General features: G+C 43.6%; 2 protein-coding genes across 2 annotated transcripts; both read right to left on the minus strand.

The window, feature by feature from the left end:
• Positions 1-17,035: 17,035 nt before the first annotated feature.
• C11H3orf20 (chromosome 11 C3orf20 homolog) lies at positions 17,036-95,069 on the minus strand. The gene is made up of 14 exons (XM_059940613.1): positions 94,595-95,069; positions 93,693-93,833; positions 89,803-89,922; positions 83,045-83,180; positions 81,763-82,047; positions 71,472-71,624; positions 70,579-70,699; positions 64,508-64,639; positions 59,318-59,441; positions 58,474-58,726; positions 29,877-30,180; positions 27,652-27,759; positions 26,419-26,561; positions 17,036-17,174 (listed from the first exon to the last, which is right to left on the minus strand). The coding sequence occupies exons 1-14, from the start codon at positions 95,067-95,069 to the stop codon at positions 17,036-17,038; spliced, it is 2,634 nt and encodes an 877-aa protein (XP_059796596.1).
• Positions 95,070-100,932: 5,863 nt separating this feature from the next.
• On the minus strand, positions 100,933-130,262 carry CCDC174 (coiled-coil domain containing 174). The gene is made up of 11 exons (XM_059940450.1): positions 130,167-130,262; positions 126,949-127,053; positions 126,143-126,243; positions 118,628-118,686; positions 116,487-116,661; positions 113,003-113,098; positions 111,874-112,016; positions 110,979-111,073; positions 110,307-110,439; positions 107,096-107,248; positions 100,933-105,679 (listed from the first exon to the last, which is right to left on the minus strand). Exons 1-11 carry the CDS (start codon positions 130,206-130,208, stop codon positions 105,381-105,383), a joined length of 1,401 nt encoding a protein of 466 aa, XP_059796433.1. The 5' UTR covers positions 130,209-130,262; the 3' UTR covers positions 100,933-105,380.
• Between the last annotated feature and the right edge of the window lie 13,917 nt (positions 130,263-144,179).

A 144,179-nucleotide genomic window follows, 5' to 3' on the forward strand; every position in this document is an offset into this window, starting at 1 on the left:
ATTCTGGATATTAATCCCTTATCGGATATATGATTTTCAAATATTTTCTCCCATTCTGTGTACTGACTTTTTACTCTATGAATAGTGTCTTTTGATGCACAAAGTTTTTAAAATTTTCATGAAGTCCAATTTGTCTATTTTTTCTTTTGTTACATGTGCCTTTGGTGCCATATCTATGAAATCAGTGCCAAGTCCAATATCATGACGCTTTTGTCCTGTGTTTTCTTCTAAGAGTTTTATTTTTTTAGGCCTTACATTTAGGTCCTTGATCCATTTTGAGTTAATTTTTTAATATGATGTTATGGAATGGTCCAACTTCATTCTTTTGCATGTGGATACCCAGTTCTTCCAGCACCATTTGCTGAAAAGACTGTTCTTTCCCCATTGAATGGTCTTGGCACCCTCATTAAAAATCATTTGACCATATATGTGAGGGTTTACTTCTGGGATTTCTACTCTATTCCACTGGTCTATATGTCTATCATTATGCCAATACCACACTGTTCTGATGACTGTAGTTTTATAGTAAGTTTTGAAATCATGAAGTGTGAGTCCTCCAGTTTTGTTCTTTTTCAAGATTGTTTTGGCTATTCAGGGGTCCTTTGAGATTCCATATGAATTTTAGGATGGGTTGTTCTATTTCTGGAAAAATGTCATTGGGATAATAGGAAATTGCACTAAATCTTAGATCACTTTGGGTAGCACTGACATATTAAGTCTTCCAATCCATGAACGTGGAATGTGTTTTCATGCATTTATGTCTTTAGTTTCTTTCAGCAAGGCTTTATAGTTTTCATTGTATAGGTCTTCCGCCTCTTTGGTTAAGTTAATTCCTAAGTGCTGCATGTTATTCTTTTTAATGCTATTGTAAATGGAATTGTTTTTATAATTTCCTTTTCAGATTGTTCATTGTTAGTGTATAGAAATGCAACACTTTTGCATTTTGACTGTATCCTGCTCCTTTGATAAATTCATTAATTAATTCTGCAAGTTTTTTTTTTTTTGGTAGAAGCTTTAGGATTTTCTACATACAAGATCATATCATTTGTGAACAGAGATCATTTTACCTCTTCTTTTCCAATTTAGATGCTCTTTATTTATTTTTCTTGCCAAACTGCTCTGGTTAGAACTTCTAGTACTATGTTGAATACAAGTGGTGAGAGCAGACATCCTTGCCTTGTTTCTGATCTTAGAGGAAAAGCTATCAATCTTTCACTATTGAATATGTTTTCTGTACATATGACTTTTATTATGTGGAGGTAGTCTCCTTCTATTCCTAGTTTGCTGAGTGTTTTTATCATGAAAGGGTGTTGAATTTTGACAAATGTTTTCTCTGCATCAATTGAGATGATCATGTGGGTTCCCCTCTCCTTCATTCTGTTAATGTGGTGTATTACATTGATTGAGTTTTATATGTCAAACCATCCTTGCATTCCAGAAATAAATTCCATTTGGTGTCATGGTGTATAATCCTTTTGCTATGCTGCTAAACTTTGTGTTGCTAGTGTTTTGTTGAGGATTTGCATTGATGTTCATAAGGATTTTTTTTCTTGTTGTGTCTTTGTCTGGCTTTGGTATTAAGGTAATGCTGGCCTTATAGAATGAGTCAGAAAGTGTTCCCTTTTCAGATTTTGGGGAAAGTTTGAGAACTATTGATTCTTTAAATGTGTGACAGAATTCACCACTGAAGCCATCAGGTCCAGGGCAATTGTGGTCCAGGTGGGGAGACAGATTCATGGTTCTTCCTACTCTGCCTCCTTCCATTTGTGTCTCCTATTAATTCTTACCTTATCAATATCTACTCTACCTCCTAAGCAGCTAAATATTTTGTCACATGAGCATGTCCCTTTAGTTCATCTACTCTTACCCTTAAGTACTTTACCTTCAAGTCTTTAAAAAATATCACTTCATTCTTCTTGCATCTTGTGTTGCTGTGAAAAATCTGATGTCAGTCTGATCCTTACTCCTTTGTAGGTGGTCTTCCTTCTCTATCTGGTTTCTTTTAGAATTTTATTTTCTCAAATTTCACTCTGATATGTTTCTGTCTGGGATTTTCCTCATCTCTTCCATTTGGTACTCTTATTCCTTTCATTCTAAAGTCTTTCATTTTTCTTAAAGATGGTATATTAATCTTCATTATTTCTTCAAATAGTTCCTCCTCTCAACTTTTATTTTCTGTTATTTTCTCTTATTTTTTTAAACTTCTTTATTGGAGTATAATTGCTTTACAATGGTGTGCTAGTTTCTGCCTTATAACAAAGTGAATCAGTTATTCATATACATATGTCCCCATATCTCTTCCCTCTTGCATCTCCCTCCCTCCCACCCTCCCTATCCCACCCCTCTAGGTGGTCACAAAGCACCGAGCTGATCTCCCTGTGCTATGCAGCTGCTTCCCACTAGCTATTTTACGTTTGGTAGTGTATATATGTCCATGCCACTCTCTCACTTTGTCCCAGCTTACCCTTCCCCCTCCCCGTATCCTCAAGTCCATTCTCTAGTAGGTCTGCATCTTTATTCCCATCTTGCCCCTAGGTTCTTCAGGACCTTTTTTTTTTTTTTTAGATACCATATATATGTGTTAGCATACGGTATTTGTTTTTCTCTTTCTGACTTACTTCACTCTGTATGACAGTCTCTAGGTCCATCCACCTCACTGCAAATAACTCAGTTTTGTTCCTTTTTATGGCTGAGTAATATCCCATTGTATATATGCGCCACATCTTCTTTATCCATTCATCTGTTGATGGACACTTAGGTTGCTTCCATGTCCTGGCTATTGTAAATAGAGCTGCAATGAACATTTTGGTACATGGCTCTTTTTGAATTATGGTTTTCTCATGTTATTTTCTCTTATAATCTGGGTTTTCGCACTTTTATCTGCCACATCTTTTCTATGGGGTCTTTTTTTTTTTAAAATTTTATATATTGTCAGCCTTTCCTGATGCTTTCTTGGAGAGTTCCTCAGTCTGATCTTCCAACCTATTAATTGGTTCTTCACCATTTATCTTACATATGTAATGTTCTTTATTTTAACTATCATACTTTTTAAACTTAGAATTTACACTTTGTTTTTTGTGATTTCTTTTACTTATTTCATATTGCTAATACATTTCCCTATGTACTTAGGTATACTGACTGTGCTTACTTTTTTCTGGTCTTACCAACAGTCCTGCTTCAAATGGTATTTCTTGTCCAGTTTCTTATCTTCTTTTGCAGTAAATGATTCTTCTTATATATTTAGTTATCTTGGCCTTTGAGCTCAAATTTCCTCAATCATGTCAGCTACTCTGATTATGTATTTTGGGAAGTATAAAAGGACAGGTCCCATTATGTCAGAGTTGTAAAGGGATGAGCCACACATGCCACAGAACTTCATCACTCAGATTTGCTGTCGCCCCACCAGGCAAATCCTCTGGATAAGTTTTGACCTTAAAAACCCCTGGGGGAAGCAGCACCATCTAAGGGGGCTTCTCCTTGCCTTGTAACCAGAAGCCCCTGAGGTCTAGAGGGGAACAGGAGAAGGCATGAATGACCAAAGTTACCTGGTCAGTCAGAATCTGGCACCTGGCCAGTTAGCACCAGCTTTCATCAACATCCTAATGGATAAGGCCTTTACAGTCCTTCAATATCACCACCTGCACCTGTACTAGTGGCCTGGCCTATTGCTGTTGTTGCTACAGTGAAGAAGCAGGTGAAGACTGTCCCAAAGCTATGTTGAGGAGACGCAGGACAGAGCTGAAAAGATTCCATACTATCCTCCATTGCCACCTCCACCTCCTGTCCTCCTCAGGCTGCAGCCACCCACATTACCCACATAAACCACTGCGAAACATATTTAGTGTTCTGGGGTTTTCTCAAAGGATTTAGGTCTTGGTATCCATGCTTTTCTCTTGCTTCCACAGTTTCTCTGGGGTTGATTTGCAGGGAAGTAGCCAGCAGTCCATGCCAGTTTGCCATGTTGACAAGAACCAGAATTGCTCTCAGTGGATGTTTATATCCTGAGGAGTGGATACCTTGCTGGCTCCACCTCTGCCCCCATTGGTCTTTGGACAAAGAGGCAGATTTCTCACTATGTTTTTGGGTTTCAGCCTAAGAAACACCATCTTATTTCAATGGAAAGGTGCTGAAAACTGTCTGACTTCTCTTTTACAGTCTCAGGCCCTGGGACAGCCCTGCAGAGATGGAGACAGTGATGAGCTTCCTTGAGGCTTTGGGCTCAGGATGAACCATCCCAGGCCCTCCAGCCACTCCTCACAGATTGGGGTCTGCAGCCCACTCCTCAACCTGGCTCCTTCCTCTGGTCATATAAAAAGTGTGACTTTATGAGAAATCTTTTCAATAAAGGGACTCCCAAAGTGCTTGTACCATTTGACAATCCCACGAGCAATGTATTGAGTGGGCCAAAAAGTGCCTTTGGTTTTTTAAGTAAAAATAAAAGACATTTTTCATTTTCACCAAGAACTTTACTGAACAACACATTCACACTTTTGTTCCACTACTTTCTGCCATTTTTCAGGCAACTTCATAATTTCATCTTCCCAAAACTTTTTATCTTTTTCAGCAAAGAACTGTTCCAAGTGCCTTTTACAGTCTTCCAGGGAATTGAAACTTTTTCCATTAAGAGAATTTTGTAAAGACTGAAATAAATAGAAATCCGAAGGTGCAATGTCTGGTGAATACGGCGGATGAATCAGAACGTCCCAGCCAAGCTGTAACAGATTTCACTTGGTCATCAAAGAAACATGCAGTCTTGCGTTATCCTGATGGAAGATTATGAATTTTCTGTTGACTAATTCTGGACACTTTTCATCGAGTGCTGCTTTCAGTTGGTCTAATTGGGAGCAGTACTTGTTGGAATTAATCATTTGGTTTTCCGGAAGGAGCTCATAATAGAGGACTCCCTTCCAATCCCACCATATACACAACATCACCTTCTTTGGATGAAGACCAGCCTTTGGTGTGGTTGGTGGTGGTTCGTTTTGCTTGCCCCACGATCTCTTCCATTCCACATTGTTGTACAGTATCCACTTTTCATCGTCTGTCACAATTTGTTTTAAAAATGGAACGTTTTCATTATGTTTCAGTAGAGAATCGCATGTGGAAATACCATCAAGAAGGTTTTTTTGCTTAACTTATGTGGAACACAAACATCAAAGCGATTCACATAACCAAGCTGGTGCAAATGATTTTCATTGCTTGATTTGGATATTTTGAGTATGTCAGCTATCTCCTGTATGGTATAACGTTGGTTGTTCTCAGTTATTGTTTTGATTTGATCGCTATCAACTTCAACTGGTCTACCCGACCGTGGAGCAAAGTCCAGCGAGAAATCTCCAGCAGTCAACTTCGCAAACCACTTTTGACACGTTCGATCAGTCACAGCACCTTCTCCACACACTGCACAAATCTTTTTGTGTGTTTCAGTTGCGTTTTTACCTTTCTTGAAATAACAAAGCATAATATGCTGAAAATGTTGCTTTTTTCCCCATCTTCAATATTAAAATGGCTACACAAAAATTCACCAATTTTTTTTTTTGAGGGGCCTGTAGTAAGTCTCTAAATGCCAATAATGACTACAGCTTTTCCTCTCTTTCCTTTTCCTTTTTATCATTCACTCTTTTCACTGTATGCAGCCCTCCCTCTCTGTCCACTTCCTACCTAAGCTTCATATGGTACTTCCGGATTGGTGCTTAACCAAAAGAAAGATTCTCAGTACCAAATGAGGCATAAGTTACATTATGTGCATAAAATAAAAAATTCACCAATTTTGATGTCTTTTTTTAAATGCTGTCACATACAATCATGGCTGTCACATACAATCTAACAAAATTGTTTTGAATGAAGTTAAGGACAACTAAGTGCTACTAGAGCCATCTTTCAGAAAAAAAAAAGAACAAACATTTTGGCCCACCCAATATGACAGCTCTGGTTGCTCCATATACTTGTCAGTACCTGGTATTTTCAGTTAAAAATTTTTTTGGTCATTCTAGTAGGTGTCTAGTAGTACCTCATTTGTGGTTTTTATTTGCATTTCCTTAAAGACTAATGATATTAGGCATCTTTTCATGCGCTTTTTTACCATTTATATATCTTATTTTGCAAAATATCTACTTATTTTTTCCATTAAAAAAAAATAGGGTTGTTTTTCTTCTTCTTCTTGAGTTGTAAGGGTTCTTTAGTTATTCTAGAAATTTATATATTTTTCTACAAGTTTGTGGTGTACTACTTTTTTCTTAGTTTTTTTCCCCCCAAAGAACAGAAGTTTTTAAATTAGGTGAAGTACAGTCCATTATTTTTTCTTCTATTTTTATTTTCATTATTTCTTATAGGAAATCTGTGTCTGCCTCAAAAATCACAAATATTTCCTCTGCTATGTTTTCTTCTAGAAGTGTTATAGTTTTAGCTCCTAAGTTAACATCTATGATCCATTTTGAATTAATTATTGTTAATTAATTATTGTTGCTGCAAAGATCAATTCTATGTTTTCCCCATATGGATATTCAGTTGTTCCAACACCATTTGTTGAAATGACTACCCCTCCAAATTGAATTACCCTGTCATTTGTTGAACATCAACTGACTATATGCACATGATTCTGATCCTGGACTCTATTCCGTTCCATTTATCTATATGTCTATCTTTCTGCCGATAATAAACTAGTCTTAATTACTGTAGATTTATAGAAAATCTTGAAATCAAGTAAAGTTCTCCAATTTTGCTCCTCTTTTTCAAAAAGTTTGGCTATTCTAGGTCTTTTGCATTTCCATATAAATTTTATAATCAGCTAGTCAATTTCTACTAAAAGAGCCTACTGAAATTTAGATTGGGATTGCACTGAAGCCATACATCAATCTGAAAATAACTGACATGTAACAATATTGAATCTTCGAAGTGGGAAAATTTCTAGAAAGATACAACCTGCCAAGACAGAATCAAGAAGAAACACACTTTGAACAGACTGATCACTAGTAGTAAAATTGAATTTGTAATAAAAAAAATTCCCAGCAAACAAAAGTCCAGGGCTGGACAGCTTCACAGGTGAATTCTATTAAACACATAAAGAACTAATACCTATCCTTCTCAAACTATTCCAAAAAAAATGGAAGCAGATGGAAAACTCCCAAATTCATTATATGAGGTCACCATTACCCTGATACCAAAACCAGACAAAGATGCTACAAAAAAGAGAAAATTACAGGCCAATATCTTTGATCAATATAGATGCAAAAATCCTCAACAAAATATTAGCAAACCAAATCCAACAATATGTAAAAAGGATCATACACCATGATCATGTTGGATTTATTCTAAGGATGTAAGGATGGTTCAACATTCACAAATCAAACAATGTGATACACCACATTAACAAAAGTAAGGACAAAAATCACATGATCACCTCAATAGAGTCAGAAAAAACATTTTGACAAAATACAATATCCATTCATGATAAAAACTCTCATCAAAGTGGGTATAGAGGGAACATATCTCAATATAATAAAGACCATTTATGGCAACCCGCAGCTATCATCATACTCAACAGTGAAAAGCTGAAAGTCTTTCCTCTAAATTCAGGAAAAAGAGAAGATGCCCACTCTCACCACTTCTATTTAACATAACATTGGAAGTCCTAGCCACAGCGATCTGACAAGAAAAAGAAATAAAAGGCATCCAAATTGGAACAGATGACATGATACTACATAAAGAAAATCCTAAAGTCCCCATCAAAAAACTATTAGAACTAATAAATGAATTCAGTAAAGTTGCACGATACAAGATCAATATACAGAAATCTGTTGATTTTTTATACACTAATAATGAGATAACAGAAAGTAAAAAAGCAATCCCATTTAAAATCACATCAAAAAGAATAAAATACCTAGGAATAAACTTAACCAAAGAGGTGAAAGACCTATACTCTGAAAACAATAAAATACTGATGAAGAAAACTGAAGATGATACAAAGAAATGAAAAGATATCCTGTGCTCTTGGACTGGAAGAACTGATATTAAAATGGACATACTACCCAAAGCAATCTACAAATTTAATGCAATCCCTATCAAAATACTCATGACATTTTTCACAGCACTAGAATAATCCTAAAATTCATATGGAACCACAAAAGACCCTGAATTGCCAAAGCACTCTTGATGAAAAAGAACAAAGCTGGAGGTATCACAGGCCCAGACTTCAGACTATATACTACAAAGCTACAGTAAAAAACAGCATGGTACTGGCACAAAAACAGACACATAGATCAATGGAACAGAATAGAGAGCCCAGAAATAAAGCAATGCACCTATGGTCAATTATTCTAAGACAAAGGAGGCAAGAATATACAATAGGGATAAGACAGTCTCTTCAACAAGTGGTGCTGGGAAAACTGGACAGCTACATGTAAAACAATGAGATTAGAACATTTTCTTGAACTGTATACAAAAATAAATTCAAAATGGATTAAAGGCCTAAGTGTAAGACCTGAAACCGTAAAACTCCTAGAAGAGAACATAAGCAAATTACTCTTTGACATAAATTATAGCAATATTTTTTGGTTCTGTCTCCTAAGGCAGAGATAAAAGCAAAGATAAAAGCAAAGATAAACAAATGAACCTAATTAAACTTAAAAGCTTTTGCACAGCTTTTTGTCAACTATTGATAAAATGAAAAGACAACCTATGGAATGGGAGAAAATATTTGCAAATGATGAGACCAACAAGGGGTTAATATCCAAAATATACAAACAGTTCATACAACTCAATATCAAAAAACCAAACAAAGTAATCAAAAAAATGGGCAGAAGATCTGAACGGACATTTTTCCAAAAAAGATATACAGATGGTTACCAGGCACATAAAAAGATGCTCAACATTGCTAATTATTAGAGAAATGTAAATCAAAGCCACAGTGAGATATCACCTCACACCTGTCAGAATGGCTATTATCAAAAAGTCTACAATTAACAAATGTTAGAGAGGATATGGAGAAAAGGGAACCTTAGTACACTGTTGGTGGGATTGTAAATTTGTGCAGCCACTATGGAAAACAGTATGGCGGTTCCTTAAAAAACTAAAAATAGAAATATCATATGATTCAGCAATTCCACTCTTGGGTATATATATGGAAAAAATGAAAACACTAATTCAAAAAGATACATGCACCCCAATGTTCACAGCAGCACTATTTACAGCAGTCAAGATATGGAAGCAACCCAAGTGCCCATGAATGGAGAAAGATGTGATACACGCACACACACACACACACACATACATACACACTGGAATATTACTCAGCCATAAAAAAGAATGGAATTCTGTCATTTGCAACAATGTGGATGGACCTGGAGAATATTATGCTTAATGAAATAAGACAGAGAAAGACAAATACTGTATGATATCACTTATATGTAGAATCTAGAAAATAATACAAAGGAATGTATATGTGAAACAGAAACAGACTCACAGATACAGGAAACAAACTAGCAGTTAGTTTGTTTCCTAACTAACCATTGGGGAGAGGGAAGGGGAGGGGCAAATTAGAGGTATGAGATTAAGAGATATAAACTACTATGTATAAAAAAGGTACACAACAAGGATACATTATATAGCACAGGGAATTATAGCCATTACCTTGTAATAACTTTTAATGGAGTATAATCTGTAAAAATACTGAATTGCTATGCCGTACACTTGAAATTAATATTGTAAATCAACTATACTTCAATAAAATAAATAAATTTTAAAAACAATACTGGGACTTCCCTGGTGGCACAGTGGTTAAGAATCCACCTGCCAATGCAGGGGACATGGGTTTGATCCCTGGTCCGGGAAGATCCCACATGCCGCAGAGCAACTAAGCCCGTGTGCCACAAGTACTGAGCCTGTGCTCTAGAGCCTGCGATCCACAACTACTGAGCCCACACGCCTACAGCCTGTGCTCTGCAACAAGAGAAGCCACTGCAATGAGAAGCCCATGCACCGCAACAAAGAGTAGCCCCTGCTAGCTGCAACTAGAGAAAGCCCACGCACAGCAACGAAGACCCAATGCAGCCAAAAATAAACAAATAAAATAAATTAAAAAAACAATACTGAGTCTTCTAATACACAAATCATATATTTCTATTTATTTGTCTTTAATTTTTCTCAGCAATGGTTTTTTAAAAATTGAGATAAAATTCACAGTTTTAACCCCTTTAAAGTGTACAGTCCAGTGGCATTCAGGTATATTCACGATGTTATGCAACCATACCACTAATTCCAGAATATTTCCATCACCCCCCCAAAAGAAGCCCAGATTTTTTAAGTAATCACTCTCCGGTCTAAAATCCCCTCCTCTTCTCCATTCCCTGGCAACCACTAATCTGCTTTCTGTCTCTAGAGATTTCTCTATTGTGTACATTTAATGTATGTGGATTCATACAACATGTGGCTTTTTGTGTCTGGCATAATGATTTCAAGGTTCATCCATATGGTAGGATATATTAGTATTTTATTTTTTTAATGGCCAGATAATATTCCACTGTATGGCTATATCACATTTTGTTTACACATTCATCTGTTCATGGACATATGGGTCATTTCCACTTTTTGGATAATGCTGCTATGAGCATTCATATACAAGTTTGTGTATGTAAGAGTCCCTATTTTTTGATTGGTGAGAGTAACCCATTCACATTTACTGTACTTTTTTTTTTTTTTTTTAACTTTATTTTTGAAGGATATTTTTGCTGGATATAAAAGTTGTAAGTTGCCTTTTTTCTTTTAGTACTCACACTGTTTTAGATGAAAAATCATATTTTTCATATATTTTTTCAGTATATAATGAGTCTTTGTGATTCTTTTTAAGCTTTTCTCTTATTAATTTTCACCAATTTGAGTATGATACCTTGGTGGTGTTTCCTTTGTGTTTATCCTGCTTGGGATTCATTGAGATTCTTGTATCAAGTATAGAAAATTTTTGGTCAGGGTTATCTCAAATTTTTTTTTAACCATCTTTCCCCCTCTTCCTTTTGTGTCCCCAAAATTATACATATATTAGACTACTTAATGTTGTCTCACTGGTTATTAAGGTTCTGTTCATTTTTTTCAGACTTTTTCACCATCTGAACTTTATTTTGGCTATTTTATATTGTCCTGTCTTCAAATTCACTGATTTTTTTCTTCTACAGCATCTAATCTAACATTATTTTTACCCAACATATTTTTCAAATTTTTCATCCATGTGTTTTTGTAGTTTCCATTTCTCTCATTGTGTTCTATTAAATCATTTAAAATATTTATAATAGTTCTTCTAAAGACCTTGTCAGCAACTTGCATTACTTCTATCTTTTCTAGGTTTGTTTCTATTGACTGATTTCTTTTTTTTTCGGGTCTTAGCTCATATTTTCTTGCTTCTTCACATATTTTTTTTAATTGCATGCCAGATGTTATGTTATGTTGTTCTGTTATGTTGTGTCTGTATTGTATTGTTTTCCTTCAAAGAGAGTTGGCTTTTTTCAGGCAGTTCAAGTTACTTGAAGATCAGCTTGATCCTTCAAGGCTTGTTTTCTTATAATTTAAAAACTAAGATGCAACTTATATACAGTAAAAAAAATTCACCCTTTTAGGTATACACTTCTGTGAGTTTTGACAGATGTATACAGATAATCACTGCCATAATCAAGATATAAAGTAATTCCATCACCGCCCCCCCTTCCCAAATTCCCTCATGCCCTTTGTAGTCATCCCCTCCCCTACCCACAGGCAACCACTTATCTATTTTTTCTGTCCCTATCGTTTTGTCAAGGATTGTTTCTAAGACTAGTTTATCCCTACTCCTCTGGGGTCTCCAGGTCTTCTGATTGGATAGAACTTGAACATCTCCCAACCCTCAGTTCACAGCTCCCTGTAGTTCTTTACCTGGCTTCATGAAGCCACACCCTCAGCACGTGCAGTTTAGCATTCAGCTGAGACTCAAAAAGACCCCTATGCAGACTCCTAGAACCCTCTCTGCATAGCTCCCTCTTCTGAATTTGCACCCAAATTCCATTCACTGCTATCTGCCCAAACTCTGATTTCTCTCCTCAGTTCGGCAATACTGTCACCATGTGCCTCAATTCTCCTTTCTTGCACCATGATCCAGAAAGCATCTCTGGTGGAAAGCTTGGGGGGTGGGGGCGGTGTAGAACTCACTTTGTTTCTCCTGTCCTGGTTGGCTGTGTCAGGAGGATATCTCCAGTACCAGTTATTCCAACATGTCTGGAAGCAAAACTCATTCCATCTCTTTTTTTGTTTCATGATATTTATCTTCTTCCTTGCATACATTTTCAGATCCTTCTGTTTATTTAAACACTGAAACATATTCATTTTTTTATTGTCTGACACTGCCAATATCTAAAGTCCTGGATGTCTAATTTAGTGTTTGATATTTGTTTTCATTCACTTTGGCTTGTACTTTTAAATTTTGGATTGTGAGCTCACGTTCAACTGGATTCTCTCTGTGGGAATCCTATGAGGTCTAGGTTGAGAGTGAACATCATCAGAGAGGATTTGTGTTTGCTTCTGCCAGGCATGCTGCATGGGGTGCTATTAACTGGGTTTCTCAGACCTCAGAGACATACTATATATACATGAAAGCCTGAAATCTCTGGGAAGGCAGACGTGGGTTGTACATTCTTGGAAGGATCCTCAACTAAACCAATTTTTCCTGACTGAGACATTCAAGTTCTCTTGTCATTTTGTGTGTATCAAAGGTCCCAGATCTATATTTGGGAGCATTATTTAAAGCTTGGCATCTTGTTCAGGTCAAGTCTTTGTTTCATGTCTCCCTACAACCATTAAAGCCCAGGTTCTGGGTCACTGGGATCAAAACAGCCTCAGGACAGCTGTAGTTTTAGCGCTTGTGTACCACTTGGTTTCCCAGGTCCTCTTTTCAGCCCCTGATGCCTTTCCTTACTACTTTGTGAGCTCCAATATGCAATTAAAGGGGTATTTGATTTATGTTATTCAATATTTCTATGTGTTTTTTAACAGGATAGTTTTTTCAGGCCATTTAATCCGTACCATTGCTGGAAATGGGGGCCTGACCTTTGTCTTGCTGCCCTCCTGGTTTCTCCTCCCTCTGGCCCTGGGTCCAACTCCACACAGAGGAATGGAGTGGGGAAAGAGTAGATTTGGCACGGGATCTTGCCTACCACATGCTGACTGTATGGCTCTGGCAGTCCCTTCCTTTTTCAGGGCCTCAGTCCCTTTTATAAAGTGAGACATTAGATATGCTGATCCCTGGGTTTCCTTCTGGTTTTTTCTTTGACTCAATCTATTTGTGGATAGTCTTCCTCTCTCCTAGGACTTCTACTGGGTCACCTTGAACAAGAATTGGGAAAACATGCTCAGTAATAAGGGGAGATCTTGCTCCTCTTTCCCAGAGGTCTTGGAGCTACTGATCATTACATGTCCCCCTGACAGGCTGAGAGGATTTGTGTCTGCTTCTGCCAGGCAAGGGAGGTGAGTAATCAGATCACCCCTTACTTCTCTGCTGGCATAGACAGCACACAGCAAGGCTTAACAAAACCTACCTTCTAGGCTCTGGCTCTAACTCCACCCTCATTTCCTCTAAGAAGTCTTCCTGGGCTTCACTGGTGGCGCAGTGGTTGAGAATTGCCTGCCAGTGCAGGGGACATGGGTTCGATCCCTGGTCCGGGAAGATGTCACATGCCACAGAGCAGCTAAGCCCGTGTGCCACAACTACTGAGCCTGCGCTCTAGAGCCCGTGAGCCACAACTGCTGAAGCCAGAGCACCTAGAGCCCAAGCTCCGCAACAAGAGAAGCCACTGCAGTGAGAAGCCTGCGCACCACAACAAAGAGTAGCCCCACTCACCGCAACTAGAGAAAGCCCACGCGCACAGCAACAAAGACCCAACTCAGCCAGAAACAATAAATAAAATAAAATAAAATAAATTTTTAAAAAAGTCTTCCTAAAAACTGAGGCCTAGGTAGAGGAGAGGGCTACTCCAAGGATGGCAAAGTATGGTGGTTAATTGGTAGTGGCTGCCTGCCCCTTTGAGCTGAAGATGGAATCTTAGGCATCACCAGGGTTGAGAGTGCTGTGATTGATTAATGATGCCTGCAAGGGCCTGCGGTGAATGGCAGCAGCATGTGTGCCATCTGTTTGCCATCTCTGGAGTGTCCACTTCAGTTATGCCACAACTTTTGCTTTAGGAAGCCATGGACCTCCCTATATCCAAGGAAGATGACGGGAGGGAGCTTGAAGAAAATACCCGTTATTCTAGTCAAGACAAGAGTTATGACTTCCTCAGATAATCTCACACCTTCCCACCATGTCTGGTTTGTTGAGGGCATTGCTGGGGGAGTGAAGCCTTATCCCCCTCTCCTGGTGTTTCCGTGGAAAAGGGGGCTTCCCCTTTTTCTCCCTCCTCCCCAGGAGACAGTTTGATTAGGTAGGACTGGACATTCGCAGCGCCCCATTCCACCAGTGGGAGGCACCCCTGTTCACACCACCTCACTTTTGGCCCCATTTCAGTGTGGCAAGCACCTGGGCTGGGTCCAGGCCCATCCTTTAGAGACAGGTCTGTGCTCTCTGTGCACGCAGCTCTGAAGTGCACAGCTGAGCGTGCAGGCCCCAAGGTTGGATTTGGGGTGGAAGGTAAGAGGTGAGCTGACGTCTCCATTCCAACCTTCACCAGACTCCTGCCTGAGAGGCTGGAGGGTGCCTGTGTGCCAGGACAGAGGTGGACCGTGCTTCCCCTTGCCTTCCGGTCCTCCTGTGTCCCTGTGCTCAGAAGGGGAGGAGGGGAGAGTGGTTAGACGCCCAGGACCCCTAACAACTATCAGGCCCTTAAGTTCAGAGGATGCGGGCTTATGAACATAGCACATCATTTCAAATCCATTTCTAGGGGGACAAATGTATAATTCAAAAAAAGCCTTTGAATGATACAAAGGATAAAAATTAAACATCAAAGAACTGAATTTAAGAAGCATCTACTTACAGGGGGAGCACAAGTAGTCACGTGTAGAGCTCATCACCCGATGCTGCCCACGGACCAGGGCCTGAAATCTCTCTCTTCCAGGCTTGCAGAACAAGGCAGTCGCTCTGGGGTCCTCACCCGGCTGGGAAGTGGTTCTCGGGAGCCTGGGACACGCAGGCCCAGAGCTGCTGTGACGTCTGCCCCACTCAGGTGCCGCCAGGGAGTCATCAGCACACCAGAGGGGGCTGCCATCTCTGGGTCAGTGATGCTGGTAAGGATCCTTCAGGCTGTCAACTCAGGGAGGGGCGTCTAATCCACCAAAGGGCACTGAGACTGGGCTAAAAGGGGACGTCAGTGCATGGAAGCCACATGGGCTCTGGCTTTCCCAGTGCCACCAGAGGGCCTGTGGGTGTGGCCTGTCACTACCCTTCCATCCCACTCCATGCCCCTCTCCCTCCCGACCCCCTGCCCCTTAGTCTCCCTCCTCCCTTGTTTCTCCACTTCCCCCACCCCCAATGCCTCTCCTCCCATACTCTCCCTTCTCATGGCTCTCCGTCTCTCCTTTTGTTTCTTCTCCCACCCACCTGGCTTTCTCTCTGTCTCTCTGCTCCCTCTTCTCCCTCTCACCCTGTTTTCCACATGGGCCAGAATCTGAGCCCTTCCCCACCCAGCAAAGGGCAGAAGGGCACAGTTTAGTCCCATCCACGACCTCCCCAGGGTTAATGTGTCATTGGCTTGGTCCCTTGAAGACCTTCGTTTCCTTGGGAGATTCTTGGGCTGACTTCACTGGCCACAGAGGAAGCACTGCGTTTCTAAGGCCTTGGCCTGGAACAGGGCTGTCAGGGCCTTTGGCCTTGCAGGAGCCAGCCCATCCCACGGCCTCACCCGGATGCTGGAGGCACGCTTGTTTATTAGGCAGAGTTCAGAGAAGGGGTGGGAGGCTGGAGAGGCAGGGCTGGGGGGCCCAGGATGGGCTTGGGAGGGGCCATGGCCAGGCCGCACTCCGGGTGGCCATGGGGTGGCATCACTTCTTGGAGGCCTGTTTCTTCCAGGTGGTTATCTTCTTACTGCTCCTCCTGGCTCTGCTAAGAGGATGCAGATCCACTTCAGGCTGTACCAGTCTAAAAACCAAAACAGAGAGAAGCAGATGCGGGGCAATGGGTAGAGAGGGCTAGTCTGGTGGTACCTGGAGCCTCCTGGGCCTGGGCGAGGAGGGTGAGCCTTGTGGGCCTCGCTGCCTGCGCAGCTGAGGCCTCTGGGTGTTGCTCCAACCTGGGGGTCCCGGCGGAACCTGTGACCTTTCTGGGTATTCACAGTTTTGCTTTTCTATCTTCATGAAAAACGTGTGGGGCTTCCCTGGTGGCGCAGTGGTTGAGAATCCGCCTGCCAATGCAGGGGACATGGGTTCGAGCCCTGGTCTGGGAAGATCCCACATGCCGCGGAGCAACTAGGGCCGTGAGCCACAACTACTGAGCCTGTGCGTCTGGAGCCTATGCTCCGCAACAAGAGAGGCCGCGATAGTGAGAGGCCCATGCACCGTGATGAAGAGTGGCCCCCGCTTGCCGCAACTAGAGAAAGCCCTTGCACAGAAACAAAGACCCAACACAGCCATAAATAAATAAATAAATAAATTTTAAAAAAGAAATGTGTGACTTTCACACCCTTGCAGAACATGATTTGCTTCGCAGTTACTGCGGCCAGCGCACTGGACTTTTGACGGGTCTAGGAAGTTTCTTGCTGGGAGGCAGCGGGCAGTCTCCACCCTTCTCAGACCAATGGGTCTGGGCCGTGGGGCTTTGCCAAGAAGTCTACAAAAGGCCTCCATCTCCACCACCCAGAACACTGCCAGCAACTCCAGGGAGCAGCCTTGACGGCCAGCTGGACGTTGTGTTGATAAAACGGGCCAGACGTCAGGGATTGCTGGAGGACCCGCACCCGGGGGGAAGTGACTTGCCCAAGGCCACTTAGCCCCTCGTGGCCTCTGTGGCCTGTGGTGGAGCCAGGGGTCCTGCTGTGAGCCACACCCATTCTGCCAACCAAGGGGAGGCCCCTGATCCCAGGGCGGGGGTGGCCACCTACTTCTTCTCAGCTTCAGCGGAGGGCTCCTCCATCTTGTTCCTCAAGGCCAATGAGGAAAGGCTTCCTTGGATGTCTCCCGACACCGCTGTCTTGGCCGAGTCAGGGTCCTCCAGGCCTGGGGTGGAGGCTGAAACGCTGCAGGAGAGGCTGGGAGGGGAGGGAGTGCTCAGCGGAGGCCCAGCCAGAGGGGGCCCAGAGCTGGGGGGCCTGGGCAAGCCACCCTCGCTTGGCTCTGTCCTTTCAACGCTCCAGTTCCGAGAGGAAAGGGCACAGGTGCCTCTCCTCCCGAGGCGGGTGAAGGGAGGATCCCCGGGGACCCGGAGACTCACTGAGCTCAGCTTCCCTGGCTTCTGTTTAAGGCTGGACTTGCCCTAATCCTGTGTCAGCAACACCCGTACACCCAGTGCTGACCACCGGATAGGCCTGCCATGGGGGCCCCGTAGAGCGAGCAGAGAGAGGCCAGGAGGCCAGCATGTAAGTCCTCGTGTACCGTGTTACGGGTTGACTGCGTCCCCTCAAATTCTCAGTTGGAGTCCTAACGCCCGGGACCCCAGAACGTGACCTCATTTGGAAATAATGAGTGAAGATGAAGTCATGGGGACTTCTCTGGTGGCGCAGTGGTTGAGAATCTGCCTGCAAATGCAGGCGACACGGGTTCGAGCCCTGGTCCAGGAAGATCCCACATGCCACAGAGCAACTAAGCCCGTGCGCCATAACTACTGAAGCCTGTGGGCCTACAGCCTGAGTTCTGAAACAAGAGAAGCCACTGCAATGAGAAGCCCACGCACCACAACGAAGAGTAGCCCCCACTCACCGCAACTAGAGAAAGCCCGCACGCAGCAACGAAGACCCAATGCAGCCATAAATAAATAAATAAATAAATAAATTTATATATATAAAAAAAAGATGAAGTCATGAAGTCACACCAGAGTGGCGTGACCTATCATCTCATCTACCCGGCGTCCTTATAAAAGGGAGAAGTGTGGACACAGACAGGCATGGGGGATGTCACGAGACGACAGTAGTGCTGCCACAGCCAAGGAGCTCCCAGCAGCAGGGAGAGAGGCCTGGAACAGATCCTCCCCTGGCACCTTTGGAGGGAGCATGGCAGCCACACCTCAATCTGAACTCTGGCCTCTAGAGTCATGAGACAACACCTTTCTGTCCAAGCCTCTCCCGTGCTCACTCCTCACCTTTGCACCACACCTCAAGGCTCTGCAGCCATTCACTGACAACAAGCACTTTCCAGTGACAAGGTGGCTTTGGGCATCAAGCAGCCCCAGGGGACAGGCAGCTCAGGGGCTTCTGTCCCTGTCCCACCGACAAGGGCAGAAAGGAGAGTGGATTTGTGGAAGGGACAGCCCTGGCCTTTTCGTTCACTCTCATGTTTACAGAGCTCATGTCCCCCCACCCCTGCCTCTGCCTCACCCAACCCTGCATGCCACTTACTCAAGGCAGGGCATTTCAGAGATAAGAGACAAGGGGGCGGAGGGGTCCTCTTCCATTATTCCAAGGGCCTAGAAAAATTAAAAGTGGAGCAATACCAAAACAGGGTCACAAAGGCTGGGTGTATTCACAGCGTTTGCAAACTGACGCCTTCCTCTACCCGCCCTCTGCTGCCTGCCCCTGCCCCACACAACTCAGTCCAAGCCACCCTGCGCAGCACCGCACTGGACACCAGGCTGGAGGCCTAGGGGGCCTGGGAAGTCAGGTCCTGCACGGATGGTGCAGGTGTCTGGGCTGAGCCCAGGGGCGCTGGCCTCCATCCCTGCTGGTCCCAGAGGGCAGAGGGGGATGACCAGGGACAGAGCCAGGCCAATGGCTCCTCTGGGAACCCCTGCAGGGCCCCAGCCCAGGCTGGATGGGGAGGAGGCCCCTGGGTTCTCTGGGTGGCAGAGGGTGCTTGGGGAGCAGAAGGGAAAAGCCCAGGAAGAAGCATGGTCCCCCTAAATTTCTTCCCTGTTCAGTCACTCATTCATTCATACCACAAGCAATTTTGAGCACCTACTCCCTAAGCTAGGCTCACAGCCGGCCCCTCAGTCCCGCCCATCCTGAAGCACCCCTCCAGGGCACAAGTCTCCTCCCTGGCCTCCCTGCTTCCAGCGTTACATGGCCAATGTCCACGCTGCTGCCCAGCGGCTTGTCCTCCTGGATCGGGCCTTGTCTCTCCTGCTTAAAACCAGTCTATGGCTCCGCAGCTTCTGCAGGGGTGAGCCCCAGCTCTCTGGAGTGACGCCCAGCTCGAGGCCCATCAGAATCTGGCGCAAACCACTGGCACGTTTTTCTAACAGCCCCTCTTGGTAGCCTCACTAAATCCACAGCTATCCTGCTCCCAGGTCCCAAAGTGTGCCGCGCCATCCAATCCCCTGCCAGGAGTGCCTTTTCCCTCTCCTTTTCTCCTGGACCTTGTACTCATCTTTTAAGGCCAGGCTCCTGTGTCACCTCCTCTGGGAAGCCTTCCCTGAACTCTTGGAGAAGGAGTGATTCCCTCCTCTATTTATTTTGGTGCAGGGTTCACAGCTCTGTGAGTCAGCCTCCAATCACCTGAGGAGAGGACTTGATCTTAGCAACCTGGCACAGTAGGTATGAGTGAATGAACGAATGAACCAAATGACGGGGCATCAAGGAACGCAAATGGCTAGGCCAGTGAAACCACATGGCCATCCTCTTGGGGTGACGGGAACACTCCTGTTCCTGCTGACAGTAGGCCAGGTGCTTTCCTGGAAGAACAGTCTGGAGATGCATGCCAAGACCATCCTTGCTCAGGGATAAGCAGGGAAGGCCATCTGGGGGTCTATAACAGGCCAGCCCCTCCAGCAATTTAAAAAACCTTTGTACTCACATCAGTGAAAAGGATAGTGTCACCAAGGGCTGGTCCTCATCAGACTGAAGCCCCCCTCCTCCCTGTGGCATCGAGGCCAGCCCCCTACATCTAGCCCCTGGTCTACTGTAGGAAGGTGGCCTTTTTCCAATCAGCTCTTTCAGGTCCCCCTGTCTGGGAGAGAAGTGGCTTTATTTATTTATTTATTTAGGCCATGCAGGCACGGGCATGCGGGATCCTAGTTCCCCGAACAGGGATTGAACCCGCACCCCCTGCAGTGAAAGCGTGGAGTCTTAACCACTAGACTGCTGGGGAAGTCCCAGAAGTGGCTTTAAAACCACCTTCATCCATACCATCTGCTCCTCTGACAAGCCTATTAACACCCTGGTAGCCCCAACCCAGTCTCTACCAGGTTCATGAGTCTAAAGCCCAACGCTGATCAAGCCTCTCCCCCAGCTCAGGAACCTTCAATGGCTCCCCACTGCTTGCATGATCGGGTCACGGAAGCCTTCCTTGACATGCCCTTCCCCTGCCTATCCAGTGCCTGCTTCTCCTTCCGCTGGGCCCCCGCTCCAGCTGGTCTTGCCAGGACTCCTCATGAACTGGTCCACAGTGACCTGCTAACACACAGAGAGCCTGGGCACCGCCTCATGCTGGCAGGCTTCTACTGTCTCCTCTCCACGAGCTCACAAGTCTCATCTCACCAACCAGGCCTGGTCCACACCTCACGTGTCTCCAGTTCCCCTAAGAGTGGCTTGACCCAGGGCAGGCCGGCAGCAGGCTCACAGTGCCACAAACCAGAGCCCTGCTGAGTACCTCCATGGCTGGTTAGGGGAGCTGCCTGGGTGTGGAGGTGGGGAGGCCCCTTAGGACAGGGGTGGAGGTTGGAGGGCCAGCTCAGCCACGCCCTGTCCCTGCACACACAGAGCTTGCACCCTCTTCCCAGGCCTGGCTTGACTCCTCTCTGTGAGAGCTGTCAAGGTGCCTGAGGACAGGGTGAACAAGGCCCCTGGTAGGTTTCCTTGGGCAGAGGGTGGATGCTGGCGTGAACAGCTGGCGAGGGCGAGTGGCCCTCCCTCACAGCAGCATCACTGTGGGAGGGCCTGGTGGCAGCTGGCTCCTCCCTGGCACTGGGCCCACCCTTCACAGTATCCTCCTTGGAGGGGGCCTGGTGGGCATAGCTGATGCGAGGAGAGACCCAGGTCTCCTGACACTGTGCCCTGGCCCTCCGCTGCCTGCCCCTCCTGCCACTGAAAGGCCACCTCCTGCCTCTTCTAAGGTAGGCATGCTATCAAGTGGCACAACTGTGAAGAGCGTCCCCTCACATGCGGTGGCACTTTACAGTTTACAGAGACTTTGCTCTAGTTTATAGGGAACACTACAATTTACAAAGCTTACCGAGGATTACATGTGCAATTACAGCACTGCGCTCCCTGTCTGAAATGTACTTTTCACTTCAGAGAACTTGACAGTTTATAAGGGGCCTTGTCATTTATGGAGTGTCTTGTAGTTTACAGAGTGTTTCACAGGGTACAGTGTACCATACAGTTTGTGAAGCACTTTGCAGGCTCCCAGCTCACGGGGCCCTTTGGAGCAGGCCCGTCTTCAGGTTTGGGTAGAGGGCACACAGAGTTACAAGACACTCCGCAGTCGATGGGGCACCTCACAGCGTCCAGAGCCCCTGTGGTTGGCTGGGCAGGCAGCACCTAACAAAGGACTCGGTCTTTCACAGACTTCACCACAGCTTGCAAAGTGCTCTAGGGCTTACCGGGCATATTACAGTTTACACAGGCTTTGCAGTTTACCGGGCATACGACAGTTTACAAAGCACTTTGTCATCACAGAGCACATCACCTCTTACAGTTTTTGATTCTCTCGACTCCCTGCTCTGAGAGGGTCCTGAAAGAATGGTGTCCCCGTCCTACTGGGAGAGGGCAGGTGACCGTCAAAGCCATGTGTGTGGCGTAGCCTGACCCCGCCTCTCCAGGCACTTCCCTGCCCCCTCTGCTCCCTGCGCCAACGGGAGGGGGCTGCACAAGGGGCTCCTGGCCTGGGCCAGCCCCTCTGTAGGGGCCCCACCTCCCGGACTCCCACATCATCCAGCAGCTGGGCTTGGAGCCCACGGCTTCACTCTCCTCTCCCCACCGCCCCTGCCGGGCGCTGTAGGCAGCACGCACGGCAAAGGCAGGCCCAAGTGGCAGCGACTGCACCAACGGCAGGGGCAATCCGTGGTCTGCGGCGGTGAAGTGTAGACCAGGCTGCCTCCCCGCCGTCCCCTTGGAATCCTGGTGGACAGAGGTGGCAGGAAAGCAGACCCCAGGAATGGGTCTCTTGAGACTTCCTGCGCTGGGCACATGGCAGTGAACAGGGCGGAGGGGAAGCAGACAGCACTGTGGGCTCCCCTCGCCGCACCCCCCGACCCAACCTGCCCCAGTTCCCCAGGATGGGCCGTGGCTCAGCACGTCTTAGAAACTCAAAGCACCACCAAATGGAAAAATGGAGTCAAGCCAAGCGGGATGCAGGTGAAGGGTGTGTCCCTGGGTGAAGGGTGACCAACAGCAGGATACCCAACAAGAGTGGGGGTAACCCTGATGGAGAGGCACCCCCATCAGAGGCCCTCCATAGTCTTGTTGTCTGTGAATTAACACTGGCCCCCGGCCATGGAGACAGTCTTTAGGAGGCCTCAGCGCCAGAGGCCTGTCAAGGGTTCCAGCCCCCTCTGGCCTTGCCCCTCAAAGCTGCCTGGGCTACCCTTCTCAAAGCACCACCCCCAGCTGCCGGCTGCACTTGGGGTCTGGGAATCCGGTAGCAGCTGTCTTACCTGTAGCTAAGGTGGCCCCATCTCCATCATCCCCCCACCCCGGGGCAGGGGTGAGCCCCTGGCATGTGGAGCCTCTTGGTGTTCCCAGGAGTATCTCACTGCTCTCTCCAGGGGCGGGGGAGGAGCCCTTCCCTCGTCCCCACTGCAGCCCAGCGTGCCACTGCTCACAGGCACCCATCGCAGGGCCTGCCAATAGCGCAACCTCTCCTGGCCACAAGGAGGCCTCCCTGAGCCCAATGAGGGAGGCCGGGAAGAGCAGCCGCCAAGCGTCCAGGTGGCTGCAGCTCAGACTCATGAGGCGGCCACCTCCTCAAGATGCCACCTTGTGTGCGTTCCAGCTGTCCTTTCGACCCAGCTTCTGCCCACTCTGCCCAGGAGCTCTCCTGACTGTTCCAGCCTGCTGAGCTCTCCCTCGGTCGGGGGGTCCCTCTGTGCCTTCCACCTGGGGGTCCCTCGCGTGGCCGTCCCTTTGTGCCGCTGCCTGAACCCCACCCCAGAGCTGCAGAATGTCCGAGAGAAGCCAAGAGGGCAAGGAGAGGGCTGGGCCAGCATGGACTCAGTGCCGAGCACAGGGCTGTGGGGATAGGGGGGGTCACTATCTGCTGAACAAAGGAAGGAAGGAAAGAAGACACGGGGTGGGTGAGGGGCAGGGGGCCTCCAAGCTCTGGTCTCCAGGCCGTTCCTGACTCCCAGCTGTGGCTCTGTTTGCTGGGCCAGGAGCCTTCATTGGGCCTTGCGTTGGTGCCCCGTCCTGGGCATCAAAGATGACGGCCATAGCAGCTCCCACTGAGGCCACACTGCCCACAGGGTCTCTCTCCTCACCCGCCCCCACTCAGCCTGGCTGGCTGCGCACTGAGGGCTCAGAGAGGCTCCCTCCTGGGTGGGCCTACGTGGGAGAAAGGAGCTGCAGCGTGCAGTGCCCAGGAAGCCTTCTGTGGTGAGGACAGGCTCACGCTGGAAGTGCAGGCCGTGGGACAGACGTGGACAGGTCGGTGTAGCAGGTAGGGGACGATCTGATGGCCAGAGGGAGAATGGGACCCGGTGCTACCAGAGCAGAAAGGGTGGGCTTCGGAGACCAAACCAGCCCTTGCCCTGGGAGCGCGCTAGCCGAGGAAAACAGTCCCTTTCTTCCCTGTCAGCTGCAAGCACCCACAGAGCATCTCCGACCCCCTTTTTATAACTGTTGTTAAAAGCGTGTAACATAGGGCTTCCCTGGTGGCGCAGTGGTTGAGAATCTGCCTGCCAATGCAGGGGACACGGGTTCGAGCCCTGGTCTGGGAAAATCCCACGTGCCGCGGAGCAGCTGGGCCCGTGAGCCACAATTACTGAGCCTGCGCGTCTGGAGCCTGTGCTCCGCAACAAGAGAGGCCGCGATAGTGAGAGGCCCGCTCACCGCGATGAAGAGTGGCCCCCGCTTGCCACAACTAGAGAAATCCCTTGCACAGAAACGAAGACCCAACACAGCCATAAATAAATAAATAAACAAATAACTTTAAAAAAATAAAGTGCAAGAAGAGAAAACGCAAGTGGCCCAAGCGGTTAGTTATTAAAAAAAAAAAAAAAAAGCGTGTAACATAAAATTTACCATCTTAACAATTTTTAAGTGTACAGCTCAGTAGTGTTAAGTATGTTCACATTGTTGGACAACAGATCTCTGGAACTTTTTCATCCTGTAAAACTGAATCTGTCCCCATTAAACAAACCTCCCCATGTCCCTCCCCCTGGCACCACTCTACTTTGTCTCTATGAATCTGACTGCTGGAGGGGCCTCATATAAGTGGAATCATACAGTATTTGTCCTGTGTCTGGCTTATTTCACATAGAATAATGTCCTCCGGTTTCACCCATGTTGCAGCAGGTGTCAGAATTTCCTTCCTTTTTAAGGCTGAATAATATTCCATTGCGTGGATAGACCACGCTTTCTTTATCCATTCATCCATCCGTGGACACTTGGGTTGCTTCCACTTCTTGGATATTGGGAACAGTGCTGCTATGAACATGGGTGTGCAAATATCTCTTTGAGACACTTTTAATTGTTTTAGGTATGTACCCAGAAGGATACTTGCTGGATCATATGGTGATTCTACGTTTAATTTTTGGGGAACCTCCATCCTGTTTTCCACATGGCTGCACCCTACATCAGAGTTCTAATTTCTCTACATCCTCACTAACACTTGTTATTTTCTGTTTTTGTGTTTGATTTTTAATAGTAGGCATCCTGATGGGTATGAGGTGGTTTCTCATTGTGATTCTGACTTGTGTTTCTCTAATGCTTAGTGCCCTTCACTCCTTCTCACATCAGTTTCCGGCCCTTTGGATCAGTGAGGGTAGAGCAGGTCCAGGTCTTGTCCACCTCCAAATCCCCAGGGCTGACCAAGCACTAGGCTGGGCGTGCTGCAGCTGATCAGAAACTGACCAAGCGGCATGACTTTTAGGCTGCAAAGGGGCGGCCTCTGGAGAGAGGGGTCTCCCATCACTGGAGGTGGGCAAGGGGTGGCCAGTTATCAGCAGACACACTGTCTGCCAGCCCTTCCTCATTCTGACCCGACCTCTGACTCCCTGGGATAAAATCAGCCCTTGGCCATCATTCAGCAGATGTTTCCCAAGGGCCTCCTTCGTGCTGGGCCCTGAGCATGAGCGGAGGATGCGAAGAGAAGGGAGTGGGGGGTCCAGGGCATGTGGGGCAGGACACCCAGCCCCCTGATGGCTTAATACCTGCAGGGACCTGCAGCCACTTCCCCACCCACTGCCTGCGCCTCAGGGCAGGGCTGTCCCCAGGTGGCTGCACCCCTCAGGACTGTAGGAGCCTGGGGCCTTGCCCCAGTTGTCCCTGGCCTGGCACACCCTCACCCTTGTGCTCTGTTTGTCACAACCAGTCCACTCTCTAGTCACGACCCCAACCCAGTCTCGACTGGGGCTTGGAAGCTCCTGGGCAGCCAAGTTCCTCCTCTGGCTGAGGAAACCCCAGCTCTTCTGCATGCTCACAGCTCTTGCTGTGATGGCCTCACGGATCCCGAGCCCAGACTGATGGTGGTCTCTGTGGCAGCTCCTCGGAGGACAGAGAAGGCCCAAGTGCCCGCAGCCCACGATCTGGCTCCCAGGCCTACCACCACTTGCGTTTCCCGACACCAGTCTCTTCTCCCCCGCACCTGCCCACCTCAGAGGAACGGTTTCCTTGAATCCTCCCACTACATCGGGACAAAGCAAAGCAGATGAAAACTCTGGTAAGGAAGACACGGTCCCTACCAAGGGACAGCGAGGCCCTCTCAGGGCTCTGATGCAAGGCTGTCTGCCAACAACCCTCTTGAAACAGGACCCAGAAACAGAGGCACTGCAGGGCCATGCCCGGCTACTGCTGGGCGAGACACTGGTGTCAGGACTCCTAGAAAACTGAGGGCCTGGTGGGAGTGGCGCGCTGCCAGACTCAGCGTCATGGGGACGCAATCAGAGGCAGGCCCACGTCTGCAGGCAGATAATTCTTCCTAGGCAGGTACTGCCCAGGCGTTCTAGAATCCGCTGCTGTCTCCCAATACAGCTGTGAGCAACGTCATAAACGCCAGGCTCCTTCCCTGGACCAGGCTCCTTCCCTGGACCAGGCTGTGTGCTTCTGGAGCCTAGAGACCTACCTTTGCTCATCTCAAGCAAGCTGGGCCCAGGCACCTCCCACAGCGCCAGCCCTTCCCTCCCGGTCACCCTGCCCTGTGCGCGCCCCTCATCCCACGTTTTTCCTGCTTTACCTAAATTTGTAGTTCTCAGGCAGGAAGTAGCCCATCTTGCAGTTCTGTCGAGCCTGGAAGATCTGTTTCAGCAGATTCTGCCTGCTGAAGCCATATCCATTCAAAACGCAGCCCCCAAAAAGGAGCTTTCCCCCAGCGAACATCTGTTGACACACAATAAGGAAACAGTGGGAGAGACCCTCAGCACATCAGCACTGAATCTCAGGACAGTGCAGCGGGCTCTCAGAGCTTGTCCCGGAACCCAGGCCTTTCTTTGGTGGTTCTGGGGCAGGGGTGCTGCCGTCCCCGAGTCCCTCAGTGAGGTGTGGCTGAGCCTGTCCCCTTTGCAGGCCTGCAAGTCAGAGGGCAGCCTCACCATCCCAGCCTTTGCCCCCTGCAGGCCTGACCAGCTGAAATGCCCCTTCACAGAGCCCTGGGGCCAGAAGGGTGTCTTCCTGCTCAGAGGCCCCCAACCCCCTCTGCCTCTAACCCACTTATCTGTTACACTGATGAGCAGGTCCCAGGGGACAGGGGCCCCTTGAGGGCAGGGATCTTGTCCTACTGCTCTCTGCACCCCCACCCTCCACGTGTCAGTCTCAACAAGAGAGGCCTGTCCAAGATTTCTGTGCAAGGATATCCATTACGGTGCTATTTATTATGGCCAAAACCAAAAAGGAAATAACATAAACATCCAACAAAAGGAACACAGGTAGAGTAATAAAGTGATTCTTATGCTGCAGTTAAAAATCATAATTAAAAGGCAGGGTCTCAAAGTCAGAAAATTACTGAAGAGCCCAGACACCAAAATGTGAGCAGGGGTACGCCCCAGGGCTCCCGAAAGCACTGGTCCTAGCACGCGCTCAGTGCATGAACAATTAGGCCATCCGGCTGATATGATGAAGTGATTATTTTCTAAACTGCATTTTCCAAAGTTTCTACAATGAATATATGTGGTTTTTTTACAATACACTGTTTTTAGCAAAAAGTTATTTAAAAACAAACAGATGAAGAGAATTTGTTTCTTCAGGTTAAGCATCACCTGTCCCTTCAGCCTCCTGGGATGGGAGACACATGGGGTCAGCCTGGGGACAGGAGCCAGGCTCCAGCCCCAGCAACATGCGCTGGGTGACTTTCGGTCAGTACTGCTCTCTGGGCCTCAGCCTGGCCCCTAAATCTGTGATTCCACAAGGGTAGGGGCTGCAAAGACCAGGGTGGCAGGCAGCGGGCAGTGGGTCCCCCTGGGCCCCGGCTCACCAGAACCATCCCCTGCATCACAGCGTACTTCTTCACCAGCAGGGGCGGGTCCCTCTGCAGGGGGCTGTCCAGGTTGTACTGCAGCAGGCGGTAGGGGTCGTGCCAGCACTGCCGAGAGAGAAAGGAGTGCCCGTCACCCCCATGCCAAGAAGACACACTTGGATTCCCACGTTCTCAGCCAGGCTGGTTCCCCTGAGTCCTGAGCCCCATACAACATCCCCTCCCAACTCCTGCTCAGTGGCCCTTCAGCCCCTGCGCGCACACCTCCCCTGACCATCCCCAGAGGATGTCCTGGATCCGCTTAGGGCCCTCTGCTGGTGAAGGCCATCACGGAGATGACTGACCCCCACCACGTGACATCCACGAGCCCAGCCTTCTGGGGTCTGCAGGACTTGTTTATCCCTTTGCCTGGGAGAAGCCCTGCAGAGATCTGAAGGTGTGCCCTGCTCCTGGGGGTACTCCTTTCCAGGACTCCTCCACCGTCTACCCCCCTCTGCCCCCACTGGCTGCCCCTCTGAACACCTCCCAGTCACCCAATCCAGTGCCAGGACCTGAACTGAATGTTCACCTCAAGGTAGGACCTGGTCAATCCAGAGTAAAGCTTGTCTCTTTCCCCTCCTTTCTGGGTGCTACAGGTCCATTAATATGACTAATGTGTAATGTGATGTTTTCTGGTTCTATCTGTCTTTTATTCCAGGTGCCCCCAGCTGTTCTGCCTGACCGTTCAGTTTAAAGTGTGGAACGCAGAACTGCACCTGGGGTTCTAGTTATCAGAGCAAAAGAATGTCAGGGAACGTTTCTGCCTTAACTAAAGACACCAGAATGGTGGCACCAGAGTCACCGTGAGATCTGACACCACCCCCGGTCTGTCCTCTGCCCTCCTCAAATCCCGCTGCCCATTCCTGCGTCGCTTCAACCACCTCAGCCCAGGCCCTGTGCCCATTCATGCTGCCCATGGCTGGGCTGGGCCACTGCACCTTCCTATACTTTCAGACAATTATTAGTGAACAATTAATAGCCCCGAAATAAACTAAAGTCAACTCTAACTTCCCACAAGGGCAGGGATGATATCTATATACAGATGGGTACAGAGCTGGTACTCAATAGTGCTCATGGAATCTAACTAAATTGGAATTCTCTCCAGAAAATATATGTGGCTTTGATGTATGAGACCCGTAAAAAGCCTTCTGGCGTCTGATCAGAAGGGTTCCGATGCCAAGCTCCAGGCACTGGCTGGAGTGCATGCCTGAGGGTGGACACCTGGGGGTCAGGGAGGCAGCACCCCTGGGAAGAAGGAAGGAGGGGGCATTCCCAGGGCATACATGGAAATTTAGAACTCAGGTTTGCAGCCAGAGAGAGACAGGGCAAAGCAACGAATTCGAGAGGTCACAGGGCAAAGAGGACCTGAAGGAGGTCAGCGGTGAACATGAAGCTCTTATGCGCACGCTTGGTCACACTTGGCATCCTCTGCTCCACTTGGTCTGGGGACGGGGCCACCCCATGAACTGTGCTAACCCGGCTGGGAACTGCTGCTGATTCAGGGTGATGATGAGACTTAGGAACGACTCTGCAGCAAGGAGATGGGGTGGGTTCCACGCGCCCCTGACTGACCAACCCCTAGAACTTCAACCACAGTGAGCTGGGGCCTGGAGCGGCCATTTTCCCCCAAGCTTTGCAGAGCCTCCTGCCTCTGCTGGGAACACACACCCATCTGCCAAAACCCTCTCTTCCTGGAAGACCCTGGCTGACCCTCAGAGGCCGCTGGCCCTGTTCCTGGGCTCCTACTTGCCTAGACCTGTCCTCTCATGGCCCTTGCCCGGGCTGCCATCAGTGCCACCCCTGGGGCCTGGCACGGGACCTACACGCGGGTATTCGGCCATGAACATTCCTGAGCCCTGAGGGTCCCATGGTGAGCACGTCTCCTCTAAATGCTCACTCCAGTACATGACCATAATCTGCAGCTTGTGGTCTGGAAGAAAATGGCCAGCACCCTGACCTGTCTCAAGGTCAGAAAAGGCCTCCACCTTGAGTGGTGACATTCACCTGGGACAGGAGGATGAGTGGCAGAGAGAGAAGAGGGCTGCAGATGGTAGGAAGAGCGTGTGCAAAAGCCCAGGAGAAAAGGAAGTGAAAGACGGCCCACGTGCTCTCAGCAAGAGGCTTAGCCAATCCCAGCCCCACGGGGGTCTCCCCCACCCGTGTCCTGGGCTGGGCCCGGGACCAACCTGGATGCAGGGGGAGGCACGGCCCTGCTGCCGGTGACTGTAGAGTGTGTCCAGCAGCCACTGGAGCTGCCCCGACCTGGTGGAGTTCTGGCCTGACACGATCCCGAACACCAGCACCTGGCTGGGGTCTCGGGGTGCTGACAGGAAGCGCTCCAGCTCCACGTCGGACACCAAGGGTGCCCTCACCATGCACTTGCAGCCGGCCCGGACGTCTTCTTTGCGAATGAGCTTTCGCAGAACCAGTGGGCAGTCGGAGGGTGAGATTGCCCACCTGGTGGGGCTGTGAACCTCTCCGGCCTTCCCTCTGCCAGGAAGAACAAGTGGGTGGCGCTTAGTGGGCGGGGTGCAGGTCCCTGGCCCCCAGGCCTAGCTCCAGATGAACAAAGCCCCCACTGCTGCAGAGTCAGAGTTGGGCTGCAGGCAGTTCTAGTCTGGCCTCTGCCACCAATGTGCAATGCCGCCTTGGATGGGTCCCCTAACCTCTCTGTGCCTCAGTTTCCTCAGTTGCAAAACAGGATTTGCAAGGGACTCTTTCATCCATCCAACAAAAACTCTGGAATCATCCTGAACGCCTTTCTTTCTCTCACACCCCACATCCCATCCAATCTATCAGCAAGCTTGTCTACTCTACATTCAAGACAAATCCAGGATCTGACCACTTTCCCTACCCCCACTCCTAGTAACATGGTCTAAGCCTCCATCCTCTCTTGCCTGACTGCCTACCAGTGCCTCCTAATGCGTCTTTCAAGGGATCCTGTTAGAACTAAGTCACACCCACACATAGAAAACAAACTTATGATTACCAAAGGGGAAAGGGAGCGAGGGATAAATTAGGAGCTTGGGATTAACAGATACCCACTACTGTATATAAAACAGGTAAACAACAAGGACCTACTGTATAGCACAGGGAACTATATTCAATATCTTATAATAAACTATACTGGAAAAGAATCTGAAAAAGTATGTGTGTACTTTGTTGTACACCTGAAACATTATAAATCAACCATATGTTAATAAAAATTTTTTAGAAAAAGAGCCAAGTCATACCACATCACTACTCTCTTCAATACCCTTCAGTGGCTTCCCACCTTCACAGGATAAAAGCCAAAGTCCCTACAATGCCCTCCAAGGCTATACTTGATCTGGCCTCTTCCTCACCCCCTCTACCTCTTATTCTCCTCCAACATTCTCACCTTTGCTCACTGCACTCAGCCCCGGTGGCCTCTTCTCACCCTCCAACCTCAGGCCCTTTGCTCTTGCTGTTCCTTCTGCCTGTCTGGCTTTTCCCCCAGATGTGTGCTTTCTCACCCGACTGTTCTGTTGGGAATTGCATCCCTCCATCCCCAACAAACTTCCCCCTTCCCTGCCTATTTTCTTTACCACTGCTGACTATCTAAAATACTATATAGGACTTCCCTAGCGGCGCAGTGGTTAAGAATCTCTCTGCCAATGCAGGGGACATGGGTTCGATCCCTGGTCCAGGAAGATGCCACATGCCGTGGAGCAACAAAGCCCATGTGCCACAACTACTGAGCCTGCACTCTAGAGCCCGCAAGCCACAACTACTGAGCCTGTGTGCCACAACTATTGAAGCCCACATGCCTACAGCCTGTGCTCTGCAACAAAAGAAGCCACTGCAATGAGAAGCAAGTGCGCCGCCACAAAGAGTAGCCCCCACTCACTGAAACTAGAGAAAGCCCGTGTGCAGCAACGAAGACCCAATGCAGCCAAAAATAAATAAATAAAATAAATTTAAAAGCTCCTGTCCGAAACAGTTTAAGGTAAAAGCTTGCAACTGTGTGGACCACTTCTGTCTGAAACTAAGATGTTTCCTCCTAACAAGCTGAAAACGGTTTCAATAAAAAGCTTTTTAAAAAAATACTATACATTTTGCTTATTTATTTTGGTTGTTTTACTTCTCCATCCCAATGGAACATAAGATCCATGAGTTCATGAGTTTGGAGCGTTCTCCTCAGTGGAATAAGAGTAAAGATTCAATGCGTACTCAAAAAATAATCAAACAAGTATTTATCAGGGAACTACTATGTGTCAGACACTGCACAGGGTTGTTGCACGGTTGTGAAGGTTGTTGTATTTAGACGGGAATAAGTACCATCCAGATAGAAAGAACTGCTATGACTTTTACTCTTATCATTACTACTGCCTTACACCCTGGTTAGCATTTTACAGCATCCATAGTCCTTGGCATAGACATTGTCTTGGTTTATTTTGTAATAACCCTAAATAATAGGCTGAGCAGACACTATTATCACTGTTTACAAATGGGAAAACAGAAGGCTCCCACCAGGTGAAGGGGTTGCCCAAGTTCATACAGTCATTAAATGGTAAGGGCTAGGATTAGAAGCCAGATCATTCTGAAAAAGAGCAATGCAAGTAATTTACTGCTCATAATTATTCAGAGGCTACCTGATACTAATAAATACTTGCTAAACAAACTGAAGGATAGCTCTTCTTCAAGAACGTGAACATCTGCAGGGCAAAAGGTTGGATCTGTTAATCACAACTTATATCAAGATAAATCCAAAATGGATTAAGCATTTAAATGTAGGAAATTAAGCCATAAAAGTTCTAGTAGAAAATATGTTAAAATCCTTTTATAACTTTGGAGCAGGTAAGACTTTTCATAATTATGACTCAAAAGTCCAGAAGTCATGATAGAAAAAGATTGATAAATTCAACTACACAATAGAAAAAAACCAAGAAACCCTGAGTGGAGAAACTATCACAAGCCAAGACAAAAAAGAAATGACAAACTGGAAAACATATATGATACTCCTATCACAAACAAGTGGCTAGTTTCCCTACAACATAAATAACGGAAGTGAATTTGAAAAATTTAATAACCCAATAAAATATAGACAAAGGAAGTGAACACACAATTTATGAAAATTATATAGAAATGAATTAATCATAAGAAAATAGGAGTGATGTTGCCTAAAATGGCAGAGTAGGGAACTCCATAACTATGTCCCTCCACAGAAGGTCACAAACAAACAACTACAAACTACAAGCAGCAATAATAAACCCTGGAGAAAGGGGAGTATTTGATTTCCAGAGTTACTGCATTGTAACATTCTAAATGAGTTTTCAACAAAAAATTATGAGGCATGAAGAGAAACAAGAAAGTATGGCTTTGATACCAAAGCCAGACAAAGATACTGTAAGAAAAGAAAAATACAGATGAATATCCACTATGCATACAGATGCAAAAAACCTCAAAGAAATACTAGGAAGGCAGAGGCATATGTTCCAGATGAAGAACAAGATAAAACCCCAGAAGAACAACTAAATGAAGTGGAGATAGGCAATCTACCAGAGAAAGACTTCAGAGTAATGATCGATCATAAAGATGATCCAAGATCTTGGAAAAAGAATGGATGCGCACTGCAAGAAGTTACAAGAAACTTTTAACAAAGAATTAGAAAATATAAACAACAACCAAACAGAGTTGAAGAATAACTGAAATGAAAAATACACTAGAAGGAATCAATAGCAGATTAAATGAGGCAGAAGAATGGATAAGTGAGCTGGAAGACAGAATGGGGGAAATCACTGCTGCGTAAGAGAAGAAAGAAAAAAGAATGAAAAGAAATTAGGACAGTTTAAGACACCTCTGGGACAACATTAAATGCACCAACATTCGTATTATGTGGGTCCCAAAAGGAGGAGAGAAAGAGAAAGGGCCTGAGAAAATATTTGAAGAGATAATAGCTGAAAACTTCCCTAACATGAGAAAGGAAACAATCACCCAAGTCCAGGAAGCGCAGAGAGTCCCAGGCAGGATTAACCCAGGGAGGAACATGCCAAGACACATAGTAATCAAACTGACAAAAATTAAAGACAAGGAGAAAATATTAAAAGCAGTAAGGGAAAAGCAACAAATAACATACAAGGGAATCTCCATAAGGTTATCAGCTGATTTTTCAGCAGAAACTCTGCAGGCCAGAAGGGAGTGGCACGATATATTTAAAGTGATGAAAGGAAAAAACCCACAGCCAAGAATACTCTACTCGGGCTTCCCTGGTGGCGCAGTGGTTGAGAATCTGCCTGCCAATGCAGGGGACACGGGTTCGAGCCTTGGTCTGGGAAGATCCCACATGCCGCAGAGCATCTGGGCCCGTGAGCCACGGCTACTGAGCCTGCGCGTCTGGAGCCTGTGCTCTGCAACAAGAGAGGCCACAATAGTGAGAGGCCTGCGCACCGCGAAGAAGAGTGGCCCCCGCTTGCCGCAACTGGACAAAGCCCTCGCACAGAAACGAAGACCCAACACAGCCAAAAATAAATAAATAAATAAATAAATAAATATTAAAAAAAAAAAAAAGAATACTCTACTCTGGGACTTCCCTGGTGGTCCAGTGACTAAGACTCTGTGCTCCCAATGCAGGGGGCCCAGGTTTGATCCCTGGTCAGGGAACTAGATCCCATATGCCGCAACTAAGAGTTTGCATGCCACAACTAAAGAGCCCTCATGCCTCAACGAAGATCCCACATGCTGCAACTAAGACGCAGTGCAGCCAAACAAATAAATAAATAAATATTAAAAAAAAAAAAAGAATACTCTACCCAGGAGTAAGAAGACAAACTATCCAGCAAGGCTCCCATTCAGATTTGACAGAGAAATCAAAAGGTTTACAGACAAGCAAGAGCTAAAAGAATTTAGCACCACCAAACCAGCTTCACAACAAATGCTAAAGGAACTTCTGTAGGCAGAAAATAAAGGAAACAAGAATTTTTTTCTATTTTCTATCAATAGAAACAAGAAAATTCTGAAGTAGGAAAGCTCATCAGTAAAGGCAAACATACAGTAAAGACAGGAAGTCATTCACACACAAATATAATATCACAACCAGTAATTGTGAGGGGACGAAAGTACAAATGCAGGATATTTGAAATGCATTTGAAATTAAGAGATTGACAACTTAAGACAATCATGTATTTATATAGACTACTATATCAAAACCTCATGGCAATCACAAACCAAAAATCTGTAATAGATATACACACAAAAAAGAAAAAGGAATCCAAACACAATACTAAAAATAGTTATCAAATCATAAGAGAAGAGAACAAAAGAGGAAAGGAAGAAAAAAGGCCTATAAAAATCCAAAACAATTAAGAAAATGGCAATGAGAACATGTATATCAATAATTACCTTAAATGTAAATGTATTAAATGCTCCAACCAAAAGACATAGACTGCTGAATGGATACAAAAACAAGACCCATATATATGCTCTTTACAAGAAACCCACTTGAGATCTAGAGACACATACAGACTGAAAGTGAGGGAATGAAAAAAGGCATTCCATGCAAATGGAAATCTAAAGAAAGCTGGAGTAGAAATATTCATATCAGACAAAATAGACTTTAAAATAAAGACTGTTACAAGAGAAACAAGAAGGACACGTGATTAAGGGATCAATCCAAGAAGAAGATATAACAATTGTAAATATACATATATACATATATACACACACACACACACATATGCATCCAACACAGGAGCACCTCAATATACAAGGCAAATGTTAACAGATATAAAAGAAGAAATTGACAATAACACCAAAATAGTGGGAGACTTTAACACCTCACTAACATCAATGGACAGATCATCCAGACAGAAAATCAATAAGGAAACACAGGCCTTCAATGACACATTAGACCAAATGGAGTTAGTTGATATCTATAGAGCATTCCATCCAAAAGCAGCAGAATTCACATTCTTTTCTAGTGTACACGGAACATTCTCCAGGATACATCACATGCTGGGTCACAAAGCAAGCCTTGGTCAATGTAAGAAAACTGAAATCATATCGAGCATCATTTCTGACCACAATGTTATGAGATTAGAAATCAACCAATGGATCACTGAAGAAATCAAAGGGAAAATCAAAAAATACCTAGAGACAAATGAAAACGAAACACGATGATCCAGAACCCATGGGATGCCACAAAAGCAGTTCTAAGAGGGAAGTTTATAGCAATAGAAGCTTACCTCAGGAAACAAGAAAATTCTCAAATAAACAAACGTAACCTTACACCTAAAGCAACTAGAGAAAGAAGAACCAAAAAACCCCATAATTAGTAGAAGGAAAGAAATCATAAAGATCAGAGCAGAAATAAATTAAATAGAGACAAAGAAAACAAGAGAAAACATTAATGAAACTAAAAGCTGGTTCTTTGAAAAGATAAAATTGATAAACCTTTAGCAAGACTCATTAAGAAAAAAAGGGAGAGGGCTCAAATCAATAAAATTAGAAATAAAAAAGGAGAAGTTACAACTGACACCACAGAAATACAAAGGACCATAAGAGACTACTACAGGCAACTATATGCCAATCAAATGGACAGCCTAGAAGAAATGGACAAATTCTTAGAAAGGTACAATCTCCCAAGATTGAACCAGAAATAGAAAATATGAACAGACCAATTATCAATACAAATACTGAAACTGAATCTGTGATTTTAAAACTCCCAACAAACAGAAGTCCAGGACCAGATGGCTTAACAGGCAAATTCTACCAAACATTTAAAGAAGAGCTAACACCTATCCTTCGGAAACTGTTCCAAAAAATTGCAGAGGAAGGAACACTTCCAAACTCATTCTGTGAGGCCACCATCACCCTGATACCAAAACCAGACAAAGATACCACAAAATAAGAAAACTATAATTTGAAAACATGCATTCATCCCAATGTTCATTGAAGCACTATTTACAATAGCCAAGACATGGAAGCAACCTAAATGGCTATCAACAGCTGAATGGATAAAGAATATGTGGGGTGTGTATGTGTGTATGTATATATATATATATATATATATATATATATATATATATATATATATATATATATATATATCAATACAATGGAATATTACTCAGCCATAAAAAAGAATGAAATAATGTCATTTTCAGCAACATGAATGGACCTCAAGTTGATCATACTAAGTGAAGTAAGTCAGACAGAGAAAGACAAATATCATATGCTATCACTTATATATGGAATCTAAAAAAAAAGATACAAATGAACTTATTTACAAAATGGAAACAGACTCATAGACATAGAAGACAAACTTACGGTTACCAAAGGGCAGTGGTGGGAAGGAGGGATAAATTAGGAAGTTGGGAGTAACATATACACACTACTATATATAAACTAGATAACCAACAGGGACCTTACTGTATAGCACAGGGAACCATACTCAATATCTTGTAATAACCTACATGAGAAAATAATCTGAAAAAGAAAAAATATATATATCTTTGCTGTATACCTGAAACTAACAAAACATTGTAAATCAACTACACTTCAATAAAAAAATTAATTTAAATAACTAAATAAAAAAATAAAATTTAATATCACTTTTGCACTAAAAAAAAAGAAAGAAAGAAAGAAAAGAAATACTAGCAAGCCAAATCCAGCAGCATATTAAAAGGATTATTCACCATGACTAAGAGGAGTTTGTCCAAGGAATGCAAGAGTGGTTCAACATATGAAGATGAATCAATGTAATATATCACACTAATAAGATGAAGAGGACAAAAACCACATGATCTTCCCAATTTACAAAGAAAAAGCATTTGATGAAGTCAAACACCCTTTCATGATAAAAACATTTGACAGACATGTTAAAGGAACTTCCTCAACATGATAAAGGGCATTTATGAAATACTCACAGCTAACACTATACTCAATGGTGAAAGACTTTAAAGCTTTCCCCCTTAGGGATAAGGAATGAGACAAGGATACCCACTTTCACCATTCCTATTCAACATTGTACTGGAGTTCTAGCTAGAGCAATTAGGCAAGAAAAAGAAGTGAAAGCCATATAAATTGAAAAGAAGGAGGAGTTAAACTACTTCTATTCACAGATATGATTTGTATATAGAAAATCCTAAAGAACATATACACACACACATGCGCATGTGTGCAAGCACAAACTATTAGAACTAATAAACAAATTCAGCAAAATTTCAGAATAAAAGATCAACACAGGGCTTCCCTGGTGGCGCAGTGGTTGAGAATCTGCCTGCCAATGCAGTGGACACAGGTTCGAGCCCTGGTCTGGGAAGATTCCACATGCCACGGAGCAACTAGGCCCGTGAGCCACAACTACTGAGCCTGCGCGTCTGGAGCCTGTGCTTTGCAACAAGAGAGGCCGCGACAGTGAGAGGCCCACACACCGTGATGAAGAGTGGCCCTCGCTTGCCACAACTAGAGAAAGCCCTCGCACAGAAACGAAGACCCAACACAGCCAAAAATCAATCAATTAATTAATTAATTAAAAAAAAAAAAGATCAACACACAAAAACCAATTATGTAAAAAAAAAACAACCAGTTATGTTTCTATACATTAGCAATGAACAATCTGAAAAGGAAGTTAAGAAAATAATCTCATTTATAATAGCATCATAAAGAATAAAATACTTAGGAATAAATGAAACCAAGAAAGTGAAAGGCTCACACAGTGAATACTACAAAACACTGTTGAAAGAAAATTTTAAAGACCTAAGTAAATGGAAGACACCCATGTTCTTGTATTGAAAGACTTAATGCTGTTATGATGGCAATCCTACCCAAAATGATCTACAGATTTGGCACATTTCCTATGAAAATTCCAAAAACCTTTTTCTTTTTGAATAAATAGAAAAGCCAACCCTAAAATGCATATGGAATTGCAAGGGGCCGTGAGCAGCCAAAACTACCTTGAAAAAGAAGAACAAAGTTGGAGGACTCGCACTTCCTGATTTCAAAACTTGCTCTAGTGCTACAGTCATCAAAACAGTGTGGTACTGGCATAAAGACAAGCATACAGACCAATGGAATAGAATAGAAAGCCCAGAAATAAATCCTCGCAAATGATTTATGGTCAAATGATTTTTGACAAGGGTGCCAAGACCATTCAATGGGAAAGGACAGTCTTTTCAACAAATAGAGCTGGGAAAACTGGATATCCATATGCAAAAGAATGAAGTTGGATCCTTACCTAACACCTTATACAAAAGTTAATTTGAAATGGATCAAGGATCTAAATGTAAAACATAAAATATTATAATTTTTAGAACAAAACATTGCAGAGAAGCTTTACAACATTGAATTTGGCAATGATTTCATGGATATGACACCAAAGGCAGAGGTGACAAAAGAAAAAATAGACAAATTATACTTCATAAAAACAAAAACTATGTGCACCAAAAGACACTATCCACAGAGTAAAAAGGAAACCCACAGAATGGGAGAAAATACTGGCAAATAATGTATCTGGTAAGAGATTAATATCCAGGATATATAGAGAACTCCTAAAACTCAACAAAATAACCAACCTGATTGAAAAATGGGAAAAGGACTTGAACAGACATTTCTCAAAAGAAGATATGCAAAATGGTCAATAAGCACATGAAAAGATGTTCAACAACACTAATCATCAGGGAAATGGAAATCAACACTACGAGACACCACTCTCACACCCATTGCAATAACTACCATCAAAAAACCCCCCAGAAAACAGCAAGTATTGGTGAGAATGTGGGGAAATTGGAACACTCTGCACTGTTGGTGGGAATGTAAAATGGTACAGCCACTGTGGAAAACTGTATGGTGGTTCCTCAAAAAAATTACAAAATAGAATTATATAATTTAGCAAATCCATTATGGGTATACACCCAAGAGAATTGAAAACATGGTCTTGAAGAGATATTTGTACATCCAGGTTCATAGCAGTATTATTCACAATAGGTAAAACATGGAAGTAACCCAAGTGTCTACTGACCAATAAATTGATAAGCAAAATGTGGTTTCTACATGAAATAGGATATTATTCAGCCTTAAAAAGGAAGGGAATTCTGCAATATGTTATAACATGAGTGAACCTTGAGGACATTATGTTACATGAAATAAACCAGTCACAGAAAGACAAATACTGTATGATTCCACTTATATAAGGAACTAAGTGTAGTCAAAGTCATAAAGACAGAAAGTAGAATGGTGTTGCCAGGGACTGGGGGAGGGGGAATGGGAAGTTAGTGTTTAGTGGGTAAAGACTGTCAATTTTACAAGATGAAAAGAGTAATAGAGATGAATGGTGGTGATAGTTGCACAACATTATGAGTATATTTAATATCATTAAAATATATACTTTAAAATGATTAGGATAATAAACTTTATGTTATGTGTATTTTACCACAATAAAAAAATTGAAAAAGAAATGAAAAGATACTCAACTTCACTATAATAAGATAAATACAAATTAAAACTATACTAAGGTAACATATTTGGCTGATGAGAGACTGTAACTTGGTATAACCCTTATAGAGATTAATTTGGCACTATCTCTTAAAATTATAAATGCATATGACTTTTAGCCCAGAAATTCCATCTTTAGAAATTTATACTCAAATATATGTGTACAAGTGTGAGATAATGAATATATATGGCTATTGTCTTCAGCATGGCTTAGAATAAGAATAAAGGATTGCACCAATCAATCATGGAACATCTATGCAATGGATATTACCCATCCTGAGGAAAAAAAAAAAGATGAAATTGATTCACAGAATAATCTCCAAGATATACTAAGTAAAAAAAGCAAAGTTCAGAACAGTGCTATTAATATGATATTTTTTAAGCAAAAAAGAAGAGAGAAAGAGGAAGAAATAAAGTATGTTTGCATTCGCTTGCACAGGCATTGAGAAATTCTAGGCTGGGTTTTGCTAATGGGGCACCAGCAGGAGATCAGAGGAGAGGAGGAGCATAAGGTTGGGTATTTACAACTCCAGTTCCCTCCCTGTGGGGTCACATATCTCCCATCACAGGCCACTGCTCCTGTCGCAAGGTCCTCCCCATTGCTTTCTCTGTCTGGAACTTAGCCATTTGTCCTGCACATCAGATCCAACCTCTTCAGCCTGGTCTCATCAAGGTTCTCCTTCCCAGCTGAACTTGACTTTACTCTTCAGACAGGCCCACACATTTGGAACCACCTCCCATCTGCTAGCTGTGACCTCTGCAATGCTGAAAGCCTAGAGCCTAAGTTACTGTGACTAGCAGCCCATCGCAGAGCTCCCTTATCCCACATCTGTCAGTTCTGTTAGCTTTACTTCCAAAATGTACTAGAAATATGTCTAATTTTCTTGTTATTTCTGCTACTACCCTTGACAGCACAACATTAGTGTCATCAGGATTACTAAAATCGTCTCCTAACTACTTTGATTCCACTCTTCCCACCCTAAAATAATTTTCCCACAGAGCAATAAGAAATGTTTCCACTTCCAACAATGGCTAATTAGTGTCTTTTAGACCAATCTTCCTTCTGAGAAAAATGAGAAAAGCTCAACAAAAAATATTTTAAAAAACTGTTTAAATGCATTAGAGACTTCACAAGTCAATGAGAAATTGCAGGGTCAGGATCTGGAAGAAGAGGGAAACCAAGAAGATGAATGTGACCTTTAAGACAGCTTTATCCCTCTCAGCAAATACTGATTCTGAAAATGAAACCTGGGGATGACAGGCTGAGCAACTGAGCAGAGCTCCTGACATGCTCATGGCTAAAGGGAGAAAAGTGGGAGTTCAGGGCCCATTGAAGAAGATGGCCCTGATAACAATCCTGAAGAGTGAAGGTGAAACAGAAATAGACAAGCCCTAACAAAGACCAAAGCACAGTTTCAGTCCCTGTCTGGATGACGGTGGTCTGGCCACAGCCAAGCTGACAGTTGAAAACAAAGGTAAATCTTATCTTAAGGAACATTACATCATCCAGAGCCTCAAATTATCTCTATACTTTTTCATATACAATGTGTGGCATGCACAAAACATCAAATACTTTAAAAGTCAAGGACTAACTGAAAACTATGAGAAACATCTACAGGGATATAGATATTGGAGATATCTGACACAGACATCAAAGTAGCCATGATTAATATATACAAGAAAACAGGAGATAAGATGAAGAATTTCAGGAGAGAATAAAATTCTAAAAGAATCAATTAGACATTCTAGAATTTAAAAATAGAATAAATGAAATCAAGAACTCAAGGGATAAGTTTTATCAGCATATTAGACACAGTTAACAAGAATATTAGTAAACTGAAAGTCAGGTCAGTAGAATATAGACTAAAGTACAAAGGATGGAAAATATAGACTCGAGAAAAAAAGATGCATGGAACTCACTGAAAAGGTATAAAATAAACATACTTGGAGTGCCAGATGCAGAAGAGAGGAAAAGGAGGAGGAAAAGAGGGGAAGGAAGAAGGGAGAGAAGGGAAAAAGGATAGAGCGAATATCTCATGAATTAATGGCTGAGAATTTTCCAAAACTAATGAAAGCCACAGATCATGAAATGCTGCAAACAAAGGAAAACTCAGAACTTCAGGAATTAAAGAAAAGCAACAGAAATGACAAATAACAAATTACATAATACACTATGTATTTTTTCTTAAGTGCTTTAAAATATGTTTGACTGTTGAAAGCAAATATTATGATGTTGTTGAAGAGTTTAAATATATGTACATGTAATACATATGATAATAGAAAGGAAGGAGGGTAAAGAGACATGATTGTAAGGCTTCTACATTTCCCTTGAAATGGTAACTATTAGGCCTAAACATACTGTGAAAAGTAAGGCATGTATTGAATAGAACGTATATGCTAAGGCAAACAATAACATAAAAATTAAAAAACAGGGGCTTCCCTGGTGGCACAGTGGTTGAGAGTCTGCCTGCCAATGCAGGGGACGCGGGTTCGAGCCCTGGTCTGGGAAGATCCCACATGCCGCGGAGCAACTAGGCCCGTGAGCCACAACTAATGAGCCTGCGCGTCTGGAGCCTGTGCTCCACAACAGGAGAGGCCGCGATAGTGAGAGGCCCACGCACTGCAATGAGGAGTGACCCCGCTTGCCACAACTAGAGAAAGCCCTCACACAGAAACGAAGACCCAACACAGCCATAAATAAATAAATAAATAAATAAATAAATAAAGGAGTTCCTTTAAAAAAAAAAATTAAAAAACAAAGAGCTATAGCCAAAAAGCCAATAGATAAATTAAACTGGAATACTAAAAATATTCAAACAATACAAAAGAAAGCAGGAAAGGGGACAGAGAGAAATAAAAATGCAAAGGATACAAACAGAAAAATAATAAAATAGCAGACTTAAACTATATCAATAGTTATATTAAATGTAAATGGTCTAAATACACCAATTAAAAGACAGTGTCAGGGACCTCCCTGGCAGTCCAGTGGTTAAGACACTGCACTTCCAATGCAAGGGGCACAGGTTCGATCCCTGGTCAGGGAACTAAGATTCCACATGCCGCACAGCACAGCCAAAAGATTAAAAAAAAAAAAAAAAAAAGACAGTGTCAGACTAAACAAAAAACCAAGACCTAATTATATGCTGTTTACAAGAAACCCACTTTAAATATAATGATATAGATGATTAAAAATAAAATAATGGGGACTTCCCTGACGGTCCTGTGGTTAAGACTTTGCCTTCTAATGCAGGGAGTGCGGGTTCGATCTCTGGTAGGGGAGCTAAGATCCCACATGCCTCGTGGCCAAAAAACCAAAAACATAAAAAAAAGAAGCAATATTGTAACAAATTCAATAAGGAGTTTAAAAATGGTCCACATCAAAAAAAAAAAGTAAAATAATGGAATACTTGTATCAAGCAAACACTAATCAAAAGAAAGCTGAAGTGGGTATATTATCATTAGACAAAGTAGACTTCAGAACATAATTATCAGGTATCAAGAGAGATGTTACATAATGACAAAAGAGTTAAATGTGCTGTACCCAACAACATATCTCCGAGATGTATGAAGCAAAAAACTGATATACAATTAAGGTAAAATAGACAAATCCATAATTATATTTGGAGACATCAACATTCCATTCCTACTACTCAGCAGAACAAGACAGAAGATCAACAAGGATGTATAAGACTTTTACAACAATATCAACCAATTTGACTTCATTGACATTTGTTGAAGACTCCACCATCAAGACCATGAATACAGACATGTATTCTTTTCAAGTGCACAAACAGCATTCACGAAAACAGATATTTGGGGTCATAAAACAAACTTTAATTAATTTAAAAGAATGGAAAGCAAACAAAATACATTCTCAGACTATACCAGAAATAAACCAAAAATCAATAACAGAAAGACATCCGGAAAATCCTCAAATATTTGGAAATTAAATACCAGACTTCCAAACAACCATGGGTCAAAGGTGAAACACAGGGAAATTAGAAAATATTTTAGACTGAATAAAAACGAAAATCCAACATACCAAAATTTGTGGGGTGTAGGCAAAGCAGTGCGTAGAGAGAAATTTACAAAATTAAATACTTATGCATTAAAAATATAAGGGCTCAAACTAATAATCTAAGCTCACAACTTAAGGAACTAGAAAAAGAGCAAATTAAACACAAAACAAGCAGAAGGAAGATAAAGAGCAGAAATCAATGGAATTGAAAATAGAAAAACAATAGAGAAAAATCAATGAAACCAAAAAGTGATTTTTTGAAAAGATCAATAAAATTGATAAAACTGTAACGAGACTGACCAAGATAAAAATGAGAAGACATAAATTACCAATATCATAAATAAAATAGGGAATATCACTAAAGACCCTATGGACAGGGACTTCCCTGGTGGTCCAGTGGTAAAGAATCTGCCTTCCAACGCAGGGGGTGTGGGTTCGATCCCTGGTCAGGGAACTAAGATCCCACATTCCGTGGGGCAACTAAACCCACGTGCCAAAACTACTGAGCTCGCATTCCTCAACTAGAGGCAGCGTGCCGCAAACTACAGAGTCCACGCACCCTGGAGCTTGCACACCACAACTAAAGAAGAGAAAACCCACACACCCCAACTAGAGAGAAGCCTGCGCGCCACAATGAAAGATCTCGCATGCCTCAAGGAAGATCCTGCATGCTGCAACTAAGATCCGATGCAGCCAAAAATAAATTAAATAAATAAATAAATAATAAATCTTTAAAAAAAAAAAAGAAGGAGGGGAGGAACCAAGACGGTGGAGTAGAAGGACATGCTCTCACTCCCTCTTGCGAGCACACCAGAATCACAACTAGCTGCTGGACAATCATCAACAGGAAGACACTGGAACTCACCAAAAAAGATACCCCACATCCAAAGACAAAGGAGAAGCCACAATAAGATGGTAGGAGGGGCGCAATCACAGTAAAATCAAATCCCATAACTGGTGGGTGGGTGACTCACAGACTGGAGAACACTTATACCACAGAAGTCCACCCACTGGAGTGAAGGTTCTGAGCCACATGCCAGGCTTCCCAACCTGGGGGTCCGGCAATGGGAGGAGGAATTCCTAGAGAATCAGACTTTGAAGCCTAGTGGGAATTGATTGCAGGACTTTGACAGGACTGGGGGAAACAGGGACTCCACTCTTGGAGGGCACACACAAAGTAGTGTGCACATTGGGACCCAGGGGAAGGAGCAGTGACCCCAGGGGAGACTGAAACAGACCTACCTGCTAGTGTTGGAGGGTCTCCTGCAGAGGCGGGGGGTGGCTGTGGCTAACCGTGGGGACAAGGACACTGGCAGCAGAAGTTGTGGGAAGTACTCCTTGATGTGAGCCCTCCCAGAGTCTGCCATTAGCTCCACCAAAGAGCCCAGGTAGGCTCCAGTGTTGGGTTGCCTCAGGCCAAACAACCAACAGGGAGGGAACCCAGCCCCACCCATCAGCAGTCAAGTGGATTAAAGTTTTACTGAGCTCTGCCCACCAGAGCAACAGCCAGCTCTACCCACCACCAGTCCCTCCCATCAAGCGTCTTAGATAGCCTCACCCAGCAGAGGACAGACAGCAGAAGCAAGAAGAACTACAATCCTACAGCCTGTGGGAAAAAAACTCCACGTTTGCAGAAAGATAGACAAGATGAAAAGGCAGAGGGCTACGTACCAGATGAAGGAACAAGATAAAACCCCAGAAAAACAACTAAATGAAGTGGAGATAGGCAACCTTCCAGAAAAAGAATTCAGAATAATGATAGTGAAGATGATCAGAATGGAGGCAAAGATCGAGAAGACACAAGAAATGTTTAACAAAGACCTAGAAGAATTAAAGAACAAACAAACAGAGATGAACAATATAATAACTGAAATGAAAACTACACTAGAAGGAATCAATAGCAGAATAACTGAGGCAGAAGAACGGATAAGTGACCTGCAAGACAGAATGGTGGAATTCACTGCTGGGGAACAGATTAAAGAAAAAAGAATGAAAAGAAATGAAGACAGCCTAAGAGACCTCTGGGACAACATTAAATGCAACAACATTCACATTATAGGGGTCCCAGAAGGAGAAGAGAGAGAGAAAGGACCCAAGAAAATATTTGAAGAGATTATAGTCGAAAACTTCCCTAACAAGGGAAAGGAAATAGCCACCCAAGTCCAGGAAGCACAGCGAGTCCCATACAGGATAAACCCAAGGAGAAACATGCCGAGACACATAGTAATCAAATTGGCAAAAATTAAAGACAAACAAAAATTATTGAAAGCAGCAAGGGAAAACTGACAAATAACATACAACGGAACTCCCATAAGGTTAGCAGCTGATTTCTCAGCAGAAACTCTAAGCCAGAAGGGAGTGGCATGATATACTTAAAGTGATGAAAGGGAAGAACCTACAACCAAGATTACTCTACCCGGCAAGGATCTCATTCAGATTCCATGGAGAAATCAAAAGCTTTACAGACAAGCAAAAGCTAAGAGAATTCAGCACCACCAAACCAGCTCTACAACAAATGCTAAAGGAACTTCTCTAAGTGGGAAACACAAGAGAAGAAAAGGACCTACAAAAACAAACCCAAAACAATTAAGAAAATGGTCACAGGAACATACATATCGATAATTACCTTAAACATGAATGGATTAAATGCTCCAAACAAAAGACACAGGCTTGCTGAATGGATACAAAAATAAGACCCATATATATGCTGTCCACAAGAGACCCACTTCAGACCTAGGGACACATACAGACCGAAAGTGAGGGGATGGAAAAAGATATTCCATGCAAATGGAAATCAAAAGAAAGCTGGAGTAGCTATACTCATATCAGATAAAATAGACTTTAAAATAAAGAATGTTACAAGAGACAAGGAAGGACACTACATAATGATCAAGGGATCAATCCAAGAAGAAGATATAACAATGATAAATATATATGCACCCAACATAGGAGCACCTCAATACATAAGGCAACTGCTAACAGCTATAAAAGAGGAAATTGACAGTAACACAATAATAGTGGGGGACTTTAACACCTCACTTACACCAATGGACAGATTATCCAAACAGAAAATTAATAAGGAAACACAAGCTTTAAATGACACAATAGACCAGATAGATTTAATTGATATTTATAGGACATTCCATCCAAAAACAGCAGATTACACTTTCTTCTCAAGTGTGCACGGAACATTCTCCAGGATAGATCACATCTTGGGTCACAAATCAAGCCTCAGTAAATTTAAGAAAATTGAAATCATATCAAGCAACTTTTCTGACCACACCGCTATGAGATTAGAAATGAATTACAGGGAAAAAAACGTAAAAAACACAAACACATGGAGGTTAAACAATACGTTACTAAATAACCAAGAGATCATTGAAGAAATCAAAGAGGAAATCAAAAAATACCTAGAGACAAATGACAATGAACACACGACAATCCAAAACCTATGGGATGCAGCAAAAGCAGTTCTAAGAGGGAGGTTTATAGCTATACAAGCCTACCTCAAGAAACAAGAAAAGTCTCAAGTAAACAATCTAACCTTACACTTAAAGGAACTAGAGAAAGAAGAACAAACAAAACCCAAAGTTAGCAGAAGGAAAGAAATCATAAAGATCAGAGCAGAAATAAATGAAATAGAAACAAAGAAAACAATAGCAAAGATCAATAAAACAAAAAGCTGGTTCTTTGAGAAGATAACCAAAATTGATAAGCCATTAGCCAGACTCATCAAGAAAAAGAGGGAGAGGACTCAAATCAATAAAATTAGAAATGGAAAAGAAGAAGTTACAACAGACACTGCAGAAATACAAAGCATCCTAAGAGACTACTACAAGCAACTCTATGCCAATAAAATGGAAAACCTGGAAGAAATGGGCCTTCCAAGACTGAACCAGGAAGAAACAGAAATTATGAACAGACCAATCACAAGTAATGAAATTGAAACTGTGATTAAAAATCTTCCAACAAACAAAAGTCCAGGACCAGATGGCTTCACAGGTGAATTCTATCAAATATTTAGAGAAGAGCTAACACCCATCCTTCTCAAACTCTTCCAAAAAATTGCAGAGGAAGGAACACTCCCAAACTCATTCTATGAGGCCACCATCACCCTGATACCAAAACCAGACAAAGATACTACAAAAAAAGAAAATTACAGACCAATATCACTGATGAATATAGATGCAAAAATCCTCAACAAAATACTAGCAAACAGAATCCAACAACACATTAAAAGGATCATACACCACGATCAAGTGGGATTTATCCCAGGGATGCAAGGATTCTTCAATATATGCAAATCAATCAATGTGATACACCATATTAACAAATTGAAGAATAAAAACCATATGATCATCTCAATAGCTGCAGAAAAAGCTTTTGACAAAATTCAACACCCATTTATGATAAAAACTCTCCAGAAAGTGGGCATAGAGGGAACCTACCTCAACATAATAAAGGCCATATACGACAAACCCACAGCAAACATCATTCTCAATGGTGAAAAACTGAAAGCATTTCCTCTAAGATCAGGAATGAGACAAGGATGTCCACTCTCACCACTATTATTCAACATAGTTTTGGAAGTCCTAGCCACGGTAATCAGAGAAGAAAAAGAAATAAAAGGAATACAAATTGGAAAAGAAGAAGTAAAACTGTCACTGTTTGCAGATGACATGATACTATACATAGAGAATCCTAAAAATGTCACCAGAAAACTACTAGAGCTAATCAATGAATTTGGTAAAGTTGCAGGATACAAAATTAATGCACAGAAATCTCTTGCATTCCTATACACTAATGATGAAAAATCTGAAAGAGAAATTATGGAAACACTCTCATTCACCATTGCAACAAAAAGAATAAAATACCTAGGAATAAACCTACCTAGGGAGACAAAAGACCTGTATGCAGAAAACTATAAGACACTGATGAAAGAAATTAAAGATGATACCAACAGATGGAGAGATATACCATGTTCTTGGATTGGAAGAATCAATACTGTGAAAATGACTATACTACCTACTAAACTACTCCTAACTACCTATTAAACTACTCCTACCTACTAAACTACTCCAACACTACTCCTAACTCAGGCACTGACATTCTCCCTAACTAAGGCCTTGACATTACTCTTAACTCAGGCCCTGACACTGTCCCTAACTAAGGCCCTGACACTACTCCTCACTCAGGGACTGACACAGATCCTAACTAAGGCCCTGACACTACTCCCAACTCAGGCACTGACACTGTCCCTAACTAAGGCCCTGACACTACTCCTAACTCAGGCACTGACAGTGTCCCTAAATAGGGCCCTGAGACTACTCCTAACTACTACTAAAATGACTATAAGCAATCTACAGATTCAATGCAATCCATGTCAAATTAGCAATGGCATTTTTTATGGAATTAGAACAAATCATCTTAAAATTTGTATGGAGACACAAAAGACCTCGAATAGCCAAAGTAGTCTTGAGGGAAAAAAACGGAGCTGGAGGAATCAGACTCCCTGACTTCAGACAATAGTACAAAGCTACAGTAATCAAGACAATATGGTACTGGCACAAAAACAGAAACACAGATCAATGGAACAAGATAGAAAGCCCAGAGATAAACCCACGCACCTATGGTCAACTAATCTATGACAAAGGAGGCAAAGATATACAATGGAGAAAAGACAGTCTCTTCAATAAGTGGTGCTGGGAAAACTGGACAGCTACATGTAAAAGAATGAAATTAGAACACTCCCTAACACCATACAGAAAAATAAACTCAAAATGGATTCGAGACCTAAATGTAAGACCGGACACTATAAAACTCTTAGAGGAAAACATAGGAAGAACACTCTTTGACATAAATCACAGCAAGATCTTTTTTGATCCACCTCCTAGAGTAACGGAAATAAAAACAAAAATAAACAAATGGGACCTAATGAAACTTCAAAGCTTTTGCACAGCAAAGGAGACTACAAACAAGACAGAAAGACAACCCTCAGAATGGGAGAAAATATTTGCAAATGAAGCAACGGACAAAGGATTAATCTCCAAAATATATAAACAGCTCATGCAGCTCAATATTAAGGAAACAAACAACCCAATCCAAAAATGGGCAGAAGACCTAAATAGACATTTCTCCAAAGAAGACATACAGACGGCCACGAAGCACATGAAAAGCTGCTCAACATCACTAATTATTAGAGAAACGCAAGTCAAAACTACAATGAGGTATCACCTCACACCAGTTAGAATGGGCATCATCAGAAAATCTACAAACAACAAATGCTGGAGAGGGTGTGGAGAAAAGGGAACCCTCTTGCACTGTTGGTGGGAATGTAAATTGATACAGCCACTATGGAGAACAGTATGGAGGTTCCTTAAAAAACTAAAAATAGAATTACCATATGATCCAGCAATCCCACTACTGGGCATATACCCAGAGAAAACCATAATTCAAAAAGACACATGCACCCCAATGTTCACTGCAGCACTATTTACAATAGCCAGGTCATGGAAGCAACCTAAATGCCCATCGACAGACGAATGGATAAAGAAGTTGTGGTACATATATACAATGGAATATTACTCAGCCATAAAAAGGAACGAAATTGAGTCATTTGTTGAGACGTGGATGGATCTAGAGCCTGTCATACAGAGTGAAGTAAGTCAGAAAGAGAAAAACAAATATCGTATATTAATGCATGTATGTGGAACCTAGAAAAATGGTACAGATGAACCGGTTTTCAGGGCAGAAGTTCAGACACAGATGTAGAGAACAAACGTATGGACACCAAGGGGGGAAAACCGTTGTGGGGTGGGGATGGTGGTGTGCTGAATTGGGCGATTGGGATTGACATGTATACACTGATGTGTATAAAATTGATGACTAATAAGAATGTGCAGTATAAACAAACAAACAAACAAAAAAACACAACTAATACTAAACTTTCTTTGGGTTATTTGTATGGAAATATGTTAATATAAATGTTTCAGACATTACATGAAATTTCTAAAAATCTTGTATGTTCTGGTATAATGTTATAAGTAATAATTCTAGTTATTACTTTAAAATGTATATCTCAGAAATAACTAAATTTCCTTGTCAAATGCATTATTATGAACTTTCATCAAATCTTTACCCATGGTCATTTTTAAGTCTTTTGTCATTTACAGACAGTTCTGGGTGTACTCTGATGCTTATGCAAAAATGTTCCAATAAAAGGGTTTCATCTTCAAGGAATTCATGGAAAAGACTCTGACAAGTACAGGTTTCTGGTAACTGACTATACTGCTGAAATGAATGAATAAGCATTTTCAGAACTCTAATGGAAAACTGATGAATTCATAACAGTGCTAACAAAAGATCAAGATAAAAAAAAATTAATTACATGGGACTGAGTGAACTGATGAGGATGATTATAATTTTTGTGACTTTCTGTTTGAATAAAAAAAAAATCCCACAAGGACTCAGAGGCAAAAAATATACAAATCAATTTTCACTGCAAAGTAAAGAGGCTGTTACAGTGGAGGATTACTGGACTGAATGTCAATATTATGACATAGTATGAGTGTGTTTCGTGTTTGGTAATTGCAATCATTGTTGCTTTTGTTGTGGTCATCCATTTACAATGCTTGGTATCAGTTTATTTATCTCTTGTACAAATAAAATACAGTGTGTGTGTGTAAAAAAAAAAAGAAAAACGTTTTGGAGGTGGATGGTGGTGATGGTTGCACAATGTGAATGTACTTAATGCCACTGAACTGTACACTTAAATATAGTGAAGATGGTAAGTTTAAAAAAAAAAAAAAGACCCTACAGACATTAAAAAGATGATAAGGGAATACTATAGACAATTCTGTGCACATAAATTCAATAACTTAGATGAAATAGGTCAATTCCTTTAAAAACACAAACTATCAAAATTCACTCAAGAAAAATAGATGACCTGAACAGTCCTGTATTTATTAAAGTAATTAAGTTTGATTTTAAACAGCTTTCCACCAAAGGAAACTCCAGGCAAGACCATTTCACTGGTGAATTTTACTAAACATTTAAGGAAAAAAATAATACCAATTCAAAACAAAGTAGAAGAGGAAGGACTACTTCCCAAGAAACTTTTAAGGCCAACATTACGCTAATAAACCAGACAAGAACATTGCAAGAAAAAACACTATAGACCAATAACCCTCATGACTAAGGATGTAAAAAATCTCAACAAAATATTAGTGAACTGAATCTAGCAACAGAGAAAAGGAATAATACATATGACCAAGTGGAGTTCATTCCAGGAATGCAAGGCTGGTTCAACATTTGAAATCAATGTAATTCACCATATTAACAAAATAGGGAGTCCAGAAAGAGACCTACACAAATATGGGCAATTGACTTTTTATAAAGGTGCAAAGGCAACTTAATAGAGAAAAAGATATCTCTTCCCCAAATGCTGCTGGAACAATTGGATATACAGATGCAAAATAAATAAATAAATAAACTTCAACCCATACTTTGTACCTTATACAAAAATTAACTCAGAATGGATCCCAGACATAAATGTGAAACATAAAAATATAAAACTTTTAGAAGAAAACTTCTGTGACATTGGGTTAGGCCAGAGTTTCTCAACTGGTACTACTGACATTTTGGACCATATAATTCTTTCTTGTGTGTGCGTGTGTTGGGGGGGATCATTTTGTTCATTGCAGGATGTTTAGCAGCATCTCTGACCTCTACCCACTAGATAGCAGTAGCATCCCCTCCCCAGTCATAACAGTTAAAAATGTCTCCAAACATTTTCAAATGTCCCTTGGGGGTCAAAATCATCTCTGTTGAGAACCACTAGGTTAGGCAAAGAGTTTTTAGACATGACACCAAAAGCACAATACAGAAAAGAAAAAAAAATGATAAACTGGACAGCACCAAAATAAACTTTGCTCCACAAAAACACTACTAAGAGAATGAAAAATGAAGCCACAGACTGGGAAAAAATATTTCAAAGTCCCATTGCTGATAAAGTACTTATATCCAGAGTAAGGAACTCTCAAAACTCAACAACAAGAATACAAATAATCCAATTTAAAAATACGAAAAGATTTGAACAGATACTTCAAAGAAAATATATGAATGGTAAATAAGCCCATGAAAAGATGTTCAACATAATTAGTAATTAGACAAATGCAAATTAAAATGATATTGAAATATTACTACACATATATTAGAATGGCTAAAATTTAAGGGAAAAAAAGCTGACAATATCAAGTACTGACAAATATTTGGAGCAACTGGAACCCTCACACATTACTGATGGGAATGTATAATGGTACAGCCACTTGGGAAGACAGTTTGGAAGTTTCTTATGAAGTTAAGCACACCATTTATACACAACCAAGCAATCCAACCGAGCAATCCAACTCTGAAGAATTTACCTAAGTGAAATGAAAACCTGTGCTCACATAAAAACCTGTTCTTGAGTATTTATAGCAGTTTTATTGATAATCACTAAAAACTGAAGACAATTTAAATGTCTTTCAATGGGTAAATGGATAAAGAAATTTTTGCCCACCTATGTCACATAATATATACAGAAGAGAGTTAACATAGGAGGCCTGAAGCTGCTGTCTTTAGAAGGACCTGCCTACAAGGTTGGCCCCTGGCTGGTGTCTGGGAACTTGGCACTTGAACCATTTCCTACACTATGCCTACACTGTTTATATAAATAATGTGATTTATGCTGAACACGTGCTTTCCTTCTGGCAGTCTGCAACTTTGATATTTGTTAGGCAGACAGTATCTACATGACTACTACCCAATAAAAACCTTGGGCTCTGAGTTGCTAATGGGCACCCCTGGGCAGAAACATCGCACATGTTACTGCAATTTTTCACTGCTAGAGAAGGAAGCACGCTTGGTGTGTCCCGTTACAGGAGGGAGAGCGCATGGCGAAGTCTGTATATGGATTTATCCAGATTCTACCTGTGTCTTTTACCCTTGCTCATCCTATCATGTATCCTTTCACTGTAATAAACCTTATCCATGAGACATCTATATGCTGAATCCCATGCGTACTAGTATCAATAGATCTCTAAATGTGGGGGTGGTGTTGGGGCTCCCTGAAACAGAATACTATTCAGCAATAAAAAGAAACCATTGAGGGGCTTCCCTGGTGGTGCAGTGGTTGAGAATCCACCTGCCAGTGCAGGGGACATGGGTTCAAGCCCTGGTCTGGGAAGATCCCACATGCCGTGGAGCAGCTAAGCCCATGCGGCACAACTACTGAGCCTGCGCTCTAGAGCCCGCGAGCCACAACTACTTAGCCCACGTGCCACAGCTACTGAAGTCCGTGTACCTAGAGCCCGTGCTCCGCAACAAGAGAAGCCACCACAATGAGAAGCCCTCGCACTGCAATGAAGAGTAGCCCTCGCTCACCACAACTAGGCAAAGCCCGCTTGCGGCAACAAAGACCCAACGCAGCCAAAAATAAATAAATAAATTAATTAACTGAAAAAAAAAGAAACTATTGATACATGCAACAACATGGATGAATCTCACATGTCTTATGCCATGTGAAAGAAGCTAGACTCAAAAGGCTATATACAATATAATCTCATTTATATGACGTTCGGCAAAATGCAAAACCATAGCTACAGAGAACAGATCACTGGTTGTTAGGAATTACAGGTGAGGGAAGAGTTTGACTACAAAGGGATAGCATGAGGGAATTTCTTTCTTTCTTTCTTTCTTTTTTTGCAGTTGGTGGGGAAACTGTTCTGTATCTTGGCTACAGTGGAGGTTACACCACTCTATGTGTTTGTCAAAACTCATAGACTTTTACACAAAAAAGAGTAATGTTTACCATAATTAATTTAAAAATAAATTCAACTAAAACAAAATCAATTGCCTTTCTATAACCAGCAACAAATAGAAAAATTAAATTAAAACATAATTTATAAGAGCACCAAAACTATAAAATATCATAGAATAAATCTAATGAAAGACATACAAGACCTCTATGCTGAAAATCACAAAATATTACAGAGAGATTAGAGAAGACATAAACAAATAAACAGATATACCATATTCATGGATTGAAATACCCCAATATTACAAAGACATTAAGAATCAGAATCAAATTGAAATCCCAGGACAATGTTTTAAATCTACAGGATGATTCTAAAATTATATGGAAATGTAAAGGGCCAAGAATAGCAAAACAGCTTATCACACAAAGACTGAGTACTTACTCTGCTGCATATCAATACTCATTATAAAGCTATAATAACTGGGTCTTTCCTGGTGGTCCAGTGGTAAGACTCCACATTCCCAATGCAGAGGGCCCGGGGAACTAGATCTCGCATGCATGCTGCAACTAACAGTCCACATGCCACAACTAAGAGTCCACATGCTGCAACTAAGAAAGTCTGCATGCCACAATTAAAGATCCCGCATGCTGCAACTAAGACCTTGTGCAGCCAAAATAAATAAATAAATAAAGATTTTTAAAAGTTTTTTTTTAAAAAGCTATAATAACTAAGACTGTTAGGTGTTGGTAAAAGTTTTAACAAATAGGGAACAAAATAGGGACTCCAGAAAAACGACCCTTGATTTAAGCATGTAGAGCCCCTTGATTTATGACAGAGTTTGCACCAAAGAGCTGAGGGAAAATTACAATCGTCTCAATAGGTGATGCTGGATCAGTTCAGTATATACGTGGGGGAAATAAAACTTGGCCCCTACTTCATGTCATACACAGAAATCATTTGCAGGTGGAGGATGGATATAAATGCAAAAGTTAAAAGAAAAAACTAACAGAAGGCAACTTTGGAGAATACCATCATGTTGTCTTCAGTAGAGAAAGTTCTTAAATAGGTTACAAATAACTAATTACAAACAAAAAGACTGAAAACTGGACATAAACTTAGCAACTTCTGTGCATCAATAGATACCACTGCCAGAGTAGGAGTGGGAGAATCATTTGCAACATGTATAACTGACAGAAGTCTTGTATCCACAATAAAGAACTCCAAAATATAAATCAAGAAAAGACAAACAACCAGTAGAAAAATGGATGAGAGGACTCAACAGGCACTTTGCAAAAGAGAATATCCAAAAAGGTCAATGAACAATTGAAAAGGTGCTCAACCTCTGTAGTCACCAGGGCAATGCAAATTAAAAAATATTTCATCATTACAGAATGGCTGTAATTAAAACGATGGATAATATCAAGCATTGTGAGGATTTGGAGCAACTGGAATGCTCATACACTGCTGGTGGGAGTGGAACTTGAAACCACCATTTGGAAAACGTAGTCTCACCAGAACTACAGGATCTAGCATAATATACACATACTCTATGACAGCAATTTCACATCCAGGCATATCCCAACCAGAAATAAGGACATATACAAAAACTAGCACAGTCTGTCATTACCAAAACTGTAACCAACCCAAATATCCATCAACATTAGAATGCATAAAATTTTTAGTGTGGTCTTACAATAGTTTATTACATAGCAATGAAAATGAGCAGTGGTTCTGCCACACGCAGCAACATGGATAAATCTCACATTGTAACACTGAGCAAAAGAGACCAGACACCAAAGAATACATACTGAATAGTTCTATTTAAATAGTTTAAAAATATATAAATCTATGATGTGAGAAATCATCCTGTTGGGGAGGAGGGTGGGATTATTGATAGGGAGGGGACAAAAGAGAACTTCTAAGGAGCTGATAATGTTCTGTTTCTTGGGGCCTATAGGGTATGTTCACTTTGTGATACACGTTGAGCTATATAAACTTAGGATTTGTTCATTTTTCTATATTTTATAAAATTTAAGTTAAAACACAAGAGATATATATCTTATCATTTTTTTCAGTTTTCTAAAAACTTCATGAATCAGATGATGTCACTTCTTGCCTTGCAGGTACAGAATGGCTTTCTCTATAACACTCACAAGGCTACCTGATCCAGCTCCTGCCTACCTTTCTGTCCTCAATTTGTATCCCACTTCCCCCTTCCTCACAGTGCTCCACACTGGTCTTCTCACTTTCCCTCACACATACCAAACTTGTTCTTATCTCAAGGTATTTGTACTTGTTCTGTCCTCTGCCTGATGTTCCTTCTTGATCCTTCTTTGTGCCTATTTCTAATCCTTCAGCCCTCCATTAAAATATCTCTTCAGAACTGCTTCCCCGACTGTCTACCTAGTGTACCACATCCCACCCTACATTCTAGTCACTCTCCGTGCCTGGGGTCAGTCAGCATTTTCTACAAAGGGCCAGACAGTAAAAACTCTAGTCTTTGCAGGCCAGGTGGTCTTGGTCACAATGACTCAAAATTTCCATCTTAGCAGGAAAGCAGCTACAGACAACATGTAAATGAGTGGGCATGGTTGTGCCCCATTAAAACATTACTTATGGATCCTGAATTTGAATTTCATATCATTTCACATGTCACGAAAAACTCGTCTTTTGATTTTCTTCCTCCCAAGCATTTAAAAACATAAAAATGGGCTTCCCTGGTGGCGCAGTGGTTAAGAATCTGCCTGCCAATGCAGTGGACACGGGTTCGAGCTCTGGTCTGGGAAGATCCCGCATGCCACGGAGCAACTAAGCCCGTGCTCCACAACTACTGAGCCTGCGCTCTAGAGCCCGCAAGCCACAACTACTGAGCCTGTGCTCTAAAGCCCGTGAGCCAAAACTACGGAGCCTGCGCTCTAGAGCCCGCAAGCCACAACTACTGAGCCTGCGCTCTAAAGCCCGTGAGCCACAACTACTGAGCCTGCGCTCTAAAGCCTGTGAGCCACAACTACTGAGCCCGCGTGCCACAACTAATGAAGCCCACGCGCCTAGAGCCCGTGCTCCACAACAAGAGAAGCCACCACAATGAGAAGCCCACTCACCGCAATGAAGAGCAGCCCCCGCTCGCAACCAGAGAAAGCCCGCGCACAGCAATGAAGAGCCAATGCAGCCAAAAATAAATAAATAAATAAATAAATTTATTTTAAAAAATAAAAATAAAAAGGTAAAAACGACTTTTAGCTCACCCATAAAAAAGGCAGGCAGTGGGGCCAGATTTGGCCCCTGACCGTAGTTTGCCAGCCTCGGCTCTAACCCATTTCCCCGGTCTACTTTCATCCCAGCCTTATCCCTAACTAAAATAGTTCAGCTGTTCACATGTTTATCTTCTATCTTTCCCCACCCCTAAAATTTCAACTCCAAGAGGGAGGGGCCTCATCTGTTTTGTTCACCATAGCGTGTTTACTACCCATCTCAGCATCTGACACACAGAAGCTGGAAGAAATGAAGGCCCAAGCCCACCTGGGTGTGACCGTGGCCTTGGCCTGGACCTTGATGGGCTTCTTCCGAGTGGGGTTCACAGGAGCCAACACAGGCTCCTCCTTCGAAGACTCTCCAATTGAGGATTCGGGTCGGGCTGACTGAGACTGTAATAAAAGGATTTCTCCTGTGTATAAACTCAGCTTGGTGGCGTGCTCGGGATAGGGCCCGGACCTTAATCTGGTCCGAGTGACTTCTGCCTCTTCCTTTACCGGATATTCTATGGTGAACAGGCCTGTGAACAGAAGGCGCTGGTGTCACTCCCCCTCGTGGCCTGGCCGCCGTGCCCCGCTGTGACAGCGCACAGCTCCCTCTCCAGGCCATTACTCTCGCAGAGTCTGCTGCCTCCCGTTGCCTGGCCCAGTGCTCCCACCCTAGTGCGGCTAGTGGATCCGTAAGTGCTGGCTGAATGGAAGAGCAAATCGATCTCAGTTCTGGCCATCTGTCAAGACCCACCTTTGATCGCTCTTCCCCCGTGGGCCTGTGTTTCATTCAGCTTTGCGTCCTTCATAGCACTCAGTGCAGAGGCTGGGTACACCATGCGACCATGTTGTTCCCTGTGCCTCCAGACTTAAGTCATTTCCATCTATGTTCTTGGTTGTATTTTTCTTTTGCTTTCTCTGCTAGACTGGCCAAGGGCCTCTCATTTCTTCATTCACTTACCAAACATTTACTAAATGTTGGGCACTGGGCATAAAGATGACCCCATACAGGATTTCCTGCCTCTGGCACTCCAAGCAGGAATGGGGGGTGGGGATGGGGAAACAAATAAATATTTATAACGCTAGGTAGTAAGATTTATAATCTTACTATATAGTCTCCTTACCTGCCGCCAGCAGGACGGAGTGCATGAACTGGGACACTGTCTTCTGAAACCGCCTCTTGATCTCTGCCAGGGCCCGACTCATCTTAGACACCTTTTCATCCACGCTGCTGATTCTGCGGGTCATCTGGGGAAAGGCCAAGTGGAAGGGCATTGTCACCTGCCCCGCCAGGAGCCGTCTGCCCAGCCCAGTGACCACAAGGCTTAGCCCTGGCTTAGAGGATGTGCCGCTCCTGCCTGGGACCCACCTCTCTCCCCTCAGCCCAGTGAATCCCCGCACACTGACCCAACCCACCTCAAACGTCCCCCCCAGGGAGGTTGGTTGCACTGGGCAGAACTGTTCCTTGCCTTGGACCCTCACCACTTTCTCTATGCAGCCTGAAGACAGAGGTTAGCCCTTTGTGAAGTGATCAGTTGCGTGGGAACCTGTCTCCCCAGCCAGACTCTAAGCTCCTAGAGGACAAGGATCGGGTTTTGGTCTCCTTTGTGTCCAAGTGCCCATCGCACAGAAGGCACTCAATTAATGCCTGTTGCGCTATGAATAACTGGGTGGACAAACGCCTCTCTGGACGTTTGCTGCCTGTCTCCCTCTATTGCACGACCCACAGAACCCTCTTCACCCTGCTGGCCGCTCTCTGCTGAGAGACTGCCCTAGGCCAGGGTTACACAGACTGACTGGTCCCCATGGGCACCAAGGCCCAGGCCTCCGGCCTCAATTCAGGATTACTCCAAAGGGCCACACTGGCTCCAGAGCTACTATGGGACAGCTGAGGTCGCCCTGCAGTTCAACCTCTGCCTCTACCCGGGCGAAACTAGGTTCAGATTCTGGAGTTAATGGTAATCAGGGTCTGACTTTTTCTTCAGGAAGGCGTCACAGACTTGCTGAGCTACCAGCAATCACTCCCCACGTTGAGCTTGCACATCTGCTCGTTCCTGTCCTTCTTGCTCTGGGTGCTGGTCACTTTTTACTTTCTTTATCCCTAAACTTCGTCAGCCCCTGAAGGCAGGGTCCATGTGGTCTATATCTCTCACTTCACACAGAGGAGGTGTGAAATAATTTTTCGCCTGCAGAATTGAAGCCTCAGGTGGAGAGAGCGGGGTGAGTGGTGGACAGACTTTCTGAAGAGCGATAAAGTCAGCCACGTGTCCCTCTTTGTCCTGCAGGCAGAGCTTCTGTAAAGGATGCCCCAATTAATAGCAAAGCCTCAACGATCCTTCTGTTTGTTGGCCCCAACCTCTGCCTCTGGGCTAATTTTATTTATTTATTTATAATTTATATGCAGTCTTGCTTCCCAAAAGGATCTGAGGCAGCACTGGGCTAATAAAGCATTTAAATTGAGGCATTTCCTCGCTTCCAAAGTGCTGCCTTGATAGAAAATTTAGTGAGGAGCCTGGCCGCAGGGCTATAAAAGCTGGGACTGCCATTCTGCCTGTCGCTCTGATGGGTGGTTCCTTCCAGGGTGATGGGTGTCTGGGGAAACCATTTAACAAGTTTTCCACTGACAGGGAGTGTGAGGGAAGAGGCCACCCTACTCCCACCCCTCAGCTTTCCTAGATGGCCACAGGTTTGCTGATGAGTGGGTGACAACCAGCTCCAAACATACACACACACACACACACACACACACACACACACGACTGCAGTTGAATGAAGTCCTAGGAGAGAAGTGTGGGATAGCTGGGTGGGCCTTTACACATCACTATACAAATGGGGAAACCGAGGCCCAGCAAGGAAAGGGAAGGCCTAAGGCCACCTCCTAGCTGAGGCTCTCTGCCAGCCTCGAGATTTCACATAAAAATATTCCAAGATGCTTAATCTGGAAGCTAGGGTCAACATTTGGAAATCCTGTTACCCACAATAAGTCTTCATTTGTTGTTGTTTATCTAGTCAGAAGGTTGTAATATACAGTACACCATCCTGCTCTCTCAAACAGAAGAGGTTAAGACGAGGATGTTCTGGGGCAAATCAGTCTCCTTGGTCAACATCAACGACTATCCTCTAGAATGCGGTGGTTTTCAGAAGCTGTTTTAATGTATTTGTCTGTTTATCCCTACACTAGATGTCTCCAAGATGGTTATGCTTTTTGAGTTACAATGTTCTTTTTAATAGATAACTTCCAGCCTCCTTCCGCACTGTCAGCCTCTGCGAGCTTCCCTTAATGAGTACTCCACCTTTAGATCCCCACTGTTCAGTAAAAATATAATGCGAACTGCATGTGTGGCTTTAAACATTCCTGAAGCCACATTAAAAACATTATCAGGGGACTTCCCTGGTGGCGCAGTGGTTAAGAATCCGCCTGCCAATGTAGGGGACACGGGTTTGAGCCCTGGTCCAGAAGATCCCACATGTCGTGGAGCAACTAAGCCCACGCACCACAACTACTGAGCCTGCCCTCTAGAGCCCGTGAGCCACAACTACTGAAGCCCGCACGCCTAGAGCCAGTGCTCCACAGCAAGAGAAGCCACCGCAATGAGAAGCCCACGCACTGCAACACCTGCACACCGCAACTAGAGAAAGCCCGCGCGCAGCAACAAAGACCCAACGCAGCCAAAAATAAATAAATAAATAAAAACATTCTCAGAAGGTGAAATTAATTCTAATAACATATTTATCTAACCCAATACATCAAAAATATGATTACTACAACATGTAATCAAAATAAATGATCAATAAGAAATGCTACATTCTCTTTTCATACTAAGTCTTTGAAATGCAGCATGTGCTTTCACTTCTAGCCCATCTCAGCCTGGAATTGTCACATTTCAAGTGCTCAATAGCCATTTGTGACTCATGGCTACCATATTGGACAGCACAGCTCTGGACCTCTGATTCTAGCTCTCTAAGGCTGCATTTAGCTAGGAAAACATAAGATGTGAATGACTGAGGGGCTTTCCTAGGCCAAGAGGACATGTTCAGTACATGGGACTTAGAGTGATTTCTCTCAGCTGTTCGTGGAGGCCTTCAACTGCTTACGTCCTGGTTCTTAGCCATGTTCCAAATTTCAGAGATTACCAGACAAGAGGTTGCCAGAAAAACGAAGCATTACTGCAATTTTATGTGAACAGAAATTTTTCTATTATCTACTGCCTTTGGTAAGTAAATGCACATTTTTAAAAATACAGTATAAAAAGGTTTTCAAGGAATGTAGACATGTGACCTCATACATCCTGTGTACTTAGTCAGCCAACAATGACATTTAGAGTAAGAGCATGGAACCAAATTGACAGAATGGACTCATCAATCAGCAGTCATCTCAGCTCTAATGGACTCAAAATCCTGGCGTTGTTTTGCTCTTTGGCATGAGGAGTGTAGGCTGGAGTCATTGGCATCTGAGTTTCCTGGGTGCTCAATGAGATCCCTTTAACGAACCTACCAGCTCCCTCAGCGCCCCTCTCTCCCGCGCACCACACCAGTCAAGCTGGATCACAAACCTGTGTTGATGCTTTTGCCCCTTCCATTAGACTGAAAGTATTTCAGAGACTAGAGGGAGTGAGGCTTCTTTCACTTTGACATCCCCAGCAGCCAATCCGGCACACGGCAGGTGCTAATACATGTTTATTGAATTAGCTAATCAACTAATGAAGTTGAAATGCTGCTGAAATGTAAGAGCAGTGAAAAAAACAGGTGCAATGCTTCCCTCCAGGAAAAACACAGGTGTTCTCTGTGTCTTGTTTAGATAACATGGCTCTCCAACAAATGCCAGCCTCGTGTGTCCCCACGTAAAGGGGAGACATGGGGCTGGCTGCTCCTATGGGTTCTGTCAGCCCTGTGAGCCTATGAGCCTTCGGCATGTGGTGGCAAATGCCCTCACAGTGCAAATGCCTCCTTCAGAGTGACTATAGTTTATCAGCCAAACTGGGACACTTCTGAGAGTGAAAGGGATGCTACTAATAACTCCTGGGCTGATAGGCATAAACTGGGACTGGCCCCGGGAAGACTGGGAGGTGTGGTCCCCCCGCTCCCACTCCAAGGAGGCTTCCTGAGTGAGCCAATCCCCTGTGTGTAATGCCAGCGGCCAGTGTCACCAAGGAGCCCGTGGCCACCCCAGTCTCATGGTGAATGTCAACTATTCTCTTCCAGACTATAAACTCCTCGGGGATCAGGGACTTTGTCCCCTCATCCTCTCCATCTCTTTTCACAATGTTGACTCTGGACCAGGCACACAGTAGGATCCACAAAGACCCAGTGAATGAAGAACTGAGTTTCCAGACTCCAACACTGGCTCACCTACCCCCTTAGCAAGTGCTTCATTTGAAGCAGTCCCTGTGCTTCAGGGCAACAGTACCTGTAGGAATCACAGGGAATTCCCAGTTTGGTAGAGAAGGCTGGCTTGTAAATAAAGCAGTGTTGGAATGGAGGTGAGTCACGGCTGGGAGGGCTGAGCAAGGGGACAGGCAGATTCTACCTGGGATGGGAAAGGGGGTGGTGGAGAGGGTCATCAACACATGGGCAGTTACTCTCTCCGGCATCATATCTCCCTTTTCTGGTAACAGCACCATGATTTTCCTTTAGGAACACACTTCTGCCTAATCATTTGCCTAAGTGGTATACCTGGGGCTGATCACACCCCTCAGCTCCTGGGATGGACATGACCACTCGAGCCTGGCTAGTAAGAGCAACACACATACCTCACCACAGAGAACATTTCAGGTGCAGGCAGTAGATGGAGCCAATGATGTTGATATTGGCACCTCTACTGAAGTGCTTAGCAAAGAGAAGTCCTCTTTTTACTGGGGAGACCAAAGTTGGTAGAACAATAAGCCTGGAGAGGCTCATGACCATCTTGTCACCATAATAAGAGAAACTCCTTGAGAATAAAGCCAACAAAGAGGAAGGCAGAGCCAAGAGATGGGAAGATCTGATGGAATCCTTTGAGGGCCTGGATCCAGCCATGCCTGATGCTGCCTATCTACAGACTGACTTTTCAGTTTACTGAGCCAATACACTTTCTTTCCATGCTTAAGCTAGTCTGCAATGGATCCTGTCACACCTGAAAGACTCTTGATAGAAGTTTCACAGAGAAGGTGGTACTAAAGTCAGACAGTTAATGATGAGTAGAAGTCCATTAGGCAGGGAAAGAGGTGGGGCCTTGTATGGGTAGGGGAGCCAGGAAGAACAAAGGCATTCCAAAGTGACCATCCATGTTGAAACCCTCTGGGATCAGGCCTGGGTGACTGGTCTGCGTGCCTTACCCGTTTATCGTGTGATGTCCCGTGGGGACAGTTGTTGGCCGATACGGGGAGTGTTACTGTCTCATTCAGGGAGGTAAAGGTGACCATGATAGAATCCTGCCCTAGCACCGTCAGCTTCATTTGCTCATTCACCTGTGGATGAAGAAACCAGGACTCAGTGGATCCCTGCTTCTGTTGTCCCATCTACCCGTTCCTGACTGGGTAGGAGGGACAACAGAAAACCACAAAACCAAAACCCCTCTTGGCTTGGGGCTAAGAGAGTTGTAAGATCTTTCTGGTTATTATGCTAGAATCCTGTTTTCAGGTAGAACACATAAGAATTCCAATTTTTCTTTGAGGGATTAGCAGAAAAAGTAATGATGGTTCCTTACCCCTGCCCTTTCCCTTTCCAACCCAAACCTGTAACCAACTGTGAAGGAGACATAGGGATCCAACAGGTGAGTCAGCTTTGGTTCTGGTAGGGTTGGATAGGAGTCAGAAGCCAACACTGTCCCTGAATCTGACGCTGTGTCCACCCAGGCACCAGGTCTGACTAGGAAAGCACACAGAACTACCTTGGCAGGGGGACCAGAACTCACCCCTCTGCAGATGGATGGGCAGATGGCAAAAGGGAACCCAGCCAGGGCCATGCCACACATGCTCATTCCCCTCTCCTGCAGTCACCAAATGTGTCACCACTCCTCCCCTGAGGAGGAGCCACCCTTTTTCATCACTTCCAAAAGGGTGGGATTTCCTAGGTAGCAGTCCCAGAGAAGAACACAGGGAGGGTGAGCTGCCCTTATAGCAACTGACTCCTTACTAAGAACTCTGTGGTCTGGAGTAAGTCCCAGTTCTGCCTCTGGTTAGCAAGCCACTGGGCCTCTCTGAAGCTCCCAATCTTCAATATCAGAGTCAAAATGCTCGTGCTAGGTTCAAATAAGATAAAGATTATGGAAGTGGCTTTCTAAACCACAAAGGCCCACACCAAACACGAGCAGATATTGTCAGGATGTGGCAGAGCAACGCACACGTAAGGCCCTGGCTGGTTCAGGTGTGCAGAGAGTTATTTATGCACAGTGGCCCCACCGGGGCCTGGGCGTCTGTAGCTCTACAGCCCCTGACCTACACGTGCCCCAGAACTCCTCGGAACTAAGAAAGTGCACTCCATCTTCACTCCTTCCATTTCCTTCTAGGATTCCACTTGCTGGTCCAAAGGTCCACACTCAAATTTCCTCACCACCCAGCCCCTTCCTCATTCTGTGCAGCCTGGGTGCTAGTCCCCTTCCACACCCTGAAAACATCTGATCCATGACCATCTTCCTGCCAAGTGTGTGACATCTTCAAACCTGTAGATCACTCTCACTCAAGACAGACACTACCTGCTCCTGTTCTCCTTCTAGAGAGTGTAGAACAGAGCTGTGAGCTGTGGCTGGGAGCTCAAGCACTGTGGTTGGACACTTTAGGCAGGTTACTTAGCTTCTCTGAGCCTGGGGACAATAACAGAATCTTTCTCTGGGGCACTAAGCAGATTTCGCAGATAAAATAAGCAAAGGGCTTAGCTTGGTAGAGCTGTTTTTAATTATCTTGGCCCCTGGGTGGTTTCTCTTCCTCTTCCCAATGTCCCAACGATGGTGCTCTATGAACTCAGCCACTGTTCATCTTCCTGGGAGTTCGTGAGCCACATGTATACCACATGTATATCATCCCCAATCTCTCACCCCAGGTGAGGATCCCTGTCCAGAGAGGGATGTCCACTGAGCCCAATCAGCACATCAAAAACCATATGGGCCTCTGAGCCTCTCAGAAACTGCTTTGTTTCCACCCAGGCACACACACTCCATGTGGAGTCATCTATAATTCCCTCTTCCTCTCATTTATCCCCTACAGCCCACTTCTGAATGCCACTGATTTATTTTACTGAAATGGTCCCTTTAAAAAATACTACTAATACCCTTCATCATGTCAAGTCTGGCTAGTAACTCCTTAACTAGTCTTTCTACTAGCCCCATCTGCTGATCTTTCCCTCTCCAGTCAGCCTTCCACATAAATGCTGGATGGAGCATACCAGCCCTCAGCTTAAAAAGTAACCAGCTGATTATACTCCCAGCATAGTTGAGTCAGCTCCTAACAGGCTGATCCTCCCACAGAACTTGGAAAAAATACAAAAAACAACTACCCAAAGGCTCAGAAGAGTAAGCAAAAGCATGCAGATTTCGAAGAGTCAAAACTTAAAAGGATCAACATGGGATGAGTTCTTTCTGGCCCAAAGAACCAAAGGACAAAACGTGGGGTCAACTACAGTCACAGAAAAGTAAGGAGAGAATTACAGAAGGGACAGAGAAATAGAGTCCCAAATGCTATGATTAAACAGTCCACAGCTTTGGCTGATCCCTGAACCATGTGTGAGCAGTGCAAACTCAAGGCAGTTTACTTCCAGGGAAACAGAAGACTGAACTGAGATTTGAGCTGCTGCCCACTGCGGGTGAGACAAAGTTTGCATTATGAGTCTAAACAAGCCCATTGCCTGTTAAAACAAAAAAATCAACACTCTTCAGAGAAATACATCAGAACTCAGAGACTCTAAAACATAACATCCACAATGTCAGCAATCCAAAATGACTCAACATGTGAAGAGCCAGTGAAGTGTGAGCTGTTCTCAAGGCAACAAATAACCAATCCTGTCTGATACGTCCCAGATGTTGAAATTACCAGACAAGGCTTTATAGCAGCTAACTTAACTATGCTCAATGAGGCAAAGGAAAATATATTTGTAATGAAAGAAAAATTAGGAAATCTCAGCAGAGAAACAGAAAATATAAAAAAACCACTAAACAGAAATCATAGAGTTGAAAATAAATATCTGGAATTTTTAAACATCACAGGATTAGCATAATGGCAGAATGGAAATGACAGAATAAAGTCAGTGAATTTGGAGATAGATCCATGTAAATTATCCAATCTGAAAAGTAAACAGAAAAATATTGAACAATAACAAAAAGAACAGAGACTCAGGGACCTTTGGGACAACATAAAAGGTCTAAAATACATGTAATTGGAGTCTCAGAAGAAAAGGAAAGAGACTGGAGTGCATTTTTTCCCTAAATTGACGGCAGACGACTCCCCAAATTTGGTGAAAGATGTGAATTTACAGATTAAAGTAGCTCAGTAAACCCCAAACAGAATTTATATGAAGACAACCACACGCAGACACATCATAGTCAAACTTAGAAAACTAAAAGAGAAAATCTTGAAAGCAACTAGAGAATGAACAATGATTTGAATAACTACAGACTTCTCATCAGAAACTATGGAGGACAGACACAGTGGAACATCTTTAAAATGCTGATAGAAAAAAATGTCGACCAGAATTCCATATCTGGCAAAAATATTCTTTCATAAAGACCTTTTTCACATGAAAGAAAACAGAATTTGTTGCCAGAAGATCTCCATTTCAAGAAATGCTAAAGGAAGTTTTTCAGGATGAAGAGAAATGATACTGGAGGGAAACTGAATTTTCAGAGAGGAATGAAAATGCTGGGAACGATAAATATCTGGGCAGAAACAGACTTGCCACTGCAGCCTCCAAGACAGCATGCAAACTTCTCAGCATGATATCCAATGCCTCTCACCTCCACCTCCCTGACACATACAGCTCTTGTCTACTTTTCTTTCATGAGAAGCACTTGTGAACTTTTAACAATGCCACCCTGAGTCCCAACTCCAAGCCTTTACAGATGCTATTCCTCTATCCAGAATGCTCTCCCTCCTTCTTATCTGTATCTATGAGAATAATATGCACACACACTAATGTTACAACTCAAGGCCACTTGTGTTCCAGGCCACTCCTGACTGTACCAGCCCCTGTTGTGCATTTCTGTATGCAGCTCTAGGGAACAGAACAATGAATTAAAACACGCTGCTGAAACACTTTAGTGTGTCAAAGCACCTTCCCCACCATTGCTTCATTTAGTTCTCACAGAAACAGTGTGAGGCAGGAGGGAGGCTCTTATGACCCACCTTGTATTCATGAGCCACCAAGACTCAGAGAAGCTGAGTGGTTTTCAGAAAGCTGCACACCCAGGGTTTGGCAAAGCTGACACTAGTACTTGGCTCCTCAGACCCTCATCCCAGAGTTCTCTGTCCACTTGGCCATACTGACATATAACATATGGTGTCTGCCTGCAACCAATTTATAATCTTTTTGGATTGTAAACTTTCATACGACTAAAAAAAGTTAAATAGTAAGGCAATAACTCAATACACCCCTGGACTGGGGATCCTGGACCTGGTCAAGCAATAGAAAGACTTGTGAAAAACTACAAAATCCAGAACCCATGACAGACCAACTGAATCACAATCTCTCTAGGGCTGTGCCTGGGATCTATATTTTTGTTAAAGTCCCATGGGTGATTCTGATATGCAGCCACAACTGAGAACCTCTTCATTACATGACTAATTGTACAATGACTGAAATTTGTCATTTCAGTCCAGATTACTTTTTTTTTTTTAATTAATTTATTTTTTTTATTTTTTATTTATTTATGGCTGTGTTGGGTCTTCGTTTCTGTGCGAGGGCTCTCTCTAGTTGCGGCAAGCGGGGGCCACTCTTCATCGTGGTGCGTGGGCCTCTCACCGTCGCGGCCTCTCTTGTTGCGGAGCACAGGCTCCAGACGCGCAGGCTCAGTAATTGTGGCTCACGGGCCCAGTTGCTCCGTGGCACGTGGGATCTTCCCAGACCAGGGCTCAAACCCGTGTCCCCTGCATTAGCAGGCAGATTCTCAACCACTGTGCCACCAGGGAAGCCCCAGGTTACTTTTTAATCCAGACAGTGGGCACTGGGAGAAGAGAGAAATGGGTGTGGACTGGAGTGCCATGAGGACAGGAAGTCTGAGTAGGGCCTTGAAGGAGGGAAAATTTGGATTGGCAGAGAGAGAAGATGTATTATATTTCAGGCCAGTGGGGTAGGAAGGGTGATACATGTTCAAGGAATTAAATGTTTCTGAGCAGAGGTATGGTCTACAGGAATCGAGATATAAGAATGAGAATCCAGTGGTCAACGTAGAGGATGAACAGGAAGGGCATGAGACAGGATGCTTGAGCCCTACCATGAACTCTAACAGTGCTTCTGTCTGTAACTCTTTTTTTTTTTTCTGTCTGTAACTCTTACCTTGGGTGGATTCTATGTTCTGTGATCTTTCTCTGAATCCCAACCCTATGAGCTTGTCCTTCTCTCACAGCCCTTATACTTTTCTACCACATACTCTTATTATTCTCCTAGATTTCTGAGTTCCTTGAGGGGTATTGTCTATCTTTCTATCCCCTAGATTGGTGATTTTCAACAATGGGTGAGTTTTGCCTCCCAGAGACATTTGGCACTGTCTGGAGATATTTTTGGTTGCCACAACAAGGAGAGGGGGTACTGCTGGCATCTAGGGAGATACTGGTAAATATCCTACAATGCACAGTTATTACAAAGGATTATCCATCTCAAAATGTCAGTAGTTCCGGGGATGAGAAACTCTGCCATAGGTAAAGTGACAAGCACACTTATTTGCTTTATTAGTATATTAAATGTGTTATTATTTAATATTAGTAATCAAACATTTATTATTTAATAACTCTTTGATGAATAGCTGAACAACCAAATGAATGAAAAAAGGATTTGTGTCTATCAGCTTCCTTTAACTCTCAGATTTTTTTCTTTCAGAGAGTAAAACTATAAAAACAAAAACTGGGGATACCAACATAGAATTACTTTTCTTATTGCCACACATAGGCATTAAAAATAAAACTATCAACTACTGTAACAGTTACTTCCTAAAATAAAGGACATTTTAACTATAAAATATAATATCATTAATAATAAAAATAAAACAGGAAGCATATTACCAAGAAAGGTCAGTACAGCAGCCAACAGTTGCTGTAGGCTGGTGAAAAGTTCACTTCAGCCAGCCCTGGACCACTGCCCATCAACGTGGGAACCTCTGAGATTACAAGCTCCTTGAGGCTAGGGCTCCTGTCATACAGGGAGCCCTCTGGCCCTTAATGCTGGGCAGCCCAGTGGCAAGCCTCACCTCTGCTGCCCACCTTACCTTGTATTCCAGGGAGAGCAAAGTCTCCGTCTTGGAGGTCCAGCTCCACTTGTGGACTATATAACCCTTGTAGTCATTGGTGGTCCCACCTTCCTCATCCAAGACCAAGACGTATGGGCAGCTAGGAGAGATACGTAAATGAGGAGCTTCCTCCAGGTCCCGGAAGGAAGCCCCTACCACTACAGGCTATAGGCAGGCAGGGCTCTGAGACTCTGCCCCAGCTGGAGGAACTGTGGACTCTTGCAGGTGGCCCTACTTACCCCACCTAACATGGTCTGATGTCCCTTCACACCTGTTGATGCTACCGGGGAGTCTGTTGGGAAGGTCAGATCTGACGGAGATGGTGGAGGCTCAGGCCAAACCCAAGGGGGAGAGAAATGGAATGTGTGCCCGTAGCCCAGGAGCCTGAGCATATAAGAGCTCAGGCACCAAAATGGGAAATGGAACATCTGTCACATGAAAGTAAGTCAATCCCTCCAAGAACAGTTCCTTAGGAAAATCAGACAAAATCAACATTTGGCTGCCAAGAATATATGCTATCCATGACCTCTCCTTCACTGCTTCCTAGTATAAAACACTTCTCTCCCCTAAAGAATTCTTCCATGAATCTAGCTAACAGTGAAGATCTTAGTGCTCTGGGGGGAACAAGTGGAGTAGGACTTGGGGAATTTCCCTTCTCATTGGCTATGACATGAATCCAGCAAGTAAGGAAGGGCCTCAAAGCACCTATGTCCCTACAGGCACTGCTTTGGCCCTGCCACACCGCCTTCCTAGACCTCTGGACACTGCCTGGTCCATCTTTTTCCCAGGGGCTCCTACTTTCCACCTCAGTGTCCCACTTTGTCACCCTGAGAGATACTTGCATGGGACCAAGATTCCCCCAACCGACTCACCGGGCCTTCAGGTTGTAGTGAACGCAGCCTTGGCCTTCAGCATTGAACATGGCCAGGAAGGAGAAGCTGGGTGTGTCATTAAAGAGGCAGGTGATGGCTCTTCCTCTGCAGCATGTGGGTATCTGACACAAAGCGATGTTTCCGGAGGGATAGCTGGCAGAAATTGTTAAGTAGAACTAACAGAAAACTCTCAGGGTTCTGCTCTTAGGTGCCTCATGGAAAGCAAGTCTACATGTCAGTGTTTTAGCTGTTTGGTACATCATTCTCAGTCTTCTGCACTTTGCATAAGTAACAACTAAATGACTATGGAACCAACCATGCCCTGGGTGCTTCCCTGTATCCTCTTTCTACTCCTCACAACCACCCTGTGGTAGGTACTATTACCTTCATCTCGCGGATGAGTAGGGTTTCCCTGCATGTAAAGGGTTTCCCGGGATGCAGGACTTTCAGTGATAAAACCAGGAAAGTCCCAGACAAACCAGGGTAAGTTATTCACCCAACAGATGAGGAATCCAAGGTGAAGAGAAATGATCTGCCTTACATCACACCACAGGAAGTGGCAGAGCCAGTATCTGAACTCTGAGGCCAGAGATGTTTCTAATGCTGTTAGGCTGCTTCCCCTTCTTACCAATCTAGAAGAGTAGACAATGTCTCCCTGTTCATTTCCTACTAAGGAGGCTGCAAGGAGCACTGGTCCTGACTAAAACAGATATGGTGTGGGCAGCTACTATCCTTTTTGCAGGAATTTCAGAAGTGCCCCAGACAGGAAGAATTTCAGTGGTCCTACAATCCACTCCTGGGCATATATCCAGAGAAAACTATAATTCAAAAAGATACATGCACCCCAATGTTCACTGCAGCACTATTTACAATAGCCAAGACATGGAAGCAACCTACATGTCCACCAACAGATGACTGGATAAAGAAAATGTGTTATATACATACACACATACACACACACACACACACACATATACACGGTGGAATATTACTTAGCCATAAAAAAGAATGAGATAATGACATTTGCAGCAACATATAGGACCTAGAGATTAACATACTAAGGGAAGTAAGTCAGAGACAAAGACAAATATCATATGATATTGCTTATATGTGGAACCCTAAAAAAATGAACTTATTTACAAAACAGAAATAGACCCACAGACATAGAAAACAAACTTATGGTTACCAAAGGGAAAAAGTGAGGGGAGGGATAAATTAGGAGTTTGGGGTTAATATATACACACTCCTATATGTAAAATAGATAATTAACAAGGACCTACTGTATAGCACAGGGAACTATATTCAATATTTTATAATAACCTATACTGGAAAAGAATCTGAAAAATAATATATATACACACACACACACACACACACACACACACACACATATATAACTGAATCACTGTGCTGTATACCTAAAACTAACACAACATTGTAAATCAACTATACTTCAATTTTTTTTAATTTAAAAATAAACAAACAAATAGATTAATTAATTATTAAACAAAAAAAAATAAAATTCATTAGATGGATTTAGCAGCATGCTGGAGCAGTAGAAGAAAAATATCAGTGAACTTGAAGACAGAACAATTGAAATTATCCAGCTTGAGGAGCAAAAAGAAAAAAGAATGAAGAAAAATGAACAGAACCTAGGAGACCTGTAGGACACCACCAAGTAGACAAATACATGCATAACAGGAGTCCCAGAAGAAGTGAGGGGACAGAAAGAAATAATGGTTGAAAACTCCTCAATTTTTATGAAAGATATGACTCTATACATTCAGGAAGATCAACAAACTGCAAGTAGGATAAATTCAAAGACAGCCATGTTATTATCGAACTGCATAAAGACAAAGAAAGAATCTTGAAAGCAGCAAAAGAAGAGACTTGTCATGTACAAGGGATCCTTAATAAAATTAGTGGCCAAGTTCTCATCAGAAACCAAGAAGGCCAGAGGTACTGGGATGAAATATTTAAAAAGCTGAAAAAAAAAAAGCTATCAACCAAGGCTTCTATATTGAGTAAAACTATTCTTCAAAAATGAAGGAGAAATTAAGATTTTTCCAGATAAACTAAAGCTGAGAGAGTTCACCACTAGTACACCTGCCCTACAAAAAATGCTAAAAGGATTCCTTAAGGCTGAAATGAAAAAACACTTGACAGTAACTCAAAGACAAACAAAGGAAAAAAGAACACCAGTAACGGTAACTACATAAGTAAATATAAAATTCAGTATTATATTATTATTTTGTTTATAATTCCTTTTTTCCTATATGATTTGAAAAAACAAATGCATAAAACAATACTTGTAAATCTATATTAATGGCAATGTATATATAAAGAGTTAATTTCTGTTAACAACGAAATAAAGGAGGAGGAATGGAGCTGTATAGGAGCAGAGTCTTACATGCTACTGAGGCTAAGTTGGTATTAACTCAAACTAATATGTTGTCAAATGTAATTAGTTTCTTCAGGCTGCTGTAACTAAGTACCACAAACTGGGTGACCTGAACAGCAGAAATTTATTCTCTCACAGTCTGGAGTCTAGAAGCCTGAAATCAAGGTGCTGATAGGGCCATATTCTTGGAGGCTCTGGGGAAGAACACTTCCTTGCCTCTTCCTATTTTTGGTTACCAAGAATCTTTAGCATTCCTTGGTTTATAGATGCATCATTCTAACCTCTATCTCAGTCATCACGTGGTGTTCTTCCCTCTGTGTGTGTCTGTTTTCTCTTCTTATAAGGACAACAGTGGATTAGGGCTCATTCTAATCCAATATAACTGCATCTTAATAATTATATCTGCAAAGACCCTATTTCTAAATATGGTCATATTCTGAGGTTCCAGGTACACATAAATTTTTGTTAGACATTATTCAACCCATTATACCAGGGGAACCAATAAGAAAATAACTAGAAAGTGTGGAGAAAAGGAAATCAGAGAGCTACCATATAATCCAGCAATCCCACCCTTGGACATATATCCAGAGAAAAACATGGTTCGAAAGGATACACACACCCCAATGTTCACTGCAGCACTGTTTACAATAGCCAAGACATGGAAGCAACCTAAATGTCCACTGACAGATGAATGGATAAAGATGTGGTACATATATACAATGGAATATTACTCAGCCATTAAAAAGAATGAAATAATGTCATTTGCAGCAACATGGATGGACCTAGAAATTATCATACCAAGTGAAGTAAGTAGGACAGGGAAAGACAAATATCATGTGATATCACTTATATGCTGTATCCAAAAAGAAAAAATGAAAGAAATGAACTTATTTACAAAACAGAAATAGACTCATAGACTTAGAAAAGGAACTTATGGTTACTGGAGAGAAGGGTGGGAGGAGGGATAGATTGGGAGTTTGGGAATGACATGTACACACTACTGTATTTAAAATAAAATGCCTTGGGACTACCCTGGTGGCACAGTGGTTAAGAATCCACCTGCCAATGCAGTGGACACGGGTTTGATCCCTGGTCCGGGAAGATCCCACACACCACGGAGCAACTAAGCCCGTGTGCCACAACTACTGAGCCTGCGCTCTAGAGCCCGTGAGCCACAACTACTGAGCCCACGGGCCACAACTACTGAAGCCCGTGCACCTAGAGCCCGTGCTCCGCAACAAGAGAAGCCACTGCAGTGAGAAGCCCATGCACCGCAACAAAGAGTAGCCCCCATTTGCCACAACTAGAGAAAGCCCGTGCACAGCAACGAAGACCCAATGCCGCCCCCACAAATAAATAAATAAAAATAAAATGCCTTTCCATGAAAAAGAAAGAAAACAGCAAAATGGCAGAATTCAGTCCTCCCATATCATCAATTACTTTAAATATAAATGGATTAAACTCTCCAAAGGCAGAGATCTGCCAAATGGACAAAAACAAAACAAAACATTACTCAACTATATGCTATCTACAAGAGACTCACTTTAGATGCTAAGACACAACTAGGTTGAAAGTGAAATGATGGAAAAGGATATTCCATGCAAATAGTAACCAAAAGAAAGGTGGCTATATTGATATCAGACAAAATAGACTTTAGTAAAAATTTTTACAAGAGACAAAGAAGGACATTATGTATTGAGAAAAGGGCTAATACCTCAAGAAGATATAACAACTATAGACGTATAAACACCTCACAACAGAGCCCTAAAATATATAAAGCAAAAATGCACAGAATTAGAGGAAGAAATAGTTCTACAATAAGAGAGACTTCACTACCTTACTTTCAATAATGGCTAGAAAAACTAGACAGAAAATCAGTCAAGAAACAGAGAACTTGAACAATAGTATAAACCAACTAGACCTACCAGGCATATACAGAACATTCCACTTGACAACAGGAGAATACACGTTCTTCTCAAGTTCACATGGATTGTTCTCTGGTTTACACAGTATGTTAGGCCACAAAACAAGTCTCAATAAATTTTCAAAAGACTGGAACCATAAAGAGTATATTCTCTGACAACAGAATGAAACTAGAAATCACTGGCAGAGGAAATTTAGAAAGTTCACAGACAGGTGGAAATTAAGCACACACTTTTAAACAACTAATGGATAGAGAATAAATCACAAGGGAAATCAGAAAATACTTTGAGATAAATGAAAACAAAAACACAAAATACCAAAACTTATGGGATCAGGTGAAAGCAGTACCCAGAGAGAAATTTATAGCTATAAATATTCATATTATGACAGTCTCTAGGTCCAATCCATGTTGCTGCAAATGGCATTATTTCATTTTTTTATACAGCCTAGAGATTGTCATACTGAGTGAAGTCAGAGAAAGACAAATATCATATGATATCACTTATATGTGGAATCTAAAAAAAATGGTACAAATGAACTTATTTACAAAATAGAAATAGAGTCACAGATGTAGAAAACAAACTTACGTTACCAGGGGTGAAACAGGGTGGGGGGGAGGGATAAACTGGGAGATTGGGATTGACATATACACACTGCTATATAAAAAATAGATAACTAATAAGGACCTACTGTATAGCACAGGGAATTCTTCTCAATACTCTGTAATGACCTATATGGGGAAAGAATCTGAAAAAGAGTGGATATAGTAAATCAACGATACTTCAATTTTAAAAAAGATAAAAAGATTAAAAATTTAAAAAACCAAGAGTGGATATATGTATAAGTGATTCACTTTGCTGTACAGCAGAAACTAACAACATTGTAAATCAACTACACTCCAATAAAATTTTTTAAATATTCATATTAAAGGAGAAGAAAGATCTCAAATCAATAACCCAACCTTCCACCATAATGAACTATAAAAAGAACAGTAAAGTAAAACTAAAGCTACCAGAGGAAGGAAATAATAAAGATTAGAGAAAAGAAAAACAAAACAGAGAAGAGAAAAAACAATAGAGAGAACCGACAAAACCCAAAACTGGTTCTTTGAAAAGATCTGTAAAATTAACAAAACTTTAGCTACACTGACTGAGGGGAAAAAAAAAAAAAAAAAAAAAGGAAGACTCAAATTCCTAAAATCAGAAATGAAAGTGGAGACATTACTACTGACCTTACAGAAATGAAAAAAGATCATAAGAGAATTATATGAAGATCTGTACCTCTACCAGTTAGGTAACCTAGTTGAAAAGGACCAATTTCTAGAAACATGCAAAGCAAAGTTGCAGGATACAACATCAACACATAGAAATAAGTTGTCCTTCATGAACATGGAATGTCTTTCCATTCATTTCAGTCCTCTCTATTTCAGCAATATTTTGTAGTTTTCAGTGTACGAGTTTTACACCTCCTTGGTTAAATTTATTCCAAAGTATTTTATCCTTTTTGATGTTATTGTAAATGGTATCATTTCCTTTTGTTTATTGCTTTTCTATTGTAGTTGTTGCTCATATAGCATTTCAGATCATTTGTTCCCAGTGTTCATGGATTGGAAGAAATAGGGGCTTCCCTGGTGGCGCAGTGGTTGGGAATCTGCCTGCTAATGCAGGGGACACGGGTTCGAGCCCTGGTCTGGGAAGATCCCACATGCCACGGAGCAACTGGGCCCGTGAGCCACATCTACTGAGCCTGCGCATCTGGAGCCTGTGCTCCCCAACAAGGGAGGCCGCGACAGTGAGAGGCCCGTGCACCGCGGTGAAGAGTGGCCCCCGCTCACTGCAACTAGAGAAAGCCCTCGCACAGAAGCGAAGACCCAACACAGCCAAATAAATAAATAAATAAAATTAAAAAAAAAAAAAGAATTAATATTGTTAATGGCAATGCTCCCCACAGTGATCTACAGATACTGGGTTGACCAAAAAGTTTGTTTGGGTTTTTCTGTAACATCTTAGGGTCTTTTTGGCCAACCCAATACAATGCAGTCCCTACCAATCCCATCAATCTTTTTTGCAGCAATGGAAAACTTGATCCTAAAACTCGTACAGAATTGCAAGGGTACCCAAATAACCAAAATAATCTTGAAGAAAAGAATAAAGATGAAGGACCCACACTTATTGATTTCAACACTTACTACAAAGTGATAATAAAACAGTGTGGTACTGGCATAATAGACATATATATCAACAGAACAGAATTGAGTGTCCAAAAATAAGCCCATATATCTATGGTCAATTGATTTTCAACAAGGGCGACAAGACCATTCAATGAGGGTAAGAATAGTCTCTTCAACAAATAGTGCTGGGACAATTGGGAACCACATGCAAAAGAACGAAGTTGGACCCTTACTCATACCATATGCAAAGATCAACTGAAAAATGGATCAGAGATCTAGACGTAAGAGCTATAACTATAAAGCTCTTAGAAGAAAACAGAAGAATAAGGAATAGTTTCTTAGATATAAAATCCAAAAAAATAGAAAAATTGGACTTCATCAAAATTTAAATCTTTTGTATATCAAAGGATGCTATCAAGGGTATGAAAAGACACCTCACAGTACAGGAAAAAAATATGCAAATCATGTATCTGATAAGGGCCTAGTATCCACAATATAAAAAGAACTCTCACAACCTAATCAAAAAATGGGCAAAGGACTTGAATACACATTTCTACAAAGAAGGCACATGAAAATGCTCCTAATCATTAGCTGTTAGGGAAATGCAAGTCAAAACCATGACAAGATATCACTTCACACCCACTAGAATGGCTGGAATTTAAATATTGGAAAATATCAAGTATAGTCAAGGATGTGGAGAAATTGAAACCCTCACACATTGCTGGTGGGAATGTAAAATGGTGCAGCCACTTTGGAAAACATTCTGAATGTTTTCATAATAAGTTAAATATAGAATTATCATATGACCCAGTAATTCCACTCCTAGGTATAGACCGAAAAGAAATGAAAACAGTGTGCAAATACAAACTTCTCCAAGAATGTTCATAGCAGCATTATTCACACTAGCCAAAGGGTGGGAGCAATCTAATGTCCATAAATGAAAGAATGGATTTTAAAAAGTGGTATATCCATACAATAGAATATTAGTCAGCCACAAAAAGGAAGGAAATTCTGACACATGCTACAACATGTATGAATCTTGAAAACATTATGTTAAGTGAAGGAAGCCAGGCATAAAAGGCCCCATATTGTAAGATTCCATTTATATGAGATGTCCAGAATAGGCAAATCCATAGAGACAAAAAAACAGATTGGTGGTTGCCCCTGGGGGTAGAGGGAAATGAGGAGTGACCAATTAATGGGTATAGGGTTTTCTTTTGGGGTGAACTCAATAGAGGAGTTGGTTGCACAACACTGTAAATGTGCTAAATGCCACTAAATTGTACACATTAAGAGGACTTTATGTCATGTGAATTTCACCCCAATCAAAAAAACAAAAGGAGGGAATTTCCTGGAGGTCCAGTGGTTAGGACTCTGTGCGCCCACTGCCAAGGGCTGGGGTTCGATCCCTGGTGGGGGAACTGGGAGAACAGATGCATACTACAACATGGAAGAACCTCGAAAACATTATGCTAAGTGAAAGAAGCCAGATAAAAAGGCCACATACTGTGTGACTCCATTTATATGCAATGTCTGGAATAGGGAAATGTGTAGAGACAGAAAGCAGATGAGCAGTTGCCAGGGACTGTGGGGGAGGGGAAATGGGGAGTGACTGCTTAATAGGTACAGGGTTTCCTTCTGAGTTGATGAAAAAGTGCTGGAAACTAGATAGTGGTGATGGTTGTACAACACTATGAATGCCACTGAATTGTACACTTCAAAATGCTTAAAACGGTAAATGTTATGTGCATTTTACCATATTAAAAAAAATGTGCACCTCACAGCAGTTCTGAGTGCTCAACAAATCCCTAAAGGAACAGCACTTAGCACAGTACTGGGCACATGGTGATTATGGTTTGTTTTTAATGTGGTGAGTTTGTATCTTTGTATGAAAAAAGGACTTGAGGGAAGTTTGACAGGAGACTCAGCCATTGAAGACAGAGATCCAAGGAGATGCTGACAGCCCAAATGAAAGGGATGCCGGGATGGTTCTGGGGTCTGACACTGACCAGTGCAAACCCACTGGGGCTTGGAGCTTTTTGGCAATCCAAGGGCAGACACATCACTTCTACCTGAGAGTTTTGCCCAGCAGTCTCCGTGAAGACAGAATTAGCTGCCGAGTCCAGGGTTCTGTGGAACCCATGAGGGAGGGAAGTGCCTCCCAAACATCTTCTCTACTCCAGAGGGATCCAACACCTGCACGTGTGTTTTGGCCATTTGATCACAGTAACACAGATGCTGTCCTTCAAGATCACTGGGTCCAACTTCCTCACCTTATAATGGAGAGAAGTGAGGCCCAGAGAGATGGAATGGCTTGTGCAGGGTCACCAAGAAGAACTGGGCCTAGAACCCAGGCCTCTTGGGACTCCCACAGCGGAAATACATTAATGACCAAGATCACTGGGGTCTGAGTCAAGCGCACCAGCATCGATGGCCTGAGGCCTGGGGTGGTCCCAGCAGGGGGTCCTTGGGATTCTGTGGCAGGCGAGGGAACACGGATCCCAGCAGGCTGGGCTGCAGTACCTTGATCCCCTGATCTACACTTGCCCACCCCTCTCTGGTCCTGCCAATAGCAACCTAATTCACAGACACAGCTTCACGAGCTCAGGGCGATGGTCCCATTCAACGCAGTGTGGAGTAAGAAAACGGTGGAGAGGGAGCCCCATGACCCCTGTGAGCAGCAGCTGCCTGGGAAGGTGTGTGCTGAGTTCAATGCACAAGGTGCCCCGGAAGCAGGGCTGAGCAGAGGGTAATGAATGCACTCATTTATGGTCAGAGAAACAACAGGACTCCTTTGACAGGCACTGAAATTCTGAATTCCCAGTTCAGTGGAGAGGAGGCCAAACGAAGCGAGGGGGGCCCTGGCCAGGCAGGCCTGCTGGGCCGCCTGTTGAGACAGTACAGAGAGCCACCTCCCTCTAAGGTAAAGTGGTACATTCACTCCATTCCACTAATCATTGCATATAATACTCGATAAACATCTGTGAATGAAGAAAGCAATCTGACTCCATTCATGCTAAAATATGCATAACTCTCAGCCTTTACCCTGCACGTTAGAAATCTTAGTTTTCCTCAGTCTAGGGTTCTTGTCCATGGACAAACTTTGAAGGTCTGCAGACCCCCTGCAATCACAGGAAATGTTTTACATTCATGTGTGTCAGTTCATATTTCTAGAAAGAGAGTCTATAGCTTTCACCAGATTCTCAACGAGAAAATGTGTTCCGTTGTGCCACTCACACACCCCAAGGTTGGGACCCAGCTGCCCATATGCTCATGAATACCAACAGACCTCAGCTGCAGAGCAACCCGAGCATGTGCCAGGCAGGGTATCTGCGGTGCGGGTTAGACTCCAAATACATGGATCTTGGGGGCAAAGTATGCAAGAACCACAGGGCTTACCCGTTGAGACTGGGACAGAAGGACAAAGACCCCCCCCCCCAGGATGAAGGGTCTCCTATCACCTTCTCTCGGCTAAAGATGAATTGTTCTGTGTCTCCAACCTCTTCCCACCTGGGAGAGCCTCGAAGGCAGGGACTGCTGCTGTACCCCCATCCCGCACTGACACGCAATCACAGATAGTCGGGTTCAGTACGTCCTGGTTGATCAGGACTGAATTTGAGGCTTGACTCTTGGTACTTCTTCTCTGACCTGGACAAACTCTTAATACCCCAGAGGACCCATCACCAGGCTTCTCTGACCAAATGAAAAGTCAAAGGAAACACTCTGGCTTTGTCAAAGCCTGGAGTTCTCTGGGCTGAGCTGCTGGGGAGAAAGGGAAGCACCAAATAAAAGGATACTAAACGAAGGAGGACCCATCATAGAAGGTGTAATGCAACTTGATGGCCTTCTTGGGTGCCTTCCACTCCTGAGAATGCCGGCCCCAGTGAAGATGATGGGCAGGAGGTTGGTGAGGGGTGGGAGTGGAAGTCTGAGCACCTGGAGGGTGAGGATGGTGGGCGCCTGGGGTCTGAGCGTCCCCTTTGGGGGTCGACATTAGATTAGGGGGCATCTTTGCCCTGTAGTTGCGTAAGATCATGGGGTAGAAGATATTCCTCCCTTTCCACGAGACCCTTTCGGCTTCTCTGCAGGGAAGGAGACCAACATATTTTCTAGCCACTCGCCTCTCACTCACCAGGCTCTCTGCAGCCCCTCCCCAGCTCCCGAGACTCCCATTCCATTTCCCTGTCCCCAAAGTACCTGTCCCTACCCAACCCCTCATCCTTACAGGCAATGTTTTTAGGAAGAACTGGGAAGGTCCCCATACCCCTTTGAGACCGGCCCTGGCCTGATTTCCACCTTTTGCACAGGGGTGGGGACCCATGGAATGGAGCTGCGTGTGGAATGGGGTGGCAGAGCTGGAGGCTTTGATCACCTCCCAATCCTGAGCTTACAAAGGAAGACAGCTTCCTTCTGGAATGTCACAGTAAGGAGCAAACTGGGTGGCTGCCCTCTACACATATTCTACAGCTGCAGTGACAGTGGCCTGGGAGCCCCAGGACACATATATGCTTAGATGTGACTAGGTTTGAAATCCTTTATGGCCCATGGTCCGGGCCTTTGGAGAAATGCAGATTCACTTGCTAGGACTTGTGGGACCCACAAAATCATAAATACCATTAATCACCCATGTCAGTGTTTTTTGTTTGTTTTGAGAGCTGTTTCTTTTTTTCTAAGAGAACATCTGACAAATTATGTCAAGAAATAAACATTCTTAACTGTAAGGGTGTGTAAACTTTAAGAAGCCATGCAAAGGGGTCTCACCAGTGAGGAGGCAAAGAACATTATCCTGGGACAGGCCCATTGAGCTGTGGGACCTCAGACAATGCCTTACCATGTGCTTGGGGTACCTCAGTTTCCTCATCTGTAAAATGGGCATAAACCTGCCTTCCTCATAAGGTCATAGTAGGACTGAAAAGCACTGTGAATGTGGAAGGACTAGGGATGTGTGTGTGAGGGACGACTATCACCCTGTCACTGTGGCTGGGGGCACTGGGTAGCCGACATGTCCGTGATCCCCCTCCACGCACACACAGGCCGTGCCCTCCTCTCCCATCTACCCCCAGCCACTAAGGTGCTCACATAAGGCGACACATCTCCTGCAGCTTCTCCCGGGCTTCAGGGCAGGGGTCGCTGAACTCGATAACCTCAGAGGCAGAGGTTCCCGCTCCTCGTTGTGGGGATGTCGAGACTACTTCTTCCAAATTTTTGGGTTTGCCTGTAGTTGGAGATGAAGAGGTTAGGGAGGGTTTTAGAAAATGGTTTCTCAAGACGTCATGTTCACCTGGGGTGAGGGGGCAGGGAGAGCAGGAGAGCTGCATCCCTTGAGAATCAAAATAACTGTGGGAATCATTTACGCTTCCAGGGACAAGAATCCCCAGCAGGTCACTTATGAAACAGAGGCGGCACTCTGTGAGTCAACCGAGTGTGTGTCAGGAACACTCATGCAGAGTGATGAATCCAGCCACATTTCCCCAAGGGCGGCCTGGTCCTGGGTGGAGAGAGCACACACGTGGCTGTGGTGGATGCAGAAGGGATTCCCTTGTGACACTTCTGACTTAAGACAAAAAGTCCCAATTCCATCTCAATAGCTCAAGGGCTTCAACACTTCTCTGATGCTGGCTTATCTCGGCCTTCGGCAGAGGGCAGAGTGTATCAACTGGGACTCAGACTGTGATGTTTTGGGAGTTTTTGTGTGTGTTTGTGGTAAAATACGTATAACAAAAATTTACCAACTTAATTTTTAAGAGGCAAGTTCAGTGGTATTAAATACGTTCACAGTGTTGTGCAACCGTTATCACCATCTATTCCCATAACTCTTTTTATCTTATAAAATTGAAACTCTGTAACAATAACCCTCCATTCTCCCCTACCCCCAGCCCCTGGCAACTGCCAATCTACTTTCTATCTTTACGATTTTGACTACTCTAAGTACCTCCTATAAGTGGAATCATACAGTATTTGTCTTTTTTGTGACTGGTTTGTTTCATGTAGCATTATGTCCTCATGTTTCACCCATATTATAACATATTGCAGAATTCCCTTCCTTTTTAAGGCTATATAATATTCCATTATAGGTATAGACCAAATCTTTCTTTTCAGTTTTTTAAAATATTTATTTATTTGGCTGTGCCAGGTCTTAGTTGTGGCACTCGGGATCTTCATTGCGGCGTGCAGGATCTTTTAGTTGTGGCATGCGGCATCTTTTAGTTGAGGCACGTGGGATCTAGTTCCCTGAACAAGGTTCGAACCAGGGCCCCCAGCATTGGCAGCACAGAGTCAACCACTGGACCACCAGAGAAGTTCCAGTGATTGAGTTTTACATGTTGAACCATGCTTGCATTCCAGGAATAAATCCTGTTTAGTGTCATGTTGTATAATCCTTTTATTATGCTGCCGAATTCTGTTTGCTAATATTTTGCTAAGGATTTTTGCATCAATGTTCATCAGGTATATTGGTCTGTAGTCTTCTTCTAGTGTCTTTGGCTCCAATATCAGGGCAATATTGGCCTCACAGAATGAGTTGGGAAGTGTTCCCTCTTCAATTTTGGGGAAAAATTTTAGAACGATTGGCATTAATTCTTCTTTAAATGTTTGGTAGAATTCATCATTGAAGTTATCAGGTCCAGGGATTTTCTTTGTTGGGAGATTTTTGATAACTGATTCAATCTCTTACTATTTATAGGTCTAGTTCAAATTTTCTATTTCTTCATGATTTAGTCTAAGTAGGTTTTGTGTTTTAGGAATCTGTCCACTTCATGTAGCTTATCCAATTTGTTGGAACACAGTTAGTTGTTCATAGTACTCTATGATAATCCCTTTCATTTCTGTAGAATCAGTAGTTGTGCCCCATATTCAATTCTGATTTTAGGAATTTGAGTCTCCTTTCTTTTTTTCTTAGTCCATCTAGCTAAAGATTTGTCAATTGTGTTGATCTTTCTGAAGAATCAACTTTTGGTTTCATTGATTTTCTGTTGTTTTTATATTCTCTATTTAGTTTATCTCTGCTCTAATCTTTACTTCCTTCCTTCTCTAGCTTTGGGTTTAGTTTAAAGTTCCTTAAGTTGTAAAGTTAGGTTGTTTACTTGAGATCTTTCTTGCCTTTTAATATAAGCATTAATAGCTATAAATTTTCCCCTTAGCATTGCTTTCACTGTACCCCATAAGTTTTGGTATGCTGTTTTCATTTTCATTTGTCTCTAGTATTTTCTAGTTTTCCTTGTAATTTCTTCTTTGATCCATTGATTGTGTGTTATTTAATTTCCACAATTTTGTAAACGTTCCAGTTTCCCTTCTGTTATTGATTTCTAACTTCATCCCATTGTGGTTAGATGAGATACTCTGAATGAAATCTATTTCTTTTAAGCTACTGAGACTTAATTTGTGGCCTAACATATGACCTATCCGAGAAATGTCCCATGTACACTTGAAAAGAATGTGCATTGTTTTTGTTGTTTTGTTTGTATTCTGCATGTGTCTGTTAGATCTAGTTGATTTATTGTGTTGTTTTTTATTTTCTTACTTCTGTCTGTTATTCTATCCATTATTGTGAGTGGGTTATTGATGTCTCCCACTATTACTGTAGAACTACTTGTCTTCAATCGGTCAGGTTTTGCTTCATATATTTTGACGGCCTGTCATTAGGTGCATAAATGTTTATAACTGTTGTATCTTCTTACTGTATTGAAATTTTATTATTATAGAATGTCCTTCTTTGTCTCTTGTAATCTTTTTAAATTTAAAGTCTATTTTACCTGATATTAGTATAGTCACCCCTGCTCTCCTTTGGTTACTATTTGCATGGAATATCTTTTTCCATATTTTCACATTCAAACCCACTTGTGTCTCTGGATCTCAAATGAGTCTCTTATAGTGTATAGTTGGATCATGAGTTTCTTTTCATTCTCCCAATCTCTGTCTTTTGATTAGAAAATTTAACCAATTTACATTTAAAGGAATTACTGATAAGGAGGGACTTGTTTCTGTTACTGTGTTTTTTATTTTCTGAATGCCTTATTAGAGCTTTTTGTTCTTCATATCTTGCATTACTGTCTTCATTTGTTTTAATTTTTTGTAGTGAAATTTTAAAATTTCTCATTTCCTTTTCTGTATATTGTAGTTATTTTCTTTGTGGTTACCATGGGGATTACATTTAACATCCTAAGGTTATAACACTCTAATTTGAATTTTACCAGCTTAACTTCAATAACGTACAAAAACTCTCCTCCTTTACAGCATCATCCCCACCACTGTCAGTTGTTAATGTCCTAAAAATTCCATCTTTTTATATCGTATGTCCAAAACATAAATTAACAACTCTTTTAAATGCATTAATCTTTCAAATTATGTAGAAACTAAGATTTGGAGCTACAAACCAAAGTTAACAGTAATACTGGCTTTTACACTAATTTTTTTCTTTAAATATATTAGTCTCTTAAATCATGTAGAAAAACAAAAAGTGCAGTTACAAACTGCTGTTACAATAATACTAGCTTTTATTATTTCCTATGTATTACCTTTATTGAGGTCTTTATTTCTCCATATAGCTTTGTGGTTCTGTCTAGTGTCCTTTCATTTCATCTTGCAGGACTCCCTTGAGCACTTCCTGCAGCACAGATTTAGTTGTCATGAACTGCCTCAGGTTTTGTATGTCTTAATGTCTTGCTCAGTTTTGAAGCACAGTTTTACTGAATTCAGGATTGATTCTTAGCTGACAGGTTTTTTCTTTAAGCATTTTGAATATATTTGCCCTGTACCTTGTATCCTCCAAATTCTGATAGGAAACCTGCTAATGATCTTATTGAAATTCCTTGTGAGGATTCACTTCTCTCTTACTGCTTTCAAGATTCTCTTTTTGTCTTTGTCTTTTGAAAGTTTGATGATTAATGTGTCTTGGTGTGGGTTTCTCTGAGTTCATCTTTCTGGGAGTCTACTGAGCTTCTCTGATGTTTATATTCATGTCTTACATCAAATTTGGGAAAATTTCAGCCATTATTTCTTTAAATATTCTCTCTGCCTCTTTTGATCTCTCTTCCTCTTCTGGGACTCCCACATGCACATGCCACTTGATGGTGTCCCACAGTTCCCTTAGGCTCTGTTCATTTTTCTTCAATCTTTTTTCTTTCTGTTCTTCAGACTCAATAATTTCCATTGTCCTGTCTTCGAGCTGATTCTTTCTTCTGCCTGCTCAAATCTGTGGTGGCAATGTTTTGTGCTTATTTCCATTATTTTCACAGTTATCCCCCATGGCAAGTCTTAGGTGGTATGAGGATATGATGACATAAAATTGTGGAGGTGATCATCCATGGCTGAATTTCCAGAAGCATCTATTCAGGTCCTGCCTGCTTCTGAGCCTCTGCTGCCTACTCAGCTGGAGCCACATGCTCTCCCTTGATATATGCAGGCTCATCTTCACCTTGGACTCAAAAATAAAATGAGTCTTCAGGGCTTCCCTGGTGGCGCAGTGGTTGAGAATCTGCCTACCAATGCAGGGGACACGGGTTCGAGCCCTGGTCTGGGAAGATCCCACATGCCGTGGAGCGACTAGGCCCGTGAGCCACAATTGCTGAGCCTGCGTGTCTGGAGCCTGTGCTCCGCAACAAGAGAGGCCGTGATAGTGAGAGGCCCGCGCAATGCGATGAGGAGTGGCCCCCACTTGCCGCAACTAGAGAAAGCCCTCGCACAGAAACGAAGACCCAACACAGCCATAAATAAATAAATTAAATTAAATTAAAAAAAAAATGAGTCTTCAGGCCAGGGGCATTGTTTAGGCTCCAACTGAGCCCTGAAGGCCTCAGAATGGAATCTTTCTGTCAGCCAAGCCTTGAGGTTTCTGGTTGGTGCTTGGGTACCATGTCTGGTATCTGTCACCTTGAGTGGTTCCTGGTCCCTTTCCTGACTCCTCCGGCTGTGAGACCAGAGACTTGACCCTGAGGTCCACCTACCTGCTGGCTGACCTCCTGGAACATCTGCTGGCCTGAGCATCCATTTCTGGCCTGCCCCTAGTTGCTTTGGGTCCCCAAGTGTGATAACCAGGAACCACTGTTGACAGATTTCTCTCAATTCTCTGCCTGTAAAGTTGGGCTGTGCTCCAGAAATAGTTGTTGTCTGCTCAGGGAGTAGGTCCAACTCCTGGAGCCTGTCTGCTCCAAGTCTGCATGACCCTGGAACTGCAAAGGGGGCCAGCGGGCAAGGTGTGACAGCATGTGTACATGGAACAGATAGCAGAGGTCCCAAACCCAAAGTGACTTAAAACCACAACGACTCTACAATATGTTCTTTAAGCTAGTGTACTTTGGAGTGAAAGTGGGTATAATTAATAGTTATGCCAGGACAACAGCATAAACTGGGACTTTCCCGGGCAAGCTAGGACACACGGTTACTTATAAACTATTAGGGAAGGTTAACCACCCATCCTAGCACGCATGTGTGAGAATAATTTCTAAACAATATCAGGAACCTATAAGAAATGCAGCAGCGTTGAACATCCTAGTGAGAATGATGCAACATCATGGGGTAGTCACATCCTCGGGTGGCAGAGGAAAACAGCCACATAGACAAAGAGACCAACAGACATATGTAACTTTTGTTCTAGAACAACCTTACTCAAGGCATCACCCCTGAGGTCATCAGGAAGAAAAAAATCATGAAATCACTGGGTGTCCTGAGGATACTTTGTTTCCCCTCAAAGTGACTGCATAGATTTAGGGCCAGCTCAGGAGGAGATATGATAAACCAAGAGCATATAAAGAGGGATGCTGGAAGTGATGCTCACAGTGACAGAAAATGCGTCATAAGAGGTAAAGGAACAGGGGAAACAAGAGTCTGAGGATGTCACCTCCATCAGGGAAGGTGTTCCTTGTCTTAGAATCCACACGTGTACCCACAGCATTCAGAACAGTAACTGACAACTAGCAATTGTTCAATAAACATTTGTTCACTGACTGAAAGGCTACAGGATCAACTTGATATGGAGAGTGAGGCCTGGAAGAAGGCAAATCTCATAGCAATCCTAGGTGGGCTCAGGAATAAAATCCAAGCTTCTCAACTTCTAGCCTTACCTCCAGTGTCTGTGGGAATCACTGGACAGTCTTTGAGCATCCCAAACTTCTGTGGATCCTCCCACCACCACTTTGCGAACACAGCCCCTCCCCTACCCCAGCACTCTACCACCACAGCCTGGGGGGCCCTGGAAGTTCCACGAGAGAAAGTTCCTTCTCTGCCCTCTCCAGCCCCAACTCATCTCTCCTTCAAGCTCTGGCTGCACAGTCACTGCTACCCTGTTTGGTCTCACCTGCCACCAGTTCTTTCCTTTAAGCCTTTCCTTCTGCTCTGTGTTTTCTGCAATAGAATAGGAATGGCCTCTATGTCGGTTTTCTGCCCACATAAACTGACCCAGTTGGGGACACATGGTTAGGCTTGGTATCCAAATATGTCTGTTCAGGTACTGGTTCCCCCACTTGCTGGGTGGGTATGGGTAACACAGGTCTCTCTCTGAGAAGAGGGGGTGAGCATGGGATAACATAGGAGGTGGAAGATGTGGGTTTGCTAGGGGTGTTGCCCCAGGTGAGAGGAACCGCATTAACAGAAATGGAGCGTTTGTAAACATTCAAACGATGAAACTGCAAAGTGGAGTGACTGGGTTGAGATATGTCATCTTTTATGGGACAGAATCTGTCAATAGCTGCTGGGTCTCCAGCCAGGGCAGCTATATATCCTTCCTATCAGAAAACCAAATCAAATCATCTCATCAACCTACACAGGAAATCTTCTATCCCCCTCCCCATCCCACCCCCACCACCAAAGATAGGTCAAAAGGTCTTGCTGGGAATCACTGTTACCTGTTTTCTTCTTGACTTCCCTTCCGGTTGAGAGGGAAAAGCTCAGACAGCCAGTAGAGGACTCGTAGACAAGCTGGTAAGGTGAGTTCACTCCCATGGCTGGGATGGTTGTGGAGGAATCTGGAGTGGAACAGACAGTGATTCTGCTTTCAATTTTTTATTTTAATTTTTTAATCAAAAGTATAATAATGAAGTTTTTGTCCTAGTTGTATGGTAGACCAGATATTCTAAAGTGCCCTGTTGTTACAAAACAACCAATTTCTGGAAGAAAAAGATTTTTTAATGCTGGAGAAGGCTCAGAGTAATTAAGAGAAATCTTTAAAGTTCTCCTCTACGGTGTCCCCCATTCCCTGCCCTCAATATCTCTCAAGAATGGGGGGGGGGTGGTGGGATGAATTGGGAGACAGTGGTTGACATATTTACACTGATATGTATAAAATAGATAACTAATAAGAACCTGATGCATAAAAAATAAATAAATAAAATAAAATTCAAGAATGAAATGACACCAGAGCAGGGAGCAAGGAAGAGAAAGCACCACAGGTGACGTTACTCTAAGGATAAATACAGATATAACTGCTGCACTAGGTCAAGAGAATAAACACTGGGCTAGCTAGAAGGAAATTGAGAGTAATCTGTTTCCCCTTATCCAAGCCACAGAAATCAGATGCTTCTTCAACAATAGATTAGTCTCTTGCAGAATCACATTGTCTTGTGCAAAATCACTTGATACCTGACCACTTAAGAATTAAAATTTAGCACCCCTTTACTTGTGGAAAATCTTGATCATTCTTCTATAAACCTTATCAAATCATTTGCTTATTCTCCCCCCAAATACAGTCATTTCACTAGTTGGGCATGAAACTGTTAGGAAATGTTAAGCAATTCAACACGGCTCATTCAAATTCATAAAGAAAATGGCAAACCTGACCTCCTAAGTAGACAAAAACTATACCCAGAGACTGCACACTGCATGCTGCAAGCTCATAAACAATCACCTTCACTGGTGAAGTTAGGACCATATGAAAAGAACTAATAATAGCCAATGCTGGGAAAGATGGAATAAAACCAGTCAACCCTGCTGGTGTAGAGAAAATTCATCACGAAAGCAATATTTAGCAAGAACTATATACATGTTGAGACCCTCTGCCCAATAATCTCTCTTCTGGGAGATTAATCTTAATAACCAACACAACAGTGATTAGAAGCAATGTGCATGAAGCTGTGTATTACAATGTATATTATACTAATAACAAGAAACCTGGAAACCTAAGCATTCAGTTAATTATGGAACATGAATATGAGAAGGACTCTACACTCACTCAGAATGACAACTGTTAAAGGTATACAGCCGTGTTGGAAAAGACTGTATCTGTTAAGTAAAGGAAATTTTAGCAATGGGTATATTCTGGTTACTGATGCTAAACCTTAGCAATGGGTATATTCTGGTTACAGCTTTCAAGGAATACCACTCCAGACTCAGTAACAACTTGGGTCTACCTCAGCAGTTAGATGGTTCAGAAAAGCAAAATTCATGCAAAACAGATCAACAAGAGTTTGAATCTTCTTTTTAAAGCCCCGGGAAACCTAGCTAATTCAAGTTCTTCTAGGGTGAATGCTTTTCCCAAAGAAACGGATCGCTCCTTCATTTATATTTTGTTATCTACATTTTCTTTTCAAACTCTTGGCTTGTTTAAAGAGAGGAGCATCAGGAATCGATGTGCCAACAAGTAAGAGAGATTTCCTGAGGAGTGTGATGGAGGAGAGGCTTGCTCAGCACTCTGCTGATGCAGCCGGACAAACACATCACCGAGAGGCTCTCTGCAGTCTCCTCCACTAGGTTAACCACAAGCCACGAGAGATGCAGGAAGCCACTGCATCACAGGTGAAAGCCTATGACCCTCCAAGATGCTTAAACACCTTGTGAGGTGGAGCGCTAATGGGGACGACGACTTCCTTTTCAAGGTGAGGGAACACAACGTTCAGATAGGAGAGCACCGCTTGCAGGTTTGAGGGTGGGTGGTTGGGCTGGGGCTACCAGGACCCCTCCCATGGACTCGCCTACCCACACAACAGACCATCAGGCAGCTGTCCCCCAAATGAGGTGGAGCTCCGAGCCCTATATGGAGTGCAGGGCGCAGAACTCCGTGTCTGCTGACAACCAAATAGAGCATAATCAGAGGACCTGTGTTATCAGAGCACAGCTGATCCTGAACACAATGGGCAGAGTACCTGCCCTTAAAACAGAGGCCCCCACCCCCCACTTCATGGTAAATAGTAGGAGGATGCTTGATTGGGACTTTATGTTAGAAAAGGAAACCAAAGTTTATCAAAATAACCTTCTCCATCTTGTATTTAACAAAAATCCATTGATATCGTAAGCATATGCTAATTCTTATAAGAAATAAAAATGACTCTGTTTTTTTCAGGTGGTGTGATTTTCCTTTTCTCCTGCATGGCTGTACGACAGCAATAAAACATGAGTCCCTTCATGTCTGCCTTTTGCAAAAATATCCAAATTTTTACTGTTAACCCTTCGATAACCAAGTCGTCCTTTCTCCATGGAGTAGTCACCCAAGATGACTCTCCTGTCCTCAGCAGTTAACTAGCTTTGCTCTTCCGCGTCGCTAATGATTGGCTTCGTGTGAGCACCCAGAAGCTCTCCAACATCATTTTCATTGACTTCACGAAATCCCGCATTTTTTTTCCCCGAGCACTGCAATTTTACTATGCAATTTATTTCCCCTGTGTATATGTACATCATCAGGTATTTAACCTCTGACCACCAAGGGAAGCCTGACACACATTCAGAGGACAGGGAGAGACACTAAAAAGGATGGATTTTATAGGTTAGGGCAAATGGTTATGGGATATAAATTTTTTATGCTTCGCATGAAGCCTCCTAATAGTGAGGACTTTCAGGCATTCAGAATGAATACCTGTATATCCACCAAGCTTAGGAGATACAACAGTACAGATATGACTGAACTGCTGTCCTCCAGATCCCAGATGTTCCCCTTCCCGCTAGCAGAGATCACTTTCTCTAACTCTGCATGTTATTGCCATTCAGCTTTTGTACTTACACTTTGTACAATGTACCCATAAGCAATGTTATAATTTTGTTATTTTAAACTTTAAATAGTATTATATCAAATGTATCCTTCTATAACTTTTTTTTTTTTTGCTCAACACTATTTTTTTAGTTTATCTATGTTGATATGCGTGCTTCAGTGCTTGATTCATTTTCACTTCTCATTATGTTCCATCATCTAAATACACTATAATTTATTTTTCTCCTGTTGATGGACATTTAGGTCGTTTCCATTTTTTTTCCATCCCCAACAATTCTGCACTAAACATTCTGGTATGACTTCTTGCACATGTGTGTGAGTTTGTCTAGGGCAGTGCAACTCTCAAGTGTGGCCTGTGGACTGGTATGAATCCACACCAGACCATAACCAGCTGAGTACAAAAACTGAGAATAAACATTTAGAAGACTATGTAACAATTTGATGTTGCTTAACAATTTGATGTTGTTGTGACGTTATCACGTTTTTAAGAGGGGTGATCCACAAGAGACTACAAATTTTACAAAGTGGTCCTTCATTGCAGAGTTTGAGAACCACAGCTCTATGGAATGACCCAGCAGAGAAACTGCTGTGTTGTAAGATGCTAGAGCATCTCCCACCTTGCAGACACCACCAAGCTGTTCTCCACAGGAATTGCACGGATATACACATTCACCTGCAGTGTTCGAGAATACCTGTTGCTTCACATCCACCTCAACTCTTGGAAATGTCAAACGTTTAAGCTGGGCACTTGACCTTTCCATTGCACTCTTGTTGGTATTGTTTGACCTTTCGCCTAAGAGCTGAAGCTCAGGTACCCACCTTTCCCCATCTGTCCAACACTGCAACCACTCCTCCCGATGGTGCCAATGAGGTAGTCGAAAGCCATCTCCTTGGCATTGAGGTGGAGGAGCTGGCTGGCCTCCACGAAGCGCCTTGTAATGTCCAGGGGGTTGGCACCTACTGAAGGAATCATCAAAGGCAACTACTCATTTTCCTCCAGCATGGGGCTAATGCTTCTATAAAAGGACTTCCATAAACAGCCCAGGAAGTAAGGGGGAGTGATCTATTCCTAGGGTGAGCAAGTATGAGGGGGCTCCTAATGAGAGGGCCTCGAGCTCCCAAGACCTGTCAGATGGTACTTTGCTCTCTGCCCCCTTGTCCTTCTCTCTTCCCGCCCACAGGCCTGGGGACTGATGCTATTGGTATTTAAAATAACACAGAATCCAGAAGGCTCCATCACTGATGAAACTCTGGGTCCCTGATCTTGGGATGACACCCTCATTGTGGACAGACCCCGGTTCTCACGACTCTCCTGGTTCTGGCTCTGCTTGGCTCTGTCTTGCTACCCACCAACTGGCCCTCCCGATTTACCCCCTCCTCCTGGGTGCTGCCTCTCTCTACCTTGGCGTCATTTCCACAAACTGCCCCCTTCAATACCTCACACTGTTCTCATGGCCAACCTCTCAGTCTGGGCTCAGCAAAGCTGGAGGGATTGGAGGACAAAATGGAGAACAGAGAGGGGTGAAAGGATGATTCTTGGGGGTGGTCTCAGGAAGGAGCTGAGTTGCAAAGCAGACCCTTGGCTGCCACCTTTTCACAGCGCATCCTTGTAGACCTGTCTGGGGTGGGTGCAGTGGACGCATACACACATGCCCAGGCCATACCCTTCCAGGCCCAGAAAAATGAGCCAGGATCCAGTGAGCCAGTCTTCGCTGACTTACTGGACACGGACTCCAGCATGGCCTTCATCTTCAGGGTGAGGAGCTCGGTCAGCAGGTGGATAGACTGCCTCTGGAACCTGTGCAGGGTCTCCTGGCTGGATGGCCTCCGGTGGCCGTGGGTGGGAGAGTGCGTGGAGAATCTGGCCAGTCCAGTGGAAGCGGGCAGCATCGGCAGTGGTAGCACTGGTGGGGGTGGCTTCTTCTGGACAGGGGCCTGCACAGGGGCCGGTTCCATAAGCACCACGGGCGGGGCTCCAATGCTGATCTCCAGGCCCAGGATCTCAGAAGGGGCAGGGATCATGGGGTCAGTGATCAGCTCTTCCCAGGTGAACTCAAAGATGTTTCTGATGCCCTTGGGTACAGAAACGCCTGCATTCTGGCAGACGATGAGCAGCTTGGAGATGCGGGCCAGCAGCTTGGGGGCCGTGGCGGTGTACTGCTGGTACAGTTCTCGGTTAGTCTTGATGTCATTCATGGTCCAAGAGCACGCATACTGCTAGGTAATACTGTCCATCTCAGACAAGAAGGACCTTCAGCTGTGAGGAGGCAGACACCCTGAGAGCTGAATGACAGCCAACGTTCTCACCTAAGGTGAGGCCTTGGGGACAGATGGAATGAAGTGCTGAAATGGCCCTTACAGGTCATTGAGCCAGTGCATCCTATGCGGGAGGATAAATAATTGGTCACTCTCTCCCACAAAGGGATGCCCCCCCCCGTCACCCCACTTCCCTTTCTGGGGACCCGTCAGAGACCACGATAGTGAGTCACTTTGGGAGGGGCCTGGGAATGAGCAGGTTCCCCAAACGGACCCTGGGCTGGAGGAAGGGAAAGGATGGGCAAGGGAAAAACGTTCCATCGCACCTTTTGTAGCCAGAGATCTGAGGGTGGAAGATCTGCTTGTGGGCTCTCAATAAAAACCTGCAAAAACAAAAAGATGTTTCATTGGTTCCCTCTGGGGGAAGATGATGTGGAAGCTCCTGGTTGCAGCGCAAGGATGGGCCTGCATTCAACATGTACATCCAAGGGCGGATGGGAAAGGAGGAGGGGGATGAATTTTTTTAATCCAATGACTAATATCGTTTACCACATCTCCTCAAAACTAGAACTTCTGACAACTCCTGCTACCGCAGCCTTCTAATCATCAGTTCTATCACCTTCCATCCTGACAACCACTCCCCATGACGTCCATGGCCCTCTTCTCCTGCCAGACAATCCTCATTCTTTCACTCTTCAAACTGTGTCCTCTGGAGCCACCCCAAATTTGCCATTCCAGAACTGCGCCCCTGGTGCACACCCTCAGCATTTACAGTGTGGCTGCCCTGGTGTGTGTGAAAAGGCTATTATCTTTCCGGTTTCACTGATGAGGAATCGAAGGCTTATAGAGACAGAGCTCTTGGTCAGGAGTTGCCTGCCTGCAGACTCTTGGCATAGAGACCTTTCCAAACACAACACGACTTCCTCACGGGCTTCCAACTGAACTGCCCATCCATCAGCAAAAAAATCTCCTAGGAACAAGAGTCCCACAGAGCAACCCCTTCAGACATTCTGCTGGTTTGCAGATAAAGTGGCTTTCTACATCTATTTGCTGACTCCCTGGCATCTCTATTCTTCAGCTTTGGAGACTCAGAAAAATAGGTTCGTTTTTGAAATGATAAGTCTACAGAACAAAGAGACCACTCAGAATCTTGGTCATCTGGGCAACCAGCCAGAGGGATCTGACCCTGACCATGCAGGGCAGATCTGTTTTAAAGCCAGGATTCAAATGAAGAGAAGACGAATACAATCCTTGAAATGTTAACTGGTTTGAGGAACCCCACCCCACCCCCTACCAGTTCCTTTCTTGTGGGGTTAATTTTGAAGATATGCCTTACAAACAGATAAAAGCTGGTTTTAAAAACAGCTTTATTGAGATATAATTCACATACCATACAATTCACCCTTTTTAAAGTGTACAATGGTTTTTAGTATAGTCACAGTTGTGCAACCATCACCACTAATTTTAGAACATTTTCGTCACCCCCCCCCCCCCAACAAACCCATTAGCACTCACTCTCCGTTCCTCCTCCCCCCAGGCAACGACTAATCTGCTGTATGCCTCTATAGATCTGCCTGTTCTGGACATTTCATATAAATGGAATCATACACTATGTGGTCTTTTGTGACTGGCTTCTTTTACCATCATGTTTTTGAGGTTCATCCAAGTTACAGCATGTATCAGTACTTCACTCATATACTTCATTATATGGAGAGACCACCATTTGTTGATCCATTCAGTATTTGTTGGACACTTTGGTTGTTCCCACTTTTCGGCTATTACGATGGAATATTCAGGTACAAATTTTTTCTGTGAATGGATGCTTTCATTCTCTTGGGTTGATACCCAGGAATGGAATTGCTGGGTCATATGATAACTCAATGTTTAACATTTTCAGGAACTACCAGGCTGGTTTCCAAAGTGGCTGCACCATTCTACAGTTCTTTTTACAAAACCGGTAATGTATGAGGTTTTAAATTTCTCCATGTCCTTGTCAACACTTGTTATTATGTCTTTTTTATTTTAGTGCCATCCTAGAGGGTGTGAAGTGGCACACTGTGTTTTTGATTTGCACTTCCCTAACGACTAATGATGTTGAGCACCTTTTCACGTGTTTATTGGCCGCTTTTCCACTTTTATATCTTCTTTGGAGAAGAGTCTTTTCAGATTGAACAACTGTTTTTTTTGAAAAGAAACGTCATTTTAAATTAAATGCACAAATAACCTCTATTTGTTACCATGTATTTATCTCTGCAAAATTCAGCTAGAGGTGACCACGTGACTCCATTCTGGCCTATGAGATGCAGGTGGAGCTGTTGGGTGGGATCCTGGACATCTTTTCAAGAAGTCTGTCTGCATGGAGAGAACACTCTTTCTTTACTCACTGCCCTTCTCTTTCTTCTTTTCTGGAATGGATGACATGGCTGTAACTCTGGCAGCCATCTGGAGCCATGAGGTTACCTTGAGGAGGGAAGCCATGCATTAAAGGTGGCCGAGCAGAGGCATAGAGCCCGGACTCCTGCTGACATCACGGCACCCACACACCAGCACTTAACCACCTGCCTCCAAACTTGTTTCACCTGAGAGAACGAACCCCTAATCTCTTTAAGACCCTTTATTCAGATCTCTGTTCCTGCAGCCAAATGTGATTCCTGACGGACAACCAGCCGTGTGGGAACAACATCACTCCCTCCTTTCCATATATCTAATTTTCATTGTCACTCGTTCATTTTTCCATCACTGAGACACAGGCCTTGCCCTCAAGTAGCTCAATGCTCAACAGGCAGAACAGACTTACAAAACTGATATAAGGGTCACACTACCAAAAAAATGTACAAAGGTCATGAAAACCCAAAGACAAAAGTCTAAAGGAAGCTGCACTGAAGGCTGTCATAGAAGATGAATAAGAAGTCACCAGGCAGGTAGGAGGGAGAAGGCATTCTTGGGAAAAAGAAGAGTATGTACAAAAGAACAGAGACATTTAAAGCATGGCAGGTTCAGGGAACCACAAAACACATCAGTATGGTTGGGGCCTTGGGGCTCTATGGGAAAGTAGCAGACAAGGCTGGAAAAGTGTCTAGAATCAGATCGTGAAGGGCCTTGTATGCCATGCCAAAGAATTTGCATGCTATGTAATCATATACTCAGTGCAAGTACTCAATGTATCGTCTTTAATTGCTAGTTGCATCTCATGTGGTCTCTGCAAACAGAGGGCAAGCATCACGTCTTCTCCCCCTTTTACAGCCTCCATGACACTAAGTAAGACACCAAGCAAGCTGCCACATGCCAGAAAGTGAAAAATACTTATAGCCTGAAAATCCAACAGATAGCCCAATAGGCCCATGTAGATGGCTAAACAAAGTTTCAATTAACAATTCCCACAAAGAAGTAAAAAGAGCATGGAAGAAGTTTATAAAGGATATGAAAAATGACCATCCTCATTCCAACATCTTCAAAGTTTTGCGGGCTGCCTCCTCTTAGGGGCAGGACAGAGATGAGGGGAGGAGTGCACACACACACAGGCTACCATGACATGTCTGAGTGCTCTCTGCCAGGCAGAGGGAAATCCAGAAAAGGCAGTGTCACCGGGCGGCTAAGAACTCAGGCCATGCGACCTTGAGCCTGGCACTTGTGGACACCAGGCCCTGCCTCCCAGGACTGTGAGGATAAATGAGGTCATATGTGTTAAGGGTTGGCACAATGCCTAGCAGAGGTAAGTGCTCAATGAATGTTACGCAGAAAAAGATAATCATTTGAAGTGGCTGAAGAAGGCTGTGCAATGAAAATGACAGAAACTGGTTCAGAAGTAGGTGACTAGTGAACAAGGACAGGAAGAGCACTCCAGGTGATGAGAAGAGCACTTGTTCAGGGTGGAGGCTCTAAATAGCCTGGCAAGTTTGGGGAACTGCAAGTAACTTGAGGATGCTACAGGTTACTTGTGGGGGCAGGGGGATGTGTGGGAGGGGTGGGCAGCAGCCTGCTGAGAGGAGCTGGTGTAAACCGCTGAACCCTGGCTTCATCTTGCAGATGATGGGAAACCACAGGACTGCTAGCAGAGGTGGCATCTATACTGTAGGGCACTCCTCCCAGGGGCCAGCGGTGTGGTGGGAAGGAGTGTGAGAAATACGACTGCAGCGGGATTAGAACAAGGAGGGGAGCTGTACCCACAGCATCCCAATTTCTGCCTACAGTAAAAAAGCAGTTTCCAGCCCATGCACCTGAAAGAGTACTTCAGAAGGCACAGACCCAGCAAACTCCCAGGGGTACACCGTGGGGCGCAAGCAGAACAAGGATGAAAAGTGGGAAAGTTCTGAACAGGCTTTGGGAAAATCAAGGGCACCCAACGGAGAAGGAAGCTGAGGGGGAAATTCAGGCATGGCTTTGAAAAAAAAAAAGGCATACCTCCTTCTCGTACTGGCACTGATTCAAGAATACATTTTTGGGTAGAAGTTGTATCCAGCTGTATATTTAAAACCAAAATTAAACTTTGCTCCCTCAAGTAATCTGGTCCTGACTTTCTTTGTTATTTTCTCTAGTCTCTGGCTCTCTCTGGTTTTAACCAGAACGCTTTTGATAAGGACAGTGAGTCCAGATGTAACCATGTGACTGCCACCTGTGAGTAAGCGCAGCTTCAGGCTGGGACAGGCAAGAGAACAAGCCCGCACCTGATGCACGCAAGAGGTGGAAATGGAATTAGAAAAACTAATAGACGCTGTCCTCTCCATTCAATATATAAAAGAACGTTCTGGACAGACGCTCGAATTCTCTAGCAGATGAGAGGAAGAAGGGCTGAGCTATGGAGAGAAGTGGATCTGAGAGGAAGGAGAGGGGGGGTCACGTGCATACGATCAAGCTTAACTGCCTGCTGCCCAGCAAGGTTTGCTCTCGAGACTGCAACCTCAGTCACCGCTCTTCCTCGAGTTGAATCCACTTGCAAACCACCTGCATCCTCCACCAGGGGGATCTACTGTGGCGCCAAAGGGCCATTAAGATGAGTCTCCCGGCAAGACCCATCGAGAGACAAAAAAATGATCAGTGCTTTGACCCAGTGATTTTAGTTCTGAAAGTAATGCCCAAGGGAACAGTTTTAAAAGGAGGAGGGAAGATAGTCCTTCAAATGTGGTCAAACCAAACAAAAAGATGCTTATAGCCACTTCATTCCTAACAGTGAAATAACGTAGCCAGCCAACAACTGAGGAACTGTTTGACAACGACGCAGATTAATATGAAGTATTAGGCAGCAAAAAAATAACTTGAGCTCAGTTTTGAGAAATGTTAAATTTGAAAAAAACACACAAATGGTAGGTCTACATTGATTACACATCCCATAAACACCTATGCTGATCATAATTGGAAGCAGAGATACAAAGTCTTTCAGTTTTAAGGTAAAGATGACACTTTAGGAAAGAAGACAATAAACAAGGGTCCCTGAAAAGAAAGCAGCATGTTCTCAGACAGGCTTGTGACCTGGGAGACCTGGGCTGGGAGCAGGGCCCATTCTTGTGTTTCCTGGTTTCCATATCAACCCTGAACAACCGAGACTGTCTGTGCAGAGAGGAGTGGTGTGGGGACTGAGAGGTCAAGAGCTACACCCGTGTTCAGGCTCAGGGAAGCTTACTTGCTGATTAACGACCAAATAGAAACAGAACGCATCGTACCCCAGGGAAGGTTTTTACAACCGGGCAAAACCACCACCTAGCAGATGAGCTTAGAGTTGGAGAGAACATGGCAGTTAGAAATGTAGTGGGGAAAGATGCTGTTTAAATAGAGGGTAGAAAACAAGTAATATTGGTGACCACTCCCATCACTGGACAGACGTACATTTACTGGGCATGGTTACACGAACAGCTGGGATTTACCGAGAAACGGTAACAGAAGATCAATACTCAGCCTGGGTGACAGGTTTTCACTAAAACACCCTGCTTCTTTTGATTGTTCTGGTTTTCCCATTTCCTAGACAATGATCTACACCATCCCACTGTTCTCCCCACTCTGCCCCGCCCCACACACATGCTCTGAACATTAAGCCAATGTCCAGGTCCACACCAGCAAATGCCTCACCACCTACCAGCCAGCAGGGCAGGTGCCAGGACCAGGGGAGTTTCATTTTCTCTCATGGTTTTCAGCAGGTTAACAAATTCTTTTCAATTATCACGACTTACCTTAGCCATATAGTTTTTTACAGGAACTGCCTGGCGTATAACTGACTTAGTTCAATTTTCTGGCTGAAAAAAAATTAAACACATATGGCGTGGCTACTCTGTGTTGTATTAACTGTAAAGACCAGTACCCACGTCCATTCCAAATTCTAAATTCTACTGCCTCATCTGTGTGTCGTCACAACAAGGTCAGCTGATAGCCATCTCCCAGGCTGCACTACGGCTTTAAGAGGAAATAAATTATCCCACAAGTCTTCGGCAAATGCACGGCTAAACATAGCAGGAATCTCATGTATATGGATTTAAAGTTTCTCCTTTGGGAGTTGTGCAAGCAAACAAAATGATTTATTTAGCCAATTCAAACAGACTGTATCAAAACACACAAAGGCCTGGAGAAAAGATTACAATGAAAACAAATAATTCAAAGCAATTTCTGATCCAAAACATTTCGTTTAGCTCCACAATGCCACGAATGAGGTGGGGTCATGCTTTCTGATAGAAGATTTCAGCACTGCTGGCTCCCAAGTCAAACAAGCCATAGGAGTAGCGTGAATGCTTAATGTATGCTTGGAAGAGATGTGTTTGCCAGTCCTTTAGTTACTAACAGGAGAGTTATGTATAGTCAGACCACAAAACATGTAAAAACAGATCATTTAGAGTTGTGCTGTGCATTCAGTAGCACTAGACTCGTGTCTTTTGAGCATCTGAAATGTGGTATAGTATGACTAAGGAACTACATTTTAATATTATTAAATTTAAAACTTGATAATCAATTCAGTTATTGGCAAACTCTTAAATGTTTTAAGTATGTTTGGACGAACCTGGGTATATGAATCTACTTTAAAATGTTTATTTTATGAACTCTAAATACAAATCAAGTATTCCTGATGAAAATTTAGCATCTGAATTAAGATGGGCTATAAGTGGATACACAGTGGATTTTGAAGACTTGGTGTGAAAAGAAATGCAAAATATCCCACTAAACGTTTTGTATATTGATTAAATGTTGAAATATTTTGGATATACTGGATTAAATAGAGTTGACCCTTGAACAACATGGGTTTGAACTGTGAGGGTCCACTTACGCGCATATCTTTCAATACTACTACAGCACTACAGGATCCACAGTTGGTTGAAACCACAGATACAGAACTGTGGGTACAGAGGGCCGCCTGTGGAACTTGAGCATCCACGGATTTTGGTTTCCATGGCAGGTCCTGGCACATACAGAGGGATGACTATATACCACAAAATTAATTTCACTTTTTAAATGTGGTTCCTAGAAAACTGAAACTGACACACACAGCTTACACCCCATTTCTACTGGGCAGTGCTACCAGAGCACGGGTCTGCAGTCTAAGAACTCCAGTGCCATCTGCTGGACACACTCCTACAAAACAGGCCCACAAGAAACAGTAAAACTGGAATTGTGTGAACGTTGAAGGACCTTGAGTCTGAAATGGAAGAGGATAAAACTTGGCTCACAAAACATTCAACATACGCTGTTAAAAGGGGATTAGAAAAAGGCTTACACAACCTTTGAAATCCTAGAGAATATCCAACTTACAGTTATTAGTCGACAGTGACCCTGAGCCAACGTGCACAGACTGCTCTGCCATCCACCGTGGGTGCCCTGGGCAAGGACAAAAGGTTATTTGGGGGCCCCTTCCGCGACCACTGCCTCCTATACTCAAGCGCTTGTTGCTGCCTGACTAGTCTTCCCATCCCTTCTCTATACTATGCCTCGCGAGTCCTTCTGCTCTACCTTATAAACACACCCTCTTCCCATCTTTCTCTTATTTGTCTATTATTCACCTTCTCTTTTCTTCTATTTTTCCTTATGATTCTAGGATATCTAACAATTCTGTTTTTTCCTTTTAGTATTCCAAGTTTTCTTTTTCTCTCCTCTCCTTTTGTCCTACAAGCTGTTTCAGTTGCTTTTACAGTTTTACATTTAAGCCTTTGGTCCATTTTGAGGTGCTTTTGTATGTGGTGTGAGGTATGGGTCCAAGTCCATTGTTTTGCATGTGGCGAGTCAGCTGTCCCAGAACCATCTGTAGAAGACTGTTCTTTCCCTACTGGATGATTTTGGCACCACTGTCAAAAAATCAAGTGACCATAGATGTATGGGTTTATTTCTGGACTCTCAACTCTGTTTCAGTGATTTATCAATATGTCAGTACCACATTGTTTTTTGTTTTTTATAAATTTATTTATTTATATATTTTTGGCTGCGTTAGGTCTTCGTTGCTGCACGCGGGATTTCTCTAGTTGTGGTGCGCGGGCTTCTCATTGTAGTGGCTTCTCTTGTTGCAGAGTATGGGCTCTAGGTGCCCGGGCTCTAGAGTGCAGGCTCGGTAGTTGTGGCGCACAGGTTTAGCTGCTCCACGGCATGTGGGATCTTCCCGGATCAGGGCTCGAACCCGTGTCCCCTGCATTGGCAGGTGGATTCTTAACCACTGTGCCAAGAGGGAGGTCCAGTACCACATTGTTTTGATCCCTGTAGCTTTGTAGTAAGTCTTGAAATCAGGAAGTGAGTCCCCCAACTTTGTTCTTATTCAAAATTGTTTTGAATATTTGATATTCTGGGTCCCTTGCAATTCCATATGAATTTTAGGATGAGTTTGTCAATTTCTGCAGAAAAAGGCAGCTGGGTCAGTTGGTTTTCATTTTTGTTAGGAGAGGTATTTGCCTGATCAGGCTGACAAAATGACCATTTAATAGGTCTTGCAACTCCACCCTTGATCTAGACTTCAGAGGTTAAGTTTGCAAGAATTTGGAATTTTGTCTATTACTGCTCAATACTGGGGAAAAAGACTGAGAGCAGAGGGTGCTGAAGAAAACATGAGTCTGAAGCAAACCTGCACCTAAACCATCTGTCACTTAGACATCACGTGATGAATCACTGACCCTCTCTGTGCTCCAGCTTGCAATCCATAATGAGAACAGGGGTGCTCCCAGCAACACCACTGTGCTGTGGGGACAGAGACCACAGGCTCCAGCAGGCGCTTCAAGGACCTGCTCTAGCACCTTCTTACAAGACTCACTGGCCTGGGAGGCAGTTGTAACAGCCCTGTGGATCTGGTGGTCAACTTCTACTGCTTGTCTGCAGCCATGAAGAGGACACTGTGATGTAGTAGGTAGAGGACGGGAACGGTACTCAGGCACAGGAAGTCCTTCTGGAGCTCTGCTCACCCACTCGTTGTTAGTAAAGTCAAAAGGACCTTGCTGTCCCTCACTCCAGCGCAAGTCCATCCCACCCAGGCTGAGGTGACTCAGTTCCCGAGAGAGATCAGGGCCCAGAGCGGGAGAACCAGGGAGGCAGGCGGAGATGAAAAACCAATCCTGGTGGCTAAGGAGCATCTCTTGCTCTTACCATACCCAGCAACCTCCACATGTGCCCGTCACTCAATACACACTTAATGAACACCCACTATGCGTGGCTGTGATAATCGCCACTCAAGAAGGGGTGATAGTAAGAACAAGTGACGTCAATGTCTACCTTTCTGGATTGTGAAGTCCTCCCTGGTCTTCTTGATCATTTCAAATGACGTGCTTAATTCTCCATCAGTGTCAGGGTCCTCCTGGAGACTAGATCACTTTGCCTCCCAGTGTACCCTCATGTGCCACCATTTGACAGGCCAAAATTCTTCCTGACAGGTGCTCCACCAAATGACCTGGAAGCTGAATGCTTGGAACAAAGACATCTACAAGCTAGTACTGGCAAAAGGAAAGGAGTGGAACCCTTAAATCTGAGTAAGTCATGGGAGTGGGTATGAAGCAGACAGGAATATAAACTCCTTAGTATCAAATATTACAGAGTATGTTTACTCTATCTCAGCTCACATGTAAATCCAGATGAATTGGTATCTCCATACCAATTAGAATGAAATGAACAGCTAAGTGACCAGAGTTCCCACAGTACCATTCATTTTCTTCCCTGATGCTGACAAATACAGCCTGAAGTCTGGATCTTCAGGGAAAAGACAGGAAGAGAAAGTTACAATTCAGTCCCTAAAGTTAAGTTATTTTCTTGCTCTGGGAGAGGAAGGCACCGTCAACAGTACAGACCCAAGTTATAGTGTTTTTAAGTTCATGTCACTTGTTTATAATATGAAATCATATCATCCAGGGTTTCAAAAGTGACCGCCTGGGCTTGTGGTGGGCCGCTGGGGGCTGAAGTGGATGATGTATGTGAAGAGCCGGGGTCATGGCTCTGGCCAGAGTGCTGCCCCGGGTCACTCTGTGCAGGTGCAGGTCTGTTCCATGCCTGGCTACTCAGAGAACCAGTTCTTTTTTGGTCCACAAAGTAATTCGATGGTGGGGCAAACTCAGGGTCTCTCTCAGCCCGGAGATCTGATTGCCTCTTCAACCAATACCCAAAGGAAAAGTCTAGTAAAAATAAGAAAGAGTATTATTAGAACTGATTATTGAATCATTGGATGTTTATTGTTATTACTTTTTAATTATTGTATATATTTCTTAAAAGCCACCTAAAATTCTCTGGAGAACAAGGACAGTAATAACAAAACTATAATACAAGGTATATGCGATGCTTACAAAGGATAAGGAACCAGGCTAAGAGAAAGGAGTGAGAACTTCCATGTGGAGAAAGGTTCAAGGAAGGTTCTGTGGAGAAAGAAGGCTGGCAGGCTCTGGAGACAATGCCAAAAAAGTACTAAAATTACACGTGAGAGACAAACATAAAAAATCAAGCACTTAAATCATTTGCTTGACATGATGTCACAGGTACTTCATAGCAAAACACAAGTTTTGTCTTTTATTGAGTTTTAGAAGACACAAAAGGCACCGGTCCAGATCTATCTTGGTATTCCACCTCTATTTCTAACAGTAGCACTAACCAAAGGCACTCACCCATCTGCGTATCTTTTACTTTAGTCATGGATCTCATCAGTTCCAACAATTCACGCTCATGTACCACTGAAATGATCTTTTTCAAAAAGACATAAACCAGAGTCTTCTCCCAAAGAGAGGCTGCTGTAGGGACCATGGTGTATTTACAGAAAAAAATTACAGACAATTCTGCATAACCCAATGGGACCATATGTGAATCCAAGTTAATACACTGGGACGCAGACTGTTTTCAACTGAACATAAAAGAGACCGCTAAAACACAGAATACATTAAAGTACCAAACCTTCATAAGGTTTTAAAAAACGGTTCCTGAAAAACAGCATCCCAGGGGCTTCCCTTGTGGTGCAGTGGTTAAGAATCCGCCTGCCAATGCAGGGGACACAGGTTCGAGCCCTGGTCCGGGAAGATCCCACATGCCGCAGAGCAACTAAGCCCGTGAGCCACAACTACTGAGCCTGCGCTCTAAATCCCGTGAGCCACAACTACTGAGCCCACGTGCCACAACTACTGAAGCCCGCTCGCCTAGAGCCCATGCTCCGCAACAAGAAAAGCCACCTCAATGAGAAGCCCATACACCCCAACGAAGAGTAGCCCCCCGCTCACTGCAACTAGAGAGAGCCGCGCAGCAATGAAGACCCAAAGCAGCCAAAAATTAAAAACAAAAAACAAAAAAACCAGCATCCCAAAGCTATAAGACCACACGGGGGCAGCGGGAATTTCAGAAACCTTCCGCCAAGTGCTTCTTAAAAAAAAAACAAAACTCATCCTTTAGGCATGATGCCTTGTAGACCCTGATCTTTTATAATCACACTTTCTAATGCTCCTGGGTATTGAGAAGAAACAAGTTCAAGGATGTGGAGAATTCCTTAAGCTTCCAAGGACCACTAAGACTCACCAGAATCACACTCTGTTGAGGAGAACAGACCGCCTTACCTTTTCCTCTGTCCCACTCGCGGATGTGCGGCACCCCAGGCCTGGTATCCTTCCTCTCCTGAATGATGACTTCGACTTTGCTACTCTGGGCAGCTGTATGAGGAGCTGGCATGACCTCTGGTTCTGGTGGCAATGGCCCAATAACATCTCCATCTATTTTTGGCAAGAGAATAAGACTTCATTATAATAAAGCTTAAAACTACTTAAAAAACTAAATAGAACATGCTCATCCTGAGAGTACAAGCAATAACCGGTATTTATTGAGCAACTATCATGTGCCAGGCAGTGGGCTAAGTATTTTGTATACAATAGTTCACTTAACCCTGTAATAACCCTAATAAAGTCAGGATTGGTATTCCCATTTTACCCCCATTTAATAGATAAGGAAAATTAAGATCAGAAATGCTACACAGGTAGACAGTGACAAGGGCCAGGATTCAAACCCAGGATGGATGGATTTCAAAGTCTCTGTTTGACAAAAATAAACTCAAAATGGATTAAAGACCTAAGTGTAAGGCCAGACACTATCAAACTCTTAGAGGAAAACATAGGCAGAACACTCTAAGACATAAATCACAGCAAGATCCTTTTTGACCCAGCTCCTAGAGAAATGGAAATAAAAACACAAATAAACAAATGGGACCTAATGAAACTTCAAAGCTTTTGCACAGCAAAGGAAACCATAAACAAGACCAAAAGACAACCCTCAGAATGGGAGAAAATATTTGCAAATGAAGCAACTGACAAAGGATTAATCTCCAAGATTTACAAGCAGCTCATGCAGCTCAATAACAAAAAAACAAGCAACCCAATCCAAAAATGGGCAGAAGACCTAAATAGACATTTCTCCAAAGAAGATATACAGATTGCCAACAGACACATGAAAGAATGCTCAACATCATTAATCATTAGAGAAATGCAAATCAAAACTACAATGAGATATCATCTCACACCGGTCAGAATGGCCATCATCAAAAAATCTAGAAACAATAAATGCTGGAGAGGGTGTGGAGGAAAGGGAACACTCTTGCACTGTTGGTGGGAATGTAAATTGATACAGCCACTATGGAGAACAGTATGGAGGTTCCTTAAAAAACTAAAAATAGAACTACCATACGACCCAGCAATCCCACTACTGGGCATATACCCTGAGAAAACCGTAATTCAAAAAGAGTCATGTACCAGAATGTTCATTGCAGCTCTATTTACAATAGCCAGGACATGGAAGCAACCTAAGTGTCCATCATCGGATGAATGGATAAAGAAGATGTGGCACATATATACAATGAATATTACTCAGCCATAAAAAGAAATGAAATGGAGGTATTTGTAGTGAGGTGGATGGAGTTAAGAGTCTTGTCATACAGAGTGAAGTAAGTCAGAAAGAGAAAAACAAATACAGTATGCTAACACATATATATGGAATCTAAGGGGAAAAAAAGGTCATGAAGAACCTAGTGGCAAGATGGGAATAAAGACAGAGACCTACTAGAGAATGGACTTGAGGATATGGGGAGGGGGAGGGGTAAGATGTGACAGGGTGAGAGAGTGGCATGGACATATATACACTACCAAATGTAAAATAGATAGCTAGTGGGAAGCAGCCGCATAGCACAGGGAGATCAGCTCGGTGCTTTGTGACCACCTAGAGGGGTGGGATAGGGAGGGTGGGAGGGAGGGAGATGCAAGAGGGAAGAGATATGGGAACATATGTATATGTATAACTGATTCACTTTGTTATAAAGCAGAAACTAACACAGCATTGTAAAGCAATTATACTCCAATAAAGATATTTATAAAAAAAAAAAAAAGTCTCTGTTTGGCACTATGCCACCCTGCTTCCCCTGACCAATAATCGAAGGACCAGAAACCCCCCAATTACTCAACTAAAGTAAGAGTCTCCGACTAAGCAAGGGGACTGAGGGTGATGAAGAGCTGGAGCCTGGCGACAGGCTGTAGGCTATTCTATTTTGGCCATATTTTAAAAGAAAACATTTTTAAAAAGCACTGGTGGCACTTCACATCTTGTGGAAGTGACAGATGTTCAGGAGTAGAGCAAAAACAGAGAAACAATACAGAGTTTAACATGTCACAGGGAGACAGCATTTATACAAAACTAAATGGACCATTTTCCGATTTCTAAGTGTTCTGATCTCCTTTCAAAGCTAAACTGAAGTGTGTTCAGAATTAGAAAATGGCCCGTGGCTTAGCACAGGTTTCCGTGACAGCTGGAGAAGCTTCTATGTGCCCCTAACACCCACACCCCCTTCTTCCTTTTGGGACTACAGTGCCCCCCAGCTTCAGCTGGATATGTGTCACCTCGCCAGAGCGGCCATTTCCCAGCCTCCCCTGCAGCTGGGGATGGCCTGTGGATTCTGGCCATCGGGATGTAAATGCGTAGGTTGTGTGTGATCCCGACTCACATTCCTAGAATGGAAGCTGGTTCCCCGCCCCTTCTTCCCCAGGGCTGGATCATGAACAGGTGCTGGGGAGCTAGCGACCGTGCAGGTGAGAGGAACCCTCTATGGAATGGCAGAAGCAGTAAGACAGGAGGAGGCCAGGGAAAAGGTGACCGTACAGGGCAGAGATACTACCTGCCCTGGAGGGTGTCCAAACTAGAGAAGCAGATGCCCACCTGGTTTGAGCCAGTCTCTGTAGTGTCTCTGTTGGGGCAGTTTATCCCAGTCTAGCATAACTCTCACAGTGAGCAAGTCTGACCACAGTACTGGACGGTGCTCCCAAGCATTTCAACAGTCCCTTGGTAAGCTGTCTAGACCCATATTTGGAAATCCTTTATTTTATTAACTTTCTGAATGCATGTCTTCTTTAAAATACATTAATTTATAATAACCAACAAAAACCGCAAATGAAAATAGGTCTAAAACATGTACATGCACAACTAAATTTTATCCTAAAAAACCTTTTAAGTATTTTACTTAGGTATTTTACTCCTAAGTCTCAGTTACTAAACCATACTGTTCTATGAAACAACACAATGTACTGTTAATACCCTTGTCTACAGCCTAAAATTTTCTTTGGAGTGTAATTCCACACCACTTTGATTATAAACACTGTTCCTGGCAGTATCTCCAAGGTGCACTGCTTGCTTAGAGAATAAAACTAGATTTCCACATTGCCAGTCCTATTATTGAGATATCAACTGAACTAAAATTTTTCCTTTTGAGGTTTAGAAACACGAGCCAAGATATACCTCTATCTTCTTCCTCTGCTCCATCCTCTTTTGATTTTTTCATCTTTTTTTGTCGGAGTTTGGCAAGTCTTGCTTCTAACATAGCCTTTCTCTTTTCCTTTATATTTTCTCGTTTTGTTCTCTGATCTGTTGTCTGAACGGAACAGAAAATTAGAAAATTATTAGCCTATTCACAATATTTCTGTTGAAAAAGATGAAATAATTAATTTTATTCTAAAAATAGACTAATTGATTTTCATGCCACCTCTAAGAAGCCATCCTTGAGATCTTCAACATGAAGACCCGTTAAGTCCTCTTACACAAGCCCTCTGATGTCTTCTGAAGTTTAGTAAGAGTTCACAGAGTATCCTGGAAGGCTTACCATTCAAGAAAATTCTGTCCTACTCCTTAACCCCCCTCTAATAACCTTCTATTTTCTCACCCAGGCCGCTCCAAAAGTGCCATATTTGAAACCAAGTTTAAAACATCAAAGTTATACAGGTTACTTTTGAACAACTATAATCTTAAAGTCTGAAACACCAAGATAATATGGCAATTACCTTTATGAAACCGATAATTGCATTCTGAATAGCAATGTAAATTTCTAATTAACTTACTAGATTTTTTTGCAGTACGGTACAACAAGAAACCCAACCGCTCAAATCCTTAACATCAACTGAGTTTAATTTGTACCTGCTCACGCAGCATTTCTAAAGTTTTCATCTGCTTGTTTCTCAACTCTTTATCTCGGGCAAAGGCAAAGTATCCAACACCAAGTTGCCGGGCCTCTGAAATAAGTTAAAATTATCCAAAAGATTAGATTTCCCTGATCAGTGAATTAAATTCAGACCAAATTCCTACCAAAGCAAAAAGGAACACAATGATGTCTCACACATTTTGTTTTGTTTTTTCTAAGAAGCAGCTACAAAAAAAGTTAGAAGTTGTTTCCATCCTGTTTGCCAAGTGACAAGCGTAACAAATATTCATTAACGTTTTAGTCATAGGCTGTCTCCACTTCTCTTGAGGAGCAAACTCGGATTAACAGACCCTCTGTTAGGAAGATACTCCCAATATGAATATTTTTAGGCTATGAAGTGAAAAAAGGGATATTTTCAATTCCGAAAGCAGAATCTTATTTCCACATAAGAGCTGCTGCTTTACGAATACTTCCTTTTATGCTTGTCATTTGTTCAAGATAAAAAAATGATTTAAAAAGCTGCCAGGTGGGGGCTTCCCTGGTGGCGCAGTGGTTAAGAATCAGCCTGCCAATGAAGGGAACACAGGTTCGAGTCCTGGTCTGGGAAGATCCCACATGCCATGCAGCAACTAAGCCCGTGTGCCACCAACTACTGAGCCTGCGCTCTAGAGCCCGCGAGCCGCAACTACTGAGCCTATACGCCTAGAGCCCGTGTTCTGCAACAAGAGAAGCCACCACAATGAGAAGCCCGTGCACCGCAACGAAGAGTGGCCCCCACTCGCCGCAACTAGAGAAAGCCCGTGCACAGCAACAAAGACCCAACACAGCCAAAAATAAATAAACTAAAAAAAAAAAAAAAAAAAAAAAAAAAAAGTTGCCAGATGACTATACCATTTTCACGAATGTCTTCGTAATGTACAGGCCCCATTGGCCTTCTCAGGGACTCCCTCTCTTCTTCCTCCCATTGCTGGCGCTGGAGTTCTTTTCTCATATCTTCAGATAGTAAGGTTTTTTCATTTGCAGGACTAACGAAACTAGGAAAATAGAGCAAAAACCATCTTAGATAAGAGCTGTGACACAGCAATGCTTCAGTTCAGGAGGGCGAACATGGATGAGTAACTCTAGTTATGAAGAAGACGTTCCTTACAGAGGCTTCTGACCCACAATACCACTGGGAACCTGCAAAAACTATTTTCGCCTTTCTTTAATCAAAGCAAGCAACATGTTACATTAGCATAATGAAATCTTGCCTCACCACTCAGACAAATTACTTTCCTTCCCACCCTGGTCTTGGGCTGAATGGAGGGGGCAGGAGAGGCAGAGAGGAGGAACTACGGGCCTCCTGTGGACGGTCTCCCGTGCAGGACCTCATGTCTCGTCAGGTGGCTCAGGGCTTCTGCACTTTCTTCCCTGTGCCAAGCCCAGGCCTACCTGACCCTGGAGGACGTGGACAAGGTGGAGCTTCTCCCAACATTTTCCACACAATAGCTGCCCTTGGTGAGAATTTTATTCCCTGGGATGTTTTAGCAAGTTACCTCTTAGGTGTGTCTTAGGCACCACAGAAAAAATTCTAGCCATAAAGCCCTTACTTCAAAATGCAAAGGTGTATAAACAAAAAGTTAAGCTAACTTCCTCCCTGCCCCCACCTGCTGTGGGATAACCAAGAGTATATTCTTAAACACTTTCTCCGCAGTGGTTTGTTTGTTGGCTTGGTCTGGGCTCATTCTCTATTTGTTACTCTGTAGGCAGACATACTTCCAAGTAAACAGATAGGCTCTAACCCATCCCTTTTAGTAGCTACACAATATGGATGATCAACCACTCAGGTTGTTCCCTGAGTGTGGACTATGTGTGTATGTGTATGCTAACCCCAAAAAAGTGCTTCCACTAATATTCTTATACATTAAAAAAATATTCCTATACCAGAGCACCAAAGATAATTAACTAAAAACAGCCTTGCGCACAAAACAATCCCCGTGTCTGCATGTCATGGGCAAAGCTTTGCATGTCACACACTTACAGCCTCCCTTGAAGATTTTTATCCATTTCCAGCAGATGTGGCAAATCCTTTCTCATACAGCGCCGGGATCGCCCTAAAGAATCCACATAATCCACCCTGAAATAAAAGTGAAAAGACATGGAAAATTGTACATGACATATGGTTCCCTAAGTCAGGGAGTTGGTGCACAGTAGAAAGTTAATTTAGGCCCCATCACCAAGAAAAACCCTCAACCTGAGAGACCACTACCATTGGTAAGAACATGTTTTTCAAAGTTAAAAGTTGACACACAGTAAGTTCATTGAGCCCTTTATTAAATCTTAGTTTTAGAAACTGTAGAAAATGATCATGTACATCTCTGACCTCAAGATAAATACCCCACAAAGACCCTTGCTGCAGCATCTCAGAACTTACTTTAATTTCGTTTAAACAATTCCAAATATTTTATCAGCATCATAATAACTTTGCTCCGTACCATATTCTCAGCTTGCTCACTACCTTACAGTCTTCCCAAATTTGACTTTTTATTCTTTCCTGTATTTCTTCGAATTGGTACAATTCTTCCTAATGAATTAGAACTTTCTTAATATAAGTATTTTGAGAGACTCTTTTTAACTAGGAGGAAGCCAAGCAGCACCCATTTTACACCAAAGCAGCACCCCAGCAGCGGCCAGTCTGTTATCTTTCACCCCGCGCCTCTTTCCTCATCCTGGCCCAAAGTCCCTTTGTCCAGGTACGAGGCAGGGGAGCCTGGCAGCTGGCAAGGCCAGTGAAATACTGAGACACCCCCAACAGGAAAAGGGCAGGTTTTCATGAGTAACATTTCATTTGCATTATGATGCAAAACATTTTTAATTTTTTAAATTATGGGCAAGGACTCCCTCACAGCCTTTGGCCGGAGGCTGAAAGCACAGAAGGGCCAGCACTGCTGCTGGACCAACTCACGGTCAGATTCCCATGCATGTGGCTTTGCTTTTGTTAGCCTTTTCTTTTGTCTCACACCTGCCGATTCCAACTGTCAGCCTATGATTTAAAAACTGAATGTTTGGGAATCCACAACTATAGTCCTAAAGCTGATGACCACAGAAATAAAACCTCCAACAGCAGAGAGCAGTTTCTTTCTCCCTTTTCTTCTTTTCCTTTTTTCTTCTTCTATGAATGGAGAACAAAAACCATTTAGCCAGATGGTCTGAGTAGTTATTTACAGTATTTTTGTGGAAAGATTTTCCACCACCTGGAACTTAACTACCTAAAGGATTTTACAAGCAGTTACAATTCTGGAACCTAATTTAAAAACAAAAAAGTGTCAGAACTGCTTGCAGTGCATCTTCCTTCACCATATGGTGGCATGTGACACCTTCAATTGCCCTCCAAACTCTTCAAATCAGTAACAAAGTGGTTGTAATCATACAGCATTAATATGAGAGGAAAAAATAAAGACATTAAACCTTTCAAAGGAGATGAGATTTCTGCTATGAAAAGCAATCACAGGCCATTCTGTCTCCGGGGAAGGCCTCCAAAACATTCAGATCCCATCACAAAGAAGTGGCAGAACAGCAGCCAGCAACTGCCCCATGTAATCAGCAATCACCGAGCAAGCTCTCAGAGAAACAAGTACTCGAGGTACAAGGGGGACACAGGAGGGCTCGGAGTCATGCCCTCTTCACGGGGCTCTAGGGGGAAGTTAGGGCACACACTCATGAAACACTCCTTACAGGAGCAGGCAGGGTATAAAAAGTACCAGAAGTTTGCCTCAATCTTCTTCTGGTAATGAGGCCAGTTATGTGTCAATATAAATAAAAGGTAAGACCCAAAGGAGCAGAAAGTATGTTTAAGTGCTACCAGAGCTTAGATGAGGGAGAAACCACTTAGACTAGAAATGATGATGAGAAGCATGACGGAAGGGATGGCATCATACATGCTCCTTTTCTGGTTGCTATAGCAAGCGTGCGGCCACTTAGCCCACCCCAAATATAAGTGTTTTAGAAGGCAGGTAAGAAGACCCCTCCACAGCATGAAGATGCACGTTCTCTGTGTTCCCAAGCAGTGAAGACTGCTCTCTTCACTCATAAATGACTCCTGCCCACAGGGGCAATGGCTGACAAAAGGTCAACAAGTGCTGCCAACAATCCTAGCAGTTCCTAACAAACACCCCCATAAAGAGGACATTTGAGCCTTGAAGCAGGGAAGGGGTGGGCTCTGCACCAGCAGGAGGGGAACAGGCAGGGTTACTCCCAGGACACAGCATCAGTGCATCTCCATGCAATTTCAAGCCCTTTTGAACAAGTTTCTAAACAATGTCTTAGGTACAAAAAATCATAATGGAATTTTCATTCTGGTCTCTCGTAAACAAAAGACTAGTTTAGTTTCCCCATCATTCACCTACTAGGCATCACCATCCCTGTTCTACAGATGAGGAAACTGAAGCTTAGAGATGGTAGGAACTGGATCACAATCATATCACAAGTGAAAGGCAGAGCTGCTGCAGTCCAGATCCAGGTCACGACGCCTAGACCACACCGCCAGAAAATGTCACAGCCAGAGTAAGGCTCACTGGATCAGCTCTGCCAGCCTCTTTTCACTGGAAATAGAGATGACACTATCTACGTGATGACTCTCCATGATGCCCGAATAAGGACAAGGGTAGGTTAGCGTGGGTAAAAAAGGAACATTCTTCTGCCTAAACAACTCTTTCACATCAATGAAACAGGCATATCAATGCCTCCGTGCCTGGCACAGTGCCTGGCACATGGCAGGAGCTCAGTCTATTTGTAATTATTTCTTTATTGGAGCTACTGCTTCTATACCTATAAATCCAATCCTATTTAAAGTGGAGTCTCTAAAGAAAGAAAACTGATTAAGAATAGAGAGAAAGGGACTCCCTTGGTGGCACAATGGTTAAGAATCCGCCTGCCAATGCAGGGGGCAAGGGTTCAAGCCCTGGTCCGGGAAGATCCCACGTGCCATGGAGCAACTAAGCTCGGGTGCCACAGTTACTGAGCCTGCGCTCTAGAGCCTGCGAGCCGCAACACTAAGCCCGCATGCCTAGAGCCCGCGCATGGCAACGAAGAGTAGCCCCTGCTCACTGCAACTAGAGAAAGCCCACGCACAGCAACGAAGACCCAATGCGGCCAAAAAAAAGAAAAAAAGAGAGAGAGACTGGGACTTCCCTGGTGGTCCAGTGGGTAAGACTCAGCGCTCCCAATGCAGGGGGCCTGTGTTCGATCCCTGGTCAGGGAACTAAATCCCTCATGCATGCCGCAACTAAGAGTTCACATGCTGCAACTAAGAAGTCTGCATGCCACAACTAAAGAGCCCGCATGCCTCAACGAAGAGCCCACATGCCACAACTAAGACCCAGCACAGTGAAAATAAATAAATAGTAAATAAATAAATATTTAAGAATAGAGAGAAATGGCTTGATAACAACCAAACAACATGACTCTCAAAAACTAAACGCAAGTCTGACAATATTAACATGACCAAATGGCATAATATCACCAACCATTCTTCACTGGGGTCCTGGGGAGGAGGGATATCTTTTTCAGAAACGGTTTCTTCATCATCGTCTCTTTCTGTCCTTCTATAATCTCTATTGGCACCAATCTCTTCCATTTCTTTGTGTTTGTCTATGATCTTCTGTGTGAAATCCACAAGGTACATATCCTCCACTTCTTCATCTAGGACACAAAAATCAATTTTCAGATTCTTGACATCAAAGAAGAACACACATGGAATTGACATGAAGCAGTCACATTCATCACTAGGCGGCTATATTACCCGACAATTCAGTAGTTGATGTCTCCACCCACCCCCTAAATGCTCACAAAGACACAGAGCCACCTCGAGACTGACAGGGAAGCTGTAAATAGGCCACTGGACACATATACCACATAAAAAAAAATCTTTAAAAGCCTAATGTTTTCTACTGTCTTGTCAATAACAAAAGACTTTAAGATAACAAAACCATTTGATTTCAAGAGATTCATATAGCCAATTACATAATACAGAAGCAGAACTATATTTCTCAGTTAAGTCTTTGTCGCTATCAGTAATACCCCTCTCTAAACATGTGGGCCGTATCCCGTATCCCTAATTATACTGCTAAAGTATGGCAAATGTTTGAAGGGTCATAACACAGGTGAAGAAGTCATCTGAATTCTTTTCAATCCAAAGAACACCACTTTCAGGTAAGGCACGGTGCCAGGATCTGCAGGGCATACAGAGATGTGTAAAGTGCCATCTGCCTGCAGGCCTTACGATCTACTTGAGCTAAAACATACACTGAAAGTTAAATAGCAATCCATGATTTTAATTTAACACAGGATAGCGGATGTATTCACAATGTTTACATGAAGTTTCACTCTGCTAGATTTAAGCTCTAAGGAACAGATAGTAGGTTCCCTACTACCAGGGACTGGTGTTACCCTCGCTGTACAGTGGAGAATAGCTGAGGCTCCAAAACTTAACTAGCCCAAACATGCTGGTCCAATATGCCTATCAGGAGGTGGGCCTGCTGGTATGGACAGAACCAAATCTCCACATCCACACACTCCTTTGGACTTGATTTCTATATTAACAATATAAGTAAAGTTTGAATCAAATGAAAATAGACTTTTTTTTTTAAGCCACAAAAACATGTAACTCAAATGGGAAAGAGATATACGTTCCCAGAACTGAGTTGTAAGACCATGTAACAGTGAGGCCTCCTGCTGACTGACACCCTGCTGCTTCTTTAGGAGGAAGGCAAAACGTCTCCCAGGGCCCTCAGCTTTGCGAGCACCCAACCTGCCCACGCTGGGCTCCCCACCACACAGGGAACAGGCCTCTGCCGTCTGGGCAGCCCATGATCAGGGTCCAGCCCCGCTGCTCTCCTGCTGCCCCGCTGCCCCCTTTCCCTGCCCCTCAGACCCAGCCCTGCTAGTCGGCCCTGCCAGCTCTGGCCCTCTCCTCCCTCTGATCTGCTCTCTCCATTCTCCCCCTGCAGAATCCCTTTCTCCAGTTTTCCAACGCCTTCAAGACCCCCATCAGAGCCACCTTCTCCCTAGAGACTTCCACACATGCCTTTTAAAGGCAATAAGATATGCACTGCCTTGTAAAATCTCTTCTACTGCTGTTGAACTGTAGGTTGGGTTTTCTTTTTCTGGGGCGGGTATGAGGAAAGGGGGATCTTTTTTTTATTATTTTAAAAGCAACTATAAGCACATCACAGAAAAAAACTAAAAATAGAGAAAAACAGGGGAAAAGGAACCATAACTCCAGTACCCTGACAGAACCATAATTCCTCCCAGGTTTTTTTTTAACATAGCAATAACTGTAATTGTGGCCTATTTAGACCTTGCTTCCTAAATTTGTTTTGTTCTGTGCCATTTTCCTCCACTGATGATACCCCCCTTGAGGGCAGAGGCAGAGAACCTGGCTTATACCGTACTGGCTTGTCCCTTCATAGCACCTATCATGGGGCCCAGCACCCACGGGGTAACTGAAAAACTATTGCTGATTTTCTTGTCTCTGTGTTGGCACGGAAAGTAATCAATTTTATTTTTTAAATTTCTCCCTATTCTTACAATTATTTTAACAAATAATAAAATACCACAGAGGTGTATGAATTACAGAAAATAAAGATACATAAATAATCATATTTACCTATAAAGTCTCCGTTAGTCATTTTTTCATATAATTTGGCTTTTTCTTCCAATTTCTCCCTAGGAGTAAAAAAATAGCAAGTATTAGAAATGGTCTTATCACTGCCACTCCTGGTAGGTCTGCCCCATCCCCAGCCTTACTGCTGCAAGCTGCCCAAGGGACCCAGCCTGACGACTAGAGCTGAAACCCGGCCCTGAGGGGACCTTCAGGCCCAGCCAGGTCTGCTCTGCCAACTAAACGTAAGCTCCGTGAAAGCCTAGCCCATGTTTCTCTCATTCATGACTGTACCCCAGGGCCTAAAACAGTATCTGGTGCATAGCAGATGCTCAGTAAGTATTTGATGAGTGAATACATGAATGAATTAAGATTCCAATTTAATTTAAATGCCAAATGCAACTTAAATACCAAAAAAAGAGAGATGTCTAAACAAAAACATTTTCTATTTGCAACCTTCCAAATAGATTGCCAAATTTCATTTGTTTTACAAATTCCTTGTCTTACACAAGGGTCCCTGGTCTCCCTTGGCTCATCAGGCCTAAGGCAGGTAGAGACCAACTTCTTGGAAGTCTGTTAAAAATATGATCGTGTCTATTTTATACAGAACATGAATAATGTATTCATGACAAATAGCTAATAAAAAACAAACATCAAGCCTGGTATTTCAACACAGCAGTCTCTCTGCTCATGTTAATTCTAGAGACATTTATTCTTTCGTGGGTAAGACAGCTGACAATTCTTTTATTCTAGAGATACCTATGATGGTAAAGAGCCCCAAAGAAGTCATCTGAGTTTTTGCTTGTGAAGCATCACACTTAATCATAATAGAAAATTTCATTTCTAAGGGTGTCCCAAGGGAATTCCCTGGCGATCCAGTGGTTAGGGCTCTGTGCTTCCACTACAGGGGGCATGGGTTTGATCCCTGGTTGGGAAACTAAAATCCCACATACCATGCAGAGCAGCCAAAATAATAATAATAATAATAATAATAATAATAGTGTCCCAAGACAATAAAGTCCCTTGGTCACACGGTTGTGTGCTCTGGAACAAGTGACTTAACCTCTCATATACCTCAATTCCCACATCACAACAGATGGGAAAGATAGCACTGCCTCTTAGGGTTGTAATGAGGATTAATTAGATAATACACGTAAAGCATGCCACCAGTTACAGCCTCTTCGCATCTATGTCAGAAAGATTCCTCTTTCATTTTACACATTCATTCGCAAGTACTGACTGCGCAAGTGCCAAGCACTGTTTTAGGTGCATAAGACAAAGTTCCAGCTCTCATGGGGGTCACACTCGAGAGAGGGAGAAAGACAAATAAATCAATGAAAAAGAGGATTTCAGACAGTGAGAAGAAGGGAAGGAAATAAAAGCAGGTTTTCCCAATAGAGGCCCTTTGTCATGCATTGATGGAGTGCTCTGTGGACCAGCTAAGTCATATCAACTTCTAAGAGGTTAAGTTGCTCTTTTTCAGATGGAGCTTAGTGTAACAAGCAGTCTCGTTACAGAATCTCATCATCTTAGTAAAAATAAAACTTCAAAAAATTTAGAAAACAAAATACACTGTCTGGACAGAGCAACTGGGCAGGACACTAAGATAGGGTAGTCAGGGGAAACATCTCTGAAGAGGACGTTTGGCCTAAGGCTTGTATAGCAAGAAGTCAACCATGGAAGGAATCTTCAGGGAGAAAGCAAGTCAGGCAGAGGAAAGTTGAAGAGGGAATGAACTTGACATGTTCAAGGAGACACCAGCGTGCTAGAGGGTGCTGAGCAAAGGGGAGAGTGGTACAAAATAAACACAACAGAGACAGCTGGGGACAAGAGTGCAAGGGAAAGGATAAGAAGTTTGGATGCAGTGTAACAGAAAGAAGACAGTTTTAAGATGGCAGGAAGAGTCTTCAGATGAATAATGGAGGGATTTCCCTGGTGGCGCAGTGGTTAAGAATCCACCTGCCAATGCAGGGGACACGGGTTCGAGCCCTGGTCTGGGAAGATCTCACATGCTGTGGAGCAACTAAGCCTGTGCGCCACAACTACTGAGCCTGCGCTCTAGAGCCCGTGAGTCACAACTACCGAGCCTGCGCACCACAACTACTAAAGTCCGCGCACCTAGAGCCTGTGCTCCACAACAAGAGAACCACCGCAATGAGAAGCTCGCGCACCACAACGAAGAGCAGTCCCCGCTCGCCACAACTAAAGAAAGCCCACGTGTAGCAACGAAGACCCAATGCAGCCAAAAAATATACATAACTAAATTAATTAATTAAAAATAATGGAGATCAAGGAAGATGTCAGGGAAATGGCCACTGGATTTAGATGAGGAAGTCATTGGTGACTGTAAAGAACATTTCTTCAGTCAAGTAGTGAAGATGGAACTCAGAGGGCAAGGGTATGGGACACTTATCTGGAACCCACTATGTGCCAGACACTATGTATCTCATTTAATCTCTTAAAGGGCTTCATGAGTTAAGTATTAACCACCACACCTCACAGATAAGGAAAGAGTCTCAATGGAAAAGTAACTTGCCTGAGGCCTTACATCCTCATGGAACTATCTCTGCCTGTTGTAAGCTCTGGAGAGATGCAGAAGTCCTGCAGATCATGGAGAGACTTGATTCCCCAGGAGCACAATGAACGTATTATGTAAAAAGTTACTGGGTAGAAAAATCACAGCAAAGTACCAAGGAATACTCTGTTATACAGAGGAAACTAAAAAAGATCAAGCCCATAGTTAATACTCAATGGTGAAAAGTTGGAAGCTTTTACTCTAAGGTCAGAAACAAGACAAGGATGCCTACCCGTAACATTTTTATTTAGTGCAGTATTGGAAGTTCTAGCCAGAACAATTAGGCAAGAAAAAAAAAAAAAAGGCGTCCAAATCAAAAAGGAAGGAATAAAACTATCACTATTTGCAGATGACATAACATTATATATAGAAAATCCCGGGCTTCCCTGGCACAGTGGTTAAGAATCCGCCTGCCAATGCAGGAGACACGGGTTTGAGCCCTGGTCCGTGAAGATCCCACATGCCACGGAGCAACTAAGCCTGGGCGCCACAACTACTGAGCCTGTGTGCCTAGAGCCCATGCTCCGCAACACCACTGCAATGAGAAGCCCGCCCACCGCAACGAAGAGTAGCCCCTGCTCACCACAACTAGAGAAAAGCCTGCACGCAGCAACGAAGACCCAATGCAGACAAAAATAAATAATAAAAAAAAAAAAAAAGAAAAAGAAAATCCCAAAGACTCCACCAAAAAACTGTTAGCACTAAGAAATGAACTCAGTGAAGTTGCAGGATACAAAATCAATACATAAAACTCTGTTGCGTTTCTATACACTAATAATGATCTATCAGAAAGAGAAAATAAGAAAACAATCCCATTTACAATTGCATCAAAAAGAACAGAAGAGACTTCCCTGGCCGTCCAGTGGTTAAGACTCCACACTTCCACTGCAGGGTGTGCAGGTTCGATCCCTGGCTGGGGAACTGAGATCCCACATACCATGTGGCACAGCCAAAAAAAAAAAAAAAAAAAATCATGAAATACTTCGGAATAAATTTAACAAAGGAGATGAAAGACCTATACACTGAAAACTACATAGCAATGATGAAGAAACTGAAGATGATACACATAAGTGGAAAGATATTTACGGATTAGAAGAATACTGTTAAAATGTCCATACTACGCAAAGCAATCTACAAAATCAAACCAATCCCTGTTAAAACTCCAATGGCATTTTTCGCAGAAATAGAATGAACAGCCCTAAAATTTGTATGGAACCATAAAAAATCCCCAAAGAGCCAAAGCAATTCTGGAAAAGAAGAACAAAGCTGGAGGCATCACGCTCCCTGATTCCAAACTATATTACAAAGCCATAGTAATCAAAACAGTATGGTACTGGCATAAAAACAGACACATAGATCAATGGAATGGAAAGAGAGCCCAGAAATAAACCCACACACATATGGTCATTTAATTTATAACAAACGAGCCAAGAATATGCAATGGGAAAAGGACAGTCTCTTCCATAAATGGTGTTGGGAAAACTGGACAGCCACATGCAAAAGAATGAAACTAGACCACTATCTTACACAAAAACTAACTCAAAATGGAATAAAAACTTGAATGTAAGACCTGAAACCATAAAACTCCTAGAAGAAAACACAGGCAACAAGTTCCCTGACATGAGCTGTGGCACGGATTTTTTTTGGATTTGACATGAAAAGCAAAGGTAACAAAAGCAAAAATAAAGAAGAGAGACTATATCAAACTAAAAAGCTTCTGCAGAACAAAGGAAATCATCAACAAAATGAAAAGGCAACCTATTGGATGGAAGGAAATATTTACAAATCATTTATCTGACAAAGGCTTAATAGCCAAAATAAACAAAGAACTTACAACTCAACAGCAAAAGAACAATCCAATTTAAAAAATGGACCTGAATGAATATTTTTTCAAAGACATACAGATGGCCAACAGGTACATGAAAAGGTGCTCAGCATCACTAATCATGAGGGAAACGCAAATCAAAACCACAATGAGATATCACCTCATACCTGTCAGAATGGCTACTATCAAAAAGACAAGAAATTAACAAGTGTTGGTTGGTGAGGATGTGCAGAAAAGGAAACTTTCATGCACTGTTGGTGGGAATATAAACTGGGGTAGCCAGTATGGAAAAAGAGTATGGAGAGTCCTCACAAAATAAAAATAGAACTACCAGATGGGGATTTCCCTGGCAGTTCAGTGATTAAGACTCTGCACTTCCAATGCAGGGGGAAGGGTTTCCATTTCTGGTTGGGGAACTAAGATCCCGCATGCCACACAGTGTGGCCAAAAAAAAAAAAAGAACTACCATATGATCCAGCAATTTCACTTCTGGGTATTTATCTGAAGTAAATGAAAACACTAATTCAAAAGATACATGCACCCCCATGTTCATTACAGCATTATTTACAATAGCCAAGATAAGGATACAATCTAAGTGTCCATCGATGCATGAACAGATAAAGAAAAGGTGATATACATACACAATGGAATACTATTCAGCCATAAAAAACAATGACATCTTGCTATTTGCAATGTTATGGATGGACCTTGAGGGCATTATGCTAAGTGACATAAGTCAGACAAAGAAGACAAATACCATATGATTTCATTTATATGTGAAATTAAAACAAAAAAAACACAAAACACCCAAACAAACAAACAAAAAAACCCTAAACAAAAAAACTAACACGTTCATAGAGACAGAGAACAGAATGGTGGTTGCCAGAGGTGGCAGGGGGTGGGGAGGAAATGGATGAAATGGGTGAAGGGGGTCAAAATGTACAAACTTCCAGTTACAAAATAAGTTACAAAATAAGTCATGGGGATGTAATGTACAGTATAATGACTGTATTGCATATTTGAAGTCTGTTAAAAGAGTAGATCTCAAAAGTTCTCATCACAAGACAAAAAAAACTGTAACTATGTGTGGTGATAGATGTTAACTAGATATATTGTGGTGATCATTTCACAATATATACAAATATCGAGTTACTATGTTGTACACCTGAAACTAATATAACATTATATTTCAATTATATCTTAATAAAATACATATATAAAGCATAAAAAAGTTATAGCATCTTTCAACAAAATTAAAATTCTAAGAATAATGTCCAGTAGTGAGAAAAAATCTCAAAAATGAACATACCTTTAAGTCTCATGTCTGTTGAGGATAGGCCAAACACTAAGAAAAACAATCCCCCAAATGGGCTAATATTCTGCCCTTTATTCTCAGACCCAAAAGAGCTGAGGAGCCTTAGCAACCACTGTTTTCAACTTTCATTATGCAATGGATCCAAAAGCACATGTGGCAGTCATGACAGACATTAAAACTTGGGATTCTGAGTCCAGGGTGATACTGCAAATAAGGGAAGAGCTCTTCTTTACAGAAGAATGCCAGCTAACAAACAGAATGAAAAAATAATAAACATGGAATGATAGAATTAGAAAAATCCTAACTTTGAAATCATCAGTATAATAATTGACTCATCAGTGAAGACAAAACCATCACATGAAAACATATTGGCGAACAGGATATTCACAGTCTCAGTTTCCCTCCTTAGATTATGATTAATTACAAATGCAAAAGAGCATCTTTACAGTGGAAAAATCTAGCAGACCTACCTTAACTGAGTGATCAAAGTTATCATCATCAATAATGACTTAAACTGACATCATGAACCTCCCGATGTGATTCAATGGGAGGACATATCATCACCTATATATTCAATAGTATTCTTGGGGGCTTCCCTGGTGGCGCAGTGGTTGAGAATTTGCCTGCCAATGCAGGGAACACGAGTTCGAGCCCTGGCCTGGGAAGATCCTACATGCCGCGGAGCGACTAGGCCGGTGAGCCACAATTGCTGAGCCTGCGCACCTGGAGCCTGTGCTCCGCAACAGAGAGGCCGCGATAGTGAGAGGCCCGCGCACCGCGATGAAGAGTGGCCCTCATCTGCCGCAACTAGAGAAAGCCCTCGCACAGAAACGAAGACCCAACACAGCCATAAATAAATAAATAAATAAATAAATAAATAAAATTTTTTAAAAAACCTTAAAATTAAAAAAAAATATATAGTATTCTTACCAACAACAGTTAGTATGAGTCTAATCAGATTGTGGGACACTGTAGAAACAACTGGGCTGGACTCTTCAAAAAACGTTAATGGCATAACAGACAACAAAAAGGCAAGGGAACTGTTTTAGATTAAAAGAGACTAAAGAGATATGAAAATTAAATGTAATGTGTACTCTTTGATTGAATCTTGGATTAAATGTTTTAAAAAACAATAAAGGACATAACCTTTATTTAGGATAACTGGTGAAATCTGAATATGGACCATATGATACTACTATTTTATCAGTGTCAAATTTCTTGGGTATGACAGCAGTATTGTGATTATGCAGGATAATGTCCTTATTCTTAAAAGATATATGCTGAAATATTTAGAGGTAAAGTATCATGATGTTTAACAAACTTTCTCTACACACACTGGAGAGAGGGAGGGGGAAGAAAAAAGTAAATTTTAAAAGATGTTAATTGGTGAACTTAGGTGAAAAGTATTAGAATGTTCACCATACTCTTCTTTCAAATATTGTCGGTTTGAAGTTTTTCATATGAAAAAGTTGAGGGGGAAATTCAGTTTCTAAATGCTAATAGCATGCCACCTAGTAGCCCCAAACCACACCACCATGGGGACATTTCTTAAACACTTGTTGATACCTCAGTGCCTAACAGGGGCTCAAAGTGGGACTGTTTCATCTTTTAAACTGAGGCTTTCTTTTATCTTCTTATAAGACTATATATATGTCTGCAAATTATATTATTTTCAGAGTAACAGAGTATTTGGCTAGAAGGATGATAAAAATTAAAATTGTAATTCAAAAAGAGTAAAAGTTGAACTTTCATTCCTTTGCCTGGGTAGCCACAACGGCAGCTACATTTATCAGAGCGAAACTTAACCTCGCTTTGTCCAAAGTCTTCTGTTCCTCAATCTTCTGTTCAGCATCCTTCTCAGCTCGATTAGAAACTCCTGCGTTTTGTCTGCTCCAGATACTTGGTTTCTGGAGAATAATTTAAAAAGACAAGACAGAATCACCAAATGATTGCAAAAAATCTCTACTTGTCTTGTACATCAGAAGGAAAAAAAAGATAATTAGATCTTATGAATCAGTGGAAATAACTAGACTTCTGACAGCCAACCTATGTCCTGCAAATACACTGTACATAGCAAAGCTGGAGCTGAAAAAAAAAAGCCCTAACTACATAAAAAAAATTTCTTTATACAATTGCAGTTACTTCTCTTTTATCTCCTGAATGATTACAACCTAATTCTAGACTAATGAAAATATATGTAACAGAGATTTAGTAATACAAGTAACAGATACCATTAGCTATAAAATTGTAAAAACGTTCATAACTCTTAAAGACCCAGCTATATTTCTGCTATATTTCTATATTATCTAATTGTTTATCTCTGTTTGGATTTATAACACCTGTAAAGCTAGATAATCTTCCATGGGAATGTAAACAAACACATACTAACAGCATGTACTATTCCAAAAGAAGTGCTAAAGAATTAGATCATTACAATGCGCTTTTAAATCTTACTGATTTCTATCTTAATATTTAAAACATTTCATGCAGATGTTCAAATACAAGACAGGGATTTTTATGTAGCAGACACCATGAACACTTTCAAAAAACCTAAGTATGGTGTAATTTCCCTATGTTTGGAAATGATGGAGATAATTAGATCTTATTTTTACCTTAGTAGTTGGTTTTGGTTTCCCCAAAACTCCAGCATCTTTTAGAAGTTTTTCTTGTTTGAATTCTTCTTGTTTTCGGAAGAGTTCAGCCTTAAGGTCTACCAACTAAAATAAAACCAATAAGCAAACAAAAACAATTAATTCTAATGAGTGACTGGATTTCTAAGTTTTTATAATTCTCAAAACAAGATTACAAGCTCCTAAAAATGGACAAAAATGGATATAAAACTAAATGTTTAAATGTAGAATCTAGTACAAAATAAAACCATGTCATATTTCATTCCAGCTCTGTTGTAAATGTATTTAACTTTCAACACTTCAAGGCTTTCCTCTGGGCAAGGGGAGAGTGATAAAGCAAGGTAAATGAAATCTGCATCTTTTAGATTCAGATTCAACTAACATTATTAAGCACCTTCTGTCTGGCACTGTCCTTGGCTTTTTCTTGTAGTAATTTCACTTAAACATCACAACAATTTATTATTTCTATAGGAAAATGTCTTTGTTCAGCAACAATCTGAGCACCAGTATATGTCTGGCACTTAACACTGAAGAGCAGGATACAAACATGAATTAGAAATACTCCTGCCTCAAAGAGCCTACAATCTCCTAAGAAATGTAACTTACAACACCAGTCAGTTGTAATAAACACTGTGAAGAGTGGAATTAAGTAGCAAAAAGTTCAGATAAAGGAGTATTTCCTTCTGGCCAGAGTGATCAGAGATGGCTTTGAAATGAAGCTTAAAGGATAGGCAAGATTTCAACAGCTAGAAATAAAATGGACTGAGTGAATTTTGTTTCAGCATGTTTTGGAAACTGCAAGTTTAGCTGAACAACAGGGTTCAAGAATAGGAAAGGCCAGAGCAAAGGGAACAGAGGAGTTGGATCAGTCACCACTATCTACTCTGCAAAAAAGGATGTAATAACAGTTTCCTTTTTAAGGATCCAAGTACAGCTACTTATACACATGGTCATTTATAAAGTAGATACTTATAAACCCCAGCATCACATACTGACTTTTAAGGGAAATCAAAATGACTGAGCTCAATGATTTCTAGTTTGGAAGAAAGCAATTTAAACATAGGCTTGGCAGGGTTTTTAATAATGCCAAGGGCAGGTTCATTCTAGGGCCTAATACTCTAAATTTTAAAAAACAAATTTAAAACTTAAGCCTTGGGACTTCCCTGGTGGTCCAGTGGTAAAGAATCTGCCTTCCGATGCAGGGGACGTGGGTTCGATCCCTAGTCGGGGAACTAAGATCCCACATGCCACGGGGCAACTAAGCCCACGTGCTGCAGACTACAGAGCCCACGCTCCACAACGAGAGAGAGAAAACCCACACACCACAACTAGAGAGAAGCCCGCGCGCCAAAATGAAAGATCCCGCATGCCGCAACTAAGACCTGAGGCAGCCAAAAAATAAAAATAAATAAATAAATAAAGTTACATGTATCACTAAAAAAAAGACTTGTACATTTAAGGGAAAAAAAACTTAAGCCTTTTCTTCTAAGCCTTCATTTTTTTTTTTTTTGATGTGGACCATTTTTAAAGTCTTTATTGAATTTGTTACAATATTACTTCTATTTTGTCTTTTGGTTTTTTGGCCCAGAGGCATGTGGGATTTTAGCTCCCCAACCAGGGATTGAACCCACGTCCCCTGCATTGGAAGGCGAAGTCTTAACCACTGGACTGCCAGGAAAGTCCCTCTAAGCCTTCTTTTTTTTTTTTTTTTTTAATTAAAAATGTTATTATTTATTTATTTATTTTTGGCTGCGTTGGGTCTTTGTTGCTGCGCGCGGGTTTTCTCTAGTTGCGGCGAGCGGGGGCTACTCTTTGTTGCGGTGCGCGGGCTTCTCATTGTGGTGGCTTCTCTTGTTGCGGAGCACGGGCTCTAGGCGTGCAGGCTTCAGTAGTTGTGGCACACGGGCTCAGTAGTTGTGGCTTGCGGGCTCTAGAGCGCAGGCTCAGTAGTAGTGGCGCACGGGCTCAGTTGCTCCGCGGCATGTGGGATCTTCCCGGACCAGGGCTCGAACCCGCGTCCCCTGCATTGGCAGGCGGATTCTTAACCGCTGCGCCACCAGGGAAGCCACCTCTAAGCCTTATTAACTACATGAATTTCCTAGCCAGACATTTTCCTATTAAACTTTTGAACTTTAAAATGAAGATGCTCAGAAAAGTGTCAATTCCCAGATGGCATTCACATTATGAGTATTGCTAATTTTAACCCGTCAGGAAAGGATAATTTTAATTTTACAGCTTTTTGATTCCTAATCCTCAAACATAATAACTAGTACCAATTTTCAGTATTAGACGGGGAAAAAGGAGCTCAAATATTGGGCTACTTCCATCTTTTCCTTCGTATCGCTTGCATCCTAACATTCTGCAGTAAATCCGAGATTAAACCAAAGGTTAGGCAATTTGCTCTGATATAACGGAAAAGACAACAGCTTTGGAGTCAAACAGATGGAGTGAGCCCAGTTCCACCACTAAGAACTCAGTATGTAAGCTGGAGAAAGCCACTTCATTTTCTGAGCCTCAATGGCATCACCTATAAAGTGGGGATATTACTAGCACCTGCCTCTTAAAGCAGTCAGGAAGATTCAACGAGGTAGTGCACACAAAGTGCTGGCACAAAAGTACTCAGAACAGGTTTTCTTCCTAGAAGCAACTAACAGGAATGCTGTTTACATTCTGTTAGACCTTACAGCTCCCAGGCAGCGCAGCCTTCGGGTGTATTAACAACTGTTTAGTTCCCGGTGGGGACGCTGGGCATCTCGGACCCTGGGGAACAAATCACACTCTCTAATGTTCTGGGAGAACCATGCCGGTCCCTGAACTGAAGGGAAACATATCTGCACAGCTGGCAGAAGCTGCGTTCCCCCTCCGACCGTAACGAAGACAAGGCTGGCAAGGAGGCCTGGCCTGTTGTTGCGGAGGGGAGGCAGGGACATTCCAAACCCGGAAAAGACACCAGGTTCTGGTCCGCGTCGGAGGGGCAAGCCTGGTGCCGGTGCACGGCGGAGGGGAGACGCCACGTTCGGGGTTCTATAAACAAGAAGTGGGCCCTGGCTTTTTCTGGGAGAAAAGCCAGGTGCCGGGGGTTCTGTCTGAGGGGAGGCCAAGTTTGGGTCCCCGAGTGAAGAAACAAACGAGATCGAGATTCTTGTCCGGCAGAGGCGGGGAGACGCGGAGCCCGCAACATCAGCTACACCCGTACTCACCGAGGACGCCGTGACGTCCAAGGGCTTTTTCCTCCGGTCCATGGTCGCACTGGAGCGCCCCGCCCCAAAGTGAACGCCTCACCACCTCCCGGCAGGCGTCTTATACCGGCTTCCGGCGTAACCGGAAGTGTCCTCATGAGAGCGCCGCTGTTTTACGACGCTGGCGCCATCTTGAGAAGGTCAGGATATGGTGCGCACTGCGTCCTTCACCATTTTGAGAAGGTCAGCATGCCCAGGAGTGAAGCTAACTGCTAAGGCCATCTTGAAGAGGGCGGAAGGTAACAGGGCTAATGTTGTCGCCATCTTGAGAAGGGCGGCATACGTCTTGCAGATCAATGCACGCCATCTTGAGTGGGGCAGTTGCGGGGGCGGGTGTGTGTGGCGATGGCGCCATCTTGGAAGGGCAAGGGAACTGAAATGAATGTCTTCTCAGGGAAAAGAAAGATGGGTTAGTAGGACTGCAAAGATCTACCTAAATACCGTTTTAAGACCTGCTGTATGCTAGGCACTGCTTGGTGCTTCTCACAGGTTAATCTATTTAAATTCTCACAAGAGTCATATGAGATAAGGATTATTATATTAATTTTAGTAGAAATAATAATAACTAACATTGATATAATGCTATATATGTATAGTGTGTCACTTTACATAGGTCAGCTGGTAAGAACATGGACTCCAGAAGCCAACTTCCTCAGCTGGAATCACTGCTTCACTACTTATTGACTGTGTGACCTTGCAAAAGTTACTTGGTGCTTCAGTTTCCAAATGGGAATAAAATAGTATTTACTTCATGGGGTTCAGTTAGGATTAGATGAAGTAAATGAGCTCGTCGATAAAAGTATTAATGATTGTGGTAGACAGACCAATGACACATGCCCCCCCCAACACACACACACAAGATGTCCATCTTCTAATCTCTAGAACCTGTGACTGTGTTACCTTATATGGCAAAAAGGAATTTGCAGATGTGATTAATGATTTTGAGATGAGGAGATTATCCAAGTACTGTAGGTCCAATGTAATCACAAGGGTGTTTATAAGAGGGAGGCAGAAAAGTCAGAATCAATGAGAGATAAGAAGTAGCTATACTGTGGGCTTTGAAGAGGGAGGATGGGACCACTGCTGAGTAATGCAGGCAGCCTCTAGAAGCTGAAGAGACAAGGAAATGAATCCTTCTCTAGAGCCTCCAGTGTAGCACTGCTGACACCTAGATTTTAGCCTCGTACGGCTCATTTCAGACTTCCCACCTCCAGAACGTTAACAGAATAAATTTGTGTTGTTTTAAACCACTAAGTTTGTAGTGATGTATTACAACAGCAGTAGGAAACTGATACAAATGATAATGATTGCAGCAATAGCATATGTGTGTACCTCTTTTCATGGATTATCTCATTTAATCCTTGCAAGGATCCCAGAGGTGGGAGCTATTTACACCATGTTACCAAGGAGAAAAGTGAGGCCCAAGAGGTTAAGTGACATGCAAAGGACATTTGCCAGCTAGCAAGTGATGGACCCTAGAGTCAAAAAATAACTCAAAGGCACTGAGTTAATTATTTGCATGCTATTTACTTGTAAAGAGGGGAACCCATATAGATTGACTTCATCTAATAAAGGCTAGAAGAGGATTTATATAAAAGAAAGACGGGAGAAGGAAAAGCCATAGACAGATTGTAAACCATGAACTTCAGTTTCCTTGCCTAGCTGGCCGCTGGTAATGAGGCCAGTCAGTGTTCTGATCTTGGGCTGCTAGAAAGCAAAAACTTTTAGTTGTTTATGGATGCCCCAGAAGACCTTGAGAGTTTAGCTTTCTCTGTATAATGCCTGTCAGTGTCCTGGCTGTCATCTCCATGTTCATTAGGCAGGTTTGTACCAATACCATCCTCCGAAGTTCTCGCTCCCGTGGCATCCAGCCGATTTCAGTTACCTTCCAAGCCATTTAAATTACCGGGAGCAAACCAGTGAGTCTCCTCTGTTCCCCCAGCCCTCGCACACATCCAGGTCTGGAGAAGCACAGAAAGCTTAATCGTGGATTGACCAGCATGCCCTCCTGGCACATCAACCATTTTTCACATATTCCGTTCCTCAAATTCTCCTCTTCCTTTTATACTTTCCAAATGTCTGGGTCTGTCTGGAATTGCCTTCCTCTACCAGGTACGAAAATTGAGGCCACAGCCCTCTGTTCTTTACCACACCATGCTCTCTTCCTGGGGTGTCATCTTCTAAACCAGATCTCAGTCCACTGGGTCTCCCACACAGACCTGGGTTTGTTCTGTAAGAAAGGGGAGGTCAGGACCCTCGTCTGCTGAAAAGCACAGGATTTCCTCCGAGATCAGGCTCAGCTGAGCTGCACCCCTCTGGTTACCTTGAGAACCTCACATCACCCCGCTCTGAGCCTCACTTCTCGCACCCAGTTGGGTGCACGGATGTTTGAGATAAAGAGGAGTGTGGAAATGGTCTTCTGGCTGAAAAGTGCTATGCATACATCTGTCGAGGGATACAGAAGTTCACTCAGTGCCAGTTTTCTCACCGCAGAAGGCACGTGCCTGGCGACAGTCTGTGTTATGATGCTGCATGCTTTGCAGCGCTTTGAGCTCAGCTTGTCCCCCGACCCCTGTTGGGTCCCACGGTGGTAAAGCTGGGTGGGAGAGCTATTATCTTCTTCCTTTTCCTCTCCTATTGGCCTTTAATTGTCTGTCAGATCTCCTAGGTACTTTAAATAAAGATGGAGAGAGGCGGCCTTTGGAAACACACAGCAATTATTTCCCTGTGAGCACTGCCACCCAGGCATGCTCTTATTTTAAAGGGGGCTCCCGCAGTCATTTTCTGGCATGAAGATTCATAGCAACAGGGTTGCAAGTTGTAACCTGTGCTGCTATTGTAATGTTTTAATTGATAATTAAGTCAAGAGGTTTAATTCAGCCCAGGCTCCTTTTGGCACGTGAATGATTTCCCTCCACCCAGCATCCTGTTTCCTCAAACTGAAAATGTCTCTCCCAGATGTGTCCAGCCCGCAGTGTCTTATCATTTGTTCAGTCTCCAACACACTGTCTCTGATAATAAATTACTCAGCAGTGGATGAATTAGCCAAGTCCAATGTGTGAAAAAAGATTAGGTCGGATCTAAGGAAATTTAGGTTCTAAGTATGAGCACAGGATGAGGTATAAAGATACCGAGCCTCGTGCCCTGGATGACAAAGAAGCTAACATTTATTAGTATCAGGCACAAAATCAGTTATTGGCATTATCTCATTGAATCCCCACAACAGCCTCAAGGGTGGGTGCTATTATTATTTTATTTGGCAGATGAGGAAACTGAGACACAGAGAAGTTAAGTAACTAGTCCAGGGTCACACAGCTAGTCTTGGCCCCAGGATTTGAACCCAGGCAGCCTAGTGCCAGGACCTCACACTGTCCTCCCTCTGTGGATCTGAGACTATATTAGCTTTGCATTAATTAATTAATTCATTTATTCATTCATCCTTTCAACTTTACTGGGGAAGGGGGAAATTTTTATAGGAGCTGGCCCCAGAATATTTCTGCAGGAGAGACCTGTCATTAGGTCACTGCAGTCAGAAGGGACCCACCAGGTGAATGCCAGGAGGCCTGATGGGGCAAGCTGGGACCGGACAAGGATCACTTGGTGCCCTGGAAAGCCCAGCTGAGCTTGCAAATGTGGAGTAACTGGATGCTGAGTGGGGCTTTTCCTGCAGCCTGGGAAACTGGTGCTTGAGGCCATCACTGAAAAAAAAGAGGTGCTAAGAACTCTACAGCTTTGAGAAAACTGCCAACAAGTAGGGCCCAAGTGCTGTCTCCCAACTTCAACCCAGCAGATTATTATGAGCAGGGGAAGATGCTTTACTATGTTCAACCCCACCCAGGCCCACTGCATAAACAGAGGCAGCTGGGAGGGGTAGAGGGAGTCTGAAGCCCAGTGAGGCCCTGCAAGGGTGGGGCACAGAGGGCAAGTCAGGGACCTGGCAAGGCCCGGGCAGGGGTATCCCTCAGAGTGTAACCGAGCAGGACACCATAGGGCCTTCCCAGGACAGACACCCCCCACCCCCAATGTACTCTGCCTACCTCTTGTTTGTAGAAAAACTTTAGCCTCCTAGGTCTTCCCCGAGTTCCAAAGAATAAATTTAATCAGAGAAGTAAGAAAATGCAGAAACAAAGGAAAACAGTCAAACACGACAAAATAATAATAGTTTGGCCATTAAACAAAGTCAAGGACCTTTTGTTCCTCCTCAAGGGCTATAGGTAACATGCTGAGCCATATCCTTTGAGCTGTTTTACAGATACTGAAACACCCACCAGCTGGAAGAAGTTACATGTATGCTGCCCACAAGCACGTAGACCCCAGGTTGGTTGGAACCAGAAGGCTGATGATGTTGACTCCCAATTATCTCACCACCTACCAATCAGAAGAATGTCTATGAGCTGATCATGCACCTGCAACCCTCTCTTCAGCACCTAGCCCCTTCCTCTTTTCCATATATTATCTCTGAGCTAAACCTGGGGTGTTGGGGGTTGGTTCTTTGGGATATGAATCCACCTTCTCCCCAGGATTGCTGGCTTCCTCAATAAAGCTGTCTTTTCTTTTACCCAACACTGTCTCTCAGTATTGGATTCTTGAGCCACGAGCAGCTGAACCTGAGTTCGGAGACAAGAGGCTGCTTTTGCCCTTGCCCCCTACTCCCCCCTTCTTGTCCTGAGTTATGTTCCTAGGGCCAAACTAGGGTACTTAAAACAATGGAAATGTATTGCTTCACAGTCTGGAGGCTAGAAGTCCAAGATCGAGGTGTCATCACTGATATTAACCTTGATCACCTGGCTTGACTCAGGATTTGCCAGGTTTCTCCACTAGAAATTTATCCTCAATCCATGCTCTTTGGAAGTAAGTCACATGGATCAGCCCACCCTCAAGTGGCACTTTACGTATTTTAACTCATTTAACTTTCACAGTAACCTAACCGGGCAGGGCCTCTCATCATCTCCATCATACAGAGGAGGGAACCGAGGGAGGTTAGGTGGTGACGGAGGCCATGGGAGCTCTCCTGCCTCTCCGAGCAGACGGGGCTCCTGCACCCATCTCTCTCCAAGTCTGCCACCTTCTCTGCATCCTGCCTGTGGTCCTCACCCTTCACACATCCAGGGGTGGAAACAATCCAAGTTCCTTTGTGGCCCCAAATCTGATATGAGACTGTACCTGAAAGAAAGAGGCCCCGAACCACATTCCTTCTTGCCGACACTCTTGGGTCCCGGAGCCTGAGCTATTTATTGTGACACCCTGCTGCCCACTTTCATTTCTGGCATGGTCTAGATGGACACAGATAGAGACAGAGCGGGGGAAGCGCCCTCAGGGGATGAACTGTGAAACTCACAAGAGGGACCCTAACAATGGCTGCATCCCTCCTGGATCCTGCAAGGGAGAGGCAGGCTTCAGGGAAGCCCGGCGTCAGCCGGGACCATGATTTTGGCACGAGGGAGCTAGGATCATGGTCCTGGAGGGTGGGGGAGGAATAGGATCATCAAGACAGGGAGAAGCAGAGGCTGCCTGGGGGGCTAGGGCTCTGTTTGGGAGCACACGTTCTCCATCCCTTCATTCCAAGGAGCCCCCCCTGCACCCCAACTCCATCTTCTTCCTCCCTGAGAATTCACCCTCAAAACGACTCACACAGGGAATCGACTGTCGTGCTTTTACTCAAGCATTCTGTACTCAACACACAGCTAACAAGGGCCTGCTCTGTGCTGGGAATCGTGCCAGGGGCTCTGCACATGCTCTCCCCCTTTATCCATATAGCGGCCTGGGGGTTGGGGGGGAGGATTTTCACACCCATTTTACAGATAAGGAGACAGAGGCTTGGAGAGTGAAGGTGACTCACAGCTGGTGTTGGAACCAGAATTCAATTCAGGGTTTGTTTGTTTTTTTTTTTTTTTTTTTGGCCGCACCGCGCAGCATGTGGGATCCCAGTTCCCCGACCAGGGATGATCGAACCCGGCCCCCTGCAGTGGGAGAGCGGACTCTTCACCACGGGACCGCCAGGGAAGTCCCTCAATCCAGGGGTATTGACTGCAAAGACTCTGCTCTTGCCACCCATGACTCATTCACTCATTCATTCAAAAAAGTTATTTTTGACCCGTGCACATATGCCAGCTGTTGTGCAAGGCACTGGAGGTACGGAAATAAACAAGATGGACATGGTGCTTGTCCTCGTGTCCTCACATTCCGGGGGGAAGACAGATCCCTCCCTCACCCGGTAAGCAGCACATCAGCTCATTGTGAATCGCGGTCATTGCCATGCAAGGAGGATGGTGATGTGATGTGAGAACAGAGAAGCATGAGGTGGTGGGAGGGGATCTAATACAGACTGTGTGACCAGGGAAGCTATCTCTGGGCAGGTGACATTTAAAGTCTACCCGAATAATTGGAAGAGCAACAGGAAAGGTATTTAAGGAACATCAAGAATGAAGGCCGTGGGGTCTGAAACAGGACCAGAGGGAAGGCAAGAGTGAGTGGAGTCAAGTGAGGAGGGGGAGAAGGTAGGATGTGAGGTCAGAGAGGTGGCCAGGGTCCAGGTCCCGCAGGGCCTTGTAGATCAAGGTAAGGGGTCCAGAATTTATCCTGGGTGTGACGGACGCTGTTGGAGGGTTTTAAGGCAAGCAACAAGTCCCTTCTTTCAAGATGCCCGTATTTTAGAGCAGGGGTTCTTAACCTCAGGGCTGTTGACCTTTTGGACTAACTCTTTGTGGTGGGGCCTGTTCGGGCTGGTCTGGAATTGGAGGATGTTTAGCAGCACCCCTGGCTTCTCCCCACTAGATGCCAGTCACCCCTCCCCACTCCACCCCACCCTTAGTCATAACAATCAGAATGTCTTCAGACGTTACCAAATGCCCCGCCCCCCACCTTGAGAACCAATGACTTAACATATTAGTGGTTTACTTGCTACTGTCACAGCAAGGAAGGGGCTGGATCTGCAGGAGAGACAACCTGTAGACCCAACCATGGGATGCTTGGGAATGCCAGAGTTGGAGGCAGGCAGCTGAGCTCCAGGGCAGCTAGAAATTGTAATCTCTCTAATATCAGGACAAAGTTGCCTGACACGCCACCTTGACTTAGAAGTCCAAACAAAGAAAATAATATCCAACACTGTTCTGGCTTATGAATCACTAACCTAACCTGACCACAACCCTGAGAAGCAGTTACCTCTGAGATCCCCATTTTACAGATGAGGAGGCTCAGAGAGGTTAAGTGACTGAGCCAAGGTCACCCAGCTAGAGATGGGAGGATTGAGACCCAAAATCAGATTTCTCTGACTCTACAGCCCATGTGTTGCTTTATGTGTGTGTGTGTTTACATAATAAATTCTAATATCTTTCCCGAGCTTGTTTTAAAAAATAAAGCCAGGATAGCCTTTTGTTTTCATCCAAGCCTGGGATTTATCAGGCGGTCCATCCAGGTCACCCAGAGAAGGCTTGCGGAAGCCAGAGCACCCCTCCCTTCTCCTCCCTCCTCGGGTCCTGTGTTGGGTAACTACGCCTTCGATAGAGAGTACATATTTAAGCATTTGCAGGGCCCAGAACATCTGCTGCACAGGATGCTCGCGTTCCCTCCTGCAGGGGCGTGGTTCTGCGTGGGCGAGACCGAGCGTGGAGAAGATGTGCTATAAATGTCAGCACGATATTCACACCCGACTGTCGAAGAATTAACAAGCCTTTGCCGAATGGCTTCTGTTGGCAGCCCCAGGCATGGGGGACACACCCCTTTCAGGGACCGTGCATTCGTGGTTTGTGCCGTTGGCATCGCAAACGCGTGTGGTTGTGTTTTGGAGAGGTGGGAGCACACGCACATTCATGTTCACACAGCCCGTCCAGAACTGAACCAGCCTGGTGGAGCCCAGCCAGTGAGTCAACCGGCTGCTGCCCAGGGAAGGGAAGCAGGGTGGTGGTGATGTTTTCAGATGGAATGCTGCTTCCTGCCGCCAACGGAAGAAAAAAAGTCTTCCTGGTAATTTGGAGGAAACAAACAACCAAATCAAACCCCGACTCTTAACCAGCTCTAGGGAGACTCATTAGTATGAGAGGTACTTTATCATAAAGGAATTGGGCTTCTCTTCACGGAAGTAATCAACGTGAAAGCCTGTCTGTTTCTCACAACCAAATCTGAAAACAAGCCAGAGTGAGTTTTACCAAGGCTTCCGTTTATTCCTCCCTTGGATCATCAGGGAGACAGCTCTGCATTCTCACTGTCCTTACCTGAGGTGTGTTCCCAGCCTTTGGTCTATCACATTGTCCTGGGATGAGACCAGACGGTGGGTGTCTTGCTAGGGCATTGGGAATAGGGACAGACTTCTGGTAGCCAGGTCTAGGGGGTCCAGTGGACACCTGAGGTCTCTCTCTGACCTGTGTCCAATCTCCCTTCTGGTGAGAGCACCCCAATTTATTGTGGGGAACCACCATTCCCTCACTCTTAAGTCTACATGGTTTGGGAGGAGCTGGCCCCCTCCTAGTTCTGAAGATGAAGATGTGACCCAGGCCCAGCCAATCAGCAAATACCATTGCCATGGGCTCAGTCATTGGTTTAAGGATGAGTACATGACCCAAATTAGTCCAGTGAGTGACAAGTCTGGGACCTTAGCTGGAACTATTGGGAAAGGGAAGTTCTCTTTTCACTGGTATTGCTAACAGCAAAGAGGTGAGGCTGGGGCTGCTCAAAGTCATCTTGCCACCAAGAGGGGAGGGCCTGTCACAGAATAAAGCTGACCTAGAGGAAAGCAGAGCTCAGAATACGAGCAATAGAAAGCTTCCAGATGCCATCTCTAGGGCACCTGGATCCACCCGTGCCTGAAGCTATCATGGCCCTGGGCTGTATTAGATAAGTGAGGTCATATATCCCTCTATGCTCAAGCCAGTGTAGATTGGGTTTCTAACACTTTCTACCAGGAGATTCTTAACTCACACCAGACATTTACTTAACCAAGGGATCTGATGCTCCCAGGAAATTAGGGCAGGGCTCAGTTCAAGGGCAGACTGAGGGTGCCTGCTTATAGCTAAGAAGCTTGAGTCTGGTAGATACTAAAGGTCCAAGCCCAAGATTAGGAATTTTCCTCCATGTTGTGTGGTAATCAAAACCAATCCTCTGTGTAAAGATGCCCAACGTCATTAGTTATCAGGGAAACATAAGTCAAAACCACAATGAGATACCACTTCTCACCCACTAGGATGATCAGAATTTTAGTGGAAAAAAGCACATCAGCAAGGATGGAGAGAAAGTGGAGCCCTCATACGCTGCTGTGGGGAATGTAAAATGGTGCAGCTACTTTGGAAAGCGGTCTGCAGTTCCCCAAAAGGTTAAATATAGAGTTACCATATGACCCAGCAATTCCCTTCCAAGGTCTATACTCTAGAAAAGTTTTTGTTCACACAAAAACTTGTACACAAATTATTCATATCAGCACTATTCACAATAGTCAAAAGGTGGAGACCACCCAAATGCCCATCAACAGATGATGGGTAAACAAAATGTGGTCTATCCATGCAATGCAATATTATTCATCCATAAAAGGAACGTGTGTTGGTATGGCTACAACACAGGTGAGTCCTGAAACACTGCACTAAGTGAAAGAAGCCAGACACAAAAGGTCACATATTGTGTGATTCCATTTATAGTTAATGTACAGAATAGGAAAATCCACAGAGACAGAAAGTGGATTAATAGTTGCCATGGAGTGGGGAAGGGAGAAATTTAGACTAACTGCTAGTGGGTATGGGGTTTCTTTTGTGGGATATGGAAATATTCTGGAATTAGATAGTTGCACAATATAGTGAATATACTAAAAAAACATTAAAATATATACTTTAAAATGGTAATTTTATATTATGTGAAGTGTTATCTTGAAAAATGCTATATAAGAGAAGAAAAGAAAAAACCAGCTCTGCTGGGAGGAGCTGAAAGAAACCAGGCAAGACCTCGTTCATGTGAAGGAAGCTGGTTAGAAGGGAGTGGCCCAGAGATGAATAACTAGGTAAGAGTATAATGAATTTTAGACCGAGCTTATTTTTTGTACAAATACCGCACTTATGCATGGGTTGAACGCCCAGCACTCAGCCACCGAGAACACAGCAGTGGATGCTCCAGGAAGTCAACCTGCCGCTAGGTTTGCCTCAGTGGGGGGAAGTGAGCCGGCCTCCACCCTGCCCATAGGTGTCGGTTCCCCGCAGAGCTGGGGCGTTGCCCAGATCAGAGATGAGGAATGGCGTACTTGGGTCCCAGGGGAAAACAATCATGCGTGGCAGATGAAAGCTGAGGTCAAGAAACAGTGGGGAAACGGGGTGCCAGGATTTGTGGACTGAAGAGGGTGAGGACCATGCCACGCAATTCCAGCTCCCCTAGAAAAGACGCTTTCTTAAAACCATCCCTTATGTGTACACAGGGCTCTACAGCTTATAGATACTAATGATAACATTTGCAGCCCACACTGTCCCTGCGCTCCTGCCTGTGGCTTCTTACTGCAAACACCTGTGACTCTGCCTGCAGGTGCTTCTCTGACCACAGGAGTAAACTTGGACCAGGCACAAGGCACGCTGGAAATGCCTGGGAGGTAATGCCCAGAAGTAGCCCTCCAACAACTACCAATGGCAGCTGGTGCATCAATACCCCAGCCCTCTTGCCCCCTGGGAAGGGTACAACTCTTGAGCTGCATCCTCAGCCATCTCTCGGAGTTCCCCAGCAGCATCGAGTCCCATTGCCCACAGCCTGCACATTATTGCACCTCCTCTTCCCTGTCTCACGCCCCCATTCCTTTACATTACAACCTGGATTACCTCCAAGTAAACTACTCGCATGGAAATCTTAAGTCTCTGAGTCTGCTTTGGGGGAACCCAAACTCCTAAGAGCTCACATTTATCGAATGTTTAGGGATTAAGCTAAACTTTGCACAGATTATCTCACCTACCCTTACGAGACCTCTGAGGCCAGCATTGTTATGCTCACTTACCACATGAGAAAACTGAGGCTCAGGAAGGTGAAGCAACTTACCTGCTGGCTGACAACTCAGATTCAAACCCAGGCTGAGCAGTTTCCAATAAAATCACCTCTTTCCTGCACCATGAACCTCCCTGTGGTCTTGATCCAAACATCAGATAGACTTTGCCTTGAGCGCTGACTCTGGTCACTATGTTGAGAAGGATTCTGAGGCTTCATCTAGGCTCTGTAGTGAGGAGTTAGACCGTCATCACTGGTGTCTGCCCAGCTTCTCTTTCCCTTTTCTTCAGCAGAATGGCTCCTTCTCGACTCTTTGTGATTCCGTGGGCTGCCAGTCCTGGTAACCAACACCCAGCCCCACCACTGAACACATGACTCCAGCTGGCCAATCTGAGACACCTTTCCTGAAATTTTCAAATTGGAGGGAGAGGGGCATGCTCTCAACCTTTCCTCCAGGTTAGGAAACAGAAAGGAGGTAACCTCAGAGCTGCCAGCTACCAGTCACCAAGAGCCTTGCCTGAGAGAATAATGCCAGCAAACATCCAAACACCTAGACGAGAAATGAGGAGGTGACGGGGACCTGATGAGGTTCCCAGGAGGGCCCAGACCTTCCCTGCTGCCTGCAGCTCCTTCTCTGGCTTTCTGAGCTACTCCAGTAGCTGTACAACAAACCCCTTTTTGCTTAAGCTGGTCTGTCATTTCCAACCACAAGAGTTCTAACAGAATGCCATGATTGATTAGTAATGTCTGCCTTTGGGAAGTGAGTAGGGAGCAGAGGTTCATGTGGCAGATATTTCCCATTCCTGGCTAAGGGTTTGTTTGAGACAGTGAGCATGAACCATGATTAATACTCTTAAAGCAATACGAATATTAGTCATCAAACCATTAATAAATACTTATTGGGCCCATATGCTTGCCTAGTCTGGTGCTAAGTACCCGGGGACCATAACATGAGAAAGGTGAACAGAATTAGCATTGAACATCTAGTGTATGCTGGATGCTTTATATGGGTGTCCTCTAATTTCGTTTCACCATCATAACACCCAGTCCTGAAAGATTTTATTATCCTCATTTTATAGATGGTTACCTGAGGATCAGAGCTAGTCAAAGGCAAATCCTGGATTCAAATCCAAGCCTTTGATCTCTGGTCTGAGGCTCTTTCCACCACACCACTTGCTTATTGCACTCTTTCATTTATTCCATATGCAGTGATTTGGCTAAAAGCAACAATAGCAGCATGACAACACCATCATAGCAGCTATACTTGCATAGTCAGGCATGGCTCTAAGCACTTAGTATACTTAATTCACTTGCCAGTTCCTATGTTAACTAGAAAGGCAGAAAAATAGGTGAATAGGTGTTTCCTGACCTCAAGGAGCTTGTGGTCCAGCCAATGAGACAAACAGGTGGGTAATTAATAATTTCATGTTCACGTCCACACTCTCAACCTAACGATGTCAAGACTCAGCTTAGGCATCACCTCCTCCAGGAGGCCTCCCTGGATTCCCCCAGCCTCTAGGTGCTGGGGAGTCCTGGGTGGTCCATCTCTGATCTCCAGTTCCCAACACCAGACCTTTCCCAGAGTGGGTGCTGGGGAGTATTTGCTTCATGAACATACACATAGAAATCTCTGGGGATGGATGGATGAGGGAAGGGGATGGATGGATGACTTTCCAGGGTCAACAGGAAAGCAAATCTCTGGGGCCTCTCAGGGACCAGGACGCTAAGCCAGCCTGATAGACTAAACAATGAAGAAATGGTGTCACAAAGTAATATATTTTAAATTATTCGAATGAAAGAATGAACATTTTAAACAGCACAACGCAAAAAACACAAAGAGGAGTGTGTGAGGAATGTGCTCCCGAAGACCGTGCATAATTCAAAACTCTCATAATTCAAGACCCCCAAGCACCGGACGGAGGCAACTTGTTTATGGTTTGAGTGGCGCCACCGTGTGGCAGCAGTGCAGTATGACTTAGAATTGTGGAGGCCTGCCAGCTATGAAAACGCTTGACACTTGCATTTCCTTCGCTGGTGTGTGTGTGTGTGTGTGTGTGTGTGTGTGTGTGTGTGTGTAGGGGGCAATATTTGTATTATCTTCAGTTTTGCATTTAAAATAGGGCTTTGTTAATGTTTTACAAAGCACTGCCTCAAATTCACATAGAATGTGACCCCTCTGAAATGTCACAGTCTGAATTGCTGCTCCCTGACTGTGACAGGTTCCACAAGGCACCACGGTCACTGGACCATCGCCTCTCTCTCGGGTCCAGAACCCAGGACATGGAGGCGTGAAGCCAGGGTGGCTACCCAGCCCCAGGGGGCGCCCTCCACACTGTAGAAGTGCCCCTGCTCAGAGGCAAGCCCGTTGCTCTCAGCTCTGGGGTAGCCCCACATTAGTCTTGAGTTTGGGATTCAAGACAACGTCTCACACTATCCAATCACTTGTCCAATAAGTGAACATGGATTGGCACTGACGACGTCCCGGCTGCTGCGCTGGTGCAGAGGTGTCCCTGTTCTCACCGAGCGCCGTCCGGGGGCTGCTTTCCTGCCAGACCCTGCTCTTGACAAGCTGCATCTCACGCCAGCTATGTGGCATTCAGGCGATTCCGGTCCTGTACTTTCTTGGGGGCAAAGAGAAATCATTCAATGTTCAATAATATCGCAAGAACATCTATTGTTGCCGGCCACCTACCCCTCGGGCTCCTCGGGCTCTGGGAATGAGGCAGGTGGCTGAGCTGCTCCACCACTAAGGGTCTGGGATGGCCCCAATTTCAGATATTTTGGTCTGTGATTCTACAGAGTAGTTCCCAGCTTGGGAGGACAAGGGTCCCAGCAGCCTCTGTCAGTGTCCTGCGAGGGACCCTGGCTTGTCCATCTGGTGGTGCCTGAGGCCTTTTTCTGGCTGCTGGACATGCTGGCAAAGCACTGCCCCCTGGGAGCAGCCCCAACCAATGGCTGCAGAGAGTCGGGGTGTAAGCATGCCAGCTCCCTCACCCCTCAGGTAGGACAACTGTGAGCTACTTCCTCCCTGACCCT

This window comes from Balaenoptera ricei, chromosome 11, assembly GCF_028023285.1.
Source record: "Balaenoptera ricei isolate mBalRic1 chromosome 11, mBalRic1.hap2, whole genome shotgun sequence".
NCBI classification, from domain to species: Eukaryota; Metazoa; Chordata; class Mammalia; order Artiodactyla; family Balaenopteridae; genus Balaenoptera; species Balaenoptera ricei.

Coding starts and splice junctions, on each gene's coding strand:
- C11H3orf20 (XM_059940613.1), bottom strand. CDS start 95,069: ATGAATGACATCAAGACTAACCGAGAACTGTACCAGCAGTACACCGCC. Junction 93,834..94,594: donor CATGCTGGAGTCCGTGTCCA/GTAAGTCAGCGA, acceptor TGATTCCTTCAG/TAGGTGCCAACCCCCTGGAC. Junction 64,640..70,578: donor TGCTCTCCCTGGAATACAAG/GTAAGGTGGGCA, acceptor CTTCATCCACAG/GTGAATGAGCAAATGAAGCT.
- CCDC174 (XM_059940450.1), bottom strand. CDS start 130,208: ATGGACCGGAGGAAAAAGCCCTTGGACGTCACGGCGTCCTCG. Junction 116,662..118,627: donor GACTAACGGAGACTTTATAG/GTAAATATGATT, acceptor TTTGTGTCCTAG/ATGAAGAAGTGGAGGATATG. Junction 113,099..116,486: donor CAGGACCCCAGTGAAGAATG/GTTGGTGATATT, acceptor CTTTTATTTCAG/GGTGGATTATGTGGATTCTT.